Source organism: Esox lucius, chromosome 15, assembly GCF_011004845.1.
Source record: "Esox lucius isolate fEsoLuc1 chromosome 15, fEsoLuc1.pri, whole genome shotgun sequence".
NCBI lineage: Eukaryota > Metazoa > Chordata > Actinopteri > Esociformes > Esocidae > Esox > Esox lucius.
The window spans coordinates 13,265,563-13,380,979 of record NC_047583.1 but is presented as its reverse complement, the minus strand read 5'-3'; the positions used below and the strand labels follow the sequence as shown (position 1 = coordinate 13,380,979).

General features: G+C 43.1%; 4 protein-coding genes across 5 annotated transcripts; 1 reads left to right on the top strand and 3 right to left on the bottom strand.

Moving 5' to 3' along the window:
- Nucleotides 1-2,306: 2,306 nt before the first annotated feature.
- Nucleotides 2,307-10,564, bottom strand: arhgap11a (Rho GTPase activating protein 11A). Of its 2 annotated transcripts, XM_010878974.5 has the most exons (12): nucleotides 9,852-10,564; nucleotides 8,868-8,935; nucleotides 8,377-8,473; nucleotides 8,008-8,264; nucleotides 7,742-7,905; nucleotides 7,498-7,638; nucleotides 7,264-7,338; nucleotides 6,726-6,899; nucleotides 6,498-6,636; nucleotides 5,683-5,791; nucleotides 4,822-4,942; nucleotides 2,307-4,676 (listed from the first exon to the last, which is right to left on the bottom strand). In XM_010878974.5, the coding sequence occupies exons 1-12, from the start codon at nucleotides 9,981-9,983 to the stop codon at nucleotides 3,163-3,165; spliced, it is 2,991 nt and encodes a 996-aa protein (XP_010877276.2). In that variant the 5' UTR covers nucleotides 9,984-10,564; the 3' UTR covers nucleotides 2,307-3,162. The 2 variants fall into 2 exon arrangements, with proteins under 2 accessions (XP_010877276.2, XP_010877277.2); XM_010878975.5 differs by lacking the exon at nucleotides 7,264-7,338.
- A 519-nt stretch (nucleotides 10,565-11,083) lies between these two features.
- On the bottom strand, nucleotides 11,084-14,494 carry LOC105015666 (actin, alpha cardiac-like). The gene is given in 9 exon segments (NM_001303910.1): nucleotides 11,084-11,313; nucleotides 11,420-11,601; nucleotides 11,726-11,917; nucleotides 12,065-12,226; nucleotides 12,556-12,640; nucleotides 12,759-12,869; nucleotides 12,977-13,105; nucleotides 13,251-13,401; nucleotides 14,459-14,494. Coding segments are annotated over 8 exon segments (1,134 nt in total). The 5' UTR covers nucleotides 13,380-13,401; nucleotides 14,459-14,494; the 3' UTR covers nucleotides 11,084-11,169.
- A 3,141-nt stretch (nucleotides 14,495-17,635) lies between these two features.
- eif2ak4 (eukaryotic translation initiation factor 2 alpha kinase 4) lies at nucleotides 17,636-45,177 on the top strand. Its single transcript, XM_010878968.4, has 39 exons — nucleotides 17,636-18,006; nucleotides 18,175-18,290; nucleotides 18,631-18,733; nucleotides 19,102-19,275; nucleotides 19,353-19,430; nucleotides 19,732-19,880; nucleotides 19,970-20,070; nucleotides 20,161-20,318; nucleotides 20,424-20,962; nucleotides 22,961-23,076; nucleotides 23,187-23,341; nucleotides 23,488-23,915; nucleotides 25,327-25,390; nucleotides 25,470-25,559; nucleotides 25,650-25,772; nucleotides 26,298-26,402; nucleotides 26,612-26,678; nucleotides 26,789-26,868; nucleotides 27,047-27,148; nucleotides 27,231-27,281; nucleotides 27,430-27,666; nucleotides 28,004-28,079; nucleotides 30,012-30,133; nucleotides 30,319-30,368; nucleotides 30,519-30,687; nucleotides 31,601-31,717; nucleotides 31,874-31,939; nucleotides 32,103-32,273; nucleotides 33,207-33,341; nucleotides 33,433-33,540; nucleotides 33,830-33,958; nucleotides 36,249-36,335; nucleotides 36,593-36,705; nucleotides 36,805-36,863; nucleotides 37,235-37,338; nucleotides 37,828-37,896; nucleotides 41,977-42,021; nucleotides 42,963-43,078; nucleotides 44,730-45,177. Exons 1-39 carry the CDS (start codon nucleotides 17,872-17,874, stop codon nucleotides 44,785-44,787), a joined length of 4,965 nt encoding a protein of 1,654 aa, XP_010877270.2. The 5' UTR covers nucleotides 17,636-17,871; the 3' UTR covers nucleotides 44,788-45,177.
- Nucleotides 45,178-45,994: 817 nt separating this feature from the next.
- On the bottom strand, nucleotides 45,995-81,475 carry LOC105015714 (cysteine-rich motor neuron 1 protein). Its single transcript, XM_010879061.3, has 15 exons — nucleotides 80,446-81,475; nucleotides 76,777-76,938; nucleotides 76,387-76,560; nucleotides 66,902-67,144; nucleotides 63,558-63,737; nucleotides 60,270-60,473; nucleotides 58,954-59,082; nucleotides 57,596-57,749; nucleotides 55,139-55,260; nucleotides 53,852-54,070; nucleotides 53,183-53,398; nucleotides 50,805-51,026; nucleotides 49,906-50,031; nucleotides 48,644-48,822; nucleotides 45,995-48,243 (listed from the first exon to the last, which is right to left on the bottom strand). The coding sequence occupies exons 1-15, from the start codon at nucleotides 80,732-80,734 to the stop codon at nucleotides 48,052-48,054; spliced, it is 2,811 nt and encodes a 936-aa protein (XP_010877363.2). The 5' UTR covers nucleotides 80,735-81,475; the 3' UTR covers nucleotides 45,995-48,051.
- Between the last annotated feature and the right edge of the window lie 33,942 nt (nucleotides 81,476-115,417).

Below are 115,417 nucleotides of genomic sequence, written 5' to 3'. Positions count from 1 at the left end.
GAAATTCCGTTATGCCAGTTAAGGGGAGGAGCACTACCTAAAACGTTTTACAGGGAGCATAAGTGGTCCTACGTTTATACATCTAGGAACACACATTAAAGATGTGAGGAATAAAAAAAAAAGAAGCTATATGCAGTTACCAGAATAAGAGATAATCTTCCCTCCACTGTTTCAGTAAAATGATTGACAGATGGAGCGGAACAAAAATAGAACAAATCTAAAATGATATTTAAGACAGAGCTGTGGATGCTAATCCATGTCATACAAATAATAGATTGAGCTCATATTTTACAGTTGATATAAGGTCATTCATAAGTGACACACTTTCTCTAAGAATTAATAGGGTCATTCGGAGATTTTTATATCCCAAGGAAAAATAATGTCTTCCTAGCGTTAAATGTTGATTCAAAGATTTTCAGTACACTAAGATCAGGCATACCGTACCCTTACCCTAAAAACATGGATCTTGAAAGAGAATGTTAGGCTCCCAAACCAATAAGAATTCCGGCTCTCACAGACCTGTTAGTTTTTCTTTAAGAAGCCCTCCTGTTCTCCACACATTACCTGTATTAACTGCACCTGTTTGAACTCGTTACCTGTATAAAAGACACCTGTCCACACACTCAATCAAACAGACTCCAACCTCTCCACAATGGCCAAGACCAGAGAGCTGTGTAAGGACATCAGGGATAAAACTGTAGACCTGCACAAGGCTGGGATGGGCTATAGGCAAGCAGCTTGGTGAGAAGGCAACAATTGTTGGCGCAATTATTAGAAAATGGAAGAAGTTCAAGATGACGGTCAATCTCCCTCAGTCTGGGGCTCCATGCAAGATTTCACCTCGTGGAGCATCAATGATCATGAGGAGGGTGAGGGACAGGACGACTGCACCGTATTGAGGGGAGGATGGATGGGGCCATGTATCGCGAGATCTTGGCCAACAACCTCCTTCCCTCAGTAAGAGCATTGGAGATGGGTCGTGGCTGGGTCTTCCAGCATGACAACGACCCGAAACACACAGCCAGGGCAACTAAGGAGTGGCTCCGTAAGAAGCATCTCAAGGTCCTGGAGTGGCCTAGCCAGTCTCCAGACCTGAACCCAATAGAACATTTTTGGAGGGAGCTGAAAGTCTGTATTGCCCAGCGACAGCCCCAAAACCAGAAGGATCTGGAGAAGGTCTGTATGGAGGAGTGGGCCAAAATCCCTGCTGCAGTGTGTGCAAACCTGGTCAAGAACTACAGGAAACGTTTGTTCTCTGTAATTGCATACGAAGGTTTCTGTACCAAATAGTAAGTTCTGCTTTTCTGATGTATCAAATGTCATGCAATAAAATGCAAATTAATTACTTAAAAAGTCATACAATGATTTTCTGGATTTTTGTTTTAGATTCCGTCACTCACAGTTGAAGAGTATCTATGATAAAAATTACAGACTTCTACATGCTTTCTATGTGGGAAAACCTGTAAAATCAGCAGTGCATCAAATACTTGTTCTCCCCACTGTATATAGGTGTTTTTGCAGTGTTCTTGGGTGATATCACTTCTGAGAAAATAAAAATGCAATTATATCAGTCTAACATTAAATCGTTATTTTCTTTTAGACATTTTCCCATGTATTGTTATTGTATCCCTAATGGCTGTTTCATTGGAGTAATTCCCTTGTAGTACAAATAGCCCCTCATAAAAGTTTCAGTGTGTGAAAACTAAGCTATTCTATATTTGTTTCATATAAGTTCATATTAGAGTTATGACTAATGGCCATGGCAAAATTTGACAGTTTCCATTCTGTAAAGATTGTGCACCTAACAGAACTAGAATGGTGTTAGAAAATTACATTCTGTTTGCATATATTTCAACTGTGTACTGTATATTCACAGAGCATTTTTCCTATTCTTAATCTGACATTTGCCTGAGTTAATCAGAATTTTTCTAATACAACTGAGAGGAATTAGTGATAACGTCTTAGTAAAATGTTGGTATCCAATTCTGATACAGAAAATAGTGGAACAAATTGTGAAATGCCTCCATAAGCCTCCCACTCCTCCCCAACATAATAGTAGAGTAGGTCAGCCTCTGACACTCACTCTCAAAGGGCACCATCTGCTGGAGGAAGCGATCAGATAATTCCCGTAATCATGCTCTGAAACAAAACACTGCTAGTCATAACGCCACACTGCAGCACCCAAGAAGAGAGTTCGGTACACCCCCTAGAGGACATAAGTACATAATGTAATGTGAGGTTCTGTTGTCCTCACGATGTTCAAAGTGTACACACATTACAAAACTGTGATAAAACTAAAACCAATATTGAGAGTTCAACATTTTTGCATTTATTGTGTATATGATCAGAGTTGACATGCTAATGCGGGACACGTTACTGAATAGGTTTGACGTTGTACAACAACTGCAAGGGAGCGGTGAATTAAATGAATACTGCTTGGTAGGTTTTATTCACACATTCCTCACAAAAGGTGCGACGATCAGTTCACATTAAATGCAATGCAAATTAACAGAATACATGTAATTTTGTTTTTTTTTACACAAGCTTTTACTCTAGCTAAATCTTTGCAAATGAGCACCCCAATTAAAAAAATAAATAAAAGCAAATATAATATAGGATTAACTTTAAAACATCCTACCAAAACAGCCAACCATCCAGGAATGTCACACAAGCCTAACAGGAAAGGAACATTGTTAAAACACAGCCACTCAACACTGATTCAGACTCCATTTAAACCAAGAGCAGAAAGAAAAAAAGGCAATGCAAGAGAGAAGGCCACCCATACCTCAGATCAGGTACCCTAAGTCAAACTCAGAACAGCATCTAGGAATAAATTAAATGATATGTCTGAAAACAACGAAGACACAAAAATATGGAGAAATTGTAAGTCATTGACTAAAGTCCAGAAAGGTACCCTGAGCTGTTGTGTTTTGTAAAATAAACTGCACTACAGTTCCATCAAAACAGAGCTGAATAACAGTTGAATGTACAGCAGTCTATTAAATATGTCACTCGTGACTTTAAACCACACCCTGCCACACAAACCTCCAAAAAAAAAACAAAAAAAAAAGTGTACCTTGGAGCACAAATTTTTTTCCAATTTAAACGCTTAAACTGAACGCAGCCCTGCATGGCAAAGTGGGCAGCAAAGAGTGAGTTGTACTAGAGGTCTATGGGCTTGGTGGCTGACAGCAGTCTACCCTCTTTGAGGGGGTTCCTGGGGGAGCATCTGGAGCGAGACAGATCCTTCTCAGACACCGGCTGCACCACTGAAGTCTGACTTCCACCTCCGGGGTTGTCCTCAGCAGGGGTTTTACCTGTTGCCTTAGGTTGTACCTTATTGGTCAGGTCACCCAGAGCACAGGTCCTGGGCTTGAGGAACATGCTGGACGGCTTCTTGGGCGGGACTGGAGGGGGACGGGTTTTAGTTGAGCAGCTCTTCTCGTGTGGTGGGCCTCCTTGGTCTGCACAGCTCTGGTAAGGCTGGAGCGGAGTCCCAGAAGAAAGTCCACACGGCAGGCTGACAGCCTTCCCCACAGGGGTGTTGGTGCCTTTAATCTGGCTGGAGCAGTTCCCCACCTGCGCAGGCCTTCTTTCCCCCAGCATAGAGTTGATCCTCCGGACAGAATGGCGAACAGGAGTGCGCTGAAACTTGAGTGGGGACCGGAGTCCTTTGGCCTGGGATTTGGGGGAATACAAGGTGAGCTTGTTGAAACGCTGAATGTGGTCAGCCACCCTCACTACGGGGATCTCCGGAGTGCCTGGGGAAGGCAGCTTCGGCTCCTGCCTCTGGGGGGGAGCACTGAGTCCTGGTGATGACACACCATCATCATCACACAGCCCCATTAAAGGCATGCTGGGTAGAGGGGTGTTGAGCTCCTCACAGCGCTCCAGCCCAGAGGCTCTGTACGGAGTCGACTGAACCCCAACAGCAGCGCTGAGTGTGAAGTGAGCCGGACTCTGGATGTCTAAGGCATCGATCAGGCTGCTGAAGTTCACCTGCTCGGGCACTGTCTCGGCATCGCCATCCACGTCACAAGGACACAGCGAACGGTCACACCCTTTCCCTGACGGACTACCACACCCTCTTTCAAACAGGGCACTGTCAATATGCAAGGGAGAGAGAGGGACAAACGTCATCTGACCAAATGTGACGTTCTGCTCATCAGCCGGGTGCCTCGGAGGTGTTGGCATGCTACAAATGTCTTTATTTGGAGATACCCCTGTGAGAATAGAAGATTCCAAAAGAGCAGACTCTGTTTGAGTGTTGTCAGGCTGTGATGTCTTGTCCTCATCTAAGGGGGCGCTGTGGTCTCCCAGGATCTTCTTCAAGTCACAGCCTGACTCAATTGATGGACAGGCACTTTTGTTCTTCAGCAAGGTGGGCACAGTCAGTCTCTGGCTGAAGGAGCCCTCAAGCTCCAGGCTCTCAGCGCTAGAGGCACAGCACAGCTTCTTGGGAAAGCTGGCCACGATGGGGGGCTTGCCCACTATGATGGTAGGTTCGGAGCAGTAGTTGTCCTTCAGACCCCTGTTGAGAGGGGTGTCGGTGAAGGAGCCTCCTCTGAAGACGTGGCCCTCGTCAGGGGTCTCCCCGCTCCAAGACGTCTGCAGAACAACGCTGCCACACTGGGGGGTCAACAGGTTGTCCTCGGACTTACTGTAGAACTTAGAGCCTGTAAAGCACAGTGGCTTCCCTCAGTGGACAATAGAACAAAAAGCACTGATCCATTTCAAGTTCTACATCACAGCTCTTACCACAAATCAGGAAAGTGAAAACACATTGTGAAGAATGTTAGGTTTTTAAAAAAAGGGACTCACCCTTCGAAGTGCTCTTATTTCGCAAAACAGCAGGGCTAAATTCTGCATCTTTGGTTAAGCGAAAACTGGTGGTGCTCTCTTGAGTGGCAAGTCGCCAACCAATGGCCTCTGAACCCTCTCTCTGAATCGCCAGCATGGAATGAGAAATGACATTGTTGGATGGAGGCATCTACATTTAAGCCAAGCATATAAGGTTGACTTAACTAGTTTAGTTATGGGAAAATCTGATGGATCATAATTTCAGGGTATTTGTGGTATGTTAAAAAGTTACTCAAAATGAATTTCTGTTGGTAAATATTATTTTATTAAATTGCAATCAGTATGACTCATTATAAAAGAACCCGAGAATAGGTTACAGTTAAGTTTAGGTAAATGTCATATTTGGTTAATATTAAACTTTAAGAAAATCCTAAATGTTCACAATTCTAAAATAATTCATACTATAGAATAATAAACACCTTGGTTCACTAGTTTCTGTAATTAATTCATAACATATTATAGTCATGCAGAAATAACAACCATCACCTTGAAAACAGCTTTGAATTAACTAAGTCCCAATAAATTAACCAGCATGCATTAATAAAAGAAAACATGTAATCTGGTATATCCATATTACCATAAAATTACAAAGATATTAAGTAAATTAAACATTAATTCCAATAATAAAACCTTAAAATATTAAAAATAAAGTGCTAATGTGCAGAAACAACTCAAAAGCAACATACAAATGATTATATATTTTAGATTAAGACATTAAGTAAATATCCTAAGGAGGATGTTCAAGGCTGGGATTGAGAATTTCATCTTCCTTTTGAGAAGCAGATAATCAGTGTGAGGTCAAACATAGGTGTCTTCACTTACAGGATCTCTGCTGTTCTTGCCCAGGCTAAAACGCAGGCGAAGGGACTTTCGAACATTTTCTTTCTTGGTGGCCTTAGGAGAGAAGCAACCCGCCTTCCCCGACTCAGCTCTGAAAAACAGATGTGTGTAGCATACAGTTTATACCATCGACAAGTTACCAGTTTAGAATTGCAATATTTAAAAAGCGAGGAGTACATTCAATGTGACAGGAAAGGCTGCTTGATATTAAAGTCTAAAGGGGGCAAGCACACAATGCGCCCATTCATTCAAAACGTGCTGCATCAGAAACAGAAGTGGATCAACCACCAAAGATGCTGATAAGTCGTTTTTAGCTGGGTTTATAGGACATAAACAAGCACTGAGAAAGTGCAAAAATCACTACTAAATCATTGCCAATTTCACTCATTAACTGGCCAGTTAAGAAAAGGAAATATTCAATATTTGAGGACATTCTCACAGTATTTAGTGAATATTTTGGAATACCTGCATTATAAATGGTATAAAGGCAAGACCACTAAACATTTATCATTAATCTGAGACAGACGTTCAGGAAGCTAAAACCTAGCATAAACTACGTCTGCAGCAACCCATTCCGACACAGCATGTCTTGCATTAGGATCACCATGAACGTGTCTCTCTTCATAGAATCAAACGCTCTAGGATTATTTCGGGTGTGATGTGGCACATGGATCGCTGTGATTACATAAAACCTACTCTAGGGCAGTGAATCAATGTGAATCGGTTTGCACCAGGCATAAGGCTTCAACTTGTAAGGAGTTATCTACTTTTCACTACCACATGATGCATGTCTGTACCTGCTGACAACATGTCGGTGAATCAGTCTTTTGCTCTTCCTCCTTGCTGAGCTGGCAGACTGCCTGCTGGACCTCCCAACTGAGCCCACTGCATTCTGGGAGGAATCAAGGGATTCTGAGGCACTGGGGTTCAGGTGCCCTGAACAACAGGATCAAGGAAGAAGACACTGAATGCATGAACACACTCTAAACCATTTCCATTAAATAGGTCCATCCATGTGCAGTTACCTGGTCCAGGAGTGGAGCTTCCCCCAAACAGTGCATTAGGCATTAATTCTAAACCTAGGTTCTTTATGATGGATCTCCTTTTCTTGTTGGAGAATCCATAACTCTGACCAGATTCCATAGGAGGTTTTCTCTTGGAGCTGGGAGTAGCTATCACAGGAGTTGCAGAGGAAAATACTGGGAAAGAAATCATGAGTGAATTTAGGATTAGGTCTCCAAGTTCCCCACTAATGTTTTTTTTTAATGGATGTTTATGAAATATTTGTAATTAGAGGATACTTCATTAGAATTGATTGAGAAGATCAGAGCCAATGACAAGCAAACAGGCAGAGTTCAGGCAGGCATGGTAAATAAAAATGTCGAAAGAAAGAAATGACATTAATTCACTACAAGCACAAACTAAATCAGAGAAACGTATAAAGGGGTTGCATTTCAGTGACAGACAAGCAGCAGTTCCTTGATGCTAGCTGGATGAGTCAAAGGGCACAAGATCTGTGCTCCTGTTAGACGACCGGAAGCGAAACCTAACCTCAGTACCTACCACATCTGTCTGACTGAGGAGTATTTGTGGGTGTTCTATTTGTTTTTAACTTATTCAGAGCTCCACTGACCACATCTGCAATGCAAAAAACATTGCATGATTTGAATTTCAAGGGAAGTTCACTGAGGAAGAAGAGGCATATGACACTGGAAGGTTCAAAGATGACCCAATTATTGAAACACTACATTAACTCCACAGGCAATGTTCTGCATAGGTTTCCTGTGGGTTTCTTACCTCCTAAACTGCGCCTACATCTCTTTTTGGCCACTGAGTTTGAGTCCAACTCATCTAGTCCATCTGGAGTCAGGGACAGAACACTAGCCTCACAGCCCAGCATGGTCGGAATCTTCTCCATGATGAACGGAGGGGCCACACCTACATCACAAACACATTTAGACAATCTGCGCTATGGAGATACCCTTTTTTTCACAGAAAGCCCATTATATTGGTGACACAACAACAAGGTTTAAATCGCTACCAAAGCTTGAAGCGTGTTCTATAAGACAGTAGATGATGGCCGCCTGCTGCTTGAGGCGTTTCTCTGTGCTGGTGTTTATCTTGTCTGCACCGTCACCAGCATGCAGGAGGTTGGGAGCGAGGATCACAGACAGGTTACTGCTGTCCATCTTATTTACTGCACTCCTGAGGAAAATAAAAAAAGTTACAAATAAAGTTGTGAAAGCGACTGACCACGTCAGAAACAATACTAATATCCGGTACTCCATCAATAATGAGAAATCATACCTTCGAGAGACCTTATGGAGGAAACCAAAGAAGTAACTCAGGGTGTTCATGTTTCGGTCAGGCAGTACACAAGACAGCAGCAGTGTGACAAAGGTCCTCTCCTCTTCTGTGGACAGCTGCTGAGCCTTTAAAAAGGCATCATGCAGCTCCGTAGGTAAAACAGGATCCGGCAGCTCCCTGAAAAACTGCTTAACCAGGCCAGCCACGTCGCAGGGAAGGGCAGTTGACAAGCATTCCTCGCCATTATCCAGCTTTGCCTACACAGATGAACAAACAACAACATGACCAATTGTCTGACTATAGAAGCCAAGGACTTCCTATTAACAGCAAGGTCAACTCCAACAGGGTCGAGCCCCAGCAGTCACTCACCCGGAGTGCTTTCAGACGGACAATGGAGCCAGATTTTCGGAACAATCCCTCTGTGTCCACATGCTCCAGTAGACTTGTGCACGCATCCATTAGAAAGCTAAGGGACGGGAGAAACATTAGACATGTCTAATACATTTTATGAAGCCCTTTTAAGAGCAGCAGTTGTCACAGTGCTTTTACAAACGCCCAGCCCAAAGAGCAAGCAACAACAGTTAAGGCACCGTGGCTAGGAAAACTCCCTGGTAGTGTCCACAATTACAAAGAAACCTCAAGAAACAGACTGAGGGGTGGCCTGTCCCCTTTGGGCTGTACTGGGTGAAGATAATAAGAGTACATAACCTTATGGACCAAGTCAATAAGGATCACTGACTAGTTACTGCTGTCCATCTTATTCACAGCACATTAGACATAAGAAAGGACAAAGAACAGGCCAAATAAAAAAACAGAGGACAACATTTTTTAAGAACAAAGTAGACATTCTAGCATCTTACCATGGTACACTGCCATTCTCCACACTGTACTGTGGAAGGCTCTCCAGAGGTAGACCAAACACCTTCACCTATAAATACGATTAACATTTATTTTCTCATTACTTGTACTTCAGGTTAGATCTCTCTATGTACGCCAGCTCAGTAATAACCTTGAATTCGGAATTCCACAGAACAAATGAATAACTGAAAGGGCACTCAAGTATTCAATTTGACTCTATAAACCAAATGGCTCAGACAAACACTTAGCACTGCTTATGCATTCCACTGCCCAAGGCTGTAGTACAGAACATCACCTGATGAAATACAGATTAGCTGTGTGATGCGCCTGGCAAGCGCCAAACATTCCTCAAACCATTCCAGGGGGAGAGACAATTAGTTGCCTCACTTTCGAAAAACAACAGCCTGTAGCCTAGTACAGTACAAATACAGTATTGTACATTACTTGGTTGAGTCTCCGGCAGTACATTTGACCTGCTACATTAAGCACATTTATTTTTTATAGGACCAACCAATTTCCTTAAACCAATAGGCTAACTATTGGTCGAAGGCCACCATGTTCCTTGTACTACTTTCTCATTACCTGAAACACAAGGAAAGTCTATAGAATCAAATAACTGTACCAGTGTCGTTTAATTAAATCATGGGAGGGCTGAATCAGTTCAAAATGTGTAATAAGTTCTAATTTGTTATAATTCACTTACCTAACTAGTTTGCTGAAAAATGTATAGAACTAGCAGGTCTCTACTTTGGAGGGAATCTCCAACTAGGTTTTGGCAGACCGAATAATCCAACAATAAAAGTAATTTACAATGACCTGGTAACAAATGAGACTGACAGAAACCGTTCTCACTGAATGCAAATTACAATAGCTGTGGACAGGCAGGAAAGTTATCAAACAAACTACGCTGTCGTACTAGGTAGCTAAAGGCACCAAAGTCCTAGCTAAGGACGTTATTCATTTATTCAACGTGTAGGAAGACTTACCGAGTGGCTAGCGGTCAACTTATAGCTTGTACGTCCTTTGTTTCTGTTCCAATTTTTTATTTTGATCCCATAAACAGCACGAAGGTGTTGCACAACAGCAAGGCGAATTACATTTCTTTCCATAGCCTTCATCTTTCACTTTACAAATGACTTTCACTGATACTGCACATAACGTCTAAAATTCCAATATAACGTTTAGCATAACAACTAGCGAGCTAGCTACACGGTAGCTATATAACAAAGCTGCTAACCAGTCCACGTCCGCATTTCCTTCTGTTTGGCAACAATAATTCTACCGTTACTCACTTCTCACTCAGTACCTCTTCACTTGACAATAAATCGTTCTATTATTCAATTTGCAAATACGGCGACTACCAAAAACCACAGATGTGCCACTGCTTACTATACAAAGTACAACCAAGCTAGGCGACATCAAACTAGCTAGCGCAAGTCCGCTACTAACATGTAGCTGGGTTGTCGTTGGTAACTACGTTGGCTAGCTTGTATACATTAGCTGAATAACAATTATTATGAATATATATATAACTAACTAATCTATAGTACAGTATGCCTACATGTGTATATATATAAATATTTTAAAAGCATTTGCCTGAATACAAGTCGGAAAATACGTGGCTATATTTCCTGCAGACCAGGCGCCCCTAAATAATATTTTCCGCACATCTTTCAAACGGCAGCGACACTTCTAAATGCTGCGTTCTGATAGGCTATAGTGGGTTCAAATATCAAGACCCACAGGAAGAAAACGCAGATGCCCTTTTAAGTGCCTGTTGAGCAGCACTGACTGTCTGTTTTATTTAGTCGAAAGTTCATATATCTTGATCGTTGTGAATCAGCTGATGTGATTTTCTTCTTGTTTGGAACTGTTTTATGTATGTCATTCTATAGTTAGTGGGGTAAAATGGTTGAAATAGCCTACATGTATCAAATGTTAATATTTTAAATATTAAACGCATTAATAAAAATCATTGCGTAAAGATTTATTGACCCACTCAGGATAACCATACTGCAATGTTTAAACTGAGCTCAAATATTTGGAGACATGAAGAAAATATGAATACCAAAAATACTGTAAAACGAGTCATTTACCTTTTTATACTATGCACTTGGAAAAATGTGTAAATTGAAATTATAATTTAGATTATATTTAAATACATGATAGATCGAATAGGTATAGAAATACAGAAAAGACTGGGAACAAATTTACTGTTACAAGGATCTATTTTTATTACAACAGTACATGTATATACAGTAAACAACACAATACAAATGTATGGGTAAAGGGGGGGTTGACTGTTTAGAAGCACTTCCTGTGGACAATGGAGGGGCCTGCCTCATCGTACTCCTGCTTGCTGATCCACATCGCCTGGAAGGTGGACAGGGAAGCCAAGATGGAGCCACCGATCCAGACAGAGTATTTACGCTCGGGGGGAGCAATGATCTAGAAGATGAACAAAGTACAGAGAAAACAGCTTAGTTTTACAGAACATTACAATTCATTTGATGCGTAGGTTCCTGAAGGGTTACATAACAGGATTGTCCCTCACCTTGATCTTCATGGTGCTGGGGGCTAGGGCTGTGATCTCCTTCTGCATACGGTCAGCAATACCAGGGTACATGGTGGTACCACCAGACAGCACATTGTTGGCATACAGGTCCTTACGGATGTCAATGTCACACTTCATGATGCTGTTGTAGGCGGTCTCATGGATACCAGCAGACTCCATACCTGGGAGAAGATATTACAGAAGTCTGTTAAATCATTCTGAAACAAAATGTTGTGTAATAATAGAACATTGTATTGCAAGTGTAACCATTACGTATACATAATTAATGAGTAGCCTATGACTTACCAATGAAGGATGGCTGGAAGAGGGTCTCTGGGCAACGGAAACGCTCATTACCAATGGTAATGACCTGACCGTCGGGAAGCTCGTAGCTCTTCTCCAGGGAGGAGGAGGAGGCAGCAGTGGCCATCTCATTCTCGAAGTCCAGAGCCACATAGCACAACTTCTCCTTGATGTCACGCACGATCTCACGCTCAGCTAAAGGGGTAAAGATTCAGTGATTAAAGGAAGGACATTGGACAATGGATAACACGAAATAGTCGTAAACACAGAAATTATCATATTCAAAATGCGACTTAACCTCATTAACTTGGCAGGGTTAATAGCTTTCCTACGCATCCTTACCGGTGGTCACGAAAGAGTAGCCACGCTCTGTCAGGATCTTCATCAGGTAATCAGTCAGATCGCGACCGGCCAGATCAAGACGCATGATGGCATGGGGAAGTGCATAACCCTCATAGATGGGGACGTTGTGGGTCACACCATCACCAGAGTCCAGCACAATACCTATATGGCAGACAAGGCACATCCGACAGACATGATTGATAAACGAATGACTGGCTACACTATGGGAATCACTCCAAACACTTGCCACTGACATCATGGATACAGGTGTGCCAAATACCCAGACAAACTGATATTAACATGTCCTCCTTGATGGAATAATTAATCATTCTGTCTCTGACTAAACAGCACACAAGTCAAAATGTTGTAATAAATCTTATTGATATGACTATTGTTGTATTGACTTCTAATGTGTGAAAGAAAATAAATGTTATCTACAAGATAGCAGCTATCTATGGTGGACATAGAAGGCAGTGTTCTGGAATGCTTACCAGTGGTACGACCAGAGGCGTACAGAGACAGGACAGCCTGGATGGCCACATACATAGCAGGAACGTTGAAGGTCTCAAACATGATCTATTAAACCAGAATGAAAGAGACATTTCAGAAATTTGCTTGACTGTTATCCACAGTATTTAGTTAACTGAGAAGACTGATTTGAAATTAGGTGAGAGTATAATGGAGTTGGAAATACCTGGGTCATCTTCTCCCTGTTGGCCTTGGGGTTGAGGGGAGCCTCAGTGAGCAGGGTAGGGTGCTCCTCGGGGGCCACGCGCAGCTCATTGTAGAAGGTGTGGTGCCAGATCTGCAGGGGGTGGAGAGAATGTCACTTTCCTGTTCATGTATTCACCTCCAGTCTGACACAACCCGGGTCGTTGAGTCGGTAGTGTGCTGCTGTAATCTAGGACCCACCTTCTCCATATCGTCCCAGTTAGTGATGATGCCGTGCTCGATGGGGTACTTCAGAGTCAGGATACCTCTCTTGCTCTGAGCCTCATCTCCTACGTAGCTGTCCTTCTGACCCATACCCACCATCACACCCTGGAGGAGATAGAAGAGTGGTTAGGGGTGTCATATTCAACACTGTAGCTGGGACGGAAACCTACTCCACTCCCCATACAAATGTGTTGCACACCGAGGCAACATATGTCAGGCCAAGCCACATGATGGTTGTTTCTGACAGTACCTGGTGGCGGGGCCTTCCAACAATGGAAGGGAAGACAGCACGGGGAGCGTCATCTCCTGCAAATCCAGCCTTGACCAGGCCAGAGCCGTTGTCGCACACAAGGGCGGTAGTCTCCTCGTCGTCACACATGGTTAGGCTTTACTGGGATGGTCTGTGGGTGGCAGTGACACAGGGCTGAGAATAAGTGATGGGAACAGCTGCATCCTCCACTGTTAAAAGCCTATCGGAATAGTTTTCCCACAACATTCTTTTTTACTGTTGAAATGCTAATTCATTTTATTTATTATATTTCTGTATATTTTGGAAGATTTACTGTTCTCTCCCACTCTCTCTTGCCCTCTGTCTTATACAAATAATATATAGGATTTAAATGTATGGTAATGCAGTAACAATTGGACAACGTGTCTCATAGTTATTTGGAGGCTATCAAATACATGAATTTAAAATAGCAACTATCTATAGAATCCTTCTCAATTAATCCCCTTTTATTTTTTTCCCTAGCTTGTTGTGAAGTCATGAAGGTTCCTGGGATATTTAGTGGCCCCTGAGGTAGTTCCAAAAAGGGGCATATGTCAGTGGCAGCAGCAGCAGGCAAGACTGGCTTTCTATTTTAAGCTACACACTGGCTGCTCCAAAAATGCTACACCGGCATCCATGATCCCCCTATCTGTAGCTATTTCAGGCATGCGAGTGTAGGAGCTGAACCAGGAGAACAGCTGTCGACACATTGTAACACCTCTATTTACTGAATGACTCTATGCCCCCTCTGCCTAGGCATTAGACACTATTCCGTTTATTCCCCATGTAACTGACCAAACCAATCTGTATACCAATAACTGCTCATGTTATTATACATTAAGGCCTGCACCCCTTTCACATAGACATTTTCTGCACCCTCTCCACAATCATCTGTTTTCATCTTTCACAACTCTGAATATTTGAATGTCTCACGTTATTTTGGAGAGATAGCAACAATCCCTTTTAATAAGCAATTACATCAGGATTAAGTTTACTTCTAATTCTTGTCACAATAAAGCTACAAACATATCCATCCAGGCAGAAAAACAACTTTATCCAATGTCAGAGACCAGCACTGTCTGGTCAGTGCCAGGTCAAGATATACTCAAGACCTAAAACATGGACGCCCAGTCCACACAAACTCTGTTTTCCATAGAAATAAGTAGTAATATTTAGCCATATGCACTTACCAAGTTGTATCGCAAGACTGATGCTTCCACTGGGACAAAGGACGAGAGTGAGAGGTCCCCTTAAATAAGAGTGGGGTCTGGGGGCCAAGGGTGGAGCTTGGAGTTCACACAAGTCCAAATAAGAGCTGCCCAGAAAAAAAAAGAAAACAACCTGCAAGTAAATGTATTTGATCGTGTGGGATGGGACTCCACAAAAATGGTGAGGTGCTTCCTTAGATATGTGAAACTGATCTGCTTTAGAAATAAGATTAAAGATTTTGTTTAAGATGTCTAAGACAATTTAAATGCAGTTACATTGGTCTTCTTTAGAATGCTGCTCAGTAATATTCTGTGGGTCTAGCTTTTATTTCAAATGTGATTTTTTTAAACCTGAAAAAGTTTAAATACTGTAGCCATTTCAGAGTATTTATTTAACACTAAAGAACACTGGTAACCTCTTGGTAAGATACAATTTAAATCCATGATTACTGAAATCACTGTACATTCAGATTGATGGTGTTAGTGCTTCAAATGACAGGTTTATTCAGAAAACTGAAATTGTACAATATAAAATTATCTCTCAAAACATTGAACTGAGTCAGTAGCTGTGAGTTGATAAGTCAGTAAGTGCCTGAGATTGGACAGACAATATATCACATCCACTGACAGTAATCAGGCATTCATGCCATGGAAATATGAGGGCTTTCCTTGTATGCAGGGAGGCAATAGTAGATTTGTTGGCCTTGTTAAGGAGACGAATGAGAGAGGCTTCTGTCCAGTCAGTAAAACACTGTATATGTCTATGGGCCAGGCTGCTGATGGTATGTGGGCTGAGCCCCTAAACATGGTGAACAGCTGAGGGTGACAGTCCTGTCCTTCCTCCGAGCTGGCTGTCTGACTGGCCTGCATCTGCCATGCTGAGCCCTGATTGGCCCAGCTCTCTCCTTTTAGGGTCATGGTCTGAACAGGTGTCGTTAATGTGCGTCCAGTGGGGTCCCGCCATGTTGACTAAGCAAACTGAGATCCTTATTTGTCCCACCCTTTCCAACACAATTTATTTTTCTGATTTTGTGCCATAAGAGGTCTTTCAGGTTTCGTTCAAATGTCGAGAAATTAAATGTTTGAATAATTAGAATGATTTAAATGTTATATCTTTTACCCGTATCATATTGACTGGAGCACTATTGATCTGGTTTATTACCAATCACTGTTCACCAGATATTGTCAGTTATATCGTAAGGCAGGCTGGTCAGATAGGGGGACACAGCAGTTGATGGTTATCTGTGGAGTATGTTAAATCCATCGCTGGATTATGTGAGAGCATTTCTCTCCTCTAGCCTGTCTGTCAGACTTTTAGTCCTGCCTATTTATAGGCGTTTCTTTTTATCTTCACAGATAGGTGCTGGATGGTATTGGTTCAGAATTCTATTGCACCCAAATTGTTTTATTTTGACCAACAATGTGACAGGAATTATTGTTCATAAGTTAATAATGAGGAATTCTTATAATACAGACCAGCATAATAACACACCAATACATCTGAAAACCAGAATGCAGGGGAGGTTTACTGATTTTCTGCACATGATATAATTTGCCCTCATAGTGCTTTTTAAGATTCCAGTAAACTGTTTTCATGTATGGGTTTAGCTAAAAAGCTGTTACCATAAATCTATCTAGCCTCTTCTGTTTTCTTCAGTGGTGCATTATAGCCAAATAATCTACTGCTAATACAACACATGTTCCCTGTTCTCTAATCAAAGGTGTAATTATATAGTTTCTAAAAACTCGACAGAGCTGTTTTTGGCGCTACTGGCGACTCAAATATTTGTTTTTCATACATGTTGGGCCTCTATGTTGCCTCAGAGAGAGAACTTCAAGACATTTCAATGACTGATTTCTTTTTGGGCAAGGTACTGAGGGTAGGGTGAGGGGAAAGGGACTTAGGTCGACATTTTGCTCCCTGCCTGTCCAAAAAGAAATGAGCTTTAGAGATGTATACTAAACTAGCATTTATCAAACCCTGGTCTGCGGACCATTGCTGGTACATGGAGAAATGCCAGTCTGTCTGTGGCCTATACCGCTTTGATTGCATTGACACTTCCTTCATTGAACTGGATGTACATGCATAATCACAACAATGTCTGTTATTTATCAGTTGGCACTAACAGAGTATTTGTCATTTCACTCCTACAAATATGAGATTTTTTTAGGGGTATGACCTTCCAGAACAGATACGGCGTTTATTTCCCACTATGTCACTCACACGCTTCGTAGCAAACGTTAATAGGGGATAGCAAAATTGAAAGTAATGCATGTCTTCTTTTCTACAGTCAGTGATTACTTGTTGATCTTCCATTATGTTTTCATGATGTTCCTGACACTATATTCATGCATACCCCACCACAGACCTAAAACTTTCAATTGGGTTTTCCTACCTAAAAAATGTAGGTATGTGTAATATCAGTTCTATATTCTGATACGACCAGAGAGTTTTTCTTAGCCAGTGTGCATCAATATCTTGTTCCTTGCTCTTGGGGGTTTATTCTGGGTATCTGAATAATTGGTTTCTGACAATTGCCTTATGCAAAGATGGCTTTACAAATACATTTTATTATTTGATTAATTATTGTGGGAGTAGCCTAACAGCCAGAAACTCTTTTGAATTTAATCAAAATTGTTTCCAGTACTAGTATTGCGAATTACTTCATGGATCATGTTATGACTATGTTAAAATAACTCACCATGTTAAAGTAGTAGATATAAAGATTTATTTTGATGTGATGGTCAATATTTTTCGTTAGTAGTCCCCAGGGGAATTGGACCACGCATTGCCGGTCCGTGGAACAAAAGTTTGAGAAACTGTATCATGTTCGTCTTCGTTACCACAGTTCTTTTTTTATACTTCATTAACAATAGATTACAACAGAGAATTTCAGTCACAAAACATTACAACTTTATACATTGCCAGGGTTTCTAAAATAAAATATTATACTTATACAAAACACTACACGTTTTTGTTTTAGTTTTCCTACATAAATTAGTACCATACATAGACTGTAAAAATAGGTACCATATAGTAAAACTTCATTTTCAAAGTGTTCAGAACAACCCGTGAGTCTAGTTTTTACCACATATCTCTTGGAGCAGTTATTATACGTAATGACGTTACATCAGCGACGGCACGTATGGTATGACGTATGCAATGCGCCAGCGTTGCAACGGTGTTGTGGTTGCGTGTTGCTGTCAATGCTGGCAGTTAAATGTTTTTTTTTTTAATATCGCATTTTATTGATAGCATAGATTTATCCATTGCTGACATTGTAATGTCACAAAGTCACATACGAGTGATACAATAACTTGTAACTAAATCGCCTCGTTATTGAGAGAGGGGTGTGTGCACGAGACATGAGTGTCCATATAGCCCAGCTAGTAGGATGACTTTTCATCAGACTTCTATTGCTGGGAGTGGAACCGACGACTATTCTGTTCAGCAGGAAAACGAACTGGAAGCGCTTGCATCCATTTTTGGAGATGATTTTCAGGATTTACGGAATAAGCATCCGTGGAAGGTAGGTCTTCATTACCTCCTACACATTTAGTGAATACAGTTGCGGAGTTAATGACACCATATTAACTCCGTAACATGCATTTACAGTTTGTGGTTGATCTTAAATCTATACATCCTGTATTTGTGCATAGGTTTTTTACACCCTCACGTTTGTGGTTTCCTCTTTCAGATCCAAAGGCCACCTGAGGTATACCTTTGTCTGCGACCTAATGGACTAAGCAATGGAAAGGAAAGTTATGTGACGGTGGACCTGCAAGTCAAGTGCCCACCAACATACCCTGATGTGTGAGTATGATTAGCCCATTGATGATATGCATGTCAAGCAATACTTATTGTCCAAATGCCACAGTTGATTCCATGCAGGGCTTCAAGTTTAAAGTTGAGGATTCGAGTCACACCTTCCCAGTTTCATTACACTGGTGACAGAAGTGATCAGACCTCACTTCCTTCAGTGCACCCAAGTGCCAGGATGTGCTCTTTAAAAGTTGTGAACCAACTTTCCTACAGTAACATTGTAGAATTGCTTACTGTTTTATACATTTTATGCGCAGTATATTTTTTTTAATGCAAAGTGTTATAAGGGCACAGAGATAATTCCAATGTTTGTTGTTTGTTTGGGCAACAGGCCTCCAGAGCTTGAGCTGAAGAATGCCAAAGGTCTCTCCAATGACAACCTCCAGAGTCTCCATACAGAGCTTACAAAACTGGCAGCGGAACGATGTGGTGAGGTGAGGTAGAAAGACAGACATGTACATGCAGTCATGCTGGGCAATATGGAAAGAAAAATGTCAGTTATCTAGATTTGGTCTATCAAATAGGATCCATTGAAATTGGATAGGCAGATAACTATAGAAAAACTGTTTTGGTGTGCTGTGAACAGGGAGGGTCAGGAAGAATCTAGGTATGCAAATGGACCAGATGAATGGTGCACAGGGAGAGAGGAGTCATCTGGCCAGGAAATCCTGAGGCATGGTCCTAGGGCTCAGGTGTTCCTGGAGTGAGGGAGATGGAGAGAGACTTAGATCCAGGAGAGACAAACAGACACTTTTGCTGTAGATGCATTTTAGTGACCGTGATACCCCATCTCTTCTCCCAGGTGATGATCTATGAGCTGGCGGACCATGTCCTCGGGTTCCTGAGTGAACACAACAAGCCTCCATCCAGCTCCTTCCATGAGGAGATGCTGAAAAACCAGCGGCTCCAGAAGGAGAGGCAAGCAAGGGAGGAACAGCAGAGACTGGACCAACGCCGCAAGCAGGAGGAGCAGACGGTAAGAAGTACACTCTCCCACCACACACATCTTTACAGTCTGTTTGTTTGTACCTCTCAACCCCTCATTGTCTACAGCAATTTGAGATCCTGGCTGAAATCCAAAGAAGAGAGGAAGAGAAAAGAGAGAAGAGGAGGAAAGAAATGGCCAAACAGGTGCTTTCAAAAGCTTTAATTGTTACATATAATTTTCCTAGATAAGCAATTCTCAAAATTTCATATAGACATTTTTGAATTTTCTCTATTAAGTTTGCTATGTTTGAGAAACAGATGTCTTATTCCACCATTTGGCACTGTTTTTTAAGAACCACTCTAAAGCAACATTCATACTGATAAATCACTTTCTGCTGAATTAATTACATGAATGGCTTTACGCACAGATTTGTGGATATGCATGACGGATAAAGGAGGTTTCATGTAACCATAACAGCAATAAAATGTGTTTTTCACTGTCCAGGAGCGCTTTGAGAGTATGGACCAGCCTTCTTCTATCGACAGTTCTGTGTTGGGAAGCTCCTCTTATTCCCCTGGGCCTCCACCTGAGCTCACAGAGCCTAAACGAGGAGCTGCCCACCAGAGACGGACCAACTCAAACACCCGGCACAGGCATGGACCAGCTGCATGTATTTACAAGATATAGCCTTGTGCCTTAACTTCACCAAGCTTGTTCTGAATGCTGTTTTTGTTGTCACCAGAAGGGACACATACAACGAAGATAGCCCACGCTCACAAGAAGTGCTTCACTTCAGCAACAGTACCTTGGGGGACTTCATAGTGCACAGAGGGAAGTGCCTTGGTAAGAGTTTATATTTCCCTGTAAATCTTTTTCGTATTCTTGTCGTTTCGACGTTGTACGTTTCTGTACTCTTTGTTGTCTGTCTGGCAGGGGAGAATTCCAGGCTTGGCCGTAATGTTTACAGTGCGTTTGATGCGACCAACGGCGAGTTTGCCGTACTATACGAGTGGATCCTACGCTTGAACAAGAAGATTGGCAAGTTCTTCACTAGTGAGGAGCGGGGGAAGATTGACAGTTGTAAAAAGCAGGTGAGTAATTCGTAGCTTGGATCCCTGCTGACATCTGAGGTGCTATTCCTATATTTCAAGATACTCTGACAGATTGGCTTAAAAACAAGAAATGCCTCTGTATAGATCCATGGAGCAGAGAGTGAGCTGAACTCCCTGATGAAACTGGAGCACCCTAATCTGGTACACTACCAGGCCCTGTGCTCCAGTGAGAGGGAGGACTGCCTGGTGGTGGACCTGCTTGTGGAGTATGTGGCGGGTAGCAGCAGCCTGAGTCAGAGCCTCGCCAGCCAGACCCCCATGTCTCTGGACTGCCTCCGCCAGTATGCTGTCCAGCTCCTGGCTGCCCTCGACTATCTCCACTCCAACTCCGTGGTCCATAAAAATCTGTGTGCCTCTAGTGTGCTGCTGGACCATCAGGGCAATGTGCGTCTCACCGATTACAGCCTCGCCAAGAGATTGGCCGACATCTGCAAGGAAGACATATTTGAGCAGGCACACGTGCGCTTCTGTGAGGATGCGCTGCCCAGCAAGTCTGGGAAGAAAGGGGACGTGTGGAGCCTGGGGCTAATGCTGCTGGGACTGAGCCAAGGAAAAAAGGTCAGGGAGTACCCGGTGTCGGTGCCCACCAGCCTGCCCGCTGACTTCCAGGACTTTCTCAACAGGTAAACCTGAAAATAAGCGTCCGCTCAGTTTGGCCAAACAGCCTTGTCTCAGCCACTTCTTCCACATGTGGACCCTCTTATATTTTTATGGTAGCATTCAGTTTAAAAATGTCTGTGGTTAAATAAACAAATGGGTTATAACAAGTGCCTAGTACAGTGGTTGTAAACAGGTGGGTTGTGGGAGGTTTTGAAAGCGTTATTTGTTTAATCATAAAAAAATAAAATATAAAATCTGTTAGAATTTACCTGGAAGAATGTGTGTATGAATTATAATGAACATACACATTGCAGATTTTAGTTATAGAAAAATTGTATTTTCAGTATAGTATGAATCCAATGTATTATTTAATAGATATTGTGTTTTTGAACAGATAAGCTTGTCAACATCCTTCATCAACAATATGAGCAATGTTCCTATTTCTTGGGTAGTTGCTACATTTACTACCAAAATATATCTTATGTATTTAAAACAATGACATATTCATGTATGTGTCTGTGATTTTGGCACATTCAGGCATATTTGTATCACATTCTTCATGTTGAAATCAGCACTTTGACTGTGTCACTGTAGGATGTGTTGCATTGGCCTTGTGCTTGGTGTCATGGTGTTATGACACATGGGTTGTGTTAGATTTGCGCCTAAGTGCTTTAGTTTTTGCTAAAAAGCATATATATTGACCACAACTGACTAACAAAACTTTTTTCCACATTACAGCTGGGCCACTCATGTTTTTTTGGCAAATTCCAGACTTGGTTTGGGATGGTCATTTTTGAGTAACAGCTTCTTCCCTGTCCCCATCCCATACAGGCCAGTGTTATGCAAAGCTCTTGACATAGTTGAGTGGTGCACCATTCCTCTACTCCCAGCCAATGGACTCTGTAGCTCCTTCTAAGTGATTGTTGGCCTTTTTTTGACATCTTTTACAAGTCTCCTTGTTTTTTGACTGAATTTTAAGGGACTACCTTTTGTTGGGAGTGCCAGGGTTTTTTGACACAGCTTCCGGTTCCTGATTGTTGATCCAACAACACTCACTGGGATATCCAAACATTTTGATGTTATTTTGTACCTTTTCCTAATCTATGCCTTTGCATTACTTTATCTCTAACTTCTGTAAAAAGCTCTCTGGTCTTAATTTTCCTTCAGATTAACCGCCTGACCAAAACATTTTCAACATTGGAGTTTTTCTCCAGAAAATGTATCAGCAACTTTAATGCTTCACAGGTAGTATGATGAGGTAATTGTCTTCTCGTTATGGCAATTTCTTTCATCTTTGTAAACGGGGAGCTTCCCCCGCTCAGGGATTGAATACTTATGCAAGCAACATATTTCAGTTTTTTAAATTTTTGTAGTTGGTGTATATCAGTCATATTTCCATATAGGCACCACTGGACAGGAAATAAACACTAACAGTTGTGAATAAGATAATCTGGAGCAATTTGCATCCCACAGACAGTAATTGTAGCTTAATGATTTAGGAAACATTTCAGGTTCACTATTACGACATAAACCATGCAGGTCGCACGCACAGGGTCCTTTGGATGTACTTGATTGTCCTGTGTCCTCTTACATATGGTAATTCCTCCCTGGACTGGGTGTTCAGTGCTTTGTTGTCAGAGCTTGTCCGCTATGTCCATGGATCCCAGTTTTAGTGTAATGTGGACCAGAGGGTTAGATGTTGACAGGCTACTATGGGCACTGCCAGCGATATCTGAATTGAATGTGAGCTCCATAGAGGGATAGTTTGGGATTTTGGCAAAAAGCCTTAGACCTTTTTTGTCTCTGTGTAGTCAGTGTGTCGTTTTTATTTGCAACTTTCTTGAAATGAAATGCAGGGTAGTAAAAAAGGTATTGAGGAAGAAGGTTAAGGGTTTCATTGCCAAAATCCAGAACAATCCCTTGGTTATAGTGCTTTGGGACTCTCCATGCTTAAAGTATAATTGTGTGTGTGTGTTTTGTGTGTGTGTGTGTGTGTGTGTGTGTGTTTGCGCGCATGGTAGGTGTGTCTGCCTAAATGATTCTGACCGCTGGAACACCCAGCAGCTTCTGGACCACCCCTTCCTCAACACTCCATCTCCAAAAACCTCTCCACAGTTCCAGGACGTCAGTCCAGAAGGTGACAAACGCTTTACATTTAAGTTCCGATCGGGCTCACTAGCTATTATCTGTCTTACCGATGGCCCTGATTTTCTAGAATCCTTACCGATGTGCTCTATCCTGCCCCAGATATTGGCGATGACTTTGCATCGTCAGTCATCCCTCACAGCCACATCCTCAATGCGCCGTTCAGCATAGGGCTGCAAAGGCAATTTTCACGCTACTTCAACGAGTTTGAGGAGCTGCAGCTGCTGGGGAAAGGGGCTTTTGGTGCCGTTATCAAGGTAAACTATGTTTTAATATAGCTGATATTATCTTTCATATCCCTCCTCTTTTTTTCTCCATGGTTGTTTTTCCACATCCAATTGATATTACTTTGTCTTTCGACCCATCTCTCTTTCTCTCGGTTTTCCTCTCTCTTCGTGCTCAGGTCCAGAACAAGCTGGATGGCTGTTACTATGCTGTCAAGCGTATCCAGGTGAACCCTGCCAGTAAGCAGTTCCGCAGGATTAAAGGTGAGGTGACGCTGCTGTCGCGTCTCAACCATGAGAACATTGTCCGCTACTACAATGCCTGGATTGAAAGGCATGAGACCCCATCCATGGGAGTACTGAGCTCAGAAAGTTCTGAGCCCCAGAGCGTGGCAGAGAAATTGCCTCAGGTCCGAGCACCCTCTCTGGGCCTCAATGAGCTGGGCATCAGCATGCTTGACCACGTGGAGGACAACGCACCTCCCCCTGCCCTGGCCAGCTCGGTGGAGTGGAGCACCTCCATTGAGAGATCCTCTAGTGCCAAGTGCAGTGTTCACGAGTCCAGTGATGATGATGATGAAGAAGATGTTTTCTGTGCCTCGTTCCTGTGAGTTCTCCTGAGGCATTATAACTGGAATGTGCATGGATAAATTAGTTTTTTAGCTGGAAAGTATTAATTCCCATTAGACTTTTTCACATTTTGTGTTACAACATGAACATAAGATTTTGCCAACTACAAAAATCCATAATGTGAAAGTAAAAAATTTAATCTTCAAATTGTTCTAAATTTATTGCGAATACAAAATAGAAAATAATTGATTTCACAAGTATTCAGCCCCTTTACACAGTATTTGGTGCAGGCACTGCTGGCAGCAGTTATAGCCATGAGCCTGTCTGGATAGTCTGGACGTCTCTACCAGTTTTGCACATCTGGACACTGCAATTTTTGCCCATTCTACTTTGCAGAATTGCTAAAGCTCCGTCATGTGTGATGGGGACCTTTGGTAAACAGCAATTTTCAACCCTTTCCAGGTATACTCAGTTTGACTAAGCTTTGACTGGGCCAATTCAGGGCGTTGATCTTTTGGTTTTCAAGCCACTCCTGTGTGTCTTTGGCTGTACATTTTGGAGTCATTGGCCTGTTGGAATTCTCTCTCTTTTTTTCCAAGATTTCCCTGTGTTTAATGCATCCATTTTGCCCTCTATCTTCACCGGCGTTCCATGTCCTGAAGTTGAGAAGCGTCCCATAGCTGGATGCTACCAACAACGTGTTAGGGATGTGCAGTGTTAGGCTTGTGCCTAACAGCGTTCAGGCCAAAAAGCTCTCCGATGAAGGTTTTCAAAAACGGATACTCACTTTTTGAAGACGCCTTGTTCTAGACAGATTCTCATTTTGTGCCATTGTCTCTCTGTTTCCTAATAATGGAGTTTATTGTGCTCTGGGGGATATTCAATGCCTTGAATAATGTTCTTATCTTCTACCACTGATTAGTGCTTTTGAAGCACCATATTCCGGATTTGCTTTGAATGTTCCTTTTGTCTTCGTCATGTCGTTTTTTTTAGGAATTGTACTACCCAACTGTGGGACTTCCCAGAGGCAGGTATATTTAACCTGACCTCATGTGAAACACCTTAATTGCACGCTAACATTCAACAAATTATATGACATTTAAAGAATATTGGTTGTACCATAGCTCATTCAAGTGTGACATTGCTGGGGGTGAATAAATATGCAACCAATTATCTTCTGTTTTTTATTTGTAATTAATTTGTAACCATGTTATTTTCAGCTTTGACTTTATTGTGTTGATCAGTGGCAAAAACACCTAATTAAGTCCATTCTGATAACATTTTGTAACACAATAAAATAGAGAAGTCTAAGGGGGTGAATACTTTCGAGAGGCACTGTATCTTAAAAATCTTTCAAATAAAATATGCTTTGTGCGCTTCATATATAAAACTTTTTTGACTATTAAATTATATACTTTTGGTATTTGTTTTGGATTGTTTGCATCTAGCCCATCAAACAGTGACTCGGAGAGTGACATCATTTTTGACAATGGAGATGGCAGCATATCCCAAGTTAGTGTTCATTATTACCGTGTTTTGTGTTACTGTGTGTTAAGTGCATCATTGTAATCAATGTAACCCACTACCTCAGGAAAAGCCAAGCAAGCGACTGGGGTGTGATCTGACTGAGAGCACAGATTCTGAGAGGCCACAGCTTGTAGCACATTATTTGTATATCCAGGTAAGGCCCTGTTCTCTTGCGCCCAACATACAGCCCACTAGAGGGCAGTGTTGTATCTGATATCTAACTGGTGTTCTCTCCTCCGTCCAGATGGAGTACTGTGAAAAAAGCACTTTACGGGACACTATTGACCATGGCTTGCACCAGGACAGCAGTCGCCTCTGGAGGCTCTTCAGGGAGATACTGGATGGCCTGGCTTACATCCACCAACAGGTCTGTCTCAGATGCCTTCGCTACCCCTAATCAATGTCCCCTGTGACTGCAATACGGGTTTCAGTGACTATAGAAGAGATGAAACAGGTTGACTGTCACATTGGGTAAAGAAAGAAGCAGTCCAGGACAGTCACTGCTGTTGATTCTGCTGTTCTCCACCTATTATTTGCTTCACCTTCAGATAAAAATTTGAATGAAAAGGTTCCATATTAGTTTCACAGTGGAAGTTAATATGGGATAATGTCCAGTAGGATTTATTGATTACGCCCTTACCACTTTTGCAAATTGTAATTGTGGGGATTTTGGTTCAGTTGCTGAAATTCTTTTGCTGTAGTTTTCCTTTTATTATTTTTTTAAAATAAAATGTTCATTTTGTTTTTAAATATTCTGATGTGTCTTCCTTCCTTTGTCAACACGAAGAATCCAATCTGTCACAACACAGCCCATAACAACAGATGACAAGCATGTCATACTTTAATCCATGGTTCCAGTTAGCCCTAACTGATCGCATCTCCCTTCAAACAGGGGATGATTCACCGGGACCTCAAACCCGTCAACATTTTCTTGGACTCTCAGGACCATGTGAAAATTGGAGACTTTGGCCTGGCCACAGACCATCCTGCGAATGTGGTATGTATTAATATCTTTGTTTTCTTCTGGTGATCGAGATTAATTTATAACTTGAAGTAGATTGTTAAGGTCCTGAAGTGCAAAGTTAACGCTGTGTCAAGTTTGTATATTCCTTGGGTTTTTGTCCGCATTTTAATGTGTTCTTTTGCAAGAACAAATACGTCAAGAATTGACCGATTCATTTCTTTTGCTTTACATTTCTTTCTCAGGCTGCAGCAGGTAAACTGGATATTGAGGAGAGTGGTTCGGTTCTGATAATGAAACCAGACCCAACAGGTATTAAGAAGCAAGGTTATCCCACTCTGAACTGCAGTGTTTTAGGTTTTGTGACTCTGTATTTGTCAAACAATTTAGCAAAAATGTTCTACCTTGCAATTTCTGAACAGGGAACATGACTGGCATGGTTGGCACTGCCCTCTATGTCTCTCCAGAAGTGCAAGGAAATACCAAAGCCACTTACAACCAAGTAAGAAATGATTGAAACACATGCCAACGGTAGTTGAATAACAAAATAATGACTTACTATCTCAGTAAAGTCATTAATCCAAAAACCGCATCTCTAAGGTACTCTTAAATGAATGATTCTACAATGTATTGTTATGACCTGTTAAGTTGTGTTTATCTTGCTACGTGCTTCTCTTCAGAAAGTCGATCTGTTTAGCTTGGGCATCATCCTGTTTGAGATGTCCTACCGGCCCATGACCACTGCCTCTGAGCGCATCTCGGTTCTGAGCCAGCTACGCATGGTGAGTCAGTTCAGTACACTGAACACAGAAAGGCTGTTCCTCAATTGTCTTCATTCACTGACCACGTAATTCCTCTCTGCAGGAGGACATTCACTTCCCTGAAGACTTTCCAGAGTATGAGAGTGGAACGCAGGTGAGAAAGGAATGAGAAAGGGGTGTACATTCAGCTCCCAAACTTTGAAAATCCATAAACCGTAGAGCACTTCACAGTGGGAAATTGTTAATGTAACCAAAGTGAGTGAAGTCCCATTCACTGATCCCTGGCCTTGTGTCTATCTCAGAGGAAGGTCATTGGCTGGCTACTGAACCACGACCCGGCCCTTCGTCCCACAGCCCAGGAGCTCCTGAAGAGTGACCTGCTGCCCCCACCCCAAATGGAGGAGTCGGAGCTCCACGAGGTCCTACAGCACACAATGGCCAATGTCAACGGCAAGGCTTACCGCACTATGGTCAACCAGCTGTTTTCCCAGAATACCTCCCCTGTCATGGACTACACCTACGATGTCGACCTCCACAAGGTACTATGCTTACCACACCTGCCCAGTGGCCCAGCCCTGTCAAAGCTGGATTACCACAGAAACAACACAAAGAAAACTTTGGCAACACTGTCGTCTGTTCCGTACAATAGCTTCCCAAAATGACCAAAAGGTTCTGGGGAAACTGTCTTCAATTCTGCTAAGAGTAATATTGTTCACGGCGGTGATCCCTACATTCTCCTGTAGGTGGCTGTCACCGTAATGGTTGTGTTCCTCTACAGTACCCCTGTCATCTGGTCCACATAATGCCAGGCCTGTTTGAGCTTTTATCGATGCCTCTTGATTCCTAACAGACTGTGTTTGTTTTGTTTTGCTCCAGGGCAGTTTTCATTTCAACAGTGCCAAATTACAACAGTATGTGTACGAAACAATCAGCAGGATCTTCAAGAAACATGGTGGGTTCGGACTCACAGTTCCACTTTAAGAGCTGAAGTCATATTAACTTTATTGTGCAATCAACCTGAAGCATTCCACTTCAAAGCTGCTGTCAGGAAGACCTTTGGGGCCTTGATATTATCATCTACTTGTAAATGAGGCTTTCTAAGTGTGTCTTTTCATTGTAATTCTGTGCAGGTGTTAAGATTATATTGCTACATGATGTAAAACTGTATACAGCTTCAATTCTTCATTCAAAATGTTTATTCAGGTTTTGTATATATTATTATCTCCTCCATCCAGGTCATTCAACATTTATGTTTGCTACAGCAAACATGTACAGTACCGTTTGAAAGTATGGGGTCACTTTCCATGAAAACATACATGAAATTGGTTTGAATAGGAAATATAGCAAAGAATCCTCTATTTGCAGCAATTACAGCCTTGCAGACCTTTGGCATTCTAGTTGTCAATTGTTTTAGGTATTCTGAGTAGATTTCGCCCCATTCTTTCTGAAGCACCTCCCACAAGTTGGATTGGTTTGATGGACACTTCTTACGTACCATACAATGAAGCTGCTCCCACAACAGCTCAATAGGTTAGAGATACGGTGACTGTGCTGGCCACTCCACCAGATCCCTAAATAGTTGTTTCCCAGAGTCACCTTTTCACTGTTGACGTTGAGACTGGTGTTTTGCGGGTACTATTAAATGAAGCTGCCAGCTGCAGACCTGTGGGGCGTTTGTTTCTCAAACTAGACACTAATGTATTTGTCCTCTCGCTCAGTTGTGTACTGGGGCCTCCCACTCCTCCTTCCATTCTGGTTAGAGACAGTTTGCACTGTTCATTGAAGGGAGTAGTCCCCAGCTTTGTATGAGATCTTAAGTTTTTTGGCAATTTCTTGCATGAAATACCCTTAATTTCTCAGAACATTTCTGGAGCTGATGCTCCAGATACTCTACAAGTCTAAAGAAGGCCATTTTTATTGCTTCTTTAATCAGCACAACAGTTTTCAGCTGTGCTAACATAATTGCAAAAGGTTTTTCTAATGATCAATTAGCCTTTGAAAATGATATACCTGGATTATCTAACACAATATGCCATTGGAACACAGAACTGATGGTTGCTGCTAATGGGCCTCTATGACATTTCTAAATGACCCCAAACTTTTGTACAATAGTGTATATTTTGGGGTTTGGTTTCTGGATACACCAACTCAAGTTGATCATCTAGATCTTGTCTTCACCTTATATGCAATGGACAGTCAAATGAAAGTACACCCCTGGAAATGTATATTGTTTTACCGATTTGTAAACATTCTAACCACATCCATTGACCAAGGTAACCCAATTCAACAAATCTCACAATAAATAACTTTGAAACCCATGTATGAAATTTAAATAAACAGAAATGTGATTTATGGAAACATTTCTACATTGGAGATCTGGAAGGAAGAATCCTCTGCTCTCAAAAAAGAATATCAAGACAAAACCTATGTTTGTAGTTCTGGTCCACTCCTCAGTGAAGACCAGAACTACTGGAACAAAGTGCTCTGGGTTATTTAGTTAGCCTCAATGCCAGACGCCAAAACAAACACAACAGCCTCATACAACCTGTAAAGTATAGAGGTGATGGAATTATGGTTTTGACCTGCTATGTTGCCTCAGGGCCTGGCCAACTTGCCATCAATGAGTCCACCATGACCTTTGTATTGTACCAGAAAATGCTTGAGGAGAATGTGAGGCCATCTGTCAAAAAGCTAAAGCTGAACAGAACATGGAAAATGATCCAAAACACAAAAGAAAAGTTACAGAAGACTTGCTCAAAAAGATGAAATATAGGGTTATGGCATGGCAGAATAAAAACCCAGATCTTTATCCTATTGAAATGCTGTGGGGGGACATGAGTGGTCAAAAATGTACATTAACAGTGAACTTGGTGTGTCTGTCCAGGAGCTGTGCGCCTCCAGACTCCCATGCTTCTCCCCAGGAACAGGAAGCTGTATGAAGGCAGTGAGCCGGCTTGTTTCATGGATCACAGTGGCATGCTGGTGACCCTGCCCTATGACCTCCGGGTGAGCATCAGGAAGGAGGAAGTACTACACGCTCAGTTAGCTTGCCCTTAATGATCCCATCATGCAATCAGAGCGAATTAGATCCAGTAACACCTCAGGATTAACGGGCTGTTTCCATATAGGGATTTATTGTAGCCCTTTTGCATGCACTGTTTTCTGAGGCTGATCTTTTGTCTCCAATCCAGATGGCCTTCGCACGATTTGTGGCCAGAAATAATATTACCCATTTCAAAAGGTAAACCTCATATTCAGGAGTCAATCTCTGAGTTCTTGAATCTGTTCCTTCTGTTTGCACGTCTATTTCCATGTGCATAGACCTCTAACTGTTATGTGTAGATATCGAATCAAGCTTCTGCTTCTACCCAGTGTAACGGTGTGTTTGCAGGTGGAGTATTGAGCGTGTGTTCCGGCCCAGGAAGCTAGATAGGGCCCACCCCAGGGAGCTGCTGGAGTGTGCCTTTGATATCATTGTCCCTGTCACGAACAGCCTGCTGCCTGACGCTGAGACCATCTTCACCATCTCTGAGATTATCCAGGAGTTCAGTGCCCTACAGGTACCACACTAGAACTTTTCTTGTCCAGCTCACTCCATCCACCGTGTTACTGCTCCCATCATAGTGTGCTGCAGGTCATCGACCCGACAGTCCTTACGTCACTGGCTTCTGGTTAAATTACAGTACCCTGTCTGTCTAGCCCTGTCCCCAGACCGTTCCACTCCCTTGTTTCTAGACTGCACACTTAGCCAGTCCACCCAGCATGAATGGAATGGGGTGGTGTGGGTGTGTCTGTGTGTGTGTCTGTGTGTGTGATGGGTTATTCTGTGTGTGTTTGTTTGTGTGTGTGTGTGTGAGATGGGAGGTGTAATGGGGTATTTTGTGTTTGTTATAGTGTAATGGGTTATTGTGGTGGGTGGTGTAATGGGTTATTGTGGTGGGTGGTGTAATGGCTTATTGTGTCGGGCGGTGTAATGGCTTATTGTGTCGGGCGGTGTAATGGCTTATTGTGTCGGGCGGTGTAATGGCTTAATGTGTCGGGGGGTGTAATGGGTTATTGTGTCGGGCGGTGTAATGGGTTATTGTGCCGGGCGGTGTAATGGGTTATTGTGTCGGGCGGTGTAATGGGTTATTGTGTCGGGCGGTGTAATGGGTTATTGTGTCGGGCGGTGTAATGGGTTATTGTGTCGGGCGGTGTAATGGGTTATTGTGTCGGGCGGTGTAATGGCTTATTTGTGTCGGGCGGTGTAATGGCTTATTTGTGTCGGGCGGTGTAATGGCTTATTGTGTCGGGCGGTGTAATGGCTTATTGTGTCGGGCGGTGTAATGGGTTATTGTGTCGGGCGGTGTAATGGGTTATTGTGTCGGGCGGTGTAATGGCTTATTGTGTCGGGCGGTGTAATGGGTTATTGTGTCGGGCAGTGTAATAGGGTATTATGTGATGATGTGTCGTTATTGTGTCTGGTGGTGTTAGGAGAGAAACTACCACATCTACATCAACCATACCAGTCTGCTGAAGGCCATCCTGCTTCACAGTGGTGTCCCAGAGGACAAACTGAGCCATGCCTCCAGCATCCTCTGTGATGCCATGGTTTGTAGTATGCACACCCCACCCATGTGCAAATGAAACATACAACATATATTGGTAGATTGTGTGATCAAAGTTTTAGCTCTGACAGGTTGTTCAAACACTGGGACCTATAAAATAGTATAACGTTATCTTCTCTCTGGTTCTCTCTGATTCTAGAGTGAAAAGCTGACAAGGCGTGAGGTGGAGGCTAAGTTCTCTAACCTGTCCCTGTCCACCAACAGTGTAAGGACTTCCTGCTTTCTTTGACCTGTTATGAAAATTGTCTGGGGAAATAATTTCTTCGTTCCACTGACTCTGCTTAGATGGAAAATACTGGTCTTCCTTTGTTGAACATCGCTTTATGTTCTGCTTGTATTGTCTGATGTGTAATGGCTTTCACTTTCAGTTGCAGACTCTGTATAAGTACATAGAGCAGAAGGGAGATCTTCAGGACCTGGTTCCACTCATCACCTCTTTGACCAAACAGAAGACTGCTGTCACCCAGCTGGCCAAGCAGGGACTCAAAGACCTAGAGGAGCTCACTGGTCTACTAAGGAAACTAGGAGTCAAGCTGCAGGTAGTCTCTCATCTCATCTCATCTTCATCCGCTTAGGGGACCCCAAACGTCCATTTCCCGAGCCACATTTGCCAGCTCTGACTGTGGGATCCCGAGGCGTTCCCAGGCCAGTGTCGAAATATAATCTCTCCACCTGGCCCTGGGCCTACCTTGAGGTCTCCTCCCAGCTGGATGTGCCTGGAACACCTCCCTAGGGAGACTTCCTGGGGGCATCCTTACCAGATGCCTGAACCACCTCAACTGGCTCCTTTTGACGCAAAGGAGCAGCGGCTCTACTCCGAGTTCCTCACGGATGGCTGAGCTTCTCACCCTATCCCTAAGGGAGAAACCAGCCACCCTTCTGTGAAAACCCATTTCAGCCGCTTGTACTCGCAATCTTGTTCTTTCGGTCATGACCCAGCCTTCATGACCATAGGTTAGGGTAGGAACGAAAATTGACCGGTATATCGAGAGCTTTGCTTTCCGGCTCAGCTCTCTTTTCGTCACAACGGTGCGGTAAAACGAATGCAATACCGCCCCCGCTGCTCCGATTCTCTGGCCAATCTCCCGCTCCATTGTCCCCTCAGTCGCGAACAAGACCCAGAGATACTTGAACTCCTTTACTTGGTGTAACGCCTCATTCCCTACCCAGAGGAGGCACTCCATCGGTTTCCTGCTGAGAACCATGGCCTCAGATTTAGAGGTGCTAATCCTCATCCCAACCGCTTCGCACTCGAAGGATTGTAAGTGAACTGTGTTAAGTGCTTGGGCTGAGTCTGTCAAAAACATTTCCTTTAGTTGCACATCGCACCACCCAAAACATTTTTCCTACTTAATAAAAAAAAATTATATTAAGGTAGGCCATTTTTCAAAAGAGGGATTTATTGTTGATTGTTTGTTTGGTTGAGAGTCGGTTGATTGTTTGGTTGACAGTCTTCTACGTTTGTCCTGCAGGTGGTGGTCAACCTGGGTCTGGTGTATAAAGTACAGCACCATTGTGGGGTCATTTTTCAGTTTGTGGCTTTCATTAAGAAACGCAGACGCACGGTGCCGGACATCGTGGCGGCAGGAGGGAGATACGACCACCTGGTAATGATCCCTGTCCTGCCAAGCCACTCATACCCGCATGTTCTAAGTGAGAGTTCGGTTCTCATCAGGTGTCATGTTTGTCAACCTGTAGATCCTTGAGTTCCGTGGCCCAGCATCCTCTACTCCTGTCCCCTCGGCGGTGGGAGCCAGTGTGGCCCTGGACAAGGTCTGTGCTTCCCTGGCCAACATGGAGGAGCCGGTAAGTACAATGAATTCATCAGTGAAAATGATCTCCTCGCACAGATAAATTATACTCATATTTGATTATAGTGTATTACTTCGAGCATCCATTTAAGCTAAGATCTGTTATTATCCTGCCTCTAAAACGTAGGCCTAGTTATTATAGGAAAGGCACTTAATATTAGTAAACTGTATAATGACAATGTGTGGGTTTGCCCCTGAACCCTCTGTAATCAACTCTGTGTGGGGATCTGTGTCTGTGTGTGCATGTCTTTGCACGTTTTAACCCAAGCGTCTGTGTCTGCCAGCCCTGTGTCAGTACGTGTGAAGTGCTGGTGGTGCCAGTTGGTCATACTTCCATGGGCAGGGCCATTAACGTTGTCCAGAAGCTGTGGATGGCAGGGCTTTCATCTGACATTGTCTATGACGTGTCACAGGTAAGTCATGAGCATCCATTAGGACATTCTGTGTATATAGTACCCGATCGACTGAGTTGATCCCTTCATTAATTGTTACCCTGCATTGACAGCTGGACCAAACTTGCGACTTCGTCATTCACATTTCGGTGTCTATTTTTTTTATTTTTATTATTATAATTCATTTCCCATCTCAGTTTTCTCCCCTTTTCCACCCAATTTAATGGGATCAAATTATTATTCTATCTCATCACAGCAAATCCCGATGAGCTGTACCACTTGGGACCTCTTTACCCAGTCAAGTATAATGTAGTCTGGGACTAGTGTACTACAAATACTAGTGTTCACTGACCTTGCAAATCAGTCAGAGGCCAAAGTCAGTACAAGGACATTTACAACAAATTCTTTCAACTATATTTGTAACTATATTTGAGGAGATATTTGCTTGAAATAAGTGAAATAAACTGCCAATGGAACAAGCCAAATTCCTTGATATTGAAGGCATATTTTCTAAAACCAAGCGCGATTATTTAATACAGCTTTAGCTTAAGAAACATTTACCTTCTTTTTAGAATGGTTAGATTTTTAACCTGAAAACCAGACGAACACACTTGATTAGAAATGTTTTGCAGTGTGTGAGCAGGACTTCCAGGCATGTTGGCTCTGGTCAGGAAGGTAGCCGAGCGTTTGTGGTCGCGTCCACATCCCATACGCATATCAACTAAGAGGAGCGTTTACGCGACGCCTCCAACCTCTTCCCTTCCCAGTCGTTCATCCCCACCTGTTTCGTAATGTCCACCATCTCTCCAGTGCCCTAACATGCCATGGTAGCCAAGCTAAATGCCTATACCCCAGTAGCTTGAATAGCCCAACTCCATCCTCCTGAACTCTAAGCAGCAATTACCGGGGTTCTGTCTAAGCTCATGCTGCTCTGTAGGAGGAGGACATGTCGGTCCAACACTCCAGAGTTGTAAAAGCTGCCTGCCAGTTGTGGGGTTGGGATGGGGGGTGTGTGGTGCCTCTGTAATACGAGACGCAGCATCCAGTTGTCACAGGGCTGTGTTCATTGTTTCTTTTTAATGTTGCGAGCTGCTCCCCTCCAGGCTCATCATTAACACCTTTCACGTGCTGCATTCACTTGCAATAAGTGCTAATTCATGGTCCAGATATTCTTCCACTCATAGATTTTACTGGCCATATTTTTGTGAATTCTGCCCTCATGCAGCCACCTGGGAGGCATATGGAAGAAAGCTGGTGGTTCTCTGACATCCATAGTGGCAGACCTACTGATCTCTCTCTTTCCTGAGAAAGACTCAGTAAGCAAGCTGTTGGGGAGAGTGACTGCTGGGAAGGAGAGCAGAGCAGTGATGTACAGTACAGGGATTGTTCCTTAGCGTTCTCTGCTCTGTTCTGACCCGGCACTGCCAGTCGGATGAAACCTGTCTGGCTATATTTGATTAGGATAAATCAGCCCTGGTGCTCACACAGCCATGGGTGAGTGAACTTCCCAGACAGACCCAGGTTTGGACCGGTCAGAGCAGCTCTCTGTTCCAAGCTAAACGTGGTTCTCTGCTGCTCCCAAGGAATTTATGTGGCATAAGTCAAGCGTTCTCCCAGCACGCATTTTATTTTCCAGGCCTTACGCTACCGTGGACCAGTAGTATCTCAGCCATGCCCTCACCATCTCGCCCGTCCCCCGCCACTTCATTACTTGCTTTGATCTCAGAGTGAAATGTGGGGGTTTTAGGCTTTTATTATTACATTCCACACAAGACGCACATACTGCCCATCTGTAAAGTAACTGACAAGACATAAGACAGCCACTGAAACCTGCCTGAGCCCAGCTTTCAGCGTGTCATACAACCCCCTGGTTGTTGTCTGGCTCCAAGACAGCCCTCTTTATTTCCAAACTACATTTTGACTCATCCCACTGTCATATTACAGGGGACACATGGAGCACAAGTTTTCATTCTCAAGCTAATACACTGTAAAGTTTTGAGGTCTGCTCGCTCATTATAACCACTTAACTTTGTTGCCCAGTATTACGGTAATCCCTTATGGCAAGCACATGCTGCGCAATAACACTGCACGGCAGATTCCCGTTCACCAAACCACACAACGGCACAATCTACATATTGTAGCAGTAACTGTTAAGGCTAGTCTGGTTCTAGAAGTGGATTGCCGGGTCTGAAGCCCGTTGGGACAATTGAACGTACAAGCTGTTTGCTTAGCTATTGCCAAGTAGCTTGATTCAATCACTTCAGTGTTTGTATTCCTAGTTTTGCTTAGTCTGTGATTGTCGGGTGTTCAGTCCCAGGAGACACTGCTGGAACACTGCCGACAAGCTGGGATCACCTGCATGGCCCTGGTCTCAGACAAGGAGGGGAACTATATTAAGGTAATAATACTGATACAGCTGGATTATAGGATCTTTTTAGATATTTAAAGCTCTTGACAGTAACTGTGCATTATGGAAACTGTATGTGATCATTATTCTTGGATCAAATACAGACGTTTAATCTGTTCAGTTCTCCCACTTTGGATCTGTGCTTCTATGGTGTGCGCTCAGTGCAAATGGTCTTGACAGGACACCTGTGAATTCAAGTGTGTGTTGGATGGAGGTCTGAATCCCCTCGCTTTTCCCCGTGTCCCCAGGTCAAGTCCTTTGAGAAGGAAAGGCAGTCGGAGAAGAGGATTTCAGAGTCTGACCTTATAGATCACATTATTCAGAAATGCCGGACCAAATTCCTTGATGAGAGAAATATTAGGTGACAGCCTGGTTTGCTTACTCATGCACAAACTGTGTAATAGACGTCCAGGGTTGTTGTGTAAAAAGACTGATGCAGCCGTTTCTTTTCCTCCAACAGAGAAATGTCTGAGACTGTCTCTCTTCAGAACCCCAAGGGATCACTGGTCAATTCTTCAGGTGTGGACAAGAAGCCCGTTTTCAACCCTGGATCTAGACAGCAGAGCAGCACTACAGTCTGGCTCTGGTTTTCCATTACCCTAATCTGTTCCGGCTTGGATTTTACACAAGCTACATGTGGTAGAGTTGTGCTAAATCGATAATCAAGGGGGCGATAGGGAATGTGTGCTGCAATGTGAGGAATGCTAGTGCTACATTTCACACTAGCTCTGGCTCGCACATGCTGTATATAAACCTTAATACAACACGCTGGAATTGTTAGTCTGAGTTACAGTGAGGTCTTCTTACTCGGTCTTATCTGGGACTGATGTTGTGTTAGTCAGAGGAGCTCCATTATATTGCCATGGTCTCATTGTGTGTGTGTGTGTTAGGATCATCAGAGCAGCACGGGAGCAACAGCTCCAGTAATATGAATGTGAACCTCATTGCTCCAGAGAAGGTGTCATCCAGTGCCAGAAGACGATACGAGACACAGGTCTGTCAGTCATTTCCAGTCGTGGGTTAACCTTTACACGTGATAACCTTTACACGTGATAACCTTTACATGGGTTAGCCTTTACACGTGATAACCTTTACATGGGTTAGCCTTTACACGTGATAACCTTTACATGGGTTAGCCTTTACACGTGATAACCTTTACATGGGTTAGCCTTTACACGTGATAACCTTTACACGGGTTAGCCTTTACATGGGTTAGCCTTTACACGTAATAACCTTTACATGGTTTAGCCTTTACACGTGATAACCTTTACACGTGATAACCTTTACATGGGTTAGCCTTTTTTTACTCTGGATCCCAGTTCATTTCAGACACTGCACCGTGTTTTAGACACAGCCAGCCCAGTCTTAAACACAGTTGACCTGTATGGAGATGGATTGCATGTGAAGATGAAGTGTCTTCTGTTTTCCAGGTTCTTTGTATTCATGGGAGCAATTATTCTTCTTTCTCTCTCTCTCTCTTCAGATACAAACCAGATTGCAGAATCTTGGTAGCAATTTACAGAACAAGAGCAATGACATCGAAGTTCTGGCTGTAAGTAATTTGCTTTACATCTTATCTGTTGAATCCATGTGTGAAATAGTGAAACAAGGACAGAAGTTAGCTGATAAATGGCAAACATCCATTGAACAACACTTACTAGTTGTTTTCCCGTGAGTGGTTCTCAGCCATGCAGTGGGATCTAGAGGCTGTCCTGGAGGTAGAAGACAACAAAGTGATTCCAGTTGCTAGAGAAAAATAAACAGAAGACAGAAGGAGAGAGTGTGTCATTTGGAGCTAAATTGCTAGCATATTTAGTTTATTTGTGGTTTTGTAGTAAATTTGAAAGGAGCTATTCACAGAGTAAGTTGTACTGCATATTTATTTACTGATAAGACATAGCCCAAATACATTCGTCCTTCCATATGTTTGTCTGGCATACATCAGAGCGTCTTGATGCTGTAGCGCGAGTTATTCAAGCATAACAGACATAATCGCCTTGATGCCGGTATGTATTTACTTAAAGCTTTACTGTATGTCTACTTGCTTCCACGTTGCAGTACATCAGAAGCAATTCTACACGTCTGTCAAAGCTAATATCCCAACCTGAAGAGAAATGCAATTTCCCCGAAATTGAAAGGCAACGATAATTTTATTATTTCCTGTGAAAGACCAACACATATTGTAGCGACCTTGGTAGGGCCGCTACTCGCCCCTCCAAATGGGATATCCCTATTTGGAGCAGTGGGTAGTGTGCCCGCCTAGGGAGCCGAAGGGCGCGGGTTCGAGACACTGCCCCGCCAGACGCTACAGTATATACAATCTTTCAAGGTTTTTATGTAATAGTAATAGGGACAGATAGGGACTGGCCTCTACTCACCAAACATCTAGTGGCCCAATTATATCGACAAGTTAATCTAATTTTCGAAAGTTCAAAAAATCTTTCCTTTCGATTGACTCACTTGGCGGCAGTAATGCTCGGTTATTTCTTATAACTAAACAAATCTGGCTAACAGCCAAGTGCAATCTATTATCACGGCTAGCGAATCATTGCCTACATGTGCGTCCCGGTAACATCGGTAGCCTATGGGCTGAAAGGGTTTTTCCCGCTGCGGGCCTGATAGTCTACTGACTACGTAAGCCTGTCTACTTCCGGACCACATAGACTTGCTCATTTTTCCTAACAAGTGTAAATTATCATAAAAATATAGACATTGCCTAATGATTTTTTACATTTTTGATAAGGTCTTCCATCTATTCCTATTAAGCTTCCTTCCAAGGATATTTTTAATTCGCTGCAACTGTAACACATCGGATTGTTAGATTTAACGACTGTAACGTATCTCGGTTAGTCTATATATTAAGTTTAGTTTCATTTGTAAAATATAGTTCTAAGGGACTATACAAAATAGCTGGCTACATGGTCTAATACTTTTTGTATTTTATTGTTATGGCCAGAAATCATTGACACAATGTCGTTAATGTAAGACAATTCATACATATCTGCGCTAATTCATGGGAGAGAATGTGCGTATTTACAACGTTTATAGTGCATTTACAATTTGAATTGATGAAAAAGCTTGTAATAATCATTTGAAATTAATCGCTTGTTATAAAATACTAACGACTTGACAGGCTTATGCATTAGGTTTTTTGCTGCTTTTATGGCATTTCTGAATCTGAATGTCTTCTGAGTAAAAGTATATCTAATTGTTTATACCAAAACGTTATTGAGGTTATTAACTACATTTTTACATGAAATGTTTAATTTATTTCATAACATACCACAATTGACTTTTTTTTTCTTCTCATTTAGTACCTCTGTTTTTGGCATCAGTGGGTGGGGTCGATTATTCGATGACAAAAGTTGAGGAATTATTGATAGTGAAAATATTTGTCATGCACATCCCTTGAATGTACAGTGAGGAGAACAAGGATTTGATACACTGCCGATTTTGCAGGTTTTCCCACTTACAAAGCATGTAGAAGTCTGTAATTTTTATCATAGATTTTCTTCAACTGTGAGTGACGGAATCTAAAACAAAAATCCAGAAACTCACATTGTATGATTTTTAAGTAATTAATTTGCATACATCAGAAAAGCAGAACTTAATATTTGGTACAGAAACCTTTGTTTGCAATTACAGATATCATACGTTTCCTGTAGTTCTTGACCAGGTTTGCACACACTGCAGCAGGGATTTTGGCCCACTCCTCCATACAGACCTTCTCCAGATCCTTCAGGTTTCTGGGCTGTCTCTGGGCAATACAGATTTTCAGCTCCCTCCAAAGATTTTCTATTGGGTTCTGGTCTGGAGACTGGCTAGGCCACTCCAGGACCTTGAGATGCTTCTTATGGAGCCACTCCTTTCTCTAATTAATTCTTAGAGAAAGTGTGTCACTTATGAATGACCTTATATCAACTGTAAAATATGAGCTCAATCTATTATTTGTATGGCATGGATTAGCATCCACAGCTCTGTCTTAAATATAATTTTAGATTTGTTCTGCTCCATCTGTAAATAATCTTAATGAAACAGTGGAGGGAAGATTATCTCTTATTCTGGTAACTGCAGATAGCTTTGTGTGTTCCTAGGTACAATGTGATTTTCTGGATTTTTGTTTTAGATTCCGTCTCTCACAGTTGAAGTGTACCTATGATAAAAATTACAGACCTCTGCATGCTTTGTAAATAGGAAAACCTGCAAAATCGGCAGTGTATCAAATACTTGTTCTCCCCACTGTATACATCCTCAACTTGAATGCTAATGGTGTTTTTAATATCAACAGTGTTTTTAATGTGGCAGTAGCCTGACACAGTGTTATTCAAATCTGCTCCTGCAAGACCGAAACGCCTTTTGGTTTCATTCTCTCTATATCAGGGAATGGTCTACACTTTTGGACACCATCTGAGTGCAGTTGACTAGAAGGTTAAAAAATAAACATTTCTCCCAGCCGTCTAGCCTAGGACGGTAGTTGAATGTCCCTGATTTAGTTGTACATGTTGTAAATATTTAGTCTTATCCATTTGTATCTATGGGTCTTTTTCATCTTAACAACCCCTAATACATTTGGGAGAGTTGACGATTGCACCAGGCACTCCTCATAGGCATCTGCAAAAAGTGTATTATGCTTTTTACACACTGCTCTTTGAACCAGGAAGTCACACTCAAACACAAATGACGGCACACTCATCTGATGGTCTCAGTTAGAGTGCAACGAAACCAGGAAATTCCTGCTGATGATGCCACTCCACTACCTACTGTAGGCCGTGCTGTCCCCTGGTACATTCAAGGCCTATACTATGGTGGTCACCTTAGTGCTATGAAGACCAAATGCAGAAAACACTTAAAGCACTTAAATAAGGACTTGAAGATGGTTGCAGAAAAAGCCTGGCAGAGCATCACCAGGGTGGATACACTGCATTTGGTCTATGAGTTTCAGATGTAAGGCAACCACTGCATGCAACAGATGCAAATACAAAACATAACTACATCGTTATACTAAATGTTGATTTGTCCAAATACTTTGGCACTCTAAAATGGGGGCACTATGTGTAAACATTCTGTCATTTTGAAAATAGTTTACACGATATGTGCTACAATAACCTTAAATTGAAGCTGACAGTGTGCACTTTATCACCATAATCACTGTATAGTTTCAAATAAACCCAAAGTGTTTGAATACAGAGTTCAAAAACGGTCACTTTCCAAATACTTGGAGTCCTCTGTATATATTCTAGGTGGAAAATATTAGAGTTATGATTATTCTCAAAATGAATGACTCCAGAATCTTTGGTTAATTACCGGTTGCTTTGCAACCCTAGTGTTGAGAGCAACCTGGATGAACAATAATGAACAATAATAAGGCCATTTTCTGCTCTTAGAGTAAATTGCTACGGCACAGTGTGCACATTAACTTAATGACCTTATGCTGATGAAACTGAAACTTCTGTTTTGTGCTGCCAAACAGGAATGTGCCTTGATCTTTAAAGCTTATTTTTGGATTCTGTGGCTGAAGTGACATAGTTCCTTAGGCTATTGACAACATGGCCCTGTGTACAATCTTGTCTGGTGCTGGAATAGCCTCCATTGTGTTTGTGCAGTGTAATACCTATTTCTTGTTCTGTCACAGGTGGACCTGCCAAAGGAAACCCTCATCAACTTCCTGTCACTGGAGGTCTGTACTCAGCTCTGCTTATCAGGAGCTATGTCACTGCAATCTATAAACGACATATTAACAGGAATTAGCAGGAAGGGAGGGAGCGAGCGAGCGAGGCCAGGGATGGTCAGGCCTTTGGAGAGGAAAAATAAGGGAGTCCTGTCTCCTTCCATAGTCTTGCCTGGGGAGGAGGAGTTGTCACTCCGTCCTTAGCCAGAAGTCCTGTTAGGACCCTTCAGGTCACCTGCCCAATGTCCCCCACTAACAAACACCAACTTATCCAACTGTCAGCTGGGTAAAAGATTTTAACGCTTACATTCCAAAGTATTGACCACATAGAGCCTGCCAAACTAAGCAGAAACCTCTGTTTCTAATAAAAAAAGAGTATGTCTTTTATGTATGATTGAACTAATGTAACAAAATGGTGATAAAGTGTCAGAGAAAAAACACTTCCATCGTATTAAACAGATTGCAGTGCTTCGTGTCTATGCCCTGACCTACAGGAAACCCTCTATCCCACTAATTACCTACATACCAGGTAGAGACTGGCTTCTAAATCCTTCTACTGATTAATTCCCCCACAGCGCAGATAGAGACCGAGCCTCTCATCTCTCCTCTTGATTAATTCCCCCTCAGAGTAGATAGGGACCGAGCCTCTGAACCCTTCCACTGACTACTGAAGGTAACCTGCAGAGCAGAGAGACAATAGACCTCTAAACTCTCACAGAACTTCCATCACTGGGGGGCTTTGCTGCACGGCAGACCGTAAATTCCACAACCCACTGTTCCATCTGTTTTATTTCCCTCCGTTAACTGTGGACGTTGAAGTGAAAGTGTACAGACTCGACACACCAACTGTTACTGTATAAACAGCCCTGTTAATTTGATCACAGCAGTTATTTAATGTCTGATAGCTGGTGTGTCCCCCCCCCCCCCGTCTCTGTTACTTCTCTGTCCAGTTTGATGAAGAGGCACAGTTTAACATGAGCGTTAAACATCTGCTGTCACGTCTACCCAAGCAGCGGTACCTCAAGAGCATCTGTGAGGAGATCCACCGCTTCAAAATCCTAAAAAGGTGCGTAGTGGTACCTGTGGACACTGGACTGTTTTGAACAGGATCTGGGTGTACCGGTCTGGCGATCCCAACCCAGCCCGAGTGAGAACAGCAATAAGACACTATTCCCTCACACCTGAATGGTCTCAGGGTCTGACTCGCCTTTTCCGGAAAAAATTATGAAACCTGAAAACCTTTTAAGTGCGTTATAGTCCATTTATAACCAGACTTAATTTTATGACTAGCCCCCACTAGAAACGCCAGCCCACACCCCAGCTGTGTGAATGTCAGTCAACTCTTCAAACAGAGCAGGTCAGAGATAACTACAGTCTGTAAAACATCAACTTCACAGAAGATTAGATTTCCATTTAGAATCTGGGTTAAAGATTTGGTCTTGCTGTCTGAGTGTTTTGATTGTCTCCGCTGTAGTGACCCCAGGTCCCTAGGCTATAGGCCAGCTCACAGGCAGCGTTAAAGCCCCCTGCAGGCAGTCTCTACAGGGTGCTGGGCTAATACTAGCCTCACTTCTCAAAGAGTTGGCTAAATCCTCTGTAGTTGGTTTTCACTGCATATGTGGATGCTCAGAACAAGAGCATATGAAGGATTATATGGGTTTTCTATTTCATGAATCGGAATAACAGAAGAAAACAAGAACCAGTTTCTCTGGCTCCAACTTAGCTCTTCATAGGCTGTCCAGAGCAGTTGATTTTAATTTCCTGTGTCTCATTCCTTGCTAAGGGAAAAGTGTTCACTGAATTATATATGGCCTCAGTTACACTGAAGATGTTCACAGTTGGTTTTATGTTTGTTTTTTCTTGAACAAGGACAATGGAGGGCCAAATGACCACAGTAGTCAATAGACTTGTCTGCAGTGTGTTCAGAAACTACACAGTCAATGGGCTACCTTAGTCTTCCAGCTTCAGACATTCTTTCATGTACTTCAATGCAGATTAGTAACTTACCTTCCTCCAGGTTCCGCCTGTTCATTTGAAATTCCCTGTGAAACAATTGCGTTTCCCTCCAGAAATGTTGGCACCCCGGTTAAAGATAAGCAAAAAGTCTATGAAAAATGTGCATTGTTGTTTATTGGCTTTATCTTACATTTAAAATGAGAAATGTAACAAACATGTAAGTAAAACGGTTCAAAGAAGCCATCTTTTTGATCATCTTTTTGACCTGCAATTAGTACTTTGTGACACTTCCTTTGCCAAGATAACAGCACAAAGCCCTATCCTATAAATGATTGATGAGGGGTCTGAGACCATTTCTGTATACAGAATCTCCTGATACGCCAGAGTCCGTGGTCCTCGCTCTGTACTGCGGAAATTCCTCCATAGCGATATGAGAGACTGTTCACCAACAAGTGTTTGGTTGCTGTCCCAGCAGCTGGTGGCCCCACCAAATATTTATTGTAAGGGGCAGTCACTTTTACGCAACTGGAGCATTGGGTGCTGCATAACTTTAATTAAATGAATGTTCTGAATATAAATAATAAAATCTCTCAGGTTCCCTTTATCATATAAGGTTTTGGTATGCAACAAATGTAGATAATCTGAATTGGGGCAAAACCTTTTTCACTGCACTGTATATGGTGATATTAATTAGCACAAACATTGTTTAAAGTTTTTAAGATCACTGAGAATGTTGTTGTTCACGAGTGTGTTGCTTGCAGGGTTGCTGTGGTGGTTTTGTACAGCTACAAAGATGATTACTACAAGATTCTACTGTGAAATGGAAGTGTTTCGGAACGAAAGCTCCAAGATGGTTTCAGAACGACAGGCTTCCAGAGACGCTTTTCAGTTTACAAACAGTATCTGTTTGAAAGTTTAACTGCTTTATTATGTGAGTATCCTTTTCAGAGGGTGGAACCTATTACAGTGTGAAATATAATGCAGTTAATATCAGGTATGGACCTCAGCCCATATGTGCCCCATACAGGCAAAAATACAAGCAACGGTTTCAAATCTTCCTACTGTACCCGCCTTAATGCTACAATTCATATACATTCAGAATACTTTTTTTGATTGCAGATGTGTTGCTATATTTCCAAATGAATAGCCAATTCCATATTTTTTAAATGACATGATGAATAATGGCAATAAATCACCTATTTTTCCTCAGCTTGTGGTATTCTTCAATGATTATGCAGCATGCTGTGTGAACAATGAATGTATTCATTCAAGTCAAAACAGCTGTAAACTTTTGTAAAGTATTGCAGAAACGCCCGATGATTGTTTATGGACTGGATATTCTATTGCTAAGATATCTTTCTTTAACCGCTATTAATTTCTTAATGGTTCCTTTTAAATGTGACCTCTGACGGTATTGCAAAAGCTGTTGTGACCACATTAATAATTGGCTTAACCTTTGCTGTGACTAATCTTTGAAGAACGGCACCATAAATGGGTGAATTCAGAGTTTTTCAAATCAATCTACTTATTATGAGCAAACCGTGACGGACAAGTCAAAACAGTCGGAGACCACAAGTGTGCATTCTTCAGCTTGTCTGTTCAAGCCTTCCCGGCATAGCATTTTTCTCTAGTTTTATGAAGCCCTGAATATGAGATTCAGGGTTGGCCACTGTTATTCCCTATTCCTCCTGATCCATAGAGTACTATAGGCTGTGAAAAACACCTCTGGCCTTCCACATCCACTAACAACACAGATAAGGGGAGCTGAGCAAATATGCTGAAGAGAAAGGGAATGAATGTTAAAACCTCTGGGAAACAGAGGGAAAGCAGATACCTTTTGGCAGCACTGGGCAAGAGTCAATAAAGGAGCAAATGTCAAATCAAACAATAGCATGATGTTATCCTCATTATTTCCAGCTGTTGCTAACTTTATAGAAAGATATTCATTTTATATGGGTTTTTCCAGTCCAGTTTTTGTAATCACAGGGCATCAACACTTTGCATACCAAACATGAGGCAGAGAAAATTTTTGTTCACACATTTTATTTTTCAAAATAATTGTGAATGTTACAGTTCAACATCTAACAAAATGTATTTACAGTTTGCAACAGTAAAATAAATAAGCTTGAATAAAGCAGAAAGGAAGGTAAATGTTTACAATATCTAAAATGTACAGCAGCTTTGGCTACCAAATGTTTTTGCCAAAAACAAATCTCATTAACTCAAACTATAGTTTAGTATTAATAAATAAAGCTATGTGAAAAAATAAATAAGGTACTCTTCTGTCCACTACTTTTATCTAACTTTTTTACACAAAGGAAATACAAATAACTGTAAGTCACATTTTCACTATTTTTTTTACACAATTGTGATTTGAACAGACCCAGATCTACTGAAATAGTGCTATAAATCTTATAAATCTACATTTGTCTGCATGTAGTTTTGGCATCACAATGGTCTTTGTATCAAGAAACGGGCAATTTTACTACAAAATCAGGTCCAAAAATGTCCTATTAAACCCCACTCTATTTTGTAAGGCTCTGAAGCACAGGCCTTTCACTAGGTTCATCATATTGTTAATAAGCCTGGATTGTGCTGCAAACAGCATTTTTTCTGAAGTGGTTTCTCATGTCAATGTGCTGAATATGCCTACAAATCCCCCATTAGGCCTTCATCCTCGCAGGAATCTGGCTCCCAACTATTTAAAATACTGGAACCTAATCAAAGTGCTACATTTTACAAACATGCTCTAATGTTGTAATGCACCATTATTTAAAATTCATTCTGAAGACTCATTGAGCTCCTTACCTCTGTTCTCTGTCATATGTTATACACTGTTGGAAATGGGGAGGACCGACAGTTAGGTTACCTGGACATTGAACATAGCACGTCAAAACTTTCAAAATTGGGCTAGGATACATCATTACAGGAGAAACAAATATATGTTACACATTTATTGGAAACAGTAGCACATCTTTATGCAGAGCTGTAAATGAATAGGAGTGAGGCATTCCTAATGAGTCACTCCAGCAGGTCTGGCATAGCTTGTAACCATTCCTCTTACTTGAAAGCTATAAAATGACAACCCTTTCTACATGGTGAAGTCCAGTCAATGGAAAAATTAATTCCCAAGGAACCCAGAATGAGATTAATTGAGATGAACAATACTGCATCACAGGCAGACATCTGCTTTGATTGAGGCATTTATTCATAGTGTATTCAATCTCCCCAGAGGTTTGTTGTTTTCTGAATGGAAAGACCTCGGTCATACTCTTCAACAGATAGCATAACAGTAACTAGGAAAAGAAGAGTTTCCTTCTTTTGCGTTGGTGGTGAAAGTTTAGCCAGGATTTTACAATATTTTAATCTCACCACCATGGAGACATCCATAACAAAAACGAGAGGTGACCAAGAAAAACACTACAACTAGTACACATACAAAATAAAATAAACTAAAATGGGAACCACACGTCCTAAAGCAGGAGTTTGGCTCTCTTTTTTTCCCTTGGCCAGTCTGCTGGGTTTTGATGCTGCTCAAAGTCATTGACTGAGACGAGAGTCATTGAACTACCCAATCAACTGAAAATCGACTTACACTCCCATGTAAAAAAAAAAAAACTTCACATCTCAAACCATTGTTGATCAAATAAGAACTCAATGTGTCATAGAAGCCTGTAGAATGGAGACCTTGACTAGAGCCCAAACCCCTGTCCTAAATATTTTACGTTGGTCCTATTAACGTAGTGCTCCAGTTCCCAAAGAAAAGTGGAAAGTGATGATGACATTGTTAACACTTTGGAGGTCTCACTGGCTGAGGTCTAGTGCATCTGGCTGCCACTCTGTTTGTAGTGTTCTGTATGACAATATCTCAGACTGGCCACATCCTCCTGCCTCCAGAGTCTCTCCTCACTGCACCAGGAGCCAGGCCCAGTAAAGCTCCAAATATAGTCATTTGATAAAGCAACAAGAAGTTGCCTTGTTTTTTTCTTCTTTTCTTGTGGATCCAAGTGTGGACTGATCACCATGGAAACTTGATCAAGTGTGAAAGGGGGGGGGGGTGCTTTGTGTTTAGGTGGAGGAGCTCTAGCACTGCCCCCTGCCCTGGCCAATACCCAGCTTGGCTCGGGGGATGGTCATCCTCTCCCCACAGGGTGAGCTCATTTCCGGGGGAAAGTTGATGCCGCAGTCATTCTTCACATTCTGGAACTTGTTCTCCTTTGAACGTTCCATATAGACCACAGAGTTCTGATTCACATGCTTCTTCAGGATCACAGTCTGCAAAAGCAGGAAAATAACAATGCTCATTGTTTTAAATATACATTCTTTGAATTTCCACACGCAACAGGTTTAGCCAGGTAGTGATTTGATCCTACTGGTTTGTGTTAGAGTGCACTGTCTGATTAGTATGGAGCAGGCTGTTCAGAGGGTGGGACAAGGCTCATTCCATAGGGTTCTTGTGAAACCATCACCATGGTGCAGCAGTTTAGCAGCCCTGAGGTGAACCTTGGGACACCCACCAAGTACAGCCACAGCAAATAAGTAAATCATTTCATTTGTTCTATCCGGCAGAATCATGGGGAGTGTCTGTGCAAGGCTTAAATTCATCTGTGAATCTTTTGTATGTTAGATACATATACCCGGACTAATGAGCTGATTTACTCTCTATGCTTCTCACCTTCTTGGGAGCACTATAGCAGGACATCTGCACCCACTTCTTCTTTCTGTTGATAAGGAGTGCCACAATGAGGAAGATGACGATGGCCAGGAGGAGGCCGGCCAGTATCCAGGCAGCTGATTGGTAGATGAGGGCCATCTCAGTTTGGCTGGGGAAGTTGTCTTCCAGACTGTTTTTGTCTGCATGGAGAATCAGAAAGTATTCACATGTTTGGGTTAGTACTGTTTAGGCAGCATCACTTTGTCGTGATTCATTTCATTCCGCGTGTTAGTGTATATTTAGCTCATTCGTCAAGGTGCCACAATAAAATCTCAACAATGTAGATATCTGCCTTTTCTATGGTTGTAAATTATGCTATTAATTTATGGGATAAAAAGAAATACTGTGCAGTCCTTTTTATTGACTTGTCTGTGACTTTCAACACTTGCAATTTTCAAGTTGGGTGCAGACGGTGAGATTTTTTTTCACTGTTTAGACAGCAAGCAGACCTGGTACGATTTTTTTCACAGCACACTTTACCAAATTGGAGAGGTTTCATTTGTCTTGGTCGGCCTTGCTCATCCTAAGGAAATTAAAATTATAGAAAGATTAAACATTTGAATATTTGTTTATAATAGTAAACATAAAGTAATCAATTAATTGTTCTTCCATGGCAGAGATGTTTTCATTTATTGTCTGCAAGCCAACTTTCTATGACCTTTCAGAACCCGTTTTTCATCCCCAGCTGTTTTTGTCGTAAGGGCCTTTGATTTGAGCAACAGTATTTTTTGGTTGGTTATTAGGGAACGTAATACTGGGCCTGACCCACAGGGATCGATTCTTTGTTAAGTTATTTTTACAATGTCCTAAATTAACAATATCTGTGTAGTTTGTATAGTACATAGATAATATTCTTTCTTTCAAAAAAGCTTATTTTGTAGGAATAGATTATGCCTCATATAATTGCAGAAATAAAATCTGTCAGTTAACTTCAGTTTTTTTTTTGTCTATACAAATATACTTTGCCGTTGTTATGCCCTTCCGTATTTTCCTTTCCTTATGATTGTGTTTTGCGTGTCGTACAGTGTGTACTTAATGTGCACATAGTGTATTTTGACGTTCCTGTATTGTGGTTATGTAGAGGGCTCATCTGCAAAGAAAAAGAGCCCTAGTATGACCACCTTCTGTTGTAACCGTTAGATAAAACTAATCTACAACAAATTGACGATTACAGCCAGTTAGAGGGCTGGGCTGATTTCTGAGACGTGCAGAATGAGCGTTACCTGTAGCAACGATGAGAGGGGGCACAGTGACTGTGGTGATCCAGGCGGTGTCGCCCGCTGTGGTAGGACTGCTGCTCATGGCGGCCGTGGTCGACACCATCACCGGAACCGGCGTTGTCGTCAGTTCTGTAAATGGGGATATTGTAGCATACTCAGTCAAGAACGTAATGTCAGAAACAACGGGGACAAAGACTAAATCCCACATTTAAGCTTTTTTTATCAGAAGGTTATTGTTTCGGTTGACAGTCTGTTAATAAGGGTCGTTTACAAGTTGGGTTCCTTATGTTTACATGACCCCTTTTGTCGAGAGCGTAATGTTTTTGTACCCAGGAAATAACCAAAACAAAGCAGAGATGAAATGGCTACAAATCACAGGGAACAATGCAGGCCTGTGGAGAGGTTTTCCTCTATAGGAATAGCTGACATGGAGCTTTGCTTTCCTGTGCCGGCATTGAAAGTGGCAGGCCAGCTCAGCCGGAGACAGGAAACACGTGTGAATGTGCGGATGCTTGGGGAATGTTTTCGCTCAGAGTGGGTTGTGTCACATGGAATGCTGCTGTGAGTAACCGTGTTTGCCTATGCAGCGCCAGAGAGACTGGCACAACGCGACACACACCCCTTTATTTTATTTATTTTTTAAATCAAAAGTGTCTAACAACCTTTCCTGTCTTCAAGTTACACCGTGAATAATCATTTTCTCAATAACAAGCTGAACCTTGTCCCAAAAAAACATGTTTTAATGGTATTTTTCCCCCACAAGTCACAGTCAGTTCTTTCAATACACAAATATACTACACGCCAGAATTACACTGGACATCATTATAGAGGCGAACGAGGCAGCCCCCACCCAGCGAGACGTTCCCAGGCCGTCCGCTCAGCAGACATACGGACACACTCACCCAGGCAGTGAGGGCAGCACTGGCCCTTGCGTAGTACGGGCACTCTGCAGTTGGCAGGCGGGCATCGCTTGGAGAAACACTGAATAGTTCCGTTGTGGCAGGTGCAGCTGGTGCAGGCGTTGGCCTTCCAGGAGTCCCCCGCCAACAGCACGTCTCCCTCACTGGAGATGCAGTACTCCTGCTGACTGGAGCTCACCGAGGGCATGGTACCTTGGTTGTCCTCTGCCGATCGATGGGATGGAGAGAGAAGCACACCGTGGGTTAGCTTTCTCATAGACCCCTGCCCTGGCTCCCATGCTAACGCCAACAGTATAACAGGTTCATGCAGAAATGTATTCACGTTAATGTTAAGACCTGGACGCCTGCTAACTCAGCAGCTACATACGCTGTTAATTACATTTGCCAAAGCTGTGAAATTCATTTGCTCTGTCGATGTCTCAAAGGCGTCTGTTACAGTTGATCACTCAATCTTACTAAGAAAGGCCAGACATCGGATGATGAAAAAAAAAAAATAATAATAATAATTAAAAAAAAAATAATAATAATATTATATACATATATATAAGGCTGTCTTGCAAAAATTCCGGACTACTGTATCTAACCACAAAAATCGGTTTTAAAAAAACAGCAGTTATCAAATATGTTCCCAAGATGAGCGAGTCCTTGAGATACTGCAGGCTTATTCAGAACTGGATAAAACTGCTTTTGAATATTATGCCCCACACTCATGAAAAGCCATTCAGAGAGACATTAAGCTAGATGTTTTAGTCCCTATGAGGCAATTCAAATGACAATGTGTGTATTGAATATTAACATTTTGCATGTGTTCCTATAGTTGTAATACAGCGATCAGCTTATAAAGATACCTGGGTCTCAGCTGTTACTGCTCTGTATAAAGATAAAATAAAAAATACAAAAGAACACTTACTGGAAGGGCAGGCCAGTGTAAGATGTTGCTGCTGTACGGTAAACACTAGCATGAGGCTAGCTCATGACGAGGAGCCACATGGCTCATTTAAATCTTAGCCATATCTCTCTGTCTCATCTCTCTGTCTCACCCCCAGCACATAGATCAATGGCCTGCCCATGACCAGTGATTTAGACTGTACACATCTCTGAACTACAGTACACACACATCATTGGCCCTGTGAAAGAAATGTGTTATTCCCACATTCCTCCGAGCCAGACCATAAATATATCAAAGGGTTGCCTCTGACAGTCTGCTTTTTAGGGGGTGGGAGATGTGGTGATAACATAGCTAGCTAGTTGAGCATTTCCAATGAAGCACTGTGGGTAGAGAGGGGTGGTAATGGGGGGAGTAGTGTGGGGGGGGGTGGCGGTTGAGCAGTGAGGGGTGGAGGCGGTTGGGGGAGCAGTGAGGGGTGGAGGCGGTTGGGGGAGCAGTGAGGGGTGGAGGCGGTTGGGGGAGCAGTGAGGGGTGGAGGCGGTTGGGGGAGCAGTGAGGGGTGGAGGCGGTTGGGGGAGCAGTGAGGGGTGGAGGCGGTTGGGGGAGCAGTGAGGGGTGGAGGTGGTTGTGGGAGCAGTGAGGGGTGGAGGTGGTTGGGGGGCAGTGAGGGGTGGGGTTGGTTGGGGGGGGCAGTGAGGGGTGGTGGTGGTTGGGGTGGCAGTGAGGGGTAATGGTGGTTGGGGTGGCAGTGAGGGGTAGTGTTTGGGGGGAGCAGTAGGGGTAATGGTGGTGGAGGTTGGGGTGGAAGTGAGGGGTGGTGTTTGGGGGGAGCAGTGAGGGGTGGTGGTTGGGGGGCAAGTGAGGGGTGGTGTTTGGGGGGAGCAGTGAGGGGTAATGGTGGTGGTGGTTGGGGTGGCAGTGAGGGGTGGTGGTTGGGGGAGCAGTGAGGGGGGGTGGTTGGGGGAGCAGTGAGGGATGGTGTTTGGGGGGAGCAGTGAGGGGTAATGATGGTGGTGGTTGGGGTGCAGTGAGGGGGGGTGGTGGTTGGGGTGCAGTGAGGTTGGGTGATTTGTTGCAGGAGTCACTGTATTGACAAATAAGTAGGGCACATGTTTTTGATAGTCTTACTACATTACCAGGAAAAACTCCTGGTCCCAGTGTAGACAAGTTTATGTACTGTTGTCTAGAAACCAGTGAACTCAGCCAGTTTTATCGGGTGTCTTTACAAGCCTGTGTACACATTAAAATGACAGAGAGCAACATTCATGTAGGTTAGGCCCCATCCAACACTACGTGGATCAGAGTGTGTTCCACTACTTACCACAAACTGCCGTTCCACTCTGGAGCTATTCCTGGACGTAAGTGTGTTTGATATCTCAACTGCTCTTGTCAAGGCTAATATGATGGGGAGTTTTACATTTACACAGAAACAAAATGTGTTTCCCAGAGAGGTGGTCCCTGACAGAAGTACCTAAGCAGACATGGCAACAGGTGTCCTTGCTCCTGGTCGGGGCCTGACATACAGCAGGGGGACACACTTCAGTGTCACACAGGACGCGACCCCTCCGGCAGGTGCAGCGTGTACACTCATCCATGTTCCAGGTTTCTCCCTCCACATAGAGTTCCCCCCCATTGGCGCGGCACACCACCAGATCCATGCCCTCCGGCTGCCCGCTCCCTGACTCATCTGGAGGAATAACACAGTTAAGGAGAGGCTAACACAACACATGAAACAATACAAAGAATGCTAATCTCTTCCTACAACTAAGCTTGATAGTTGACATTGAGTGACATTGTGTTTGGGCATTGTTTCCTTTAGTAGTCAAACACAATACTGATATAACCTTTGACTCTCCAGTAGAGTTAGGACATCTGTTAGGAGTTTGTATATTGTCTCTTGACAAATGGTGACGAACCACTGAAAGCTGTAGAAGTTCTTTCATGCCTACATCTAACACCCCACGGACCCAGTCCCCTGTGAATATTCCCAGTGACCTGGAGAGTTGTTGATGTGGAACTGCTCCTTACCGAAACAAATGAGGGTATTCATGAATCCTGTGGATCTAGGGTGAGTAATCTTCTACGGAACTAGAATTTTTGTGTGTGTTTGTTAATAGATCAGATGGCTCCAGAAAAGTACCTTCACAAGTGGGGCAGCACTGGTCAGGCCTGACCACAGGGTTGGGGCAGCTAGGTACAGGGCAGGATATAAGCACACACATCTCCCTCCCAGAGTGGCAGTAGCAATCGCGGCAGCCATCGTGCCAGCTCTCGCCCTCCTCATAGCGTTGTCCATTGGACGTCAGGCAGTGGCTGGGCATGGGGGCGGGGGAAGTGGTGCTGGGCAGGTAGCCGCTCTCTGAAAAGCAAACACAGACAGAGACAGAATGACGATAAGCAGAGAGGGTGACTTACCTGTGAGAAACTGTCACCAGGGTTGTTTCAGGGCATGAGAAACGCAGTGAATACAAAGTGGAAATATTCTAAAGATCTATTTACGATTTTTTGTAAATGCAGCCAAAGTTATTGTCTTGGGTCCATTTGAAGCTAACGAGAAAGCGCTGCTAACAGTCCATGGTTCCTCCCAGTTTCAACGAGCACCATGTGATCTTCTTTTTCAAGTCCCTTTATTTCCCAATAATCCATTTACACCCCAACTAAATCAAGATGAATAATTTCCTTGAAGTTCTTTGGCACTTGACCCAAAACTGAGGTTCTGAGTCTCTGTTGAATTGTTGGTTGTGTTTATAAAGCCCTGCAACTGCCAATAACTGGTTTCCAATGTGTTCTGTTTCAACACACTGCTATACACAGGGAAAAAGGTACAGTTCACCAAATATTTTCTATCCACAACTATTTCCGAGTAACAGATCGAAGAGTTTAAAAGTTAGGTAAATATCAGGATCCTGAAATAAAAGTTTGTGTGGACATGGTCTGGCCCTACACCAGCATCTTGCTGAATAAGAAAGAAAAGATACACCATATCCCAAGATAAAAAAAAAAGATGTATAATATTACTGAAAAAGAAAATAAACACATGAAATAAAACTGGCAGAGTATAAATAGGCTCTTCACAGTCTTTACTTCTACTGAGACATCTAATCACACATGGACACCGTCCAAGGGAGTTAAATAAAGACAAGAGTCATGACATTCAGAAGAGCTTTCACTGCAGACCAGCTAAAGGTCACAGCAAATCAGACCCACAGTCACACTGGGAGAGAGTCAACACTTCAGAGAGATGTGGATCCAATGCTTAACCATTACACCCACACATGCATCCATGGAGAGGCATGTGCACGCATACACACACACGCACGCACGCACACACACACACAGAGAGACAGTGCTTTTTTTTACGGAGCTGTACAGATGTGAGTGGAATATTGATGTGGACCAGATGAGTTAGACAGATTAACACCAATACCTTTGCACAGACAGATGGAGCAGCCCTTCCTGTTCTGTTGGTAGCCCTCGCTGCAGTGCCTGTCACAGGTGAAGGGGGGACACTTGACACAGCGACACATCTCACAGCCATGCTTATTCCTCCTGTGGGAGACACAGATGTCTCTGTCAGACATGAGGATGAGGAGGCCATCCTTACTGCATGAACTGCGCATATCCAATGCATATTTGAATCAAAGCTCACCGCCCAATGTATTTTGCGCGCGATCTGGTGAAGTGCTGCCAGGGAAACCAGATTCTTAGGTCTGGTATAATGGACACATGGTTCTGTTTTTCTTTGGTATATTAGTTGCCTTTGAAGATGCCAGATAAAAGCAGCACCCTGAAACATGTGACAGCCCCTTGGTGCATTGAACACACCACGCCACTGACAGGGGTTACAGCCCATTCAGATGCTTTCTATTTGATTGGACCCATTACATTGGCTGACATGAGATCCAGATGAGAATAATTTGGCAGGTTGTTTAGGATTATTGAGAGCGTTCTCTGTTAACCATGAGCTCATCCTGGTTGATTTGTACAGAGCGGTTGGTAAGGTATTGCTACGTTAAAGACTGAGTTATTACCAGATAGGAAACGATACTGGAGAGCCTGTGACATGCATGCCTATAAGTAACAGGATAGCCTGAAGCTAAGGAAGGTACAGACAGTGAGAAAATGACCCTTCAGTAAGGGACAGACCGAACATGCATCCTATTAGGATCTAGTTAGATATGTCATTAAACATAAATGAGCAGCAGTAGGGTGAGAAATTACCATACAGATCTTCTCATCTATTAACCCTAACCCCCCCCCCCCCCCCCACATCGCTCCTTGGAACCACAATGAGACCATTTTCAATTAAACATTGATCCTCCAGGTTGAATTAATGACACTATTAGTCTCTGTCAGCTACATAAATAGAAAAACAGATGAACCCAGTGGAAAGCTGAGAGCCGATCCACTGACACATCACGGCTGAAACAGCAGTGGTGTCTGTGGGGAGAGGCCAGGCTGAGGTGGGAGCTCGCTGGGACCTCAGCATACAGAGACAGAGACAGAGAGTCCGGCCGCCTTGGGAGGTGGGCTTTGTTTAAAGGTGGTGTGTGGAATTTCTTGCACCGCGCTGGGCTCCGGTTGGCTAAAGGTCTGGGACTGCTGGCTCTGCACAAATTCCAGCGTGTTGAGCCCGGCAGCAGGAGAATGCCGTGCACGTCCTGTCAGGTCAGATGATGATTTAGGCCCATTGAGGAGGGGGAAACGCTTTAAATCCTCCTTTGTGTCCAGCCTGAGGCGCTCAACTGTGCCAAATGTCAATGTAAACACACCTTTATGGCTCTGACTGACTGACAGACCACTGCTCAGTGCTAACATGGTTTCCCCTCTACACTGTTGAGGTTAGAGAGCAGGAGAGTTTTGAGCAAGGGAAGTTTATGACAATGAATAATATTAATCATAGTTTAATTGCAAATGCGACACTTGATATAGTAGATGATTGAGTCTGAAGTCCTCTGAATAATTCATAAATGTAGCCTATTTATGCAAAGGCATCTCTGTATGGGCTCTTTGTGTCTTCTCACCGGTCCATTGAAGGAGCACCTCTGGTACCAGACTGATACATTACTTAGCTCATCGAGGAATCAGACTTCTGAAGCCAGCCCTGAACCGGGGCTTATAAATGATGAAGCCACTGCTTCCTGCTCATCTTCCCCCTCAGGGAGCCTTTCTGCTGGCATCCTGTGCAGACATATCAGGCCCATCTTGAGCAGAGGCTCCAGAGAGCATGGTTCAGATACCAGAAGAATCCCACTGTATACTGTTCATAAAGGCCGCTTTTGTGCAGATGTGTTTTTGATCGCTGTTTTGAGACGGAAAGATGATTTATGAAATGAAAGAGCTGCTGGGGAGGGTAGAGCACTTCCAGATGTCTGACTAAGGGAATAGAGGGTAAAGGGGCCGAGGCGGACAGCACACTGCCCTGGTCACACACAGACAGATTAGGGCCCTGATTGGCCTCAGTCAGACCGCTGTGTGGGTAACAATACTTCCTCTCTGCCCATTCAAACCTGGCACTGGCTCCTGCCAACTAATTCTGCAAAGAGACAGCACTGGTGTTCCATTCTTAGAGCCAAATATTTCACAAGTATGCAGTGCAAGTAGAAGTGCAGCTGTCCAAAATACAATAATTTACAAAGTTGAAGTCTACAAGGAGTGAAGGAGAATGATTTATAAATACAAAACAGAAATAGATTGAGTTTTTCCAGCTAACGAGAGGGCGGATTGTATGTCAGGGCCCATGTCAATAATTAACCACAGAAATCCCCATTACTTCAGACACTGGCCTTTCCATCTTAAGCAGTGGGCCTGTAACAGACTTTGAGAAGTGTGGAAACAGAGGGATGAATAATGAGCATTGCTTAACTTTAACGTTTGAACTTACACGTATCCATAGGGGCAGGTCTTGCTGCAGGTCAGGGGTCGGCACTTGTGTATTTGAGTGTTGCACTCACACACTTCGCAGCCAAAGTCATCCTTCTCGTATCCCATGGGACACTGCAGCGAGCAGTATTTCCCCAGGTCAGGGCAAGAGTCATCTGAAACAGTTCATATGGAGGTCACTGTAAAAGATGGCTGATATGACAGTATTAGGGTGGTAGTTGTGGTGTGTTGGTAGACAGGGAGGGGAGCAGTACAGATTGAAAGGGCTCTTGCCAGGTTATCGGTGGATAATTAATAAAGATAAAATATATGGTTGACAACAAGGTGGGATAACAGCTTTTAATAAACCCAACCCCAGAGTGTTAGTGATAACCCCTTATTTTAGCTTTTAACCATTGAGTGTTGTTAATAACCCTTTATTGTTGTTGATAACCCTTAGTGTTGTTAATAACCCCTTATTGTTGTTAATTACCCCTGTCTATTGTTAATAATCCCTTAGTGTTGTTGATAACCCCTTATTGTTGTTGATAACCCTTAGTGTTGTTAATAACCCCTTATTGTTGTTAATTACCCCTGTCTATTGTTAATAATCCCTTAGTGTGGTTATTATTAACAACACTAAGGAGTTATCAATAACACTAATGGGTTATTTATAATACTAAGGGGTTATTAACAACAATAAGGGGTTATTTATAATATTAAGGGGTTATTAACAACACTAATGGGTTATTTATAATACTATGGGGTTATTAACAACAATAAGGGGTTATTTATAATACTATTGGGTTATTAACAACACTAAGGGGTTATTCATAACATTAAGGGGTTATTAATAACACTAAGGGCTTATTAATAACACTAAGGGGTTATTAACAACACTAAGGGGTTATTCATAACATTAAGGGGTTATTAATAACACTAAGGGCTTATTAATAACACTAAGGGGTTATTAACAACACTAAGGGGTTATTAACAACACTAAGGGGTTATTAACAACACTAAGGGGTTATTCATAACACTAAGGGATTATTAATAACACCAATGGGTCCACCTATTGAAAACAGGAATGTTCATCTGAAGGTTGACAGGAGGTGGCAGAAGGCCTGATGAGACGGTTATCTCAACATCAACTGGCTAATCAATCAACAAACACCCTATATGGCTTTTCTTCAGAAAACTAAATACAGGAAAATGGCACACATAGTCATGCATTCAAATGAGATGCAACATACTTGTTAGTGTGTTGTGGTGTTCCCACTTGGGATCTGTCATTTGGAGTAGGTTATGTAGAAATGTGTGTTCATGGCATGTGTGTTCGTGATTCCAGGTTTAACACTTTGAGGCCAGTTTGAGACTCACTGTTGAGGCACTGGCAGAGCAGACAACCTTTCTTGTCTTGCTGGAAGCCGTAGGGGCAGTCCTTCCCTGAGAGAGAGCAGTTCTCCAGCCGAGGACATAGTATGGGGCTCACTGTCTCATACGAAGGCTCTGTGGATTAGAACAGCAGGTTATATGCTTAATAATGCATGTCATATGTCATATGTCCCATTATGACATCCCAAACTACTATACCTGCCTCTATGAAGGACAAATACTCCAAGACATGAGGAGTGACATGAGCCTATAAAATGAGGCTCTTCTCAGTGTAAGGAAGAGTACATCTACACACAGACAATGTTAAACCTCCATCTCCATGCCAACACAAACCCTGTTGATGTTGCACCAATCAGAGTGAGAGTGCTGTGATTAGAGATAAATACAGGCCATTACAACAGATGGCTGCTCTCTATCAGAGAGCTCTGATGAATGAGCACCTCACATGTTGTTTAAACAACCTGGAGGAGTGCAGGAGCACGCCTTGCCTCCCTCAACAGAGAAGCCCCAGGGTGGGGGTCAGGGCCTGGCATTGGACAGAACCAGGGAGTCTCATTCCCACTGGAACCTGCCAAGGACAAATTGTTCTGGTGACAAGGGTCACAATAGTACACACGCTACTAAGAGACGCTCTTGTAGGTTGACCTCTGGGTGGGGGAACCCTCCGTTACCGTGCCTCATTAATTGGGCGAAGCGCTGTACGAACTGCAACTAATTATGATACCAAAAATCGAATGAAACACTCCAATTAAGCAGCCATTAGTCCTCATGATTCTAACCACGCCTCTTGCAGGTGGGTCGAATTTTGGCGGCTAGGCCAATAAAAAAAACACACAAGAGCCTTCTGCTGAAGTACGCTCCATGGCCTCCCCTTTAATGAGCCGCCAGCATGGCCTCGACATAGCTGCCTGTGGAGAGAATATCTTACAGTTGTGTTCCGCCAGTTCGGAGCGCAAAATGACTGTTATCAAACAAAAGAGATTTGGGTTTGTGCTGCAAGTAGCATTATGTCAGCACTTTTGACAGATACACTATGAATAGCTCCATGCAATGACAGTAAGTTTTAGTGCCCCTGAACCTCATACATAAGAGACACTTATGTAATCTCTAAAGTGAAATCTTTCAATGAAACGGTACGCACATGCAATATGCGTTCCGGGCCATTTTCTAAAACGACATACATATTTCCAAGTGAATAGGGAAGCTACAGTACAATTGAACTGTACACCCGCTTCCTCCTGTGTGTATTTATGCAACATTATCATAGAAGTCTGAAACAGGTGCATGTTTGCTCTACAGACCCTCGCAGAAGGAGCAGCATTCTCCGGGGATCTTGACTGGGTTCTGGCAGCTCTGTTTGCAGGCCATGGCGGTACAGTGAGGCTCTCCATCCACACACTGACAGAAGGTGCAGTCGTCCTCTTTCCACTGTTCCTCGTGACCATGCAGCTTGTTGTTCATCCAGCATCTGGCCTCTGTGCTGTCCATTGACAGGAGCTCCACATCTGGACCAAGACAGGAAGACAGAGAGGCTGGGGTCAGAGGCATAAAGATGTGTAATCCATACTATACTTAGGCAGTAAGGCTCAAAGGGTTGTGGTATGTGGCTAATAGAGTTCTTGGACACAACACATCGCAGAGTGACTGGATACAGAGCTCTGAAGTGGTATATTGACAACATAACACAAATCCCGTTAGATGCGCTATTGCGATTACGAACCAGTAACCAGTGCAATTAGGGTGTTAAAAAGGAATTTCATACCCATGGTACCCAAAGCATTTAGAAGTCTGTAATTTTTATCATAGGTACACTTCAACTGTGAGAGACGGAATCTAAAACAAAAATCCAGGAAATCACATTGTATGATTTTTAAGTAATTAATTTGCGTTTTACTGCATGCCATAAGTATTTGATACATCAGAAAAGCAGAACTTAATATTCGGTACAGAAACCTTTGTTTGCAATTACAGAGATCATATGTTTCCTGTAGTTCTTGACCAGGTTTGCACACACTGCAGCAGGCATTTTGGCCCACTCCTCCATACAGACCTTCTCCAGATCCTTCAGGTTTCGGGGCTGTCGCTGGGCAATAAGGACTTTCAGCTCCCTCCAAAGATTTTCTATTGGGTTCAGGTCTGGAGACTGGCTAGGCCAATCCAGGACCTTGAGATGCTTCTTACGGAGCCACTCCTTAGTTGCCCTGGCTGTGTGTTTCGGGTCGTTGTCATGCTGGAAGACCCAGCCACGGCCCATCTTCAAAGCTCTTACTGAGGGAAGGAGGTTGTTGGCCAAGATCTCGCGATACATGGCCCCATCCATCCTCCCCTCAATATGGTGCAGTCGTCCTGTCCCCTTTGCAGAAAAGCATCCCCAAAGAATGATGTTTCCACCTCCATGCTTCACGGTTGGGATGGTGTTCTTGGAGTTGTACTCATCCTTCTTCTTCCTCCAAACACGGCGAGTGGAGTTTAGACCAAAAAGCTCTATTTTTGTCTCATCAGACCACATGACCTTCTCCCATTCCTTCTCTGGATCATCCAGATGGTCATTGGCATACTTCAGACGGGGCTGGACATGCGCTGGCTTGAGCAGGGGGACCTTGCGTGCGCTGCAGGATTTTAATCCATGATGGTGTAGTGTGTCACTATGGTTTTCTTTGAGACTGTGGTCCCAGCTCTCTTCAGGTCATTGACCAGGTCCTGCCGTGTAGTTCTGGGCTGATCCCTCACCTTCCTCATGATCATTGATGCCCCACGAGGTGAAATCTTGCATGGAGCCCCAGACTGAGGGAGATTGACCGTCATCTTGAACTTCTCCCATTTTCTAATAATTGCGCCAACAGTTGTTGCCTTCTCACCAAGCTGCTTGCCTATTGTCCTGTAGCCCATCCCAGCCTTGTGCAGGTCTACAATTTTATCCCTGATGTCCTTACACAGCTCTCTGGTCTTGGCCATTGTGGAGAGGTTGGAGTCTGTTTGAGTGTGTGGACAGGTGTCTTTTATACAGGTAACAAGTTCAAACAGGTGCAGTTAATACAGGTAATGAGTGGAGAACAGGAGGGCTTCTTAGAGAAAAACCAACAGGTCTGGGAGAGCCGGAATTCTTACTGGGTGGTAGGTGATCAAATACTTATGTCATGCAATAAAATGCAAATTAATTATTTAAAAATCATACAATGTGATTTTCTGGATTTTTGTTTTAGATTCCGTCACTCACAGTTGACGTGTACCTATGATAAAAATTACAGACTTCTACATGCTTTGTAAGTGGGAAAACCTGCCAAATCAGCAGTGTATCAAATACTTGTTCTCCCCACTGTAGGAGGGTGTGTGTGGTAAAGGAGGTCTGAAATAGTGTACTGAACATGTGTATCTATGTGGGTGTGTGTGGTGAAGGAGGTCTGTAATAGTGTACTGAACATGTGTATCTATGTGGGTGTGTGTGGTAAAGGAGGTCTGTAAATAGTGTACTGAACATGTGTATCTATGTGGGTGTGTGTGGTAAAGGAGGTCTGTAAATAGTGTACTGAACATGTGTATCTATGTGGGTGTGTGTGGTAAAGGAGGTCTGTAAATAGTGTACTGAACATGTGTATCTATGTGGGTGTGTGTGGTGAACGAGGTGGTCTCCCTAAGGACTGAGTCCTATTTGCTTCATTTTATTCTAGCAGAGATTTGGCTGCTGTGATTCCTCCATCTGGTTGTGATTACAGTCAATTTAAAGCAGTTTGCTTTCCTCTCAATCTTTCCCTTTGTTTCTCTTTCTATCCCTTACACTATCAACAGCAAGGCACAGTAAAATTACACGTTGTATTGACCTCATGTACTCCAAGTTTTCTTTTGGGGCCGTAGGTGGCCATGGTTATAGGATGTCTATCAAATATGGTAGTAGATAATCATGATCCTGGTTCTGTAGAACCTAGGCCTCCTCTATGACTAAGCAAGGACACGAGATTAAAGCATTCCCCACCATCTCAGGGCCGAACATTCCAGGTGGGACTGACCTACAATAACCCCCCCCCCCACACACACACACACACACCATGTGTCTAGTCTATTAGAAAAAACACTGGCAGCCAAAAGCTGGACACGACCACCAGACAGTATGCTTCATAAGACCACATAAAACCCAAGCCTTTTAACAGCTCCATCTGCAGGTACCAGTGTTTTTACCTGTCTCTAAGGGTTTGGGTTTTAGTGAGAGGGTCAAGTACAAACAGGTCTCACTCCATTAAGGTAACCAGATATTTAGAATCAAAAGCAGTCAAAGGAGGTTTAGGTTCCTGACTTCCTACCCATTGCTCATTCTTTTAACCGGTCCTTCTGTGTGAAGCATGTTAATGACTGTTTAGTCCAGCAGGATGTAAATGGAAACCATAAAGGTAAGGCCTTTGTATATCATGTTGGGAGCCCTGAGGGGGTGTATCTCAGCCCTGTCCACTCCAGAGTAACAAACCCCTCACTGATGGCGCCAGCACAACTCTACAACTCTTGTCATGTTCTTGAAAATCTCCTTGATCTGGGAAAGCTCTATGACTGTACATCTATACCGCCCTGTATTAATAAACACTGTGTGTGGATGTGTGTACCTATGCATACAGGGCAGCATTCTCCTTCTGGGATGTAGAAGTTCTCACAGTCCACTTCTGCACATTCAGCTTTGGAGCAAAAGGATATTCCTCCTCGACACTGACAGAGCCAGCACTGGTCCATACGGTACACCTCGCCCTCAGAATACTCCTTCCCATTGTGGACACACTTGGGCGAAACTGAGAGAATTGAAAGGGGAAAAAGACGCTGTCAACCTGAACGACATGTTGGGCCCTCTGGATGGCAGATGTAGACTCAAGAATAAAACATTAACATAATGTAGTAAACTGTAGTAAATTTGACACGTGTTACATTACCCACCCTGGGTCAGAGTGAATAAAACTGGTGCAGATAGCTGGGGATGGATCACTTGTGTATTGGTGTGGTCACGTAGAGCAGTGTTTCCCAATCCTGGTCCCTGGGACCCAAAGGGGTGCATGTTTTTCTTTTTTGCCCTAGCACTCACACACCTGATTCAATTTAAAGACTTAATGATAACGTCAATCAAGGGTGTGCTAGGGCAAAACCAAAAACGTGCACCCCTTTGGGTCCCGAGGACCAGGATTGGGAAACACTGATGTAGAGCTAGGCACCTGGATCCCGACCCTGGGGAACGGGCTCAGAGACTGGGTGAGGTATTGAGGCAGATGGTGCTGGCAGCACTGCTCAGCTTAGTGCTGGTTAAAAGAAAACAGCAGCAGGCCGGGCTGACACAGTGTGGTCTGGAGAGCTGGGCTCCAGACAGTAGACAGGCCCAGTGAACCCAGTGGAAGTACCGGAAACCTCCGCTGTCTATCTCCCAGCACCCGGAGAACAATGGCTACTGTACGGATCATTAGAGACCCATTACAGGCCCGGAGCAGTGGCCTCGCGGACATCCCGCTGCTCACCCCATGCTCCTGACACCCCAGGAGGGATCGGGACAGAGAGGCAGGTACAGAGAGTGTGCAGTTAAATGAATCCCACTATCTAGTATTTATTTTTTATTTTGTGAAGTTTTATAATTTAATGTTGAACAATTTAATTATAATGGATCCTAATAAAAGGTTTTGTATTTAAAGCAGTTCAAGAGGTGTGGTTAATAGTCAATATACCAAAGCTGAAGGCAGATCTTAGGCATGATGCATCACACAGTGCCTGGATTGAGTCCTTAGCCATGTTATATTGGCCATACAATACATTTACCACAAAGGAGAACCCGAGCTCTGGGGTGCCCAGAAGCTAAAAGATGGAGTGAGCCCTGTTTAGGCTTCCATTGGTTGAAGACTAAGCGCATCTGTATACCATACTCTGGTAGATCTGACCCCTCACCTCTCTCCCTGGACCAGGCCTACACACTAATACAAATCAGGTGGGCCAACGGAGCAGAAATGAAAGTGAGGATTAGTTTTCTTCCTCTCTAATTCTCTGTCTTTCATTCATTCTCTTTCTGCCTGCCTTGCGTGCAGCATAACCAAGCAGAGAAAATGCAATAAGCACTTTGCCAGGCAGAAATAAAAATGCATGGCAAAAATGTTACGCTCTGGAAACAAAAGGAGGTCACGTGACAGGATGTTCACATGTGATTTTTGCTGTATTTCTTATTGGTAATTCAAAAAAGAATCTTGCGGTGGGGACACTAAATTCCAGTCATGCTTTCTGGTTTCCAGTTCTGTCCAAATTGAAGATGGGATAGTTAGGGCTCAATGTGTCATAAAACCCTGACCTTGGCCCACCCTAAAACATTACTTACAATCGCACATAGTGTGACTGTCTCGCCCAGCAAACAAAAATGCTACACCGAAATGAGAAACAAGAATTCTGAGAGGATTTTTTTCAGTAAAGCCAAAAAGTCTTTGCTTATTAATTCATTAATCAAGATAGATTATAACTGCCAGACGCTTCGTACTGTTGTAGAGCTCGATTCAAGTTCATGGCTTTATTGCTCTTGTACCACAATAGTCTTCGTCAAGATGTAGATGGGCTAAATCCACACCACACATGATGAAGGACAGACGGTTGGCTCGGTAAGTGATTATGAACATGCTGCTGTTTACATGCATGATTGTCAAATCAGATGACATGAGGTCAGGAAGGCCTTGCTAGCCCCGAGGGCAACCAGACACATTTTGTAGGAAACATCTCCGATTAAACACACTGAAAACACACAGGTTCTGGCTATCCCATTGTCAAAGACCCTCACTGAATACACCCACCAAAACCTACAAACACGTGGCCTGTAAATGTGCCTAAGGGCAGGTCACAGACAGTTAGGCACTTGTATGTGATTCCATTGCAACCTCTGTGAAGGTTGAACCTGATTATAACTGACTTGTTTTCTGCATGGGGTTTAGTGTTTGCCACTGTCTTTCCGAGGAGGTCTTGGGGAGACTAGGGAGAACACTAGGTAGGTAGGTCCCCATGTCTTCATCCCCGGACCCTCTGTGTGCTTTGGGGCGATGTGGGCGCGGTCATGCAGGGCTAACCAACGCTACGGGAAGCACAAAGGGCGTCAAGTCCGGACCCAAAGAGCAGCAGACACTTGTTATCAAAACACTGATCCCCTCGCCTCTGCAGCCGCCGTTCAGCTCCCGCTGGCCGACCACAGCACATAAAAAGCATTCCCACCAATGAACTGTTGAACCTTTTCCTTTTGGACGTGCGACCAGACAGGAACTCTTTGACACTGCACTTCTGTTGAACATATTGGTGGCCTAAGCACTTTTCTGGTCACTGCACTTGTTAAGTCCATTCATTCCGGGACACGGCGCACATTAATAGATGCGGAGGGGCCAGAATGGGAATTTGTTCTGTTGGTAAAACAGTGAATATTTGCTGGGAGTGCAGAGTAAACAGCCAGGTCCAGGTCCACTCCCACCCCACCCACTTCCTACCATCCCTGCATCCATCACTGGCTCACGGGCTTGCCGGCGGACTGGCTTGTTGCTGTCAGTGTAGAGTTGAAAACTGTGCCATCGGAGGAACGAGACCTAGCTGGCGCGCCAACATCTCTCGCACGCGCAAAGGACACGCACAGGAAGAGCCCGAGCTGCGAACACGTGTTGTGCACAGAATCGGCACAGCAAGGCCAATTATGATTAATAAGGCAGTGAGATTATTTGCAGATTTACCCCTGATTTTCTTCTCCTTCCTCACACTCTGCGGTGGCAGAGAGACTGATAAGGAACCCAACATAGAACCGTATAATTACAGCTTCTCCCCTTCGTCAGAGGAAATTTCTTCAGCATTGTTCCGATTAAAATAATTACCCAAGCACAATCACTTATCTCGGCAAAAGTAAAAAGAAAAAAAAAAGACTCAAGTTGCTTAAACCGATTCCCGGCCTGCTCAGCTTCTATGTTACCTTTCTGGCACTCAAACACATCGCAGCAGTCTCCCGGCTGGCCGCTTGCTTTGCTGAGTAGCACAGGCTTCTGTCCAGAGGGGCACTGGGGCTTTTGGCATGCCCGCAGGTCACAGGTGCAGTAGGGGGAGACGGTGGGGCAGCAGCCAGCAGGGGGGGTGTAGCTCTTGGTCAGAACCGAGCCCTCGGGGCAGGAGGGCACTGGCAGAGCAGGACACGTGGTCTTGGCGCACTTCAGCTCCTCTGAAACAGACACATGTGCAATGCACACACAGTCACACACAATAAGCAGCCTCTGTAAGGCAGAGTGTGACAGCCCCTTCCAACCGCCTCCAGGCTACAACAGTGCCCACAGTGTTTGCAGGGCAGCAGGAGAAAGAAGGGAGTGGAGCGGGGGCTCTCTGGCCAGCAGGCAATGGAACAGTGGTGCTCATGTTGCAGACTGGAGGCTGAGTTCACAGCTCAATACAGTCATCAGATCCCCTACACTCTCGGACAGCTTTACAGCATCCTGTTAGGACGGAGAGTAAGAGCTACGCCGGGCTTTAGACACGACAAAACCCTTGGCACATCCTGTCTAAGGCTTGTCCTGATCCCTGCCCGCCCGCCCGCCCGCCTGCTAGCCCGCCAGCCCGCCTGCCACCCCGCCCGCCACCCCGTCCGCCTGCTAGCCCGCCACCCCGCCACCCCGCCCACTGGATCTAGCTTTCAATCCAAACAGCCTCTCCATCTCACCACCCATTAATACAAGGACATGTTCGACAGAGGCTTTTTCCCCTAGCATAAGCATTTTACAGATCACACCAAACTAAGCATACCAGGACGTTTTTGTCTTTTCATATTCCACAGCCAACATAATGGCCCTAATACCCTGGTCAGGGCTGCGGGGGGCTCAGGGGTGTATTTTGGACACCATTCAGGAAAAGAAAAGTGGACTGGAGTGCCCCACTGTACTCACACAGTAGATGAACAGTAGCTACCTTGCAGAGCTCAGATTACCCAATGCCTAACCACTATTTATTTGGCTTCTGCCATGTCACTGTAATGCATACAGAGGGCCCAGATAGGGCACAGCAGACTCTGTCCTGCTTTTCCAACCAGATGGGAAACTAAAATGGCAACCAGAGGGACTGGACCCAAGACTCTGACTGTTGCCCCACACACAGACCAACTGGACATACAGCAGTGATTCCGGGTATTACTTCCAATGAGCAAACTCTCTCAGGTTCACAACATTGGTTCAATCAAATGCCCGCCTGGCATGTTAATCTCCTGGACAAGCAGTCCTTTGAAGCTTGCCTGACCCAGAAAAGTTACAAAGTTAAGCTGTGACTTGAGCAGGGGGTAGAGGGGTAGGTGAGAGGAGGGAGGTCTCTGACAGATGAAATTGAGGATAAAGGAAGTATTAGAATTTTCCATCCTTGAATAAATATTAGAGCAGTGTTAGGTATCTGTACTACACTATTGGCTCTAGGAACATGGGAACAGAGGGACAGGCACAAAGCTGGCATTGATGAACTTCGTTCCTGAATAATGTTAGAGAGCAGGGGGGAAACTGTCCTGGATTAAGCTCTTTAACTTTTCCCCCCTAATAACTGCATTTGAGTTGAATAAATGTCCGTTGGACAGGCTGATTTCTGAGGTTTTCTTATTTCACAATATGCTCCTGTCTAACTCAATGATTTGTTAACTTTTTAAAAACATGACTATTAATAAAATGTTGTGAAACTCTATATTATATGTTCCACAAACAGATGGCTTATTCAGTTCTAACAATGGCTGGGCCGAAGCACGCTGAAGCTGGCAGACATCCTATTGTCATTCAAATTCATGATATTGTAGCCATTTGTGGAAATGTTCCAGACCTTGAGCGTCCAATTAATATATTTTTCTGAATAAAACTCTAATAAACACAGTACAATGGGCAAAAACAAAACATAGCCAGACACAGAGCAGACACAAAGCAGTCTAATCACTGCAGGATAGTTTTCAGCACATTCTGTTTGTGTTCTGTCTCGAAGCACAAATGGGGTAATTAGATAGTCAATGGCCACAGGCACAATCTCTGTATCACAATAGGTGTCAATTCTCCAGCCAGCGCAGACAAAAACACAAAGACCTGATTTGACATGCTTGATAAATTCAGGCTACAGAGCAGGCAACACATTCGCTTGTTGGAAGGGGGAGATAGTATGTAAAAGCATAGCAGTGTAAAAGCATGTAAAAGCATAGCAACCCCCTTGGGAAGCCTTAATACACAGACACCCCTATCCTTACACCCCCCAAATCCCTAACCCTAACTCCTAATCCTAAAATAATTTTATTTTGAAAAGAGAGCACTGGTCAAAATGTCTAAATTTTTCTTGGTTTACAATACTTATCAGCACATTTGAGGAATTCTGGTACTTGCTATTATTGCACTACAATAACACGCACACAACCTAAAAACCGGCTTGAGGTGGGATGCGGAAATTGGTTTATTACCCCAGAATGGGCTATTGTAAACAATGCATATTTCTGGCATCTCTGAGAAACCCTTTCAAGAAAGAAAAACACCTCATTGCAAATACGCTTTTTCTACACAGGGCACAATGAGCACAGTATTCGTCTGACTAAAGCAGCTCTGGTAGGCAGAGGAGGCTATGTTGACAGCCTGAGTTTACTCATGGAAAAAACGCACAATGTGAGTTCTGTTCAGTGACTGACTTTGGAAGCAAGTCAGCAGAGAACAAAGCTGTCTTAGTACAGCGGCACTCTACAGGTTTTTGGGCCGTCCTCAGGTTTTAGACAGTTTGTCCGCATCAGGCCCATCTTCACAGCATCATGTAAGCGGTGAAGATCTGGCCACATGCCCACTGGCATTTGTGACTGGAAATGTCTGTTTTGCTCTCTGTTAACGAACTAAGTCCGGGAGGTAGTTCAGAGTCACAGACACAGGGTCAGGCTTCACAGGTGGCGTAGCGGTCTAATGTGATAATTTGTAACGGCAAGCTAACCACCATGTGTAGGTTTGTGCCTTGAATGAGCCGCTAGCTGGGAAGTGCCATGGGCGATATAAATTGGTCAGCATTGCAGGTGTGGGAAAGCATTGCCAGGAGGGACGGCCAGACTTTGCGCTCTAGCGACTCCTACAGGTGGCTCTGGCACCTGCAAAGCTATTAGAAGTGGTCTGGCGAGTGACTGTGGCCTAACACTCGACGACCCATGTGCCTTCTCAGTTTGAAGAGCAGTGGGGATAAATGAAGAATGGTTAGATGAGGACGTCATGGAGGAAGGCTTTCCCCAATCTTTAACTCTCCGAAATCCATTGGAAGTGGTCACCATGAGACAAGACTGTAGACAATATTGGATCTGACAAAATTGGCGAGGGTAGAAAACGGCACTGAAAAGGCAAAGAGTAACAAGTCAGAGAAACCTATGAGCATCACTCTGGTTTGAGCAGTGCTTCAGGTAGGAGAACAGCAGCAGCTAACTATTCACACACACGTAATCCTTTGCAGAGCCATGGTCCAGTGGTAATACTCCTGGCTCCATCCACATTTGCCTCTTCCTAAGAAACCCCAGGTCCACAGGATGAACAACTAATTAAAGGTGAAGGTAATGTAATTTCCTTCAGTTAGCATTAGCAGACATCCTAACATTGTATGATATGGATTAATTGATTTGCCTATAGTGTCCCCATATTTTAAAATATCAATGTAGAATTTGACAGTCACTCATTGTGTCAAGGCCATAATACCTTTCAGCAAAATGTTTTTTAAATTTGGTCTATATATTTTGTTGCATTTATCTGCTGTTTTTCCACCATTTGGATTGTAAAGCATCGCACTGATCAAACTTTAGTTTGTCAATCCATCATGTTATTCTTGAGGCAAATTTGTTTATCACAACTAGAGAGTCCTGAACATGAATCTCTATGCCTGTTCATCAAACAGGGCAGCCAGAGCAAATGTTAAAAATTGCAGTTATTATCCTGTGTGTTCATTGAAAATACCAATGAACACACAGGAAAACTAATAAGTAAGAAGATTGACGACTCTTTTTTAAAAGAAACCTTTCTTAAACATCTCATCCCGCAATTTTGTTATATTCAAAAGTTAGTTACGACCCTATCTCAACTGTGGCCCGTCTTCCTCCTAGACATTCGCGCCAAGCCATTCAACTTTTTTCCCCACTGCATATCCAACTAGGAAGTCAATTAGATGAGTGTGGGTGAAGACATGCTCACTCAACTGACATCCTCAGTTAGCTTAGGCGCCTGACCCCACTTGAGGGAATTTTTAGAGCACAGTGAGACAAGGAAATCCCAGCTGACAATGCCACCCCACACCAGTTCTATGCCTGGCCAATATGCATCGCCCCATGGAGCTTGTCAGCCAACGGCATAGTCAAGGCTCAAAGTAAGACTATGGTTGACAATTTGGCACCACAAAATAGTGCTTCAGACTGCTGCGCCACCTGGGAGCCCATGCTCTCAGTAGATCAACACACCCTTCCCGGTATTGTGGGATCTCAAATGAGATTGTGCCAGGGAAAGGGAGAGACTAAGCTTTTATCATGCTGAAAGGGCTGAATTATGTCACAGAGAATTCTTTTCTGTAGACAATTGTCTACTACAGAGTTGGCACAAAATGTATGGGAGTAATATGTTAGCACACGAATGGTCCAAGTATAAAACAGGGGGCCATGAAGGGAGCTTCAAAGAGAATTAACAGTCTCTGGGTTGCCTGTGGAAGACTGAGCATAAAACATAATTTGGGCACACACAAAAGTCGGTCCGGGGGAGTAGAAGGCTACGCTCTGCAGCTGCCCAGTTTTGTTAGTTGAGGCAGTTGAGTAACGTAACATTGTTAGCCATCTGCTCATGTTTCCCCACAGACGACAAGGAAAAGCAAAGGTTAGCGATATGATCCGTGCCCTGGCTAGCTGGCTACTGTAGAACAAGGATGGATCTCAGGCTGCAGGTAGGGACTGGAACTTGGGTGGTGTGGCAGGATTTAGGCTTGAAGCTGGTGGGTAAAGTTGTGGTGCCTGGACTGTCTGGGTGACGGGCAGCAGTGACAGGACTGACAGGCTGAGACAGTGATCCCTCCTCGCCTAGCGGGGATGCTCTTTGTATGAGCCGTCACACAAGCTATGTTTTGTTTTCCCTCTTTTTAATCCCTGCCAAGAGACAAACAAACACACACACACACACACACTCTGGACTCCGGGAGCAGGCTGGCTGGGCACGACAGGGGCCATAGCCCCCACAGATAACACACACACAGAGGAAGAAGACGTCTAGCGCCGTGCCAGCTACTGGCGGTGTGGACTGGCGAGTAATCCTTTAAGGGGGAGAGCGTGGTGGGTAGGAGTGTGGCGATACCGGAGGGCCAACGCTGTGGCGGTGAGCTCCGTTTGAGCCATGTCATCGTGGTAGGCGTGGCTCCCATGTGACCCATCTCAACTTACATTCACAGCGCTCATACTACACGTTAATACTGCCTCTTTTAAACCGTCTGAGGTTAGCCAGGAGGAAAACCTTAACGTTAGTTAAGAGAAGATTGATGTAATTTACAGAAAACTACACAGGCTTAATCTACATTACTTTTCTCTACACAGGGACATTCACACATTAGGTAATATCGGCAACATGAATTAAACCAAGGTATTAGGAACTAGTGAACGAGCCTCTTCAGAATAATGGGGAAACTCCTTGTACATAGCAGCTCAAAGCTTTATCATTAATCAAAGCCATAAAAGTACACAGGGCTGGAGAACTAAGCACAGACCCCAGGCCATTACTGCACTTCACACAAATACGTTGTCATGTGTCAAGATGCCTTCAATGACAGCCCCTAGCCAGCATCTTGACCTCTTTCTCCTCCTGCCCTAAGCTGATCAATCCCACAGAGGGCCATTAGCAATACTTAAAGTTTGCTTATTGGTGATCAAGCGCTGCTGACGGTGAAGCAAATGTGGTTTGTGTCCCACCACTTTGAGCTAAAAGTAAACAGAACCACAAGCAAGGACCGTTGGCTGGCCTCAAAAGGCTACTCTACTCAGAGGGAACATTAAGAGCCAGTCCCAAACCACTTCCATGTGTACATTTACAAGGCCAAAGCAGAGACAGTGGATGCTATGTTTAAATGAACAGTTGAAAAAGTGTTTCAAGTACAGGCAACCAGGTCCTCTTTCATCTTCAACTGCGTGTCAAAAGAAGTTGGAATCAATGAAGCTCTCATGCTGCGAGTTGGTATTTAGACATCCCCTCTACAGGACACATTCACCCAGAGCTAAATCACTACTTGAAAGAGATAGGTAACGCCATGACACAAGGCCACTGAACACTGAACATTCAGTGCTCGCAGTAATTATTGTGAGAGTGAATAATATTTTTTTGCATCTATATACTCTATACTCCAAATAACAGCATTTGAAATTAAACAATTACCATGGGATTCCAGTATAGATCCTCAGCTTTAATTTGTGGGCTTTCATGTACACATTGGTTTCACAGATTAGAAATTACCAAAAAAAAAAAAATTCAGGAAAGCACAAGTATTGGGTCAACTGGCTTGGCAGGTGTTTCTGGTCAGGTTTTTTCCATCATATCATCTGTGCAGTCATAAGAGTTGTCAGTGTCTAGCCTTGATTCAAGGCTTTGTGTTCACCTTTCGAGTTTGGTATCTTTGTCAACATGGGGATCAAAGATTTTCAATGAAAGTCAAGAAATTCATTATGAGGCTAAACATAGCCAAAACCTAAGGCTTACCAAAACAACTATAACGAAAGCATAAGAAGACATGGTTGTGTCAGCCACTGCCAACAGCCAACAACAGAGACTATGCTGCAAGGTGCAAAACACTAATAAGCCCCCAAAACAGGATGCACAAAAAGGACATTAAAGAATCTGCATAATATAGAAAAAAGTAATTCTGGACAGATCAAACAAAGATGAACAAAGTTATTGGACACTGGGATTATACATCAATACAACTTCACCAAACATACCGCCATGTTGCACACCTACTCTATCAGCGTCTCGTCCCCACCAAGCGAGAAGTAGATGGCAACGAAGTTTCAGGACCATGGAGAGCGCACACTAGGAAATCTCTGGCACATGCCAGAACATTCTGGAGGCAGTCAGTAGGGCCAGCCCCACCCCTACACACCTGCCTCCCAATAGGACCAAATCGGGTGGCTATAAGAAGGGGAACAGGCCCTCCCAAAGGGTATGCTTCGTTATGGCCTGTTACGCATGTTTCCCAGGTGGAGACAAAGATGGCGCGTAGGCACTGCAGCTGTCCGATGAATCCAAGAGGAACGTGAGTGGGCCAGAGACAGTTCCCAGCTTGAGTTCCACCCATGACTCTTTTGTGTTTTGTTTCTTCAAATTGAAAATCCACTGAAGATGGCTAGAGTGCACTGAAGGCATGACATCACCAACGATACAGAGCATCTGGAGGGGTCAATAGGTCACAGCCTTTTAAATGCAAAGGACATGCAATAAAATACTAAACATAAGGGCTTAAATTGTACTGTATCCCATAACTTCAGGCTGTATGAAATAATGGGTATAAAATGTATTTAGTAGGTATAAAAATGTATAGAAATACCCTAAAATAAAAGCTGGATATCTATACCTGAATGTTGTCTGATTACTAATCAGTTTGGATTTCCAAATAACTACGCTACATTGGAGGATGACTGTAAATGTAACTGACAGCGTCACTAAAATGGGTGCCTCTATCCTAGCAGGAGCACTGCAGTCACTGATGCCCATCGTAAGAGGAGCAGACAGACAAAATCAGTTACTCTCCCCTACACACACATCTTACTTAATAGGGGGCAGGCTCAAGGTTAGTCAAGAAATCCGATAAGCTGCTGAAAAATGTTGTTTACTGTTTTCAGTGTTGAGCTTTCACATTGTGGTCCGGTCTTGGCTGAGCCTGATGACAGGAAGTTGTGAAATGCAGCAGGCGAGTTAGAGTATATTTTTCATAGTGACACAAGAGGATTATGACACTCACTTTCTTCGCAATACAGTATGAGCACTGTTTCCCACATATCTAGTGGGATTCTCTGAACAAATCGCTAAGTATACATATCCGAATACGCAACCAAGGGCCTGTACATGCCCTGTAATAACGCCAACGCTTGTTTATGCCTCTACGGCACATGGCAGGCAACAGTACTAGAGCTTCAGTAATACAGTACTACAATAACCCAACTGCATTACTACAGCTCCAGTACTACAGTACCACAGTAATGGAGTACTATAGCTACAGTATGACAGCTTCAGTAATATAGTGCTACAGCTACTGACCTACAATAAAACAGCACTACAGAAATACAGTAGCACAGCTACAGTACTACAGCTACAGTAATGCAGTACTAAAGCTACAAGTACTTCAGCAACAGTAATGAAGTAATACAGTGACAATACTACAACTTCAGTATTAGTGCAACAGTACCACATTAATACAGTGCCACAGCCAAAGTACTAAAACTACACTGTCTGCCTTACTATATCGCAACACTACGAAGAATAATAAAGATTTGCAAAAACAGTTCTTTACATTTTACAAAGCAAAGCAAAAAGGAATAAAAGCGCAAACCCTGACTTAATCTAAAACAAACTTTTTAGTTGTAGATTGAGTCGCAAGTCTTGAATTGGGCAAAAGCTGGAGCTAAAGGCTTTTGCTCCAGTCCTCACTAAATGAGATTCCTGGCACAACACAGCTATATGCAGTATTATAAAGCAGATGACGGGATCTTCCTACTAAGAGACAAAGTTTCTGAATTTTCACTCACTGACACTTTCTCTTTGAGACCAATGATCTTTATACATAGCTGCCATCTTTCTTACATTTCCGTCAAAGGGCCAAAACAGAAGCCAACTCAGTACTCTCCCTCAGCAAGACCTGTCAGAGAGGCAGCTACTCTCTAGAGACCACATTTAAACAAACAGCTCATAATACTGACTGGTACCTGAGCTCGGTGACGTTTCGTCTTCCTCTTCAAATCAGTGCTTTTACCCGGGACACAAGTTGAGCATTCAGCCAGTACACTATACTGTTACCGTTCACAGTCTGAGCAGCGTGTCGGCCCGTGGACGTCTAACACTTCATATTTCCACAATTTATTCTCCTCCTTACAATGGAACCTCTCTCAGCCTCTCTGCCCGTCTTAGTGTTGGCATGGAAATGACTTTGGAATAGACTGACTGGCTGTCTATTACACCTCTGGGATTTTTCTTAGGTTGTACTGACTCGCTGTACTGTTTCGCTCAGGGAGCACATGACTCAATGTAAATATTAGCATACATACAGCATTTGCTTAACAAGCTGAACTCAAGTCAAATAAAGCAAAAGACAGGTAGGCTACACAAGGACCTTTTACGAAAATTAGCTTAGCCCTGCTTTGAATCAGAATCTACATTTGTATCCCTGTCAGCCACTGTGTAGTTCTGGGTTTGTTTTGGGATATTCCTGGGTTACCTGCGGCCTCTTGGCACTGGCTCCGGTTGACGTAGGAGAAGTGGTGGTGGCAGCTCTGGGACTCACACACACAGCCGTGTGCTGTCAGGTTGCACCCGGAGAACGTGCAGGCCGGGCTGGACGGGCCCACGAACTTCTCCCTGTGCCTCTCCCGGTGCTCGTGTCTCCGAACCTCTGGAAAAGGGGACCGGACACGCGTACCCACTCACCATGAGTCGGAGAAAGGCAGCACACAGGCCCACGGCCACCCAGGCGGCTTTAGACAAAGACTAATGTGTGTCATCACTGCGATAGGTTACCAGCGTTAGTCGCCTCCGTACTACATCTGGTCTGGATTATCCACACGGGATTACATTCTTTGCCCCTGACTGCTAACTGTGGGAGACTCACCTGTCCTGCTGGCCGTCACGCAGGACTCCATGTCAGGGTGGTTGAAGGAGCGCAGGCAGGAGTGACGGGCGTCACACACACACACGGCCCCCGCCCTGTCACAGCCTGCCTGCAGAGGGCAGCGCTCATCCTCCAATCCAGCGTCCGGACTGTCTGGCAGAACTGTGGAGAGGAGGAGACAGGGGTTTTACCAGAGGAAAGGGTAGGAGAACGGAGGAGTAGAGCGTCAGCCATCCCTGTTCTGTCCTGCCCATCATGTGGTGCGCCGTGTTTGCTGGCATTCCACGGAGACAGGCCCTGCGCTGGTTCCCCTTTTCTGCACGTTCAGATTCTTCCTCTGCTCTCTGCCGTCATGGCCTGCCAAACCCATCCCCAACCTTATCTCTCAGACAGCTACATTCTCCAGGAGAAGCGAAATACAAACAAAAACACTGAATGACACTGGTGGGTGGAAAATGGGGGACAGACCGGGCGCCACTCACTATTCCTGAATAACCAGCCACTGCCTGTTTGAGACAGAAAAGGTTCAGACAGAGCACACCTCAGTACAGGGACACACTCCTTTCCTTCAAAGGCTTGGCTCCCCCAGGCCTCAATCAACATTGTAGAGACCTGATTACTGCTTATTAAAATATTTTGGCTTCTCTCACACACAGGTTTAGAAGTAGGAGTTGTAGTATGTGTGGTGCTCTTCAAAATGTATCACAGGAGCTGAGCTAAGTCACTATAAAGTGTGGTAAAGAAAGTATTAACAGTAATAAGTGAGAGCAATGCAAAATATTTGTTGTTGTGTCTGAAGTAGATTTTGTAGCTGGTTTACAGAATGTCTGTCTTGTTATGAAGTCAACATTTCTCACTGGCAGATTGTTTACTCATTTCCTTTCAGAGACGGTTAAAACAAAACACTTCATTAGATGTTTAGGGTTTAGGGATGAATTTACATCTGCACATATTCTGACATTCATTTCAAATGGGGTTATTGAGAAGAGCTGCGATTGTAGCTTATATTTGTCACCCAGACAAACCCAAGCACCCTCTGGAGACTCTAGATTCTAGAGAGAGAGAGAGGTGAACATTTTCAGGGCAGAAGGTCATGATCCCTCTGAGCTTTACCAGGCCAGACTGCAGAAGACTGGAGTGGGAGGGAGAGGCACCATATTCACTTGTATTTGGCCTTGAAATGTCATCTTAAGGAAATCAGACAGCATGGGTGAGCAGGCCGGCCGATTGGTAGAGGACAAGCAGGCTCCCCAATCAGAGCTCTACCTGAAATGAACAGCACCTCCAAATGTTTTCTCCCTACACGCCTGGGGGGGGGGGGGTTATTACATGGCAGTCATTGGTGGGGGTCTGAGTGTGTCTGCAACGTGCTGAATGGGGCGTCGAGGAGTAGGAGGAAAGGGGCAGACCAAAACACTGAATTACTGGAGCTAATGACTCGTTTGACCCCTCGGCTGGGATAGGGCACCACCCTGCTGGCCCAGCCTGATCTGGCCTGGCTCTGACTTTGCTTAGATCACTGGGGGATTCCTCTCAGCCATGGAGACTGCTTGTCTTGGCATCCACGGCTGCGATGGGAAAGTTGACCTTTGAGGCCCGGCGGCTGATAGCAAGCTAAAAAGGAAGTCTTTCAAACTTTAGATAATGGGTGGGGAGAAGGAATTGGACGGCATGTAGAGGAGTAGTGAAATGGTCACAGTGGCTGTTCGGGTCTCATTAAGGACAGACATGGTGTTAGGTGGTATGTTAAGTGCTCTGGAGAGGGAGTGGGTGGAAGCTTTGAGGAGAGAAGAGGAGGCACTACACAAAGAGACAGCCATAACAACAACACGCTGGCCAGTGGCCAAAGATCCATATCACACAAGTGTCTCCGTACCCTTTGTAAATGAGGTGAGCTGTAGTTCATTTTTGGATTCACAAGGAAATGTACCTAATCGCAACTGTCATAATGACAAACAACCACGTTACCTGAAAAGTGTCCTTCTAAATGAAAACGGCTGCCCTTGATATATAGCATTTACGCCCATAGCTGAAAAGTCCTCACAAGTTCAGATTAACTGAACATTTACCATTCTGTTCAATATAATGTGTATCAAGCAATTTCTCACTGACCACACCAGAGGCGTCACTCGAAGGCTCCTTTCTCCTTGCTCCGTTAACCTTTCACACTGGCCACCCAGAACAACAAGACTCAAAGCACAAGTGAACCGAGGGAGAATCAGAGATCAGTGAGCGGAAACATTTACCCCCTACTCCTGATTGCGACCCCAATCACTTTAAGACTCTACCCCCGGCTTGGGAGGGAAATCCTGGCTCGGCCTGGCCCTGCATGGCCCCTGCACACACATAGGGAGGTGTTGATTTACCCCCACCGAGCCAACCTCGCTGGGGGATGGGGGAGTGGTCCACATGGGCTAAGGCCCATGGCCACGGGACCAGAGGCACAACTCAACCATGGAAGCCATTAACTTTCAGAAGCATTGAAAGCTGTTAATTTGACAGAGGTGGTAGCTGGGAGCATGGAGGGAGAAATTACAACCTGTAAATAAAGACCAATCAGCGGCACTGTCTCCAGGGAGAGCCTACGGTTGGACAACACCGGATCTGCAGACCGCACAGAGTGATGATGGAGGGCATGTAGATCTGGCCCCAACCTGGGACTGCTTTCTCTCACCTCATGTAATATCAATTCTGTGCCAATTGCTTTGTTTCAGTCAGGACACAGTCTAGGTGAGAGACTGGATGGTTCTATGTGATCCTGACCACGTCTCATGCCGAACTCTCGCAGGGGGCAGCTTCTGTTTTTTCTTACTGACTGTGTGAAAGGGTCATCTTGGCCATTTCAAAATGCCACAAGTGTGCACACATACATGCACGCCTGCACCTACACACCTACACACACACACACACACATATACACACAGACATGCCCGCATCCACAATGGTCACAGGTGGGAACCGTACAGGGTATCCCTGATATCCCTGTAGCCAGGGATATCATGTGTAGTGACTGTTTGTATTGGACTGGTATTGGACATGTCACAGACACGTCTGAAGGCTGGAACACTATAAAGTCATTTCATCCTAAGAGAGCCCTCATAGACCATTCAGAAGATGCTTTTTAAGTAAGGCATATTTAAAAAAAAAAAACTTTTTGTCACTGTTTAATGTCAATTTGGACACTGGCAGTAAAAGCCTGCACTCCATTAATACTGACGTGGAGGCGTGGTGCCAGAGATGTGTTGCCAAATCTATTGTCGTGCCTGCAAGCAAAGACAGCTGGAGCGGGACAATGAAAAGTCTAACATGAGGTCCTCTGTTGGCAGTCAACAGCTACTTAAACCTGGAGACCCGCTCCAACCAGCCTACTGAGCCGCAGGGACAACAATGTTAACACAACAGTCAATGGAATCATGAACTGTCTGGCTCAGTAGGTTTGCGCTGAAGCCAAAATTAGAAAGCATTTTACCATATAGATTTACTGATTATGCCCTGAGACGCTCTTGATGAATACTCGTGTTGTTGGAACCATGAAGTTAAACCTCCCATTCATCCATCAAGAAATAATAGTAGCCAATGTAGAAGAAATTTGATTGCGACACTAGGACATGCTTAACATTCTGAATTGGAAAAAAAAGACCAAATAAAATTTGTGAGACTTTTACCCACCTTTACAAACTCCAATATCAGGGATTGTTACACCTCCCGTTTGGTTTACAGCTGCGCAGGTTAGTCCCAGGGCGCAGTAGCCCAGAGCCCAGTCCTGGCCACCGCACGGCTCCCACTCCAGCCGTGTACATTGATCGCAGCATCCGCACGGGTCCTTGGCCAGAGTCCGATCGCCCTCGCAGTGTTTCGTCGAACAAGTCCGGAGATCACATGGCGAACACTCATAAGCCATTAGCACACGCACCAGAATTGAGAAATTCAAGAATGAAACCAAGCAATTGCTGAACATATTTCTAAGCTGATGATGAGTCCTGCAGGTTGTTTATTAAAAAAAAAATTAAGAAGACTTCTGTCAAATAAATCGCAACATGAAATCCGTTGGATGTAATTCCAGAAGTTATAAAGTTGGCGATGAACAAGAATGGAAAAAAAGTTGTTGGTGTCTGTGTTTTCTGCGCTTTTCACTTGTTCTGCAGCATAGGCAGGAACATACAGCCCAGGCTACCTCGGAAAAGTGCACAGATGCTTCTGTTCTGTTCTCTACGCTGGGTTACTTTCTATTGTGAATGCGTTATCCTCAGGAAAAAGGCGAGATTCACAGAATTTGCGTTCCTGACTGAGTAAGGATGCCCTAACACCAAAACACGGGGACGCAATGAGACCCACATTGACATTACAGGCATATAGAAATTAGAGGCACCCCTTTATCTTGACTGACATAGGCAGCATCCAGTCACAAGTAGCTAACTGAGTGAGGATTTGAATTTAGATATCCCCTGGACTGGTCCTCTCATTATGTTGCGCAATAGGCAGTCTCTTAACCCTCAATCTACCGATTGGTTCAATTTGACCCCACGGTGTGTGAGTGTGTTTACATATATATTTATATAGATGTATCTATGTAAAATATTTGGTGAAATAGCCCATATCTAACACGCCCACAGGAATGGCTAGTGCTCGAGGTACCTCGGAATCATTCCGAGATGGTTAAAACCCCGTTTACCTACTATAGCCTATGCCCTGCACTGTCGGAATTTCTGAAGGAAGACCTTCATTTGGAGAATAACTCAGTTTAAACAATTGTGGATCGACCATCTTTCTATTGAAATTACACATTTCTATTCGAATTTATTTTCAAATCTTTTTTTTGAAAATCTGTATTTTGCATAGGTTTTTATCTTGTATTGTTGTATACATATCGGTCGAAGTTGTAAATTATATTTCGGTCTCAGTTAGTTGGTTTAAATAATTGTAATAATTTTATTAAAATCAAGTCCTTTGTGCCCATTCAGACAAAATCATCTAATTCTGCTAATATAAGCTACTGGGACCTTTATTTAAACCCAAGTTTCTCTGGAGACGTAAAAACGTACCAATAGCATCCATTACCTAAGGATGAAGGATTAAGAGAGTTCGGTAGCAGTGATTTTGATGGACAGATCGTGCACAGATAGAGCACCCAGTGTAAGATTGAACTTTTCAATGCTGAGAATTGTGCTGTATCGCCTGGTTCAAATCCTGAGTTGAATAGTAAAATATATATGTAGGTCGTTGTGCACTTCATTAAGGCACTTAAAGATTCAGCCACTGATTTTTTTGCCACTCTTGTCAAAGTGGCGCTGTGAAGCCAGTTCCCCGAAATGTGTGTACTGACATCTGGGCTATATGCTGATTTTTGTCATCCCTTGTCATCAAAACCACTACCTTTCACAGCTGAATGATAGTGATTACATTTACATGAACAATTACACATGCTTACCTAATGGGAGGTTTTAATTTTTTAAAGTCATATACGGAAATCCAATTCAAGTCAGAGCACACCCCTGACCAGTAGAAATTACCTAAGTATCACCAAGGGTGGATGAGAAAGATGTTGGATAGACCTGCTTGTGTTAGAATAGATGCCTGCCAGCTCAATCATGGTTGTTGGGACGAGAATGCACTCTCCTCCAAGCATGTATGTACCAGAAACTGCTTCCTGATTGAGCACAAATGCAACCTGGTTGAGCACAGATCGCATTTTAATCATTTATCAGAAACTATTATCCTGAACATCCTATTGATGCATTTCATTTTGATAGCTTAGTGGGACAACCCCACAACCCAACTATAATGATTACATTTCACTCAGTGAAGTAGCTTATAGTAGTGGCAGTGATAGATGGAGGAATGTGTATGTATTTTAAATTGCAAGCTTTAGTTCATAAAAAGCAACAGGACAGTGACAGGCTTTGACTGGGTTATATGAGAGATGGGCTCCTGAAGGGGTTGGACAGCCAAGAGACAAGAGGTTGCAGAATGAAGAGCTCAGATAGGGATCTAGGATTAAAGCATTGCCTGAAGCTACAGAGGTACAGTTCCTCTGGCTGCAGGATGCAAGCTTCAAATACAAGCCAATAGTTTAAAAAAGCAAAGGAAAAATTGAAATCATAAAAAGGGTGTTTAGTGGTATTAAAGATCCTGATGCAGGCACTCGTGTGGGATCTTTGTAATATTAAAAAGCCTTTTTTGTAGAGGCTAAGAACATGGTAAAAATGTACGTGTTTGGGACATGGAAGAGAGACACTGAACACCTGTGTCAAAAAGACTTGTTGGCATTGTCCCTTTATTATTATATATTAATACAAAACTAGAAGAACATCTCCATCTGTATTAATTCACCTTTAACATAGAGTACACAGTATATCCAATATGTCTCACGCTGCTCCGGGTGTGTACATTTATCGCCACCCCTGGAATCTAATGAGATTACCCCGATGCCTTAAACCCGCAAGCCAATAGATTGTTGGAATGAGCTGGGATATTTTGAAGAATTATGCAACACCTAGGGTGGCAATCTGCAAGGGTGGGGGGGACTGGGAGAAGTCAAAGGTTTAATTTACATACACAAACAAATTTCACTCTGCGATGTACCTGTGGGCGGTTATTAGGCACAACTCAATCGAACATATATTCCAAACCCCTGGGGTGCCTTATTACAATCATAAACGGTTACCAAAGCGATTTGCTTCTTGTGGTTTATGGTCTAACGCTTTCAGATTTTCAGCACATAGTTTTCCAATATCTACTTTAGCGCATGGAAATTTGAAAGTGAAAGGAACGTTTATTTTTCTTTTGGCCTCGGTCTGAAAGAATGGATTGAACCTAGTTGTTTCGCAACATCATTTGCCAGTAACTGAACATCTGTAACTCTAGTACAAGTATCAGTTGATACAATCAGGCTCCAGAAAACATGTTATTTTCAATTGTAATCTACTTTCAATGATGATTATAGTTAATTCCCATTGCAATTGATAGAAATAAAATCTAATTGATTATTGAATTATAATATTATAAACAATGCGTCAATCAGCGTAGAAATTATTTTAGCATTCAGATGTGATGTCAGTCAAACAATAACTTAACAACATGCTGTGCCCATTACTTCATTCCTGGAATTGAATTCCCATAGCTATACATTGGAATGATTCAACATCAACTCCAGTTGATGGGTAATACAAAGGTCCCTATCTAATTCTGTTGGAACTCTTCAGAGAGTTCATTTCTCTGTCAGTGCAGTGACCCAGTGAAGGCCAGGCCTACAGTAGCGTTGCCAATGACCAGTGGACACTGGGTTCAGGTCTTTGAGGCATGTGATATTGTGCCATTTACAATAGCCTTCTGTGTGCAAAGTAGGCTACAACATTGGCAATAAGCCCATCACATTTATTGTCTTGAGATATTCAATTGTACTTGGCCACCATTAAAGATAAACCATGACCGGACGTTCTGTGTTTTTCAAATATGATGGGTATCTATTTGACGCTCGAGAGCCCCTGAAGAACCTGGCATCATGTCAGTGAGTCAAGGGCCTGGGTGCAGTCCCATTCACTCTGAGGATAGTCTGCTTTCAGTTAGCTATACTACTCCTAGTTGATTTTATTCACACTGTTTATGTTATGACGGCACATCAGATATTGGTCCAGAAAAGGTCTCGTAACACAATATTTTCACAGTGGTTTATGGTGCTTGTCAGGAAAGCACCACAATATGTTGATTCTTTATCAGCCCACTATGACACCTGCTGAGAATCTGTTTTGGGTTTATGTCTCCCTGCAAACTTATTAAATCCCCTGTCCAGTTTTCTCATAGTGCTGCATTGCAAATGATACATTGGCATTTTGTTCTGTTTAATATTTTATTTTAAAATATTGACGCTCAAAATGAATCTTTATAAGGTGACGTTGGTTAATGTAGGGAAATATTTTAAAGAAGAAAGTCCGAAATACGTTGCTTGCGTAAGTATTCAATGCCTGTGCTCAGCGACCACAGCTGAATCAATAATCAGGAAGTGGAAAATGAATAAAATCTCCCAGGAAAGGCTGTCCCTTAAAAATTAACTGGTCAAACCAAAAAGTTGAGTTGTTAGAGAAACCCCAGAGAGGCAACAATCACTTTGAAGAAGTTACAGAGTTTAATGGCTGGGAATAAAGCAATGATGCATCAATCAATCATATCAAATAGGAGTGTAAACCCAACATTCTCATATCACTCACACAGTGCGCTATGCTGAGCGCTTAATTGGCTGATTCTGTCATTAGTAAGAACAAGGGTGGGGTGTTTATTGAGCCAGCTGCAATGATTTGATTCTTGGAAATCCATCTCTTCTTTAGTATTTCCAGGGAATGTGCTGATACACACGTAATGGCTCCTGTCTCGTCTGGAACTCTCTCCATTTATTTTTATAAAGACACATTGTGTTAATCATAATCCTTTGACCGCCAGCTATTAATTGTTATTATTAGCCATTAAGTTCGTTATATTAGATGATGGGCCGGCTTGTTTGGCTTAAGAGAAGTTCATGTTATTTTGTTTTTGTTAGCGATATAATAACAATATTGCTTTACTGTTGTTCTCTTCATTCTAATTTATCACTGAGTTAACAAAGACCAAGCTGTTTTTTTTCATCGGGTTCCTCTGTCTGGTGTTCAGTTAATTAGGCTTGTCATTGTTCAGCCAAGCATTATCAGTCAGTGTGTGTATGTGTGTTTGTGTGTAATATAGCCTCCCCTGATTAGCCAAGGGAGATGATGGAAGACAGGCATGTAAAAAACAACCTCAAGTGCAACAATAACAAAACCATCTGGTTCGTTATTCATCCCTCACATCAATCAATAACTTAATGAATTGTGCCCAGGGCAGAATGTGCAAAATCATCCAAGCAGGAGCTACAGTATTCCAACAAATCCTGTGGTGATAAACCTAGAGCAGGACCAGGAAGTATCAGTATGATTGGAATGTTGATTTCACCAAGTTTAACAATGACAAAATAGGGCTACTTGTAATTTGCGAAAAAAGGATTCTAACAAATGTAGGCCTGATATACGGAAAGTAGACTTACCTGCCATGATAGCTAAAACATGAACTGGACTGTTTTTTGGTGCACCAGAGGAGAGTGCATTTGGAAACAAAAATCTGTTGTTAGCCTAATGTGTGTGTGTGTGTTTCTCTGTTTGTTTGTGTGTGTGTGTGTATGTGGACTGTATACTTGTTTGTATAGGTGTTGAACGTAGGATGTGAGTGTAGGTGGCCCAAACAGGTCATATGTTGGGCTGTTTGTTAACCTTTGTCTCCTTGCAGTGGCAGATTGAGGCTCCATGTGTAGGCACAGCTGCCCCGGGCAGGACAGAGGCCCAGACCCAGCTCCCTAGTGTCAATAAGACACAACAAAAGCTCTATGTGAACCCTGAGTTAGGATCCTGAGGAAGAGATGAATGTCTAGACGGAATTGGAGAGATTGGAAAAAGCCACGCTGGGAAAAGACAGGGTAGAGGTCATTACCTTGTACCATATAGATCATGATGCCTTCCAGTGTTCCTGTAAACATACACAGATAAACAAATTGGTCTTATTCTAGAGAGGAAACGTTAAAGCAGCCATCTAATGTCATACCAAATTATTTGATTCATACAGTAAATATTCAATAAGACTTCCTTCATGCACAACATCTGCTGTTGGCAACAGGTTCCAACGCAAACATAGCATCCAGGAAATCAGCCTCCAGCATGCATAATCAGCGCTCACTAGACAGCCCTGCTCCTGTCTCTGCAAACCCCCATCCTCCCCCTTACAGTCCCTCTAAACTGGACTGACCACTGCTTGCTGGTCGCCCGTCGTTACGCCAAAGCAGATCGAAGGCAGAGGTTTGGTTTCCAGTCACTCGTAAAGATTCAGCCCCCTGAGAGAAACAATGATGACTTATTTGCGCACGATCAGTTTTAAACCAGGTCCAGCTGGCCACTTTCAAAGGGGGAGGGACACCAGAATTAAGGTTTCATCTCGCTCTCTTTCCCTCTCTCTCTGTTGCTCATTCTCTTACTTTATCCCTTTGTTCCTCTCTTTTGGTCACCCCTCTCTCTCTCTTTTCTCTTTCTCTCTCACTTTCTCTCACATAAACACATAAACACACACACACTCTCTCTCTGTCCACTAATCAGATCTGGCATTGTCTGAAACAACAGCACACAGCCTAGATCACATCTCCTGGAAGAGAAAGGAAAGGAAAGCTAGGGCATTTCAAAAGGAAATCATTAGGTTTCATTTGTCTGTCAGAAGCCCAGTGAGAGTGTGACTTCAGAGTTCACTGTCATCCAGCCTGACAAGGCCTATTAGACTCAGACAGGTGCCAGGAGATACAGACGTTTGGATCACTGCAGGAAACCTTGATTGCTCTGAACTCAATCACCTGATATAGACTTGTGACACTAACAGAGCTTTGTTTAAAACTCAAATGAGATCCTGAAATGGCACAGTACAGGGGATGTTTCAAAACCAGTGAGTTTGTGAGTAAATGTATGTGTGTATGAGTAAATGTTTGAGTACTAGGGCAGGGATGAGAGAGTAGGGTGGGGTGCCATCCTTCCTTAGGTCCTGAATGGCTGCAGTGTGCCGCTGGACTGACTCATGGGTGGTAGGAGGAGCACTATAGGTCCTGCTGCTGTTTCCTACTAACCCAACCTACAGCAGGTCCATGAGGTCAGCTCCCTGACCCCGCCGTGACCCCAGGGTGTGAACACATACCCTGGTGGTCTTGTAATCCCTCACCCGAGGAGGCCTACACTATACAGCTGAGGGGGTTATTAAGGTGGGGGGGGGGGGGGGTCTCAGGCCTGTGAGGTGTGGATATCTCACTGCCCTGCCTCGCAAAACCCCATGATCGCTGGTCCTTTCAGTTCCTGCTGCCGTTGAGGGGTTGGCTTCTGTGTTACTTCCTGGCCAGGATTAGGGGGGCTGTCTCACGTATTGGAAGGGCTGTCAAAGACGCACAGCACAGGGCGCCTCGTGACGCAGAAAACCTCTCCATGACCACAGGGGCTGTTTGTGACTGGGGGAAAATGGATTCAGTTACATCAATTTTTCCGCCAGTTTGATGTTCCTTCTAGAAAACTGTCTGTTTGGCTCATGACCCGTTCTCCATATTTTTAAATAGGGAGCAAATTAGTTTGAGTCAGAGTTTGTTTCATTTCAATAGCCGATCATTTCCAACTTCTTATGGCTCCCGCTTGTCCCTCCGCAGCCAACACATGTTGAGCGATGCATTCGGGACATCAAACCACAATAAAACCACAGTTTTCGAACCGCAACCCATATAGAATTATGACAGTGTTAAAACATATCATATTGCCACCTAGGTACACTGGTAACATTGTGCTGTGAGTTTCCTGCTGATTCCCACCATCAGTGAAACCACGTGTGTTGAGTGTGTATGGAGTGGACCGCGTGCGGCGCAACTGATTACAAGCCTGAGGATGGGTTTCTGGGTTCCTACTGTAAGGAGGGACATATGAGACTGCTATCGCAAACACTAAGCTTATCAGTGAAGGCATGACCCTGACCTGGGCCTCAAGGCCACGGTGACAGCAGTGCAGACCGGCAGTTAAAAGAGTTTAGTTGGGGAAATACAGAGCTGTTGATCTGACAAATTGCCCCATTCAAACACAAGCGACATTAGTTAGATCATTTGTTTCTTCTACACTCATCACCCGCTCACTCAAAAGAGAGAAATCGAGAAGAATATGAGGAAGAATATGATGTTTTTGGTGGCAGGGCATACCTCTTCCCCTGTCTCCAACATCTGGCCACCATATTCAAGTAATAACAACCATGGCTTATTACTTTCCTTTTCCATAACTGTTATCCAGAGGGATTCTTACTTTACACCCTTCTTTTGTTGGGGTCTCTGTGGAGAAACCCACTGAAGTGTCCAACTTCACAACTCACCAAGTTCAGAGGGCAAAGTCAAAACCGGTGGCATTTTGAAGCCCACTCTGTTTCTCTCTTTTTTTCTCTCCCTCTAGTCAGTTCAGTTTAATTGTATATAAAACACTTTATTGATATGTTGAAAGTACATAACAGTTGTAGGATTAACACCGGAAAGAGTTGTAGAATCAGTATTAGTAGTAGCAGTACTGGTACTACTAGTATTAGTAACAGTTGTAGTAGTTAGATGAATGAAAATAGATTGTGGGTGTAATAAATTACAACTTTCAATTTGTGGCAATATGTAACAGACTTTTACAGAAACTATACTGCATATACAGTGGGGAGTGGGGAGAACAAGTATTTGATACACTGCCGATTTTGCAGGTTTTCCCACTTACAAAGCATGTAGAGGTCTGTAATTTTTATCATAGATTTTCTTCAACTGTGAGTGACGGAATCTAAAACAAAAATCCAGAAACTCACATTGTATGATTTTTAAGTAAATAATTTGCATTTTATTGCATGACATAAGTATTTGATACATCAGAAAAGCAGAACTTAATATTCGGTACAGAAACCTTTGTTTGCAATTACAGAGATCATATGTTTCCTGTGGTTCTTGACCAGGTTTGCACACACTGCTGCAGGGATTTTGGCCCACTCCTTCATACAGACAGGTTTCGGGGCTGTCGCTGGGCAATATGGACTTTCAGCTCCTCCCAATGATTTTCTATTGGGTTCAGGTCTGGTGACTGGCTAGGCCAATCCAGGACCTTGAGATGCTTCTTACGGAGCCACTCCTTAGTTGCCCTGGCTGTGTGTTTCGAGTCGTTGTCATGCTGGAAGACCCAGCCACGACCCATCTTCAATGCTCTTACTGTGGGAAGGAGGTTGTTGACCAAGATCTCGCGATACATGGCCCCATCCATCCTCCCCTCAATATGGTGCAGTCGTCCTGTCCCCTTTGCAGAAAAGCATCCCCAAAGAATGATGTTTCCACCTCCATGCTTCACGGTTGGGATGGTGTTCTTGGGGTTGTACTCATCCTTCTTCTTCCTCCAAACACAGTGAGTGGAGTTTAGACCAAAAAGCTCTATTTTTGTCTCATCTGACCACATGACCTTCTCCCATTCCTCCTCTGGATCATCCATATGGTCATTGGCAAACTTCAGACGGGCCTGGACATGCGCTGGCTTGAGTAAGGGGACCTTGCGTGCGCTGCAGGATTTTAATCCATGACAGTGTAGTGTGTTACTAATGGTTTTCTTTGAGACTGTGGTCCCAGCTCTCTTCAGGTCATTGACCAGGTCTTGCCGTGTAGTTCTGGGCTGATCCCTCACCTTCCTTATGACCATTGATGCCCCACGAGGTGAGATCTTGCATGGAGCCCCAGACCGAGGGAGACTAACCGTCATCTTGAACTTCTCCCATTTTCTAATAATTGTGCCAACTGTTGTTGCCTTCTCACCAAGCTGCTTGCCTATTGTCCTGCAGCCCATCCCAGCCTTGTGCAGGTCTACAATTTATCCCTGATGTCCTTACACAGCTCTCTGGTCTTGGCCATTGTGGAGAGGTTGAAGTCTGTTTGATTGAGTGTGTGGATAGGTGTCTTTTATACAGGTAACAAGTTCAAACAGGTGCAGTTAATACAGGTAATGTGTGGAGAACAGGAGGGCTACTTAAAGAAAACTAACAGGTCTGTGAGAGCTGTAATTCTTACTGGCTGGTAGGTGATCAAATACTTATGTCATGCAATAAAATGCAAATTATTTATAAAAAAATCATACAATGTGATTTTCTGGATTTTTGTTTTAGATTCCGTCTCTCACAGTTGAAGTGTACCTATGATAGAAATTACAGACCTCTACATGCTTTGTAAGTAGGAAAACCTGCAAAATCGTCAGTGTATCAAATACTTGTTCTCCCCACTGTATTTCATAGTTCTGTAAAATGTGTAGATATTTTAAGGAGTATTTAAGTCATCTATATTTGGGACAGAAGATTAGAAAATGTTCTTCACTGAATATCATCTACCACAGTCACCTATGTCTCTCTCTGTCTTCCCTTCTGGTCTAGATGGGGTTAAACATTGTCTTCCTGTCAGTGAAGGGCATGTAATAACTAGTGCTGACAGGAAGTTGACAGGCAGACAGACACAGGAGGCAGGTGTCCATCGTTGTGGATTCTGTGAACTTGTGACTTGTCAGAGAGCAGCAGATCAAGGGAGGGAGATGCATTCTGGGGCTCAGAACTGGAGAGTGCCTCTGGAAGTAAGTGCATCTGAAAGGTAAAGGGTTCACTGAGTTCACTGCTTGCACTGATCTGATGCTGGGTTATACATTTCTTTGGCTTTACAGCAGCGCTTGACTTGGGATAAAATAAGTGCAGGAGCTGACAAATCGCACATTAGGCTATGTTCATCAAAATGTATGTGTCAATAAGGCTTGCCTAAAAAAGGAACCAGAAACACCGTTGGCCAAAACATTTGTACTGGAGTGCTGTTCCAGAGCGTTCCAGCCCAAGTCAAGCACTGCTTCACACTAAAAGTAACGTCTACAAGCAGTAAATCAGGGTTGACCCCTTACATTGTGTGACTATCAATGTCAATGTATAGATCAAATCAAACCATGCACTGTTTATTATGATTTTGGTATCATTGAAAACTTAGATTAACCCACACACAATCAGGGCAGGAAGGGAGAAGGCAGGCCATGTTTTTCCATGTGTAGAAGGTCCATTGGTTTCAACACAGTCCATTCCTCATGGCTTTTGTTGCTAAAATTTGTCAGAGACCTAGGACGAGTTGTAATGGCATTCCCTGGGGATTTACCACTCTGGCATGGCGGACCTTGGCTATTCAGTCAAACAACGACTGATATCATAACTTATAGAGATGTGGTTGTGACACAGTGTTTCTGGGTTTAGCATCTCTCACCTTGTGACTCAGTTACTCACAGAGTGTTGGAAAGGGCCTTAGAGAAGCTGTGTTTACAGTCCTGGCTGAGCTCCTCTGGCCTTGGACAGTCTGCTTGTGACAGTCGGCTTATGTTGGGCCTCTCACCCTCCACCACAACAGGGAAAATATGACCTTAGAGAGGGATGGCCACAAGCTTGTTTGACGTTTGTAAGTGGCTCACCTCTGTCATGTCTGAATGGAACGTTAAGTGGCACCTCTCAGAAGCTTAATCTGTATATCTTTGTGTAGATGGAGAATTCCAGCGTAGATTGCGAACTTAAAATAACTTTTGCGTCCAATTCCCGCTGCACCTGCCCATTATCGTATGTCACTTCACTTTTTGGATCAGTGTCACTATGGAGCCAGCATTGTTTATATAGGAGACAGGTACATCAGTAGCAGTCAAGGCCATAACCCAGAAAGCCCGCTAGTGTTCCTCCCTGATTGTAAACATGTCAGGTGTGGCAAAGGGCCTTATTTTGTCAATGATCTGGATACCTCTTGCCTCTTTGGAAGTGTCCAGGAGGTGGATTTCAGGGAGGGCCAGGCACGTGGGGAATCACCCCAGGTAACTGTGGCTTGAGATTTACTGGCCAGAACTCCATCTGTTTCTGGAATGTCAGTGCTCCCTGTTTCAGTTGTAAATTCTCCCATAATTACAGTGTCGCAAACGCAAACATTAGGCGAAAACTACCACCTTGCTTGCAGAAAATAATTGTTGCTTAATGTTCTGTCTGAGACATAGATTTATATGTGTTTTGAGTTAAGACAGAAGGGCCAAAACAGAAATTTGAAATATTTTAAAAACATGACATTTATAAAGGTGAGGGCAACAATCTGACATCACTGCGTGTGTTAACATGATGATTGTTCATTTGAATTTTGAGAAGGAAGAAAGCAACTCAATTCAACAAAAATATATTACAGAAGCCTGGAGGCTCGAGCGAAATGTTTGTTCTACCTTATGTAAGTTGTATGTTTAGCTTTAAGAGTCTGAGAAGTGAGTGCTGGGACTTTTGGGGTAATGTGTCTCCATTGCCATCTGTTGTAAAGGAATCCATTTATCTGTGTGGTGCAGCACTGCCACCTAGTGGAAACCTATTTTTTTCAACCCGTCGAGAGGAGTGTTTGCTAATTAATATAGCCATTCCTCTAAATACAAGATTAGACTTCACTAAAAACTACAGTATATTCATGGAAGAGATATAAAACGTGTTGGCTCACACCACTGGAGCTCCTTTCGCTCACAGTAGTTTTTATTAAAAAAATTCCTGATGATAAATGCCAACAATGATAGGAAGGACCCAGGAACAGGAAGAACCTTTTTGATAGCACTATGTTTGATGTTGGTACTGCACTTTAACTGAGTTACTGTCCAGAAATACAATTTGCATATACTGTATTACAGAGAAGTCAGAATGTAGTTTCAGGCACTATAGTTATCCACTTTGTGGATAAAATATCCAGTGAATTATTCAGATAATTGTTCCTGAGTCTTTTTTTTTTTTTTTACCATCACTCAGGCAAAGATTCACATTTTATAATCAAAGAATCACTAGCATGTTTTTGTGGGAGTTGGGAATTTTTTATGTACTGAAACATTTCTGGGGCGAAGACCTGTCCTGAAGGCATAAATGAATGTGATTGGTTGACTCAATGTAGAGGGCGGGGATACATTCCTATTTCAAAGTCAATAATAAAACTGTCAGGGTAAGTGTTAAGGTTACGGTTAGGTAAGGATTAAGGTTAAGGTTAGGATTAGGTAAGGATTAAGGTTAAGGTTAGGATTAGGTAAGGATTAAGGTTAAGGTTAGGGTTAGTTAAGGAATAAGGTTAAGGTTAGGGTTAGGTAAGGAATAAGGTAAAGGTTGGGGTTAGTTAAGGATTAAGGTTAAGGTTAGGGTTTGGTAAGGATTAAGGTTAAGGTTAGGGTTAGGTAAGGATTAAGGGAAAGGTTAGAATCAGGGGCAGGGACAGGCACTAACCCTGAGAGAGATAGTCAATGGCCCTTGTTCTCTGTACTGTGATGTGTCACAGAAATATAAGTATAACTACCGGGCATTATATAGTTGCAGGTTGCAGTGGAAATAGTTCACCAGCAGAGGGGAGAATTACTTAACTTTCTATGTTGTGTCCTCTAAGGTCTCATCCAGACAGCACCAGGCCTTGCTGAATAAAAGTCACCATTAGCCATTATCACCATCATATTCATTTTCAAATGATTATCAAATGATTTGAAAAGATGGTGTGAGTCTTCATGATTAGTACTCATTATAAGAGAGTAGCAGCCCTTTCTCCAATCTAAAATGAGACAAGAGCTTATTAATAAAATTCAGTCACAACTCTTTTGAGCCTACAAGGGTCATTGGATGTTGTTTATACTGAGTGTCTGGTGGCAGCCGGGGCCAGGGCATTACATCAAAGACACTGCTGATGTAGGCAAAAGAAGACTCACCGGAGCCTGTTCCCCCACCCCCACATTCCCTCAGTCTCTACCTGTCACTTCAGAGACCAGCACCACCTTAGAAGGGTGGGCCAGAGGAGGGGGTGGTAACATGCAAGCCCTGCCCACCTGAGGATCTCTACTTTTCAGTCATCCATTTCCTGTGTTTGACAGGTGTGAAATCCTTGCCACTTAAATCTCACTAGATTGATTGCTTTCATGTCCATCCCTTGACTCATTCTCACTATTGCTTCTACCAGCAGTTGTTTTCCTGTTAAAGTAATGACCCTGGAATCGTTTGTAATGATCAGCCCAAGTAATGTAATAGCTAAATTGTTTCTGTGGAATACAAAGGTTTCCTTTTGCATTAACAAGAACGCAACTTCTTGGTTGGGTTTCAACACATCGTGTTAACATTAACATCACAAGAAAGAAAAAAAAGCAAATTATTTTAATGACTGTGGATTTGTTGTTCAACTGAAAGAAATAAGTTTTAATACAATTCAAATGTCTCCAAAATATATGTTCCAAAACATCAGTACTAAAAATCAATGATATGATACTGTTTGCACTCACCTCTGTGAGTTGGTGTGAATAAGAGCTTCTGCAAAATGACTGAATTGTAAAAGAATGGCTGTTTAAAACTAGTTGTGAGCTGCGATTTATAGGTTTATTGAACACACAATATGTATGTATGTATACATAAATAAAACACAAAGCACCAAAGTGCACATTCGTATGGTCTCAAAAGGTTCACATTGCAAAGCCTGCCAGATCAATAAAAACCTGGGTAAATTGGCAATTATTAGAATGCTTGTCAATTAGTCAAAACACAATGTAGTTAAGGGGAGCTTGACTTTTTCCAAAACACTAGTCTGTTTTGGGGGGGCAAAATTACACCAGGAAAAGCAATGGAGTAAGGTGCACTGAGTGACCTCTGCAGTTTGACATCTGTCACATAAAGAGGAAGATTTCTGATTTATTTACTTGAATTGTGTAATCTGTGTGAGATCTTGAATTGTATAAGACAATGTCAGGAATTGACTGAACAAGAATGAATGTATCAGAAACTCTCCTGACAGTCTTCTATGGAGATTTCAGTAACTAGTTAGAGTCTCTGTATAATAATACATGCTCAATTCAAGCCCAGATTTGCCAAACACATGCACTAGCAATCTACCATTAGCCAGTAGCTAATTAGAAATGTTAGCAAACCTACAAGTCAACAAGGTTGTAACGTTAGCTGTATGGATAGATTGTTCACAGGCAGCACTCAGTATTCCTCATGCTTGCAAAGCGAACGAATGAGCCCTAAATAATGAAGCAAAACGTCTGGGAGAGAAAGATACAGAAGGAGGAAGAGAGAAAGCATGAATGACCACAGAAAGCCTTGTCCTGAGGGAATGAGTGCGCCTAAGCTTGGCGTGGAGAGTACAGGCTGACAGTGTCATATGCTCAGCTTTAGACATCCCCGGATCACGGCCGGTGCATCTGGTTTTGGTATCATGGGATAAGGGCTTGTCTGCCAGTTTGAATTTTGTTAGACATGAGATGCGGACGGCTTACTCGAAACGCAAACTTCAGAAACGTTCTCTCTTACATGCATTCACATGATTGCGTGCGGCCACAAATCCAATACTGTACACCTATGTCTTCCTTCAAACTTCTAATATTCTATTCTCAGTCAGTACTGGCAAGCTGTACAGAAGGATCCATTTCCCTTTTCTTTCAGAGGTAGAGTGGACGCTGTGTGTCTGACTGTTCAACAGCCTGCCTTAGGGCAGGGGTCTCCATGAATACATGGTCTGATTACACATTTACCGCTCCTGAAAACTCCAGCCATGTACAATACACATGCACCTATGTGTATAGGTGTCCACCTTCTCTTTGCAACATATCCTCCTCTTCCCTCCTTCTGTCTCACTCTTTTCAGCCTCTCTACACAATAACGAGAAGCACTCCTTCTGAGCCGAGGCTCCGGTTACACATTCAGGTTGGACCTCTCCATTGCACCCTTGAGCAGTTTGGGGGGGGGGGGAGGAAAAGAGGACTTGATGGGTGGAAGGCACACAAAAACAATCTGTTTCCTGGCGTGTCAGGTCCTGCCGACTGCAGCCTAACTTACTGCACCTGTTCTGGAGCCTCACACTCCCTGACTGACTCACACACAGAAACCGGAGTTCTGGTGGCACCTGCAGCGTGGCCCCAACTCAGCTGGGACGAGGCTTGGACACATCCAAAACCAACGCCACCACCAGCACCTCCCTCCCTCCCTTCACACCTCTGCCCCACTACCCAGACACTAACCCCAAACTCTAGGACACTGGGTAAGTGTGTAATGAGGTTAGTCATAGGTATCTGTGGGTAATCCAGTTTTAGTATGAGCCTGGCCACGCCAAGCCCTGTGGGTTCATGGATTATGTTGATTGTACAGGCTACTGTGTAGTGAATTGCAACTAAGGTAAAAAAAAAAAAAACGATATAAGTTTAACTATCTAGCTAATTCTTCTGACACAATTGGCTTGATTAGCTTTTGGTGGCACATATTCAACATATTTGCACTATTTAGCATTATATGTATTCTATTTTGATTTGCTGGTTGGCTGTGTTAACTAGCTAGGTAATTTAGAATACATGGTGTGTTAATATCAAACATAAGAATGCTTTCCATTGGTCCACAAATCACCACAGCTATTTTAAAAAATGGTACACTACAACTTCCTCATTTAGCACGCTTACTGTGACTAATAGATCATGGCAAAGGAGAGTGTGGAGATACATTTGGATATCGGTTTTGAGATCATATTTTGGCATGCACTGCCTGTTGCTGAGCTATCGCTAAGGTCTGTTAGCGTGATATGTTCCTGTCGAAAAAGTGACTACAAAAATGTATCTACATACAGTGTGATTTAAATGTTATTTAATGTGTTACACTTGTTAAAGTGAATAGGCCATTCCCTGTTTATAGCTGAACTGGTTGGGGAATTACAGATATTTTCAACCACAAACGCTCATAGAGTTAATTAAACAGAATGAAATGTCATGCCATCGCATGGATAAGACAGCCAACTTCCCATTCCTCGATTTTTTCAGGCATTTAATTATTTGATGTTAAGGACATGTTTTGAAGACATTGTGCCTCTGACTTAGGTTCTGAATTAACTTCAGGTTGCAGGCGTTAAAGAAAAGCAAGGAATGTAACCCTCCATCTCCCGTGCTTGACAAAATGGAGAGAAAAGTTGTGGGAATTTCTTTGTCACTGTGAAGGAATCCAGTAAATGTGAGGAACAAGTTAAAATAGGGAGTCACCTTTTCAGTGTTGATTTGACTCCCCATTTTCCCATGAAAAACTGAACTTCTGTTTTTTGCAACCCTGCAGAGGTTATTGTTGAATAGTATTAAGTCATGTTATTATAAGTTTACCTTAACCTGGCTTAACTCATTACCCATAAAGTCTACACCAAAACAAAACCCTAACTCTAGCACCCATTTTTTGTTTTACCCCAAACCTAATATATTTGTGGTGAAAAACAAAGACTTTGACCATGCACGCAGACAAACACATATCATACATCCACAGCTTATTGGGGACAGTTGGCACTGTCCCTTGGATGCCGAGCTCTGCTGCCCTGCAGTTCGGACAGGGTAGTAGCTAGATAGTGTATCCAATATTAGGTCAGGGTGACAGTTAAAGCACTTTTGGTAGTGGTTTGAACACAAAACATACAGCATTAAAGTCTACATTTCATTTGGCTTGGTTCAACAATACATGTATTGTTGAATGTAGGCAGCACAGACCTGATTGGTTGAGCTTGGAGTTGTTGCTGTGGCAGCTGAGAAAGCGTGTGACCACATGATCAGGGCCATTGAGCATAGCAATCTGCTCATTTCCTTCATTACCAGGAGCGGACTCAGGAAATTAACTGTCACGATACCATCTCCCTCAGGGTCTACAACAAAATATAATTAATGTAATGTCACTCCATAAACACCTTATTGTATCTTATTTCTCTACAATCCATTTGGTTAAAATAATGGATGTAAAGCCTGAAATTCACTTTAGCACACACATGCATCCATTATTGCAATGCAACAGTTTGTATGACACATTATCTCTTTTATTTATGTATACGTGCTCGTATGTATTTGCTAGTTCAGAGCCCTTTATCCAGTGAAAGACACGACGCCAGTGATGAGTGATGAGCAGTGGAGATAGAGCAGGGGTCCAGCAGGGATTCTGCATGCCGCAGCTCTGCTCCACAGATAAACATGTCTTCACACTATGGCCTCAATATAACAAGGCTGTCCAGGGCGGTTAGGAGTTACGCCGACCGCCCCTCATCTGTCTTTAAACCTTCCTGTCTTTTTTCTGTTTCTATCTACCGTGTTCCTTTCTATGGAAACTCTTTTTTTTTTTTACTTTCTGTCACTCTATATCTCTTGATTTATCTCTCTCTTTCTTTCAACGTTGTCCTAACCCCCAGTCTTCACCCCCATCTCTCCTTCTCCACTGAGAGTTGACTCACTCTGCTCCACGGTGTTGTCAGACAAGGCTGCCTCTGTCTGCTGGCGCTGTAGTGAGGCGGCTCAGGGCCAGCCCCCCCACCTTTGTCCTGCCCCCCCCCCCCTTTGTCCTGGCCATCTCTGAGAGATGGATGTGTCTCCAGGGGATTGGCCCTAAAGAAATGCACATCCAACTCACTCATATTAAATTCTGCTGAGCAAATCCAATCCACCAGTGTTTTTTTTCTCTCTTTTTTTTCATGAAAGGGCTAATTTACCCTCCCCCCTTTGTGTGTATGTATGTGGGTGAGAGAGAGAGAGAAAGAAAGAGAGAGAGAGTGAGTGAGTGGGGAGTGGAATCACAAAATAATGTTGGAGGCAAGTTAAAATTCAGTTTGAAAGACTACGAAAGTTTTCATGTCAAAGAACTTTTTGGAAAACATGATGGAAAACATTGATTGGGGCAGAAGATGTCATGCTTCAGATGTCTTTAAAAAGGTTCATTTCCTTTTGTTGACATATCTTCATGTCACGCTATTCCCACCAGCTCCCGCTGTCATGCCTCTGGGCTCTGGCGTGCACTAAGTCTCTCTGTCCTGTTGAAAACCACAGTGTTTGGGAGTCATTAAATGTATGCTGGCCCAGCCCTCATTTACCATTCTTCTTCACAGGAGAATATAACAGCAGAGGGCTGGAGGAGAGCGGAGCCGCTGTGTGTCCGAGCTTGTGCTTTAGCCAACCCCCCCCCCCCCCCTTAAGCCCTGCTCCTCCACTCCCCCACTCCTTTCTTTCGCCCCACCCCCAGCTGAAGCAGGCACACCTGCAACAGCACTGGGCTGTGAGACGCTCCCTCTCTCATTCCCTCCCTCTCCGACTCTCTTTGGCACGACGCCGAGAGCCTGTGCTGACAGACTCACATCCCTATGCGTGAGTGTGCCTCTCTGGGGATGGCTGGTTTGTGTGTAGTCTTGATCGTGTGTGTGATACTGGAGTTCGGAGGCGAATTCATAGGGCTGACGCACTATGACAGCAAACTCATTGGGTGATAGAGATAAGCTGAAGATAGAAAGTTGAGGACCCCCGCCGGAGTAATCCGGTCCTGAGTTATACTGACCCATAAACTCTTCCCACTCCCTTCACCTTCCCGTCCCCACTTCCCCTTCCTGCCTTGCTACTAACCATGTGTATCTGGTTCTGCTGTTTATTTGTCCTCACACGCCCATGCTTCACTGCTCTATTTTCATGTGATTTTACTGCAGGGATTTTTAATTAGCTTGCACCTGCTCTATTGTAAATGGTACTATGAAACAGCTGGGGATGTAAAATTTTATTTCCAGATCCCCATGACTAATGCTCGCCAGGCCCATCCTCTCCTCCTTGCCTCGCTTAATTCCTCGTCCCTGATTGAGACCAGGCTGAGCTCCGGAGCAGCCCAGTGCCAACACACAGTCTGGCAGCGTCTCTGACACTTCTCCTTTGGGCTGCCTGGCACCTACTTGCATGGCATTGCCCCACAGTTTTAATAGAACCTCACCTCACTTTTTTTCTCATATCTCTGGCTCTCACCTGCTCGGCCATACACTTACATCCACGGACACACGTACACACACACACACACACACACACAGGGTAGGGTAGGTAGGGACATGCTCACTCATCAACCGATTTCTGTAAATAAAGATATATATATACTTTTTATGTCCTAGAAATTAAGACATTATGAGTCTCCAAGCACATGCATTTTCCCCCGGCTGCATGTGGTATTGATTGTTGTATTTTGATCCCAACCGTCTCCAAGGTTAGAAAGTAATGTATCACTCACGGCCTGAAGCACATACTATTTTTCCATTGCACATCTTCCCCTGGCCAGAGGGATTTTTGGCAGTGAAACTGCCAGTGAGCAATCATTCTCTAGTCAGCACTCCCATCATGCTCTGACCAGGATCCGAATCAGGTACTCTGGGGATCTACTAGCTTTTAGGGGAGTGGATCAGTGCTCAGGGGAATTCATCTGGCACATTAGAGAGTTAATATTTAAAGTATTTAATATTTGTACACATTATTTCGCTGTATACTGTACCCTCCTAATGTCATGATGTGCAATTCAGACTCAGTAACAGGTTCAGGACAGTTAAAGATCATGCTGTTTTGCTTCTTGATCACAGTCTTCGCTTAACCAGGAAGTATTCCCTAGGCAGCAATATAAATAATGTATTTTGTTAATAATATATATATATATATATATATATATATATATATATATATACACATATACAGGTTACAGTACTATTCACAGTACTGTGCAGTCCACCTGCAAAAATTGTTTAAAGCCATTTATCTGAGCAGTAAGTGTTAATTTGCTTAGACTACAGTGCAATTTCCTCAAATAGTCCTGTGGAAATAATTTGTTGCAGGATTTGCTATGACTTTACTTTTGCTTTTTGTTGATTTCTCTGTCCAAATTATTCCAGACAGCTTCAATAATGTAGTGGTTCGAGTAGTAAGGCCTATTACTAAATTACTAATGTATAGAATTGTTTTATTATAAATTTAAAACAAAATTACTCTGCTTCTGTAGGTTCCTTCAGTTGGGTTATGAATTGCAGTACCAACACTCAACTTTGAGCACCAAGAAGCTTTCAAAAGAACTAAGAGACAAAAGGTTGGAAATACACAGATCGGGGGATGGGTATGATAATATAAAAGCTTTAAATATCCTTTGGAGCCCAGTCAAGTTGACTTTTAATAAAGATATGGCACCAGAGTTATAAGCTTTACATTTACAGGCTTGTCACATTTTGCATGTGAAATATATACTATGCACTCCAAGAATCTGGCCTGTATGTTAAGGTGTTAAGAAGGAAGCCCCTTATCAAGAATGCTGGACTTGAATCCATTTACAATTCTGTAGCCATGTGGAGAAAAAAATTCTGGCAAAGCTGAAATGGAATTCTATGGCCTAAATGCAAAAACATATGCTTTGTGATTACCCAACACGGCACATCACCCAAATTACACTTTCACAAATGAACACTTTAGCTGGAGCATCATGTTATTGGGATGTTTCCCATTCCAAGGAACTTGTCAGGATAGATGGGAAAATAAATGTGAGCAATGTACATAAAGGTCCTTGACAAAAACGTGCTGCCTTCTGCAAGAAAGTTTATACTGGGACGGAGGATCACAATTAAACATTAAAACAACCCAAAGCACACAGCCAAAGCTAGAGTGATGTGGCAAAGGAATAAAAGGCTAAATGTCCATCAGTGACTCTGCCAGGGCCTCAACCTAAATTCAATTAAACAAATTGGCTGGAAGATTGTTGTCCATCAACACTCCAAGCAACTTGAGAGAGGTTGAACATTTTGTTTTTAACAAAGAATGGTTAAATATTGTCAAATGTAGTTGTGCAAAGTCGGTATCGACCTAAATAGAATAAACCTATACAATCCAAACATACAGTTTAGATAATAATAATTACATAAAAGTCATGGGGTTTCACTCATTGTATAGGCACTGTATATCTGTGTGATACTACAGCTCTAGGCTTGACCGTGGAACCAGCAATTTCATAATCCTAATCATGTGACCAAAAAAACCAATGAAACTTGAATGAAAGCCTAGTAATTACAGCAGTGAAAGAGGCAGAAATGGCTGGTCTTGAGTCATGCTGAGACATTTAATCTGCTTCTCAAATTACTACCACTGGCGAAAACAAAGACAGAGTGCTACCACGGTTTAGAAAATAACTTCAAGGAAAGTCAGAGTTCTCCTTCATTGAAGTACTTTTATGAAAAAATGTACAATTGTGGCGCAATACATTCCACTGCAGAATGTTTTCAGATTTGATAACGACACAATAGAAATCCTGAATGGTTTGGCCCGGCACGATCTTTACACAAAAGACTCAACAGGCCATATTCTCTGCCGAGAGCAGTCAGCTGGTCTGGTTCCAAAAGCGGCCTTTGTGTGCCCCCCCCCCCCCATCACCTCTGTTACCCGCCTTGTATCGTATCACCTGGGTTCTGGGCTGTGGCCAGCGGAGAGAAGCCTCCTGCAGGGAGCAAGGATTACGGGGCCTTTAAACAGCCCTGCCCCCTCCCCTGTGGTGAGCCGACCCTCTTAAAGGGAATGTCTCTGCTGCTCTGCTCTGTATTACAGGCACTCTGGTGTAGCGACACTAGACCCTCCAGTCTGAATCTCTTTACATTTGATATGATACTCATTCTGATACTACAATCCTCATGGAGGTACTGTAGGTGCCTGGTTGCCAGGCTGGCTGTGAAGCAGTCTCACGATGAACTGCCCGGTCTTCATATAGTCAGGTGTACTATAGTACTATACCTAAATGCCCTGTATCTCCATGGCATTGAGACATCTGTGGCATAAAATGACTGTTATCCATGTTGTCCATATAATATTCCTGCCAGTATAACATTCATATCCTGTGTCTCTGAGAATTTCATGTGCATGAAGAATATACTCCCTTTCTGCTGCTTGTATGTCACTTGACGTCTCTCCCTGTTGGATTTATGCACCGCAGGTGTCCTGCCATACTGGGCTTGAAAACCCACAACTCCCCATCCCTGAAGCCTCACTAGGCTCGTGACTTGTCTCATACGATGTTGAGACATGTGGCCTTTCCCATAAAGGTCTTTTCTCTTGAAGACCTTGTCCAGGGCATTGTCCAGTCCGGGGCTATAAGGGGTGGGCCCAGCATGCCTTGTGCTGGCCTCTGGTCCCTATTATAAAGCATAGCCTCTCATTAGTCCTTTACTCATGTGACTGGGCCACTCAAACACACACACGCACACACGGGGGATGCTAATCACATGACCAGCTGAAGAAGAACCATTGTACTGCTTCACAGGGCCCCTTCACATACCAATTCCTGTATGCAAGAGCCACAGCTACATACAGTGGGGAGAACAAATATTTGATACACTGCCGATTTTGCAGGTTCACAGTTCAAGTGTATCTATGATAAAATTACAGACCTCAACATGCTTTGTAAGTTGGAAAACCTGCAAAATCGGCAGTGTATCAAATATTGTTCTCCCCTCTGTAAATCCCTGAATTAATATTCTGTGGCTGTACACTTCCGCATATGCAATGCAGGATGCCACACAAATAATTTTGTGTGCAAGCTGGTTAACAACATAACTCCTGTACAGAGTTGGGGAGTAAAGGATTACAAGTAACATGTAACAGATTACAAAAAACTGTAACTGTAATCCATTACGTTACCAACAGAAATATTGATAACGGATTACAGATACTTTAGAATTTTTTTTGGATTACTTCAATTGAAAAAGAATAGGTGCGCGAAATAATTATGGCAGGCTGCATACTTGGTTTTTAAATTTTATGTTATTGGAACCAAACATCGTTATAAAACATCGTTATTTGAACCAAAATAACAATTGAGCGCCTCAGTTGTGTGATCATCATGCGCGAAAACGTGGACGCGCATAAGCAGTTTGACTGATGAAGCCCTAGTTTAATTGGTCTATTTAAAATCTATATTAGGTTTATTAGTCAAATGCACCGAGAAAACTCAGACAGGAGTTTTTGAAGATTAGGCAACATTTGTTAGATAGCTGTAACATGGGCTGCCTTCAAGATAAAACATTATATGGAATTCATCACGATATTTAAGGAGAAAAGGTGTTTCGGGAAGCACTCTGCCGAAGGATGATGATATAAATTTGACGCAACCATCTCAACTCCGTCCATACAGGTAGACCATGTGATTCTACTTGCTTTGCATCCCAGAAAATTGAAACCATTCGTTATCATTGGCTGCTGACACATTTACTTTAAAATAAGAGTGCAGGTGTATAATCACAGTGGCTGTTTACAAATTCCAAGTACGCTAAGAACGTACTTGTGTCCTTGAGAAGAACGTTATTGCCAAGCGTCCTTGCGAGAACGGTTTTGCAAGGTCGCGAGGACAGAGAACGCGGCTATCTAGATTGGGTTGCATGTGTACTTGGCAATTGCGCAATACCCCTTCACTCTACGAGGATTGTAACCTCCTCAGTAGTCCCTGAATAAAATATTAATGTGAAGATGAACGGTAGAAGGTTGTATGGAGACTATAGCCATAATCATATGATATGACATATGAAGTGAAAATCAACTGCAATTCTAAAAAAGCTGTCCCTCTCTACCGGTACTGTAATTACTTAATTTAGCTAACGTTTTGCACTGGATAACGTTAGCTGATCGAAAAGTCGGAGCAAATCTCTAAATTAGCCGTTTCTTAAATAAAATAAGCAAATATTACGCGACTACAATGCCCATTTCTCGTCACATTTTTAAAAATCAGATTTACAGGTACCGTTTACCTGAACTAAGAAAAGTTAAAACGTATACAGTTGTGGACTTTTTCCTGCTCTCCTGACATCTTGAAATGACTTCTGGGATATCAGATGCGTTTTCGCTGAACAAATCACCAAATGCATCCTATATAAAACAGAGGCGTTTTAGGCGTTCTTGGTCATTTGCATTCTTTGGATTGGAACCGTACTTGGGCCATGAAAGATTACATCAAACTAGTTAACAAGAACCCAAGTACGGACAAAACGCGGATTGATAAACGGCCAGTTTATTTAAAATTTGCGATTTGAAAATCAATTGCTGGTGGCCCTAATAATCATTTTACGTTCGCGCGGGTAAAACGTATTTGTGTGCGGGTGTTCACGATTGCAAACGTTCATTTGCGTGCCTGGGGTTTCTGCGCCGTTTTGACAATTTTGGTGGTTGTGGAGCAAAACATCAGACGGCTGTGTTAATGTACGAGCGAAAAGCTACGGATATCTTGATTTTTATATACAACAATGTCAATACGTACCCTTTTTGAGAAATTGCCATTTATTTTACACCAATGTTTTAATTAGAAAAATGAATTAAAAAAATAACAGAAAAGGTTAACACATCCTTCGATGTTGGGTTATGTTCAGATAAACAGACAGATTCTGGAAGATCGAGGGTCATTAATTAATTTGGAAGGACTGAATATTTGACAGACCTTTAGCATGTAATGTAGAGATGTAGTCCAATCATATTGAAGTACAAAGCAATGGTTTAGAAACCCTTTCCAAAAGCGCTGTACAAAACCCATAAGTTAAAATGCAAATACCGTTTTTGGCCAGCTATGTAAACTAACACTGACTGATCCCTCAAAGGGTGCTGGTTATAGGCTATTCCTAGTTGTTTTCTAATGCCTCTTAATAGGAAAGTAATCTAAAACTTACATTAATGATTACAAATGTGGACAGGTAACTTGTAACTGTAACAGATTATATTTAAAAAGTAACCTACCCAACCCTGCTCCTGTATCCATATATTATATAACTTACTATACAACTCATTGTTGTTAGGCCCTAGCGGTGTTTGTGAATGTTCTGGAGGGGACAGGCTGTGGTGGATTGCCAAAAAGACAATGGTGCACAAGGTGTTGGAGGAATTCAATAAGGGCGACTCTGTCATCCCCAGGTCCCAGCCTCCAGTCTCCTACCTGCCCTTACCCAAGATCCAACAATGAACCCAGTCTGGTCAATGTCATTTGGAATTATGGGGTGGTCAGGACATGGTAGTCAGTGACAGTGACAGGCCATTATATTAGCTTGCTTAGTTGAAGGGGCACTGCTGGGGTCAAACACCTGACCTCAGAGGCTGGGGGCCTCAAGGGACAAAGGGTCAAGGGGAGAAGGGGGGTGTATGACCATGCATGACCCCAGTCAATGGGGAGAAGTCACCAGACAAACATTTTAACTATGATTTATGAGCTAATGCAATGGTTCTCAAACCTCTGAACTAGCTCGCCTAATTCAACCTTAGTTGGAATCATGTGTTCTGGCTTAGAAATGGATAAAATAGCTTTAAAGTTCTACAGATATAACTTTGGTCTGCAGAGATTAGGGGATGTTAGCTACTGCACTGACTGCCTAACAGTAACAAAAAATGTGTGTTGTTTACGCAACAGTGTCATGGGTTTCTCTGGGCTGTCACAGCTGTGTATGACACAGGAAGTATAATGATTGTATGTATGGTGCAGGTGACAGGGGTCACATGTTCCTGTTCATAGAGGTTAGATTCAAATGTGAATAGGGTCGCACATCAGCAGCTGCCTTGTCTGGTTTGACTTCTTATGGTGGTGGAGGAGCCACAGCTGTGTGTGCTCACAGTGAACCACAGACACTCAAGGGAACTGCACCTGTGACGGAGAGTATCACCTTCTTAGACCTCACCAAAGAACCACATCCCTTCCCCAAAAGCACTAACACCAAACCCCCACACTACTATGATACGCCTGGGTCTGTCCCAACCCTCACTTGAAGTATGTCTTTATCAATGGTTGACAAACATCTTGTTGTGTAGACAGGGGAGAACGACTATAGTCAGTGGTTGTTGTCATTAAGCCCTGTTAAATCCCAATGGACCCCTGTCTCAGTCTCAGATCGTTACAACGCCCACAGCAGAGTTGTGTGGAAATATGACAGTTGTAAGCAAAATGTGGTTTTATAATATTGTCTGAGGCGCAGAAGCCAAAAAAATATTATTTTATTGTTTTCATAGTATTGTCTAGTAACAGTAAACCAAGGTAAACAAATATAGACAAGTGCTAGTTAATAATAAACGTAAGTGTGTTAATGGTTTTCACTGAGGTATAAATTGTACCATTTAATTGAGGTACTGCACATTGAATGTCACTACATACACTCATTCCCTATGAAAATAACATGGTGCCATGGCGTCACTTCCTGTCTTGCACCATGAAACCACTGTGGCATCCTGTGTGAGTGTGATAAGCAGTCCCCTGATACCACCTCTAGAAGCAGAACAAAAGAACCAGAGGAAGAGGTCAGGTTGGCTCAACGAATGAATGCAAAAAAACAAATTTGGCCCCATATTGTCAAGTTGGACACAATCGACAACGAATCCCAAACCAGGCTGACCATTCATATGCAATTAGGGCAATGTAATCCAATAAAGTATAAACTCTACTCAGCAGGATTTTACTTACAGTGGTCCAGCACCAAAAACTGTATTTTGTCTTCTGAGTATTTTCCTTCCTCTACTTCTATTAAAATAGGGTGACAGTGGAAAAAGTGTGAGAACACTGCATCAGAGATAACTTTTGGTGCATTATAAATTTATCTCTTACTTGATTTTGTTTACTGAGCACACAAACATGTCTCGCCGTCTGTCGTATATTTTTCTGCTCTCTTTTGCTCACTAGCATCTGATGCTGGAAAGTACACTGACTTTTTCTGGACATTTAAATAAATCACATGCTTCCCAATAACGTTTACATTGAATACTGTGCTAAGTGTTCAGTGGGTTGCTTGATTTGGCAAAGATATAATGTAAAGGAGATGTGAATCATTCATCAATAAATAGGCAAATGCTAAATATTCCACTGTGTCATAATGGTACCGTCACGGGACTCTGTTTCAAACACTCCTAACGATTCCTTGGTTTCCACGGTTCCCTGCCCCCCTGTCTCCAGAGTATTTAACGCACCTATTGCTTATTTGAGTTGAATACTGTCTATTTAAATTTGATGTTAACTTAAGCAGTTTAGTCTTGTTATTGTTTCCACATGGTACGTGAACTCACCTGTTTTCGGCATTGTTATTTCGGTAATTGAAGTACCAGTGTTTCCCGCAATCACATCCTGGTTATTCGAACATGCCTAACGTGCAGCGCTATACCCCGACTCAAATAGCTTTCATGTTGTCATACTACGTCACAAACCGTCCTTACTGTCTAGCGGGCCTAGCGGGCTTCCCTCTCTCCACTGGGATATTCTCTCCCCAACACTATTACGTGGGCTGAGTCACTGGCTTACTCATGTTACCCCATGCTGGCCTTAGCCCTTCTATGATGGGAGAGAACTCTGTGGGCTATACTTGGCCCCGTCTCAGTGGTCTGCGGTCAGTTTGTGTCCATTTGGCGGACTGGTGCTTGGTAAAGTGGGTGGAGCTATTTCCTTCTGGGTTGGACCTGTCTGGGGTTGCCTTTGGAAGGGTCCCTGTCTCTGGAACATTCCGTCTTCATCCCTGTTTTTCATGTTGCATTAGTATATGCGATGGGGGACTAGAGTTTTCTCTGGTATCTTGTTGAATCTTCAAACAACCTAAGCCTGTGGACCACAACTCATCCCTACCTAGCCTTACGACTCCTAACCGCCCCTGTCCAAAGTCCTGCAAGTTGGGTTGTGGACCTGACTCCTGTTGTCACTGCCCAGAGCCCACCTGTTTGTCCGTGTTCAAGGCCGACTGGTTGAACTGCTGATCCAGATTCTGCCTAAAGAATCTGGACACAGCCCACCTGTATATTGACCAACTGGTCATCTGAAAGTGCAAAAAAAATTGATGAATATTATTATATTCATCACCTATCACCACCCCTCAGAATCTGGCTCCTCTCTAGGTTTCTACCCTGATGCTACTAGGGAGTCTTCTGTTGCTACTGTGCACACATTTCTTTTGTTGCTCGCTGCTTGTTTCTGGGGGTTTCATTGTGGGTAACTGTATGCAACACTTTTGTCAATGTAAAAAGGGCTTCATAAAAAAGGGATTGATTGTTGTTTCTGGAGTTTCACAAAAAACTAAAATCACAAAAACACATTCTCCAAAAACACGTACAAACATATTTTACCAGAAAGTTTAGGTTAATTAATACATGTTTAAGGAAAATTAAAGAAGATCTTACAGTGGGGAGAACAAGTATTTGATAACCTGCAAAATCGGCAGTGTTTCCCACTTACAAAGCATGTAGAAGTCAAATTGTACTCCTCAATTGTGAGTGACGGAATCTAAAACAAAAATCCAGAAAATCACATTGTATGATTTTTAAGTAATTAATTGCATGACATAAGTATTTGATACATCAGAAAAGCAGAACTTAATATTTGGTACAGAAACCTTTGTTTGCTATTACAGAGATCATACATTTCCTGTAGTTCTTGACCAGGTTTGCACACACTGCAGCGGATCTGTGTTCAGATCTGTAGACTGGCTAGGCCAATCCAAGACCTTGAGATGCTTATTACGGAGCAACTCCTTAGTTGTCCTGGCTGTGTGTTTCGGGTCGTTGTCATACTGGAAGACCCAGCCACAACCCATCTTCAATGCTCTTACTGAGGGAAGGAGGTTGTTGGCCAAGATCTCGCAAAACATGGCGCCATCCATCCTCCCCTCAATACGGTGCAGTCGTCCTTTCCCCTTTGCAGAAAAGCATCCCCAAAGAATGATGTTTCCACCTCCATGCTTTACGGTTGGGATGGTGTTCTTGGGGTTGTACCCATCCTTCTTCTTCCTCCAAAAACGGCGAGTGGAGTTTAGACCAAAAAGCTCTATTTTTGTCTCATCAGTCCACATGACCTTCTCCCATTCCTCCTCTGGATCATCCAGATGGTCATTGGCATACTTCAGACGGGCCTGGACATGTGCTGGCTTGAGCAGGGGGACCTTTTAATCCATGACAGCGTAGTGTGTTACTAATGTTTTTCTTTGAGACTGTGGTCCCAGCTCTCTTCAGGTCATTGACCAGGTCTTGCCGTGTAGTTCTGCGTTGATCCCTCACCTTCCTCATGATCATTGAAACCCCACGAGGTGAGATCTTGCATGGAGCCCCAGACCGAGTGAGTTTGACCATCATCTTGAACTTCTTCCATTTTCTAATAATTGCGCCAAACAGTTGTTGTCTTCTCACCAAGATGCTTGCCTATTGTCCTGTAGCCCATCCCAGTCTTGTGCAGGTCTACAATTTTATCCCTGATGTCCTTACACAGCTCTCTGGTCTTGGCCATTGTGGAGAAGTTGGAGTCTGTTTGATTGAGTGTGTGGACAGGTGTCTTTTATACAGGTAATTATTTCAAACAGGTGCAGTTAATGCAGGCAATGAGTGGAGAACAGGAGGGCTTCTTAAAGAAAAACTAACAGGTCTGTGAGAGCCGGAATTCTTACTGGTTGGTTGGTGATCAAATACTTATGTTATGCAATGAAATGCAAATTCATTATTTAAAAATCATACAATGTGATTTTCTGGATTTTTGTTTTAGATTCCGTCTCTCACAGTTGAAGTGTACCTATGATAAAAATTTGACCTCTACATGCTTTGTAAGTAGGAAAACCTGCAAGATTGGCAGTGTATCAAATACTTGTTCTCCCCACTGTATGTTGCCATTGCATAGTGAAATATTTTTCTAGCTGTAACAAGTCTGATATTAAGAGCTGTACCCTAGCTGTACTCAATTAAACATTTGGTATTTTAGGATTTTTGCAAGAAGAATTGTTAGAAATTACTGCACTCTTGTGAAAACATCAGTCTGGAACACAAAGACAGTGCCTTGCAAAAGTATTTAAACACCTGACCAATTCTCTAATTTGACTGAATTAGAAATGTACATTGACATTTCTGTTTGATATTTTGTTTTAAAAAGCTGACATTCAAAGTCAATTCATGTAAGGTGGCATTGGATTTCTGTTGGGGAAAAAAATAATATTCTGCATGTGTAAGTATTCAGCCACTTGTGCTGTGGAAGCTTTCAGTTCACATAAATTGAAGATATTAACCGAACATAATTTACCTTCCCATGGCCTCCAGCTGTGAACCTTTGAAGTTGCAGTCACATATTCTAGATAAAAACTCCACAGTTTAAAGATCATTGGTTAGGCTGTGAATCTGAAGGAAAGGGAAGACAAAGAGCATTCTATCAGAGTGAGATAAAGTAATAAAAATGTGCAGTACAAAAGAATATCCAAGTTTTTGGATATCCCAGTGAGCACAGTTGGATCAATAATCAAGAAGTGGAAGCTCCATCACACCACCCAGGCACTGCAGAGAAAGGACTCTCAAATATTATAGCTCAAACAAGAAGGAGTCTAATGAGTGAATCCACAGAGAGGCCAACAATCCCTTTGAAGAAACTACAAATAGGCTGGTCAGAAAGAACCTATAGTAAATGTACCATCCAAAAGCATGAGAGTAACTCATGCTTTCAGATGGTGAAAGGTTTTGTGGTCAGATGAGACCAAGATGGAACATTTGCCCAAATCTCAAAGCACTATGTGTGGTGCCAAACTAACATTTCCCATGCATCAACACATCATCCCTAAAGTGGTGGCAGCGTTATGCTGTGGGGATGCTTCTCATCAGCAAGGACTGGGTATTGTTTGATAAATCTTTTTAAGAAGAATGGATGGAGCAAAATACAGGGAAACACTGCAATGTGACCTGCTTTAGTCCTTTAAAAAATGTAAACTTAGGACACAACCAGAGCAACATGGGTACAAGTCAAAGCAAATTTGTGTCAGTTAAGAAGATAAAGACGAATGTCCTACAATGGCACAGTCAATGTCCTGATTTCAATCCAATTGAGAATCTGGGCTATTATTTGAAAATTGTGTTCCACTTAAAGAACCTTGATCTAATCTGCTAAGAAGAAAGGACCAAAATCACTTAAGACACTGTGTGCAAAGCTGGTAGATAAAAAATTACAATTACTTACAAACATAAAAGCAACTTATTTTGAGTATCACTGTTTTAAAATAAACAACTAAATAAAATGTCAAAGTACCATTTATAATTCAATAAAATCTGAGAATTGGTCAGGTGTTTGTATATACTGTATGTGTGTGTTTGGGCCTCCATCACTGAAGTTACTGTCCACAAACATAGCTAAGATAAGGAATGAAAAAAGCACAATTACACACTAAAGCTACCATCACTGCACTGAAACCACACATACATACTTACAACCGCACATCAGGACAAACTAAACATTGGTTTAAATTATTGTCTCAAATATGCTATTTATGGGCTAGAAATTCTAGAGTTATGTTCTATTAACCCATTTAACTGTGCCCTTTCAGAGTCAACAGTGACTAGCTTAATGGCCTCCTGGGTCAACATGCCCCTAGTCTGGGGTACTCGTAAACTGCCCGGAGCTAGGGCAACTATGGCTCCACTCCCCTGTGGTTTTTGAAAGATATGTGGTCAAGGATAGACATGAGACGCACCCAGCCTGAGGCACACCAAGTAAATACATCAGGGATTGGAAAAGTGACCTTTGACATTGTACTTTCTTTTTACTTTCTCCTGCTCCTGCTTAAATGTAATTAGATCTGGTCTTAGCCAATGTTTTTAAGGCACAACATCTTTGAGTGGGTGAGAGAGACTACGAGAGCGAGACTACGAGAGAGAGCGAGAGAGAGAGAGAGAGAGAGAGAGAGAATGTGGGAGTTGTACGTTTGAACAGCTAGTTGACCTTGTTTAGCCAAACACCAGCCTGTAGAACATTAATCCAGCTGCGTGCTAAAGCAAACAGCCTGGCAAACCTAGTCTTAAACTCCCCTATGGTAGGACTGTTACTGCACTGGACCATGAATCATCAGAGTAAGTAAGTTGTGGTTTATGAAACATAGAGCAAGTGGAGGGCAATGCAAAGCAGCTGTTTGAGCCTGGTCACTTTGGCAGTAGCTTATGAATCTTGACAAACAGGTTTCTGCAGATTTAGAAGTGTTCAGTCTCCAGAGCAGACCTGTGCCAGAAGTCTCCTTCCACGATAGAAATAAGACAGATGTTAGAACTGGAGTAAGGGCTTCTCCATTTGTGGAACAGTTATATGTCTATAGTGTCAGCAATGAAAGACAATTGTTGATTGGTGGATTGTCTATAGTGTAAACTGGTCATAGACTAACTACATGCATACACATGACTGTGATATGACCGCAAAATAAAATTTGATGAATGAGTTACTATACGCTGTGCTGTTGATGAATAACACCATTACAGAGTGTGAGCCAGCGAATGCCCAGTCCTTTGTTACTGGACATTCTTCCCATCTCTCTCAGGAGTGGTTTATTTTTTTTTAAAGCTGCCTGATATTACTTTGGACTTGTGAATAGGTTGGTAAGTTTGCCAAAGTCTGGATGAATCACAGACAAAAGAGGGAGCAGATGAAAGGCTAAATTATATTGGAGATTGTCCCTCTTTAGAACATCAAAAAGGGCATTTTTCTCCCAGCAGCCAGTGGGGCTCCTGGGGGACCCAGCTGAAATTTCCTGGCAGAGTGTGGAGTTGAAAATGTGGGCACTACTTTGTGGACATCAAAGTGAGTAGACTTTGTGGAGTTGTAGAGTACACACATGCAGGAGTGTGCAAATGCACACATGCACACGCACACACACCGCACACTCATTCACATGCATGTACATGCACAGAGCAAGTAGGGTGAGATTTGCACAACGGAAACTATGATTGTGTGATGTTGGAATGCATGATTATGTATGATTCTTTTCTAATTGATGGTTCATGTTGGTTCATTACAAAAATACCAAACGCAACAACAACGACGACAACAATAAACTATAGTTTAGTTTGACTACCATCACAGCAAAGTCAAGGTGAAGGACAAGTACAGGACAAAGACTGGTGTTTGCTGACTCAGGTTATTCCAGTAACACCCTCTGCCACCACAAACCCCCTATGATAACACCATGCAACCGGCTCTGCCTTACAGTAAGGAGCATGCCTCTATGGGGAATAGGGGCGGAGAGATGAACAACCTTGCTGTCCATCCCTGCGACTGCGTGTTTTTGAAGTAATAAGAAGAAAAGCAAAACAGTTTGTGTGAGTCTTTGATGTGGCCAGAGGACAATAAGAGAGAGGCTGCAGCTTTGGAAGCAATTAGACTGTCACAAAGTGTAGCTATAATTAAAGACACATGTCTTCTTCCCTTTTGTTTGCTGTCTCCGGCTGCAGGTCCACAGACATGGCACCAAAACTCCAGTGTTTCACTGTGGGGCCGACCGGATATGCCGCACTGTAGACCAGCATTTCACTGTGGGGCTGACCGGATATGCTGCACTGTAGACCAACGTCACCCTAACTAGCAAATACATGTTGCAAATGCATTTTGGATCGTCTAATTTGAAAATGGGATCACAAGAGAAGTTTTGTATAAAACCAACTGTGCTTAGTCCACAGAACTGGGGTAATGTGAATAATCTCAGATAAATAAACAAGGCAGATTCTGTTTGCTGCTTACTGACAGAAACATTGATTTGTCTTCTGGTTCCCTTGGAAACCTAGAGTGGACATAATCAGTCAAAAAATCGGATTGGGGTAGAGTATCAATGATGATGTTCTTTTATTACACAAAAGCTAACACAATGAATTGCCTGACCTGTTCTTGATGTTTTCTTGACCTTCAAAATACATGCACATGTTAATTTAGCAGACACATATCCAGACCAACTTAGTACTGAGGGCGTACATCTCAAAGGATTTAATTGTGGCCAGTTGAAGTAATCGAACCTACAACACATGATTTACCAGTTTAGCAACCAAAAATCTATCCAGTGCATTTCAAACCATACATCATTTAAATGTAAAATTATTGCAGGTCTGTAATAAACTTTAACCGACTGTCATAACAATTACATCACTTGCTGATTATCTCACTGTTTTGTTACACTGGGGGGTTGCGGGACACTTTGGGGACACAACAATGAGATCACAGGAAAGACCAACTCATTTGGCATCCTCTGCTGCAGACAGGCCGCTGTAAACCCCTGACCAGAGACACGCCTCTATAAGGCCGTGGTGGGTCCTCACACGATAACCCAACGAGGCAAAGCATTACATTTTAACACGTCTACTGTATGCTGTTACAAACCGGAAAAACCTGTGTGACACATCAGGCTAACACGCAGAATGGGAAAAACAGACCATCCATTCAATATCAATCACAGTTGTGCCAGATCCAGGGAGGTGGGTACATGTGTTTGTGTGTTGGTTGTGTGTTTGTG

Coding starts and splice junctions, on each gene's coding strand:
- arhgap11a (XM_010878974.5), bottom strand. CDS start 9,983: ATGAAGGCTATGGAAAGAAATGTAATTCGCCTTGCTGTTGTGCAACAC. Junction 7,639..7,741: donor AGAACACGCTTCAAGCTTTG/GTAGCGATTTAA, acceptor TTTGTGATGTAG/GTGTGGCCCCTCCGTTCATC. Junction 6,900..7,263: donor TCCTCAGTCAGACAGATGTG/GTAGGTACTGAG, acceptor TTTCTTTCCCAG/TATTTTCCTCTGCAACTCCT.
- eif2ak4 (XM_010878968.4), top strand. CDS start 17,872: ATGACTTTTCATCAGACTTCTATTGCTGGGAGTGGAACCGACGACTAT. Junction 25,391..25,469: donor GAGATGGCAGCATATCCCAA/GTTAGTGTTCAT, acceptor CCACTACCTCAG/GAAAAGCCAAGCAAGCGACT. Junction 33,541..33,829: donor TGGCCAACATGGAGGAGCCG/GTAAGTACAATG, acceptor TGTGTCTGCCAG/CCCTGTGTCAGTACGTGTGA.
- LOC105015714 (XM_010879061.3), bottom strand. CDS start 80,734: ATGTTCAGCAATTGCTTGGTTTCATTCTTGAATTTCTCAATTCTGGTG. Junction 60,474..63,557: donor ATGCTGCCCTGTATGCATAG/GTACACACATCC, acceptor GTCTTGGTCCAG/ATGTGGAGCTCCTGTCAATG. Junction 54,071..55,138: donor CTCCATCTGTCTGTGCAAAG/GTATTGGTGTTA, acceptor TTTGCTTTTCAG/AGAGCGGCTACCTGCCCAGC.